The sequence below is a fragment of the Rattus norvegicus genome, chromosome 7 (genome assembly GCF_021556685.1).
Source record: "Rattus norvegicus strain SHRSP/BbbUtx chromosome 7, alternate assembly SHRSP_T2T, whole genome shotgun sequence".
In the NCBI taxonomy this organism is placed as follows: domain Eukaryota; kingdom Metazoa; phylum Chordata; class Mammalia; order Rodentia; family Muridae; genus Rattus; species Rattus norvegicus.
In genome coordinates this window covers 125,752,040-125,861,121 of record NC_141540.1, presented here as the reverse complement: position 1 = coordinate 125,861,121, position 109,082 = coordinate 125,752,040, and the positions used below count along the sequence as shown (strand labels likewise).

Here is a 109,082-nt window from a genome sequence, read left to right as displayed (position 1 = left end):
GATCTCTGTGAGTTTGGGGCTAGCCTGGTCTACAGAGCAAGTTACGGGACAGCCAGGGATACACAGAGAAACCCCGTCTTGGTAAACCAAACCAAACCAAACAAACAAGCCCACAGCAGCAAAAACAAGAATTTTATTTTAATTTCTCTATCATAAATTTTCTGTTTGTTTGTTTCGTTTTCTCGCTTTGTAGCCTAAATAGCCCTTGAATTTTCTGTCTTCCTGCTTCAGCCCCCTAGGTAGCTAGGGTTATTTTTATAAGCATCTTTAGTATTTTTCACATATATTTAGAGCCGCATTGGTATTTTAAAATAATACTTTTTGGGGCTGGAGTGGTTAAGAGTACTGGCTGCTCTTACAGAGGACCTGGGTTCAGCTCCCAGCACCCACCTGTGAGCTCACAACCTCTGTAACTCCAGTCTCAGGGCATCTGACTCCTCTTCTGGCCTCCACAGGCACCAGGCACACGTGTCACACAGGCTGACAATGCAGGAAACAACCATACACAAAACATTTTAAAAATGTTTTTATAACGTTCTAGTGTTTAGCTACCTTCCTGATATTCTAGGATTTCTCATTTTCCTTCCTTCCTCCCTCCCTCCCTCCCTCCCTCCCTCCCTCCCTCCCTTCCTTCCTTCCTTCCTTCCTTCCTTTTTTTCCCCTTCTCCATGACAGGGTCTCACTATATAGCCTTGGCTGGCCTGACACTGACTATGTAGACCAGGGTGGCCTCAAACTCATGGAGCTTTCCCTGTCTCTGCCTCTGTCACCATGCCAGTCTCCATAGAGGAGCCCAGGGAGGTAAGAAGTGCTGTTGGATTCCTTAGAGCTGGTTTTACAGGCAGTAATTAGCCACCATGTGGTTGTTGGAATTGAACCAGGGTCCTCTGGAAAAGCAGCCCATGCTCTTAACCATTAGGGCATCTTAATCTCCAGTCCCTTCTTTTCTTTTTGTAAAGAGCTTATCATTTACCATTCATGTCTCAGGTAATCTTTTATATTATTTATTTGTAGTTGTGCCCGTGCATGCATATCTCTCTCTCTCTCTCTCTCTCTCTCTCTCTCTGTCTCTCTCTCTCTGTCTCTCTCTCTCTCTCTCTCTCTCTCTCTCTCTCTCTCTCTCTCTCTCTGTGTGTGTACACAGTGGAGGCTGGAGGTGTCAGATTACTTGGCGCTGGAGATTGTCGTGAGCTGTCAGATGTGGGTGCCAGGGATGGAGTCCTGGTCCTGCGAGAGCAGTGTGTGTTCTTAACCACTGAGCTGCCTCTCCCACTCTCTGTCCTTCTGTGCTTAATACTGTCACCGGGATACTTTCTGACTTTTTCCCTCAGTCGTGTAGCATGTCAAGAGCCTGCCTCCTGACCACATGGTTCGGATGAGAACTCTGCAGTAACTTATGGCTTCCCCACAGGAAGAAGCATATACGGCTGTCAAGGATCTCCCTTTGTCATGACCGTGCTGTGTCTTGGTGGTATCAAGTTTGTTCAGAGTTGAAGGTTAACTAAGCCTCTCAGAGGTGTGAGTATTCCCCCTCTTTGGGGGGGGTCTTAAATTATGTCATCTCTACACCCTTTTCTTCATACAGAATTCCATGCCACAACCGTCCCCAGAGTCCTGCTGGGATCTCCTTTGAGGCTTTCTTCTATTGTTTTTATTGGACAGTTTCTATTTTTCTACATTTCTGTTTATAGAATCTGTTTCCTTTTGTGATTGACACTTACATGTCGAGGCTCTATTTTTCTTTTCTTTTTCAGACGTAATTGCCTTCTGAAACTTTTATCATTGCGGGCTCCAGACCTTGGCCTGATAACCCACCGTTCCTGCCGTCACCGCTGGCAATATCTATTTCTTGTCATTTTTCACGCCAATCGCCATCTCTCTGGCAGTCGGCGTTACGATGAGTGATTTTCCCGTTGAAGCCTGAACAGTTTCACATTTCACATGAGACTCTGGATCTGATTTAAGTGTCCCACCACAGCTGGCTGTTTCTTGTGCAGCTCTGGCAGCGGGAGGGGAGAAGACCAGCTTTCCTGCTCAGCCTTCCCAGATAACCTAAGGTGGGAGAGCTCTGTTCCTTGTCAGTGCTGAGTGGAAGTGACAGTTCCAGTTCTCCACCAGCCTCTTCCACCAATATCTGCCCGGAGCCATGAAGCTGGTGGAGGGGCAGCTCTGTCATCAGGGGGTGTGATGAAAGTCTTGAATCCCCTCCCTGTAGGAACGAGAAAGGCGCCGTACTATTCTAGGTGAGCGTCCTCTCTACTGACACCATGGCAAGGGTCCTGTTTACCCTGACAGGAATGAAGGCCTCTCTCTCTCTCTCTCTCTCTCTCTCTCTCTCTCTCTCTCTCTCTCTCTCTCTCTCTCTCTCTGCCCTGTCTTCTGCAATGCCAACTGGCAGAGTGTTTGTACGTTTCCTAGGGCTTGGCATGTGTATGATAATAGTCCCATCCTGTCTGTAGTGTCTCCCCCACCCTGACTGTTGGGCTCAGAGAAAGCACACCATTATTCTCTCTTGGTAGGCTGTGGTGTCCTGCCTCTGTTTGGCTGAATTTAGTCTGTGCCTATTCTGGCCAGCAACTTCCTGGGCTCCTTAGATCTGGATGTCCGTAGTTGGTCTCAATCTCTCTGTCAATCTCTCTGTGTCCAAGGATTTCAGTTTTACTTGCTGGGGGGCAGGCATGAGGGTAGTACCTCCATCTATCTGCCCCCACACAGTCTCTCTGGGTTGTCTTCCAAAACTTAAGGACTGTTGAGATGGCTCAGCGGATAAAGTACTTGCCACACAAACATAAGGACTGTAGCTCAAATCCCCAGAGCCCAAGTGACAACTAGTCCAACGTGGTGGCCACCTGCAATCCCAAGGTGTGGGAGGCAGGCAGGCGTCCCTGGGGCAAGCTGGTTAGATACACTACCCAAATTGGTGAGCTTGTGGTTCAGTGAGAGACCCTGCTTCAACAAATAACATAGAAGGCATCAACTTCAGGTTTCCTTGGGCACATACATGTGCATGTTCATCTGTGTAAATGCACATCCACACACAAGTGTATGCAAACATGTATACACACATATGCATGAAAAAAGTTAAAAATGACTTCCAATATTGAGGCCTAGTTTACTGAAATATCGGAATATAAGAAAGATATGACAGTGGTTCTCAACCTGTCAGTCACGACCCCCTTTGGCAAACTTTTATCTCTAAAAATATTTACATTATAATTTATAACAGTAGCAAAATTATAGTTACAGAGTCGCAATGAAAATAATTTTATGGTTGAGGGCCACCACAACATGAGGAATGTTACTAAAAGGTCGAAATATTGGGGAGGTTGAGAACCCCTGCTCTAAGAGAAGAAAACTATTTATCCATCCAAGTCAGTGCATGGCAAACACCAAAGGTGGAGCAGTCACAGGCCCTGAGGGTGGCTCAGAGTCACCAAAGGCTTTTCAAATGAAAAGCAGGAATCCTCACAAGGTTGATCTTCATGCTAAGGCCCTAGTAAGCCAATGAGGCTCCTAAAGTGGATCTTAGAGCTGAAGGTCTGCAGAGGAGCCAGCTTGGCCCTGTCTACTACAAGAGGCAAGGCCACAGGCCTAGCCCAAGTGGGTGTGTGAGACTCTGGGCTGGGAAGGTCCATCTGGCTGTGGACAGCCAGACCGAGGGTGGGAGCCCAGTTGGCCAGTCAGACTCCTGGCTGGAGAAGATTGGAAGCATCTGGAAGCATCTGGAAGGCATCATTCCCTTCAACCAATGAATGCTGGGACACTGAACAAACTGCAGTAAGCAGAGGCTGGGTGGAGCGCTCTCTCTCCTCTCTCTCTCTCTCTCTCTCTCTCTCTCTCTCTCTCTCTCTCTACCTTCCAAGTAGATTATCCATTTGGGAGTATTTCATTTAACTTCAGAATCTTCTGGAGAAGTCATGAGCATCTTAAGATCAAAGACATATTGATTTGCCCTCCCAGACAGCCGGCTGTATTCCCGAACAGAGAAAAATGTACCTGCTAGGTGGATGTAATTATCTTTGTGTTTTTGTTTTCATTCTGTTCCCAAACCATGGCCCTGAGGTGATGAAACTCAAATGCTGTTCCTCACTGTGCCCCGTCCTGTAGAAGACACAGAGCTGAATGAGAGCCAGGAATGAAGAGACTCTGGAGCTAGGGCGTGTGTGCGTGTGTGTGCACGTGTGTGTGTGTGTGCATGTGTGTGTGTGTGCACGCATGTGCATGTGTGTGTGTGTGTGTGTGCCATAATACTGAGAAATCGGACACATGGAGACCACTCCTTAAAGCAGTGGTTCTCAACCTTCCTAACGCTGCGACCCTTTAACACAGTTCCTCATGCTGTGGTGATCCCCCCAACCATACAATTATTTTCGTTGCTACTTCATAACTGTAATTTTGCTTCTGTTGTGAATTATAATGTAAATAATTTTGGAGACAGAGGTTTGCTAAAGGGGTTGAGAACTACTGCCTTAAAGTCACCTTTCCCGGGGCTGGGGATTTAGCTCAGTGGTAGAGCGCTTACCTAGGAAGCGCAAGGCCCTGGGTTTGGTCCCCAGCTCCGAAAAAAAGAACCAAAAAAAAAAAAAAAAAAAGTCACCTTTCCCTTGGAACTTCGTTGGACTCTACCTACCCCCGCCCCACCATCTTTTGATTCAATGGCCATAGTTCCCATCTGCTGTCCGCCCTGTGGTCCTAGACATTGGTTCTGTGCTCTCCTGCCTCTCCTTTGTGTTGATTCTGTTGTTCCTTGATTCCTCTCACTGTTCTTTTTTTTTTTTAAGATTTATTTATTTTATGTATACGAGTCCACAGTATCTGTCTTCAGACACACCAGGAGAGGGCATCAGATCCCATTACAGATGGCTGTGAGCCACCATGTGGTTGCTGGGATTTGAACTCAGGACCTCTGGAAGAGCAGTCGGTACTCTTAACCACTGAGCTATTATTTCTCCAGCCCCCTCTCACTGTCCTTAACTCCTTACACCTGGATTCACATCCCCAGTCAAGCTGTCCCCCCTTTGAATAGATACATACCCCCAACACTGTCACTTACACGCTTGCCCGTTTCTCCAAACTAACTCAGCCTATTTAAAATTATTGTTGGGATTCTGTCTAAGCTCCACCCCCACAGTTGCCTAGCAACAGCCAGCTGTGCCTGATTATATAAGGTGCTGCTTGCCCCCTCTTCTCTCTCTCACCCCATCTTGCCCTTTGTTCTTCCATTCTCTGCTCTTCCCTGTCCCTTCTCTCCCCATCCCCTCCTTTCCAGACACATGCCCATGGCCAGCCTCTTTTACTTCTCCCCTCTTTTATTCTTCTTTTCTCATTAAACCTCTCCACATGGAACCATGTTGGCCTGATGTGTTCTGTCCGGGCACGGGCCAAGATTTAAAGCCTAAGAGCTGTAATGGCTGAATCATGCCCCTGCCACCCGAACCCTAGGATCTCGCCACCTGACACGCTTGGAGTTAGTAAAGCACTGAGGTTTAATGAGGTCATCATGACTTGTCCTCATCCATTTTGGTGATGTCATTACAAGGACAGGGGAATATACAAACACACAAAGAACAACCATCTAAGGACACAGGGAGAAGATGGCTGTCTGTAAATAGCCAAGAAAAAAAGGTCTCAGAAGAAATCAGCCTTGGGAACATCTTGGCTTTTCTGTTTTCTAGAAATGCAAGATGCCTCGTCCTACATGGCTTGGTCTGGAAACTTGAGTGGGCAATGAGCAGTGAAGAAAGGACAGGAACTCATACAGAAAAGCTGAGCCTGGGCAAGGTGCACTCTGCTTGCTCTGAGGGAGAGCACCAGCTGCAGCCCGGAAACGCAGCATACTTATTGTATCCCTTATCTCAATGGAATGGTTGTGTTCAACCACATATAGAGACAGGTTTGGCTACTCTGTGTTGGAAGTCCCTGAAGGGGACCTGTGTCAGGCTGCAGACATCCCCAGGAGGAAGCTTCGTTGGGGATTTTTGTTCACCTGTCCCTCATAGATACTTGTGTACTCAGGTCAGGAGAAGGCACTGACAATTTCCCTGAGCTTAACCCAGGGAAGGCTTTGGATGTCTATGGACCTGAGGCATTAGGATCTTGACATGGCCATGCTCATGTCAACGATACACATTCACAAGGCTTCGTCTTCTCCTTATGCCTTCACTCACAGCTCCCAATTCCCCACAGCTAGTTAGCTCATTTCAAAAGTTTAAGTTCCCTAGACTGTGGCCTGTTGTTATAGCAGTCATGGTCAATTCTTACGTGTGTTCTCACACCGAAGCTGGCTAACTTCGGTGACTGATACCACCAGCTGGCCAGCTGCAAGAGCAAAGCAAGGAGGGTTGCTTCTTCTCCCCTAGGATCCATCCCTGGCCATTCATGACCTACGTAACTGAGCCTCCTGAACAGGTTTCCACTATATTCGCATCTTTCTGCCCATGCAATCCTCCTTCACTCCAAAGGCTGACTGACCACCCAACAGGTGGAGTGGCCAGCCAAGCATGTCTTGGGATCTGTAAATCCAGCATACGTAGCAGCATAGTCACAAGGCCTTCTCCTTTTATGACTTCTGGGGCCTAAACACAGGTCCTGCCTGCTCAGAGATTACTACAAAATCAGGGTGCTAGGTTCTGAGACAGCACCATGCATGACACTGAGAAACTGCCCATTAAATCCAAGCATCATTCTATCTTACCAGAGCCACACAAGGCAGGGTGGAATACTTGGGGGCTCCATTATTTAGGCTTCTCCCACCTTAGAAACACCTCAACCCAGACTAACAGAGTCTGAGTATGCTTCCTCTGCAGAGCTAGGAGGCCTTGTACTCGGTGCCTCATAGCCCGGATAGCTCTTAGGTGCTCTGTAGCCTCAAGGTTGCCAGGTGGTGGTGGTGCACACCTTTCTTTCATCCCAGCAGCACTCCGAAGGCAGGGGCGGGTGGATCTCTGAGTTTGTGGCCAGCCTGGTCTACAAAGTGAGTTCCAGAACACAGAGAAATCCTGAAATCCTGAAATCCTGAGCTTACATCGAGAAGCTGAGGATGTAAGCTCAGCTGGATCCGTCTCTGTGGGACTGAGACAGAGCTGAATATTCTGACAGCAGGATCATGTGGTGGGGGTAGATGCTTGTGTCAAAGCAACAAGTAATTAGAAAAACACAGGAGAAGGTAGCAAATATATATATACCCTTCAAAGACGCCACAAGTCATCCCCTTCTTCCAGTCAGGCCCCTCCTCAAACCTCTGCTTGCCAGCTGTAGTCTGCTCAGTTATTAATCCTTTGATGGATTAACCCATATCAGAAGTCAGATCCATCATGACGAACCACCCACCAGTGCTTGAATCCATCATCTGGGCACCGAGCCTTAAGCACCGGTCCCTTCAAGGGACACTTATGCCCAAGCCACAGCGTGTATTTTGTTCATGCACAGGACATCAGCAAAGCCGGGGCCCAGAACCATGAGGAAAGAGCAGAATGGAAGAAATCATGAAGAATTTAGCCGTCCTCAGAGAGAAAGACACTAGGGTTCTAAGGCGAAGGATTGAATTACCAGTGAGAAGACTTAACTGGGGTAGCATGGGTACCAAAGGAAGGCAGAGGTTTAAGGGCGGAGTGACTCGGGTAGGGCCGGGCACTGGACCCTCTACAAATTCACTAGTCAGTATGGGCAAGCCTTGGAAGGATTTGAAGGCACAGACATCCACACTGCCCATCTTATGGTTTTTATAGCTTTGACAAAACACCATGACCAAAAGCAAACTGGGAAGGAAAGGGTTTATTGGCTTACACTTCCATAGCACTGTTTATCTATCATCAAAGGAAATCAGGGCAAGAGCTCAAACAGGGCAGCAACCCAGAGGCAGGAGGGGTATTGGCTTGCTTCCCATGGCTTGCTCAGCCTGCTTTCACATAGATCCCAGGCCCACCAGCCCAGGTATGGCACCATCCCCATCCATCACTAATCAAGAAAACACCCCACCAGCTTGTCTATAGTGGGATCTTATAGAACCGTTTTCTTAGTTGGGGTTTCCTCCTCTCAAATGACGTTAACTTGTGTCAGGTTGACATCCAGCACACCACATTTCCTTTCCGGTCCTGCTGTCAACCACAGGAGGAGGACAAAGGGCAGAGGTGTTGCCTGAGAGGCGCATACTACAGTCAGCATGGGAAAAATTCAGAAGCCAGAGCAAAGAAGCCACTGCCAGGGAGGGAGGAAGTAGAACCATTTGCCAGGGAGATGGATGGGTAAGGGCAAGGCTGGGCTAGCATACAGGGCCATCATTATGGGGCTTTAAAGACTTTGTGCACGCCTGAGGTTAAACCTGTGGGAGTGATGAAGTCGGGCTTGCTTCTTGAAAGAACCTGGCCCCAAAGTTCTCAAATATCTTCATAAATGACAGCTTTGGGGGAGCTGAGGGTAGAACTCAGTTGGTAGAATATTTATTGCCTACCATGCTTGAAACCCTGACTTTGATCTCCATTACCATGTAAACTGGGTGTGGTGGTGCGTACCTATAATCCCGGCACTGGGGAGGTAGAGGCAGGAAGATAAGAAACTCGACGTCATCCTCAACTACATAGCAGTCTTGAGGATAGCCTGGGCTACAACAAACCTCCTTGCAAACCAACCCAACAAAATGTGACAGACTTAATTTCTTCCTCTGTGGGGTAGAGGTAATAACAGAATGTGCCATGTGGCCTGTTTCACTGCTGAGTGTCACGGTTGTTCTGAATTTTCTGGAGTGGCATTTTCGGGAGAATGTAGCCTTACTGTTGAGGCTGGCCCTCCTGGAAGGAAGTCAGAAACCACACAGCAAGGAAACTGTCGGCTGCTCTCTTAGACAGGCCTAAGCCCAAACAACAGTGTGAATGATGGTTTGTGAGCTGACCAGACCAGGTATCTGAGTCAAGGGCCATACACACCAGGGTGCTAATCTTCAAGGCAGGGCTGATTTAGGGGAGATTTTCTGTTTCACATCTGTAGTACTAGGGTCCCAAGAACAGTAAAGGGAACTTCAATGTCATCCTCATGTTGAGGGGGAGCCACATGCAGAGAACAGACTTCTAAGAGTGGGGCTGAAGTTGGAGAATCACTGTACTAAGTGGGAGACTCCCATGATCCTCTTCCATGTCAGAGCCCTTCCTCAGAACTCATTTCCAGATTTTCATGGGATTCTGTATGCAAATCAAATCTGGACTCTCAGAAGTCAGGGTGTCTAGCCTGCCTGTTCCAGCACTGTGTGTCACACAGAAGAGAGGCTTAGTGTCAAGTTGTATAGCAATTTCCTCAGAAATAAAATATTCCATCTTGGAGGGAAGTTCATGAAGATATTCTAGGAAGAAAATAGTCCATCCTTGGGATAAAACACAGGATGTTAAAAGGGAGGGTTAACTGTTCTACAAGGAAACTCCTTAAGACACAGGATGTTTTGAGGGAAGGTCAAATGCTGCATCCTGTAGATAGGCTCCTCACGTTCAGGAAGTAAACCATTCAAAGGCTTCAGGAAGTCCCTGAAACTGACCAGAATCACTAGGTATCTCCCTCTCTGTGCTTATCTGGGCAGTAAGAATGGCTGAAGGGAGCTCTCAGTTATACTGAGCTGCCTGGAGAAGACAGATGAGCCAAGCTACCTGAAAGAGGCTGAGACCAACTGAACTACCTGGAAGGTAAGCTTTCCAACATGTTGAACCTCCTGCTGTGTATTCAGCGAACTCCAGGTTTCCAGCTTTCATGAGCTATCACTCATGCTGAGGAGGGTTTTCTTGACGTAGCTGCTGTTGAGACATTTCTGCTCCTATAAGTAACCCCTCACTCACTCGTATTCCTGTATGGAACGCAAATATGACTCACTGATGGACTTTGGTGTTATCCATACCTTGGTCTGACCTCTCTTCCTTACCTGGAGTAAGTAAATACTCATGCATACCTCTCCAGGAAAAGTGTCACACCACACAAATCCCAGGACAGAGTCAAGAAAACCTGGATCAGACCTTGCCTGGGGCTCCCTGAGGCTATGGCGGTGGGGGCTAGCGGCTGGACCTCCCTAGTCTTCTTGTCTCTAACCTGGTGTGATGGTAACTCATAGTTCCCACAACTCACAGGGGACAGGAGCCTGAAGTGAGCAAACCTGTATATAGCGCAGAGCAGGGGCCTGGCACAGGGCAGGTACCTCATAAACACCAGCAGGGAGTCATCGGGGGTGGGGAAAACACATGCCAGTACTTTCCACTGACGCCTGAATTCCGTTTGAAGGTTGTAATTTGGCCAGGGGTTTGTTTTAATTAGCAAGCTGCAGAAAGAGTGGGGGAGGGGAGGGGGGAGGGGGAGGGGGGATTCAAATGCTTGACGATTTCTCCAGGTGGCAGGGAAAAAATATTAAATGAAAAAAAATTTAAAAAAGCCTGAGAAACATTCCCAGGAGCAGGGCCTGTGAGCATGGCCTAAATATAGCAAAGGGCATTTTTGTAGATGGCAAAATGGTGCCCAGGGCTTGGAAGAAAACAGCATCTTTCCCAGAGTTTCCATCCAGCTCCCTCATGAGTCAAGGTGATCAGCAAGAGCTGGCAAGAGTCAGCACATGAGTGTCAGCCCCACAGCCTGGCTCTGGGCACAGCCTGGTGCAGAGGGGTGAGCACTTTTCCAGTTCTGGCCCTGCTCAACCGCACCTCCAAGGCTTTTGCAAATCTGCGTTTTGAAAAGGAAGCAGAGCTCCAAGGAAGCAGGATTCAGTCAAAGAGCTTCAAAAACAAGCTTAACAGCCTGAGTCCCACAAACCCCTAATTGGGTCCAGGTTAGCAGAGCCGCAGCGGGGACTCCACCATGTGGTGTCTGACAAAAGCCTTCCTTCCCCAGCGGCTTCTTTCCTGATTTTTTGACATAAGCCATAACAAACACCATACAAAACCAATTACTCGGCGCCCCGTGGAAGAGGCTATGCTCTGGCCGGGATGGTTGGCTGTGGGCCCCTCTTAGGGTGCCTCCTCTGTGCAAAGGCCACTCCACTGCCAGTTCGGTCCAGAGCCAGGCCTGCCAGTCACCACAGAGTGATTGATGGTGAATTCGGAAATGTGGGCGGTGTGGCGGCTTCCACTCAGAAAGATGGGTTCATGAACGCTAAGTGACTGAAGAGATGCCTTTCTGGGGCTTTTAATGTCATAATCCAGGAGGGGCTCACACTGCAGAGGGAGAGTTTAGTGGGGTCAGGGTTGCTGTGTGTGCGATTAAGCAGGGCACCTCATGCTCAGTTGACAAACCTCTACTGAGTACTTTGTTCGAAGCTATGTGCTTTGTGGTTCCCTTAGAACATGCATTCCAGTTGTTCACGGCCTTACAGGGAGAGAGTACAAGAACATAGAAGGCGATGGTTCAGGGCTGGAGCTTGCCCTGCCACGGGATGGCACATGATGGCCAAGCGTGTTTTCAGCGGTGAGATGCCGGAGTTCCAGTCCTCGCTGCCCGTGTGACTTAGTTGCTAAGGGCTCAGACCTCTCATCTGAAGCTAGGAGTCCTCTGACCGTGGTACCCTCAAGGGTGGTCCTCCATACACCGAGAAACCCAAGCTAAAGGTCTCGGGACAAAGAGGGGGCTTCAATTTCCTTTCTGCTGAGAGTCTGTGGAGTTAACAGAACCCCAAACTGAGCTCTTCTGAGCTTGTCTCTTTGGGCGTGTCAGGACAGCCAGGCAGGGAAGGGAAAGGGGATAAATCATTTACCTAACACATGTTTATTTCCTGGCTGCCTTTTAAAAGCGATGCAAACAAATGCACTCCAATCCGCCCCAGAGGTGGTAGCAGACAGGCATCCCTGCACCACAGAGATGCTGGTCTAAGTCTATGGGGCTAATCCAGGTGAGGGATGGTGGGCCTATGTGGGCCTCCATATAGAGCAATGGTTCTCAACCTGTAGGTACAACCCTTTCACAGGAGTGACTTGAGACCATCAAAAAACAGACATTTCTATTATGATTCACAACAGCAGCAAAATTACAGTTATAAAGTGTTGAGAAAGTAATTTTATGGTTGGGGGTCACCACGGCATGAGGAACTGTCTTAAAGGGTCACAGTGTTAGGAAGGTTGAGAACCACCGCTGTAGAGGCTTCAGGGCACAGCCCTTGTGAAGGGCAGTGGGAAGTGAAAAGGAAATCAAGGGGCACATGCAGCTTTAGCCTTCTCTCTCAGTAGCCTGCCATTGCTGTACACTAACGCTTTGCTGGTCCACAGGGACCGGCTGAGCCTTTGGTCTGCCTTCAGCATCTCCTCTGTGTCTGGACCCTCTAGGACCCTTCTTTAGCCAACTTTACTTTCAACCATCCCAGACCAGAGCTCCTCGGTAGCAGGGGGCTTCATGACTTCTTTTGGTGAGAGACTAATAGGTGAGGGTTTCCTCATAGGGCTGCCGGTAACTCAAAAGCTGTTGCATCACCAGAAAAGCACACCCAGCACCGGTGACCCCAGTGTAGGTGACAAATCACAAAAGCTACACCCCTGGAGTCCCCGCCTCAGTCCATCTTCTACCTCATTTGGATTCAAGTACATCAAGGTGATGTGCACCTGAGGGTGCTGGGGAGGGGCAGGAGGGAGGGAGTGGCTGGAATCTTAAGTGACCCTCATCAGACACCTCTACTGCACCCCCAATCCTATGAGGGCCTCTTGCTGGTCATCACAGTTGCTTTCAAAACAGCAGTGGTGTGTCATACCTGGGGACAGAGGTCCACTAGATAGGACTACGTCAGAGCTATTCTGCTCCAGGACCTGGCCTGTGTATTACTAAGTCCCTCCACTAGACCACGGGTCCCTCTGGGCAGGACAAGGTAAGTGAACAGGAGGGATAGGTGCAGCCTGTGCCCTGTGTATCGGGCAGTAAGGGCGGTTTCTGAAAGGTCTCCCTTGGTAGATCCTAAATATGGGTGTATATTGATGACGTTTATAACTTTTCCTTGCAGGTGGAGCTCAACTTGTGAATACGGAGGGAGCCAGACCCCGGTTCAGGCTTTCGGGTTTTGTTTTACCATGTGTGTACAGATGCATGTGCGGAGGTCGGAAGGTCAACCTTAGGTGTGGTCCCTCAGTAAGCATCTAAAAACAATCATTTGTGGGTTGGGGATTTAGCTCAGTGGTACAGCGCTTGCCTAGGAAGCGCAAGGCCCTGGGTTTGGTCCCCAGCTCCGAAAAAAAAAAAATCATTTGCGTATGTTCAGCCTATAGTACATGTGTGTGCCGATGTGTGTGGAGGCCAGAGGCCAGTGCACAGGGTCTTCCTCTACCCTTCCCCACCCTGGTGTTTGAGACAGGGGCTTTCCCTGAGCCCAGAACTCACAGATTGGCTAAGCCGACTGCCCAGTGAGCTTCAGGGATCTGCCTGTCTGTCTCCGCCCTGCTGGGACTGGACTTACAGATGCATGCCATTGTGGCCCCTTTGTGATTGCATGGCAGCCGCTCTACTGACTGAGTTATCTTCTCGCTTCCTTTTTTTTTTTTTTTTTTCTTTTTTCTTTTTTTCGGAGCTGGGGACCGAACCCAGGGCCTTGTACTTGCTAGGCAAGCGCTCTACCACTGAGCCAAATCCCCAACCCCTCTCGCTTCCTTTTTGAAAGAGTGTTTCTCTCTGGGATAGTTTACCAGTCCATCCGTCTGGTTAGCCAGCGAGCCCCAGGACTTCTGTTTCCCCTGGCATGGGGATTGCACGTGCATATCACTGTGCTGGGCTTTTTACCTTCATACTAGATAGAGATCAAACTCAGTTCCTCATCAAACGCTCAATTGACTGTCTCTCCAGTCCCATCTTCAGTTTTGGTTATGGCTGAATAATCTCTTTTTTCTCTCCCCTGCTGCCCCCCAAGAGATCATTTTGGCTGGAGGTAGACTTGAAAAGACACTATTGGAGTCCTGCAAGGATTCGGTGTCTGGAGGGAGGCTGGATGCCAGGACTGGGCCAAATGTGTGGATAAGAGGGAATGATGTCAGGGTGAGAGGGGTCACCGGCTGGTAGTGGCAGCACGGGGAGGGGTCAGGAATGATTTCCAGATTTCTCTTGCAGGATCAAGGCTGGCTTTCATCAGTGTAGCATCTAGAGGTTGAATAGCAAGCCAGGTTGGAGGCAAATGATGGGTCTGGCTTTGACATGTCTAGGTAGAAGTTTCTAGGTGTGGTCAAGGAAGGAGCTCAAAGGAGAAGGCTGGAGATCAGATTGGAGCTGTGTGAGGTATCTACACCAGCCAGTGGAAGTCTCTGAGGAGGCTGCCACAGTCCCAGCCCACCCATGCCTGGAGAGAAAGCAGCAGGAGCCCTCAGGGTTGCGACATCCCTAGGAGATTTGTAGGAAAGATGTCTTGTGTGTTTGTTTCTCAGCAGGCCTTCTGGAGGGAATCTAAAACCCCACATTCTGATGCTCAGTGTAATTTCCAGTCATTTCCACCAACAACATTTGGTTCTTATTATCAAAAGATACTCACACAGATGCTGCATTAAAACCTTGGCTTCCATGGATAAAGAAAACAAGATAATCTGAAGTATTGCAGCAGCCCTCAGACATTTACGATTCCAAGAAACGCTTGTTGGCTAACTCTCCAGCAGATCCATTTCCAGTGTTTCTGGGTGGATGAAGGCCAGCTGCTCGCTCCGGGGATTCGAGGCTGTCATTTGAACTTTCAGCTGGGAGAGCCAATGGGAGGAGGCCTGGGCATTCCCCCCAACCTCCTGTCTCACATGCTAGGGGGGCCTTCAGACATGGCTAATCAGGGCTTGTTTACTGAGAAAAGAAACAGGCCAATGTCACAAGCCATTGCATGCAAAGCATTCTCAATTTGATGTTACTTACCAAAGGTTCTAGCAGCTTCTTACCAGGAGGGGTGATTTTTCTAAGACAGAAAAATATTTATGTGGAACTCTTGGTTTGGACTTTAGTGGGGAGCCTTCCCCTACCCCCTGTTAAATTTGATTTCAGTAAGTTTTGGTTCTTTCCATGTAGCATTTACTGGTATGTCATGCTACATGCACGAACTCTGGATATCCCCAAAGCATATTTTTTTCATGTAATTGTCATTTAAGTCTTAGGGTGACAGAGTGTTTATTACCCCATTTACAAATGTGGAAGCCCAGTCTTGGGATGTCTAAGTTATGGGCAGTAAGGGGATAGAAGATATCTGAGTGCAGGATGTGATACTGGGTTTGAGTCTCAGAGGTCACAGTGACCCAGGCCAGGCAGGATGTACCTTGTCACATGTCTCATCAATGATCAGACTCTTAGGTAAGTGGTTGGGGGTCAGATACTTGGTCAAAGTCACAGGAAGCAGAGAAAGGTGCACCTGGTCCCTGGGTGTTTCTCCCCATAGCCTGGACTCTGCCCCTCTCCCTGCATCCCCAACTTGGGCGGTGTAGGCGAATGACATAGCCTCCCTCCAACAGTTGGGCTCAATCAAATCAAGTCCTCAGCCCTGAGAACCCAGAACACTTCAGACCCCAAACTGAGAGGCCTCACTGGGTGGTGTGGTCAACATATATATAGCCCCTGCATGGAGACTGGGCTCCTAGAAAACAGACTCAAGTTTCTCAGGATGCTGAGAGCCACAGGGCTGACACCCAGAGTCATATCACCCACTCCTTCATGATGACCACAGGATCTCAGACATGGCTGCTAGTGTCACTCACTCATGGGGGTGGGCCTTCACATATGCACTGCATCCTGCTGTCCCTCAGCATCTACCAGGTAAGCAGGTGGAAGGCCGGAGTCCCAGATGAGCCTTGGAGTCACATGGCCTGGTTTCCTATCCATGCTTATTACTCTAGGGTCTGGAAGGAATCCTTTCCTTACCCTGAGCCTCAGTTTATCTTATCAAAATGGGTATAAGATTTGTTGTTGTTTATGTTTTGAGACAGGGTTTGTTTGTGAAGCCCTGGCTTTCCTGAAACTTACTTTCTAGACCAGGCTGGCCTTGAACTCACAGAGGTCCACCTGCCTCTGCCTCCCAAGTGTTGGGACTAAAGGCATGGCCACCACACCTGGCTAATATGAAGATTTAAAATCTGGGCCTGAGGACCCCCTCCCACCACGTCCGTGAAGAAGAGGAGTGGGATCCATGAAATGGACAGTAAGAAAGCACCCTGCAAAAATGCAGCCCCTCCCCTCAGGAAGATATGGAACATTCTAGAAGAGTATCCGCAGCAACTGTGTAGGCCACCTGAACTTCAAAATTAGAAAGGCCGTTTGGTTTACCACTGGATCTTGCTTAGTGAGTTAATTTGTAAACAGCCTCCTGAGAATGTTCCCCACCATAGGAACCTGGGTTTGTAGGCAGCTGGGTATGTCCCCTCAACTTCCTCGTATGAGCTTCCCCATCTGTGCTTCCACTGTGCTTGTACCTGTTTGGCTTAACCACCTGCCGCAGGTGTCGCCCCACCAGAAGACAGTGACTCTAAATGCCAGTAGGCAGACCTGCCTAGTGGGCTCAATCCAGTAGAACGTTCTAGAAGACGGCCTCCATTTTGTAATAGCAATACCACCCAGACAGTTTCAGTCCCCAGGCCTCAGATTGGTCACTGGCTTCCTTCTCCCTTCACATCAAATGTGACAGGATGCCCATATGATTCATCCTTGGCTCTGCCAGGTAGCTGATCCTGTTTCACCTTTTCCACTGCTTTGCCATGACTGGGTGATTAAAGCAGCCATGTCCTTCTGGTCTTTCTGTTGAGCCCTCGCCTTATCTCAGAAGCCACAGAGTCACCTCTTCTCCTTGGGGCCTTTGCACGGCAGACCTCCTGCCTTCAGCCTCGAGTGCTTACTGAAATACTCTCTTCCCTTACTCTGAGATGTTGAGAGTTGTCATTCAGACCCTCAGACGATGGATTTACCTCCCTGGATGGCTGTTGCTCTCTGAAGATTGTCTTGGCCGAAAAAAAAAAAAAAGTTGTTTGTCCTTCTAGAGTGGCCACATCTAATCACCAATGTGTGTGTGTGCATCTAATGGTTGGCTCCTATCCCCAATTCCATACAATTCTGACAACTTATTCATATGTAGAGCTCCTCATGGGCTTGTCTGGGGCCTTTGTGCCCCTGGGTCCCAGCTCAGTTTCTGTCTCTCTCTAAGCCTGGTTCCATTGGCTCCCACAAACCCGTTCATGCTAATGACACTGTCTGGAAAAAGCCCTTCATATTAACAACCCAGAGTCTACTCCTTGGGAACCAAAACAGTGGTCCTTGTCACCCACCTCTAGTAGCAGCACCCTTCCCAAAATGTGCCCACTTTCGTTCTCTTGGGTACCTGTCACCGTCTGCACAAGTAGATTTTATTGTTCATATGTCTATGATTTATTCTCCCATCAAAATATAAGCCCTATAAAGGCAGGAGCAGGTTTGGTTTACATGCCTTGAATTCTGTGGCCTATTCTAGTGCCAGGTCCTCTGAGCATGCAGTCAAGACGCATAGACCAAGTAAAATCAATCTACACATCACGGTCAGTCGACAAGATTCCCCAGGTCAACTGTACGCCATCTGAGACTGTGACATACTGGGACCCTGTGACTAATTTTCAGAACTTGGTTGTAGACCTGATACCTTGTCACTCCTCAAGTCCAGAATTCTGCTCATTGTGTTGTGTGGATCCTGATGTTTGACTCTCACCTCCTGGAACCCAGGAGATCCGGTGATGCTTTTGGTTTTATCTGCCCCATCGGCATGGCTTTGGAATAGACCTAACTTGGGGGATGGGGAATGAGGAAATGACAAATACACACAGAGAAATGCTGGTGTTGGGTGGGCTGTGGTAGCTGGGAGCTGTGGTGGAGAAGCTCCATGTGTTTGTTTGAATAGCTCAGGGAAGGGGCTGGTTGAATGGTAGGGTCTGTCTGTAGGGGAGCAGTCTTAGGGAGGAGGAAGCTGTGGTTGATAATTTCTACATACACTGTCATCATCTCTACTTGGACCAGGACAAGACCTTGCTGTTCCCCTGAGCCTGACCCAGGGAAAGCCTGGCATTCCCACGAGTCTGAGGCATTGGTGTCTTTCCCACGGCCATGCTCTGGTCATGAATACTTGTTCATACAAGGGTACATAAGTTTCTTGCATTTATCCAACATGCTAATAAAAACATCAACATCACACTCAGCCATTTTGTGGGTCTATTTGAGTCGGGTCTTCTCTGTGTATTTGCTGATTTGTTTCTGTCCCTCTGCTCTCTAGACTGCATGGCATTTCTCACCTGCTCCCCAGTTGTTAGGTTTGAGCCGTAAGAGCTCTCCCACTGCGATGGGTTGAATTAGAATGTCTTCCATAGGCTCAGGTGCTTCAACACTTTGTCCCCAGTTGGTGGCGCTGTTTGTGTAGGTCTTGGAGGTGTGGCCTTGCTGGAAGAACTATGTCGGTGGGGGTGAGGTTTGAAGTTTCAAATGCCATATGGCGTTTAGAGTTTGTTGGCTTTGCTTCCTGCTTATCATTCAAGATGTGAGCCCTCACGTCCTGTTAAAGCCTGCTGCTTCTGTCATAATGGGCTTTTACGCCTCTGAAATCATAAGCCCAAATAAATTTTTCCTTCCTTAAGTTGCCTTGGTTATGATGTTTTATCACAGCAACAGAAAAGGGACTAAGACAGCCACTGTCACCACCCCAGCCTCTTAAGAGACACAGCCAGGCCCATATCATTATGTGTCTGCCATAGCATGAGCTCTGTGATGGCTTCAATAGGTATGACCCCCACAGACTAGTGTGTGTGTGTGTGTGTGTGTGTGTGTGTGTGTGTGTGTGTGTGCGCGCGCGCGCGCGTGTGCGCGCGCACTCGCATGCTTGGCCCATAGAGAGTGGCACTATTAGGAGGTATGTCCTTGGAGTAGGTATGGTCTTGTTGGAGGAAGTGTGTCACTATGGAGATAGACTTTGAGGTTTCATATATGCTCAAGCAATACCCAGTATAGAACACAGACCCCTTCTGCTGCCTTTAGATCAAGGTGAAGAACTCTCAGCTCCTCCATCGCCATGTCTGCCTGCACCCTGCCATGCTTCCTGCCATGACGATAACGGACTAAACCTCTGAAACTGTAAGCCAGCCCCAGTGAAAGGTTTCCTTTATAAGAGCTGCCTTGGTCATAGTGTCTCTTCACAGCAATGGCACCCTAAGGTAAGCTCTCTATAGGCACATGTCAGATAAATGAAAACAACAGCCCTTCCTTCCAGAGTGTGAGCTCTTGGGGACAGAAGCCCCATGCAGCACGTTTGAGTCTACAGAGAAGAGCTGCACAGCATTAGTGTACGACTTCCAGCCAAGCACAGGTTGAATGCGATTCAGGCTGAGTGCTGACAGTCTCTACATGTGGCCTTTCCAACCTAGGAAATGGTTGTCACATTCACTGACACTGTTGAAGGATTCTTCGACTGGGAGATGGACGTATTCATACTGCTAGTGGGGTTCGGGTGGGGTTTTAAGGCAGATGTCAGAAAGGTGTGTATTACAGCTGTCCATGGAATCCACCAACAGCAGGAAAACTGTCTTGCTTCCCTGGGTTGTCTTTTCCTTCCCCTTATAGAGTAATAAAGTGACCATTTCATCCTTTCCCACAGGGAAAAGCAGTCTTTCCAGAAGCAAAGGCAGCAGTTAACACTCACAGCCTATTACCCCAGTCTTATCTCACCTGCAGGCCATTAGGATCTCACAGGCATTCCCGAGCCAACGGCCCTTACTGGATGCTTGACTTCATAGTTAAGTCTCTTTGGACATCACAGGGGACTTTTGTAAATTATCACTCAGGTCTGAGCACTCTCCCAGGATAGAGCAGTTTATTTTCAGGATGGACAAAAAGCACAGTGTCATCAGGCTAGAGCTGGCTGTCATGTCCCTACAACAGCAGGCTTGGCTGAACATGCTGTCTGATAACCTCAAGTGTCTGTTTTTCAGATGCCACATCAGGTTTACCTTGCCTGGTTGTCCCTCGTGTCAGTGTCCTCTCCTCCTCCCCCCAACACACCACAGAGCATTCTCCATTATCAGCTAACACAGCCAGATAACTAGGCTATAACTAGGCTACAGCGAGCCTGGCCTGTTGATCCCCACCAGGGTGAATTTCTTCACTGGTGACTCCTCAATCACCATACCAGTCAGCTCCCAGGCTGCTCACCAGGGGCGAGCAGGAGCAGCAGCAAGGATACCACAACCCTGGCTGTTTAGGCTCACAATGGGAAACTCTCCCCAGACAATTTCCCCAGGCAATCAACATGTATCCTGCTGTGTTTGGGGCTCTGGGAGTAGCAGTGAGTGAAGCAGCCCCTTCCCTGGAGACACAGGCATCATAGTGTTGAAGAGGATGGCAGAGGTTGGTTCCCACAAATCACGGAGGTAGGAAGGGTGACATGGGGGAAGGGTAGAGACACTCTCTACCTGGGGGCCAGGAAAAGCCCGCCCCCTATAAGGCAACTGCTGACCCGAGTTCCAAAGAAAGCGACAGCCAGTTTGCATCTGGAAGAAAGCTCAGAGCAGAGGGGTTGGTGAGTACGGAGGATGCCCACCGCAGGAATGTGGGGTAGGATCAGGGGCCTGCAAGGAAACAAGGTGGCGGGGATGGAGGGTGAAGAAGGGAAGCAGAGAGGGTGGTAGCAAAGTCATGTGACCTTCTGCTCATCTCAGTTGAAAAGACCTGCCTTGTGTGCACGAGAACACACACGCACACACACACACACACACACACACACACACACACACACAGAGAGAGAGAGAGAGAGAGAGAGAGAGAGAGAGAGAGAGAGAGAGCTAGCAAACAGGATTTGCTGATAGGGTTCCTCCCCCTCCCCCTCCTTTCTGTGTAAGAGAGAGAAAACCCAAACTTTCTGCCCAGAACAGTTACAAGATGGGGTTGACATGGATAGAGACAGGAAAGACTGTGGAGTGGATTCTTGGATTGGGGAGGAGGAAGAACAGCTTGCGCAAACTAACTTTTTAAAATAAAAATTTACTTTATGTATTTGAGAACACTGTCACTGTCTTCAGACGCACCAGAAGAGGGCTTCGGATCTCATTACAGATGGTTGAGAGCCACCATGTGGTTGCTGGGAATTAGACTCAGGACCCCTAGAGGAGCAGTCAGTGCTCTTCACTGCTGAGCCAGCTCTCCAGCCTGACACATTAACTTTTAAACAGGAGCTTTATTTACGGGTTGGCACGTTTTGCCTGAATGTGTTCATGCATCACTGTGTGCCTGCTGCCTAGATAAGCCAAGAAGAGGGCACCCGATCACTGCGACTGGAACTACAAATGGTCATGTGTTGCCATGTGGGCACTGGGTCCTGTGGAAGAGCATCCAGTGCTGTTAACCAGTGACCCATCTCTCTAGCCAGGACACTAATTTTGTCATGAGTTATCCTAGTTGCCTGGTCAAGATGGAATTCAAGACAGAGACTGGGGTGGAGAGCTACAGTAGAGCTCCACTCTGCAACTGTCTGCTGTACTTAGCTTCCTGCCTGGTACCCTTCTACCTGTAGCTTCCTTTCAAGGCCAGAATAAAGACAGAGCCAGGGTTGGAGAGCTGTACTAGAGAGTTGTGGGAATTTAGACTAAACCTGTCTCCATACTTGGATGATACAGTTTAACCCAAAGTGGCCTCCATGAGTGTTGGCCAGTAGCCCAGCCTGTTGTTTAAACATGGTAGAATTAATTAGCCCATGAGTTACTCCCGTTAATAGTAACTGAGCCTCAGCCTGTCACAGCACTTGAATTACAGCCGATCACAGGTTACCGACTGATCAACATGAGCTTGTTTCTGTGTAAATCTTCCTTTTTTCTGACTCTAAGTATGGCCAGTACACTGAGATTGGAGCTCTGTAAACTACCTTTGATCTCAGTCATACCTGCTTCTAGAGGCTTTTTCTTGTTTCAACAAAGTAAATTAACCCATTTCAGATTGTGTGTCTGATTGTGCATGTGTACACATACATGTAGAGGCTGTAGGTCTTTGGTGTCTTCCTCAATAGCTCTCATTCGACCTTGTGCTTTTCTAATGAATTAATTTATATTTATTTGTTTGTTTACTTATATATGCAGAGTTTCACTGTGTAGTCCTGGCTTACCTGGAGCTTGCTCTGTAGAACAAGCTGGCCTTGAACTCACAGAGATTTGTCTGCCTCCTCAGTGCTGAGATTAAAGTCATGTACCACCATGCTGGGTTCTACCTTGTTTTATGAGACAGGGTCTCTCACTGGCCTGGAGTTCATCAAGTAGGATAGGCTGGCTGGCCAGCTGAGCCTAAGGAACCTCCTGTCTGCACTCCCCCAGTACTGTGATTACAGGTATGTGGGACAATTTTTATGTGGGCCTGGTGATTGAACTCAACTTAGGGTCTCATGCTTATGCAGGCAAAATACTGAGCCATCTTACGTCAGATTTTCAAAAATATTCAACATTCCAAGAGTGCACGTGTATATGTGTGTGTGGTATGTGTGTGTGTGTATGTGTGGTGTGTAGTGTGTGTGTGTATGTGGTATGTGTGTGTGTGGTGTGTGTGTGTATGTGTGGCGTGTATGTGGTATGTGTGTGGTGTGTGTGTGGTGTGTGTGTGGTGTGTGTGTGGTGTGTGTGTGGTGTGTGTGTGTGGTATGTGTGTAGTGTGGTGTATGTATAGTGGTGTGTGTGTGTATGTGTGGTGTGTATGTGGTATGTGTGTGGTGTGTGTGTGTGGTATGTGTTTAGTGTGGTGTATGTATAGTGGTGTGTGTGTGAATGTGTGGTGTGTATGTGGTATGTGTGTGGGGTGTGTGTGTGTGTGGTATGTGTGTAGTATGGTATGTGTGTGTAGTATGAGGTGTGTATGCATGGTGTATGTGTATGTGTAGTGTGGTGTGTTTGTATGTATATAGTGTGGTATGTGTATATAGTATGGTGTGTGTGTGAAGTGTGTATGTGTGATATGTGTGGAATGAAGTTTGTGTGTGCGTGTAGGTCAGAGGAGAACTTGTGAGAGTTGGTTCTCGTCTGCACTATAGATCACACTTAGATTTTTAGGTGTGTACAGAGACACTAACTCCTTAGTTTCTGTCAGCTTTTGCTGAGCACCTCTCTGTAGGGAACTCTGCTGATGCTTACCTGTGGGCCTTCTATTCTGTGGGAGGTGACTTTGGAATCAGAATTGGATTCAATGCCTGACTTCACCTTCACCTGGCCCTGAGGACTTGGCAAAACTAGTTCAACTTTCTAAGGCTCTGATCTTCCACTGGGATGAGGAATGTGTGATAAAGGACGGTGAAGGTTTCAATGAGGTAACAGCATTGGACCAGCATGGTGCTGTGCTCCACAGCTGCAAGCCCACTGCTCCTTCCCCATGGGATTAAGGTCTGACCTACGACCTTCCCCTGGAGAGGATGAGGTTGGAGGTGGGGCCTATGAACTGCCCAACTAAATAGATGACTCTGGCTGAGAATGAACACTGGACCAGTTAGTGGACCACTCTAGACCTCATACCAGAGAAGCAAGCCAAGGACACTGAGTGATATTAAATAAGAGATTTAGTGGTGGCTGTCTGGCTTCTATTCTTGTTCCTAGCAGATCCAGATGCTGTGAGTCTTGCCCTAGGTTCTGCCTGGACATCTTGTCAGCAAAGGTACACTGTGGACCTAAGCCCTAGGTGGGAACCTCTGGGGTGACTAATTCAGAAACTAGTCTGTGTGGAGGAGATGACCCTGGCATTTTTTTCTTCAATGAGCTCTGGAGCATTCTGGTCCCCAAATTGTGGCAAGAAGAATTGGGGTTTCTCTGACACCGTTGAAAGGAGAGAGTTTAGGGCATTTCCTAATGACTGTTCCATTTCGGGGCCATGCTAAGACACTGACCTCCTTCATGTTAAGTTTCCAACCCGGGACAAACAGCCGTGGTACCTATTTATCATATCAAATCAGACCTGGCCTCCAGGTCCTCCCAGCATCCCTCAGTCCCTATCTGTTACAGAGTATAGCTGGTCTACCCTGTCCTCTACCCTGAATGCTCCAGCCCGGGGTCTGGGCTGCCCTGCCCCCAGAGGCTCTTCCTTATATAATTCGGGCGTTTTGATTACCAGCCCCCTTTTGTGCCTCCTGGCTGCTCATCTGGTTCTCCTCTCTACTCTCCCCCCTCCCCCTCCCTCATACGGTTCAAGGTCACAATCGCTCTGGACTCTCGTAGACATGTCTGCCCCTGACTATGCTCTCTCTTTTATCATCTACAATGAACTTTCTCCTCCGCCATACCCAGGAGCAGTCAATGTCCTTTCCTTTTTCCTTCACCTCATTCATAGGAGAAAACAAAGAGGGCAGCTCTGGCAGAGGCCAAGGGCTCCACGGTGGGTGGGCAGTGTGTGCCTGAAGGTCATGGTTAGGGAAGAGCCCTGGACATCTGGGGCGTGGGGGAGCAATCAGAGAGGAAGCCCCACTCTGTAAATGAGCTCTCCACTTAGCTCCCTGCTTGGCTCCCATCTACGACCTTTTTACATCACTGTCTTCAGCAGTCCCCAGCCCCTCCCCATGCTCTGCCTGAGCCAGGCTCATGACTGCTGCTCACTGGACAGCGTCTAGACCTATTGTCTCATGGCAGTGACACAGTGGCTGCTGCTCAGGTTGTCAAGACGACCTTCCCTCTCAGCCTCCTTTATCTGCAGAGACTCCAGTGCGTGTGGAAACAAGATGGGCAGGGCTGAGATGAGGATTGAGAAGCAAGCCAGGACCGCCACCTGCTGGTGGATGTGGCAATGGCCGAGAGCGACAGAGCTCGCTGAACACTGAAGCACCGGGTTTGCTACGGGTCCTCCTGGTAGCAGTGGAAGGGGGTAAATGTTATATCTGTACTTTTCCTCCACTCCTAGCAAGTAGCTTCATGTTTCTCTGCAGTCACCCCTCTGCCTCCCTGAGGGAAAGGATAGTTTTGCAGGTTCTGGGAACTTCCAACATGTAGAATCTTGTATTGCATGTCTTTCATATACAGTACGGTGTTTCTGCTCTTGGTTTCTGTCTCTTCCTTCTGGTGGAGTTTATCAGCACCTTTTTTCTTGTGGTATTAGGAGAACAACACAAATGCACACTTGGTTACCTGTTGGTAAACGCCGTGGCAGATGGAGTGGGGATATATAAAATAGAGGCACTGTGGCCATTTCTGTATCAGCCATTTTCCAATTGAATTCACTTATTCACTTTACATCTCAACATCAGCCCCCTCTCCACCCTCTATCCCCTCATGGGGATCATCTTCATTCCTCCCTCCCCTTTTCCTTAGAGAAGGGGGAGCCCCCTCCCCACGTATCACCCCCTCACAACCCTGTGTAACAGTCATTTTGTGGACATACATTTTCATTCCTTTTCTGGTCCCCAGGGTAAGCACACGACTTTGAAAAAGTCCTCTTCCCAGTTGCGTTTTGGCTGTGACTTCCTCATATTATCCATCTTCTGTGTCTATTCCCGAGGGTTTTGGTACACTCAGTGTTCTCCAGCCCTCAGAACTAATTCTACAACATTCTCAGCACCCAGAGGAACTCTGGACCTTTCGCTACCACTTAAGCCTGTCCCTAGCAAAAGTCTAAGCTGCTTTCTGTCTCTAAAGATCTATTCTGGACATGTTCTACATAAAAATGCAGTTCTACTATGTGTGGCCTTTTGTGACAGGCTTCTGCCCTTGGCATCTTTTCAAGGCCACGCATAGTGTGTGATCTGTTGGCATCTCACCTCTTTCTAGAGCTGAATGATCACTGTATAGAGACATCACATTTGTTGATTCAGTCAACGGATGGACATATAGTGTTTCTGTGGACACTCAAGTTTTCTGGAGTACTACTAGGTCATGTGTCTCTGAACCACAGCTCACTGTTTCTCTCTCTCAGAGGTCGTAGCCCTGAGCTGTTGCAACATTGGAAATAATTTTTAACTTATTTGGTCATTTCCTATTGCTTATAGAAAGTAACATAGTCTAGTATGGTCGCCCATTGAAGCTAAGACACTCGCACTTTCAAAACCGTGGCATCTGAGAGGTGCATCACCTAAGTTCCTGGAGATCCAGTGCAGATGGTCACTTCCACTAGCAGCTACCCACAGGGGCCAGGTTTTTGTGTGCAATGCCCTCACACAAGTCTTCTTTTGGTTTAATGTGGAGAATTTAACATTAGGAATGCTGTGGGCACAGAGTCGTGCCTGCTCTCTTCCAGCGCTAATTTCTAGTACTGTCTAATTGTTACCATCAAGTGCTTTTCCAGTCAGCCCCTCACCTTGGCAAAACCAACCCGAGACTATCAAATTAGGTTTTCTGCTGGGGGGTTTATCTCACTTCTGTGAATAAATCGGCATTCTGGGACTACAGAGGAGTGTGCTTGTGGGTGTGAATTCTCAAGGACCACTACAAGGCAGTGCAGAGAGACACGGGAAACTACAGGGGTGTGAGAAGGGAGCAAAGCCCCTCATCCAGGATCTAGTTCGTTTTCCTGCTGGGTGTCAAGGATTTAATGAGAATATTGCAAACAGAGGCAATGTTCTTTTCCAAGAGATGTCTCCAGCAGGATGCAGAAAGCAGTAGCAGGCTGGGCTTGCTCAGAGCCAGAATGTACCCCGCAAAGCCTCCTTACAATATTATTTGCAGAAGAAACCTAAGAAAGGTAAGTAAATGGGTTCCTATGCCTTTCCACTTTGAACCCAGATAGTACATCCTTTCAACAGTGTCTAACTTCAAAGGCCACCAGATCTCACGTGCAGCTACTATTTTTCCTCAACACAACATTTTTATTAGTTATTTGGGAACTTCATACAATGTACCCTGATCATACTGGCTTCCCATTTGTCCCATATCCACCCACCTAACCTTGTGTCCCCCCTCAAATAGACGAGAAATAGAAAAGAAAACAACAATTATAAGCAAACAAACAACCCCTTACCAAGTTCAATTTGTGTTTTTCATATACTCATTGGGGTCTGGTCAAACTCCCAGAGCCAGCATCTTAAAGAAAACTGAGTACACCCTCCCCTCCCCTCCCCGCCATAATGTATCAATTGCCAAGATCTACATTTCAGCATCTTTTTTTATTCATTTATTATGTATACATCATACAGCTTTCTGTCTGCATGTGCGCCTGCAGGCCAGAAGATGACCCCAGATCTCATTATAGATGGTTGTGAGCCACCATGTGGTTGCTGGGAATTGAACTCAGGACCTTTGGAAGAGCAGTCAGTGCTCTTACCCGCTGAGCCATCTCTCCAGCCCCCACATTTCAGCATCTTTATCACAATTTTTAAGGGTTCTTTAGCTTCATGTCTAGACAGTTTCATTGGGGGTGGGGGAGGGTGGCAGCCCAGAAGCCTTCAATGTCTTCCATTCTTAGTTATGATTATGCAGTCATCACCACTGCAGAAGATGCCTCCCTGCCTATAGCAGCTGGCGGCAGCACAGATCATATATACAACATGGTTTCCGGCGGCAGCTCCTGTCATAGGCATTAACCTGGTTTGGGGCAGTACAGATCACGGACATCAACATGGCCCCTGGCATATATAGCTGTTAGTAAGACACTCGAGGTTTGATTGTCTGTATAGCTTGGCTGGGTAGTGCCTAGTTCCTTAATGCTCTCCCCCTTTCTCTCTCAATGTCTGGGCAATCTCTCAACCTCTCAGTAGCTCGACCTTCCTTTGATTCACTCTAACTCACACCACAGTCCTTTTCGGAAGTGAATTCAAGGACCTTGCTTGACCTGAGTGGAGGTCTCTAGGGTGGAAACTCCTCAGACTTCTGGTAGTAATGTTGGGTTGCCATGGATACCATTGCTATCCTCATCAACCTCTTACTACCCCATAGTCAGAGAGAAGACTCGTGAGTTTCTGGCAGTCTTCTTATATACGAGTGTCACACATGTTACAATTAATGGCCTACTACATGTCATTGTAGCCAGCGCCACTGTTGACCTTAGAAGTCACCCTGGAATGTTAGCCTACGGGCTTGAACAAAAGTCTAACACAGGCCCCACCCACATTAGACCGTTCTGCAGCCTGATCATGGCCCTCGGGTCTCTCTGCCTTTTCATCTCCTCCCCACTGCAGCCTCACAACCACTCCATAACTTTCTGCTTTTGTAGGTTTCACTGGAGGTCACACAACATGGAGCCTTTTGTTTTTGGCTTCTTTCCCTAAGTGATGAGCATTTAAGTTTTCCTCAGGTCATTACTCTTGGTGGTGGAGTCACCGCTGCCTGGTGTGTGGTTTTCCATCTCTGTTTACATTGAACTAGTCACTTTCGAGTTCTGGCTTTATCAATGAAAGTGCCGCAGGCATTTCCCGAGAAGGCTTCTGAGAGCTCGTGGGTCATTCTTTCGGCTGAGTTAAAATGACTTCCGAGTGCTGTTATTCCACCTTCCTGAGCTCTTTTATAAAAGGGTGTTTTGTTTTTTGAGAGCGGGTCTTACTATGTGGTCCAGGCTGACCTCAAACTCTTGACTCTCCTTCCTCAGTCTCTGGGGTGCTGGGATTAATGGTATGTGCCCTCACATATAACTTAGATCTGCCCTTTACAGGCAGCATAAAACACATTTGAAATGTCCACATTTCAAGAAGTAGATGAAGCAAAGAAAGCAGAATATTAACTGTAGATGTAGGCTGTGGGTGTGTGCATACTGTACAACTCCTTTTAGCTTTTCTGGGTTTAAAGTTTCTCATAATAGAATAATAATAAAATTAAAATACAAAGTCTAAAAGACTATTCAGAAACATAGTAGAGGGCTCCTAATCTGGGCTCAGCTGTGGGAAATCTCTTAGCCCATAATGTTGCTGAACTAAAGTGGTGTCCCAAGCCCTGAGGTTAACTCCTTTTTTTTTTTTTCCTGTCTGGCCACAGGGAACTGTGCTGCTGACCCCCAGCAGATGATGTCTGTAATGGTAACAGAAAGGGACTTTCTTTTGGGGACACACAGGCATAATTAGATACAGAACACTGGTCTACTGGAAATAGGTAGCAAGCTATGTCTCTGCACCCTAAGTCCTTGTGTGTAGACATTAGGACTGCTAATGACTTCAGTCTTTTGTGCTCATGGGTGACTCAACCTTGCACTCCTCTGCAGGAATGAATACTCTCAGATCTTCCACTGGGTCATAGGACATTCCCTGCCTAGGGACTGTCATGAGATCGTCATGAGATCTCGGACTTGAAGAGGCCTTGGTGCTCATAGAGTAGAGAGACATATCCCACCCCACCCCTTACTGCCCCAGTTCTCACCGTACCTCCCTCATCTCAGTTACATTGTCTCTTGCTGTGAAGAGACACCTTGGCAACTTTTATAAAGAAAAGTTTTTAGTTGGGGTTGGCCCTATAGATAGGTTCAGAGGTTTAGTCCATTATCATCATAGCGGGAAGTACGGAAGCGTGCAGACAGACAGAATGCTGGAAAAGGAGTCGAGAGGTCTATATCCGGATTGGCAGGCAACAGGAAGAGAGTGAGTCACTAGGCCAGGCTTGACCTTCTGAAAAGCCAAAGCCCACCCCCCAGTGACACACTTCTTCCAACAATGACAAGCCCAGTCCAACAAGGCCACACCCAGTAATGTAATAGTGCCACTTCCTATGCGCCTGTGGGGGCCATTCTCATTCAAACCACCACAGTCCTCAAAAGTGGGAGGATCCACCACCTCAGCAGGCTGCCTACTGTCCATCAACAGAATGGCATTCAGCGCAGACCTGTTGGAATCATTGACAGACCCCTGTGCTCCTAGGCATTTTATTCTGTGGTGGGATGACTTGTGTTTCTGCCTTCCGATAGTTCAGACTGTAACCTTACTTGTGATTAGAATAGGTTTGACCCCCATAGACTCATGTTTGAATGCTTGGTCCACAGGTAGTGGCACTATTAGAAGGTGTGGCCTTGTTAGAGGAAGTGTGTCACTGTGGGGGTGGGTTTTGAGGTCACATAGTGCTTAAGCTCTGTCCCATGTGATCCAGACCCTCTTCCTAGCTGTCTATGAAGACAGTCTCCTCCTGGCTGCCTTCAGATCAAGATATAGAACTCACAGCTCTTCCAGTATCGCGTCTGCCTGGATACTGCTGTGTATCCCTCCATGATGATATTTGACTGAACCTTTGAAACTTTAAGCTCCAGTTAAATGCCTTAGTCCTGGTGTCTCTTCACAGCAATAAAAACCCTAAAATTCTTGGAAATAGGGTAATTATAAGTGCAATTAACATGAAGTCATTACATCCTATCTCAATATGACTGGTGTCATTATCTTCCTGGCATCTTCATCACAAACTTCTAACCCTTGGAACTGTAAAGAACTAGGAATGTCTACTCTGTGGTCTGCTGTAGTGCTTTCAAGGCTCCCTCTCCAAAACACCCACACCACGCTTTCTTCCTGGCCTGTGTTCTTGTCTCTTTTTTCTCCCCAACCCCCCGGAGCTGAGGACCGAACCCAGGGCCTTGCACTTGCTAGGCAAGCGCTCTATCACTGAGCTAAATCCCCAAACCCCGTATTCTTGTCTCTTAATGCACTCTTAGAATCAGAAGAAATGATGGCTAGGTTCTAGAGGTGGGTGCCCTGGGTTTGGTAGTGGGGCCACCCAAGTATATAGATGGGCACTGTGTAGCCCACAGAGGTTCCTCTGAAGGGACTGGGCCCTGGCCTCTTCTCAGATGAGAGTCTTTGGTTTCCATGTGGCAACATTTTAGTCAGTGTCATAGGATTCCACATTGCTCTAAGAAGAGAAGCCTAGTTTCCTTGTTGCTGGAGCCATTCACAGGGTGTAGGAGTGGTCTCCGAGGAAAACACAAGGTTGTATGGAATGAGCCAAAGTGAAGCCTGTAGGCCCTGCAGTTGACCAAACACCGTGAGCCACTTTGTCACTACCACTGAGTCTGGGTTCAGGTGGGAGTTTTTAAAGGACATGCCTCCAGGAAACCTGTTCATAACTGTGGGCAAAAGAGGCAGCCACTGAGTGCACACTGCTCTGCTGACCTCAATTCAAGAACAGTTTGACCTTCCTGAAAGCCCAGCAGCTTCAGCAGGAGCCTATTTCCTGGAGAATGCATCTGTAATGGGTAAATGTGTAGGTCTCCTTGGTCTGAATGTCCTACTCTGGGGATGTCCAGACCCAGGAGGAACACTGTTGCTAGCGGAATTTCCAGACAGAGAAGATGGGAGTAGAGGTGAAATGAGTGCCTCAGGACCATGTCCCTGAAGGGAGGTAATACTTACTGCCCAGGATCTGGTGACAGGATGTGATGCAGGGCTGCAGGCTGGAGCAGAGGCCTAGACACTAGGAAGGGAGATGCTATATTGGGCACCAGAGGCTGAGCAAGTAGCAGAGGGCACTGGGTCCTCCCCAACCAGCAGGGCTCCCAGGTCAGCTTGCTTTTCTTACAGCAAGAAATAAAAGCTGATGCTTTCAAGAAGCCACTGCTGCCTGGGGTCTTTGCTATAGGATCTGGGAGATAAAACAGCTGAAAGCCAGATTTGGTGGGTTCAATCCTGAGTGCTGAGATATTCTGGGGGGAGGGGTGGGCGTGGGGGATCACCATAAGGCCCTAATTTAAATGTATTCCTTTAAATTAGGTTCTCCCACTAGACAATGAGAGTGGTTATGGGATTAGGCCCTCTTTGTGGTGGGAATCCAAGTAAGGGATGCTTTATGGCGGAAATGATGTTCGCTGATATGGCAAATGACTCAGCAGCCAGCTTGGAGCTTGAGTAGCACACAGGCCCTCAGTGTAGCCTCTCTAGAATGGTTCACTGTGCCCTATGTCCTCAGCACCCAAAGCTGTGCTAGAGACCTCCACAGAGCAGAGCTAGGCCAAGTGTGCACGTGCCCATAAGGGGATGTTCAGACCAAGGAGTAGATTCACTTGGGAATGAGTGTGACTCCTAGGGGACCACACTACTGTAAACAAGACAAGAGGAGTCTTTTCCATTAGCGGCTTCTTGTATTAAACTGTGAGAAATAGTCTTCTGTGGGTTGACTTGAGGGGGCTGCATCCAATTGTCTTTTCCTAATGACAAAAGAAAACAGATGAGCAAACGTGGGGCAAAGCTCATGAGCAGATTATCCAAACGCTACAGAATCTGTTCCAACACTAAGGATGAGCTCAAAACAAAGAGCAATTGCCCTTGCAGAGAACCTTGGTTCAGTTCCCAGCGCCCACGTGGAGGCCCACATTAGTATGCAATTCCAGTCTCAGGGGATCTGATGCCCTCTTCTGGCCTTTGTGACACTTCATGCAAGTGGTGCACAGGATTCATGTAGGCAACACACCTGCCTATACATATATAAACCGTCAGTGACTCACGGTATCAGTGACTCATGGGGACATCCCACATGAGTATGACCGTATCTTTTTTTTTTTTTAAAGATTTATTTATTAGAGGGCATCAGATCTCTTTATAGATGGTTGTGAGCCACCATGTGGTTGCTGGGAATTGAAATCAGGACCTCTGGAAGAGCAGTCAGTGCTCTTAACCACTGAGCCATCTCTCCAGTCTCAGAATATGACTATATCTTGTCAGGTCAGGAGTGCTGCTCCTTTTTTTTTTTTTTTTTCTTTTTTCTTTTTTTTGGAGCTGGGGACCGAACCCAGGGTCTTGCACTTGCTAGGCAAGCGCTCTACCACTGAGCTAAATCCCCAACCCAGTGTTGCTCCTTTTAAGCCCCAGTGGCTGCCATGGCAACTGTCAGACCCTGTGGTGACAGGTTCTAGTTGGAGCAGATTCCTGGGTTCCCTTCAATACTCAAGGATAGAGTAGCTGAGTGGTAAACACTTACCTGGTGTTCGCTTGCTACTTTATCTGGCATGGACACACCCCAGCGCTACTCTTGGGGTTCAGCCTGTACCCAGCTGACTGACATGTGAAAGGGCCTGGAGACACTGAACGTGGGCTACTATTGGACCCCCAGGCTCAGCTGTGAAGCCTCCTTCAGGAAGCCTCCCTGATTTCCCATGTGACGGGTGTTACTCAGGCACATAAGGTACCCGGTGACCTATGGGCTGCCCACCTACTCTGCACCGACTTGAGGTCCCTGGCACTCACTGTAAATACTGCTGCTTGGCCAGGCTGAGGTTGCTGCAGTCCAAGGCCCTGCGCTGTTCCCGCAACAAACGCTGCTGTTGTCGCTCCTGCAGCAGGCTGGCATGAGCCTTCCGGGTCCTGCGCAGGTCCCAGTCCATGTTGTGCTGGCGCTCTTCCTCCTGAAGCCTCTGCGGGCAAGACACGGGTTTACTACCTTCTCTTAGGTCCAGGAGCCTGGGGGGCTCACCTGGGAAGCCTGGCCTCTTTTTATGGATGGGGAAACCGAAGTTTGAAGAAGGGGAAAGGAGGTGACCTCTCCCACTCTGCCTTCTTCCTGTGTGGCTTGGCTGCTTTCTGACCTCAAATGGCATGAATACTCTCTCATTCCTGAAGGAACAGTGGGGACCTGCCTTCCACAGTGCTTCCAGCCAGACTGATTCCTGTCAGGTCCAAAGGAGGGTTCCCAGCTGGCTTTGCAACACCAACTCCCGCCCCAGCAAGCTGTCCAGCGTGGGGGTTGCTTGTAGAATCCCTGAACATACAGACATAAGCCTCACTCAGTGAGAACAGCGTCACCCTGGGGGTGTTGGGGATAGCCTAGTTCCAGATAACTTGCCTTTCAGCCCTAGACATGCACTCCAGATCCTTCTTTGCCTAGCATGGAGTCCTCCAGAGGACAGTGGGGGAGAAGTGGCTCCCAAGAGGGCTCAGCTCAGCAGACTTGCCACAGTAATCTCCCAGGAGAAGCAACAGGGTGGGCCAGGCTGAAGGAAAGATGTGTATCCACACCAGAGCAGGAGGGGAGTCAGCATGGCCTCGTGTCAGGACCAAAAGTCAGCCTACACTGATTTAGCTACCTGCTACCTGAGAGGAGTGGCCTTGCTTCTGGGAATCTCAGAGGCCTCTCTGTAAAGAGATTGCTCAAAGGTACCCTGCCAGCTACATAAGATGCATTTGCTTCAACATGAGCTCCATTTCCCAGATCACCTGGGGCTCAGAGAGCATGAGGAAGACAAAGCAGCAAGAGCCACAGAACAAGGGCCTGAGCAACAATTTTAATGTGGTCTTTTCCCTTTGTGTGTTCCTGCCTTTAGATCTTGTAGATTAAAAACTGGACCAAAATGCTAGGTTCAGGGTAGGTGGCCAAACTTTGTTGCACAGTCTCGCTGAACAGAAGTATGATAGACAGGCAAAGACTGCCATTTACGTTCTCTTCCCTCCACTCAGGCCAGCCCTCCATGTACCTGTCACAGGACTGCCCACCATGTACACATCACAGGGCTGCCCTCCATGTACCTGTCACAGGACTGCCCACCATGTACCTGTCACAGGACTGCCCACTATTTACCTGTCACAGGACTGCCCACCATGTACCTGTCACAGGACTGCCCTCCATGTACCTGTCACAGGGCTGCCCACCATGTACCTGTCACAGGGCTGCCCACCATATACCTGTCACAGGGCTGCCTACCATGTACCTGTCACAGGGCTGCCTACCATGTACCTGTCACAGGGCTGCCCTTCCTCACCCCAGCACTTCTGCCTGCTGGGTTGTTGAGGGGCCAGTCCACATCCCGGGAGTCACTTTGGTGCAGGGGTTTCTTCTCTATTCTCCAGGGACATTTTCCTTCCCTGACCCTCCAGGACATCCCTCTGGATCTGTCTACCCACCCCTCCCCCACTGGCTTCAACAGGTCCCTGCTTTATAAATGATGACCATGCCTGAGCCCCAGACCTCAGGGCTCTCCTCTTGTCTGCATTTGCCCACAATGGCACCCAGGATTGCTGCCTTGCTACTCTTTGTAACAACTCCCACACTTAAGGCTCTAGCCGAGACCTTGGTCTGAGTCCTGATCACACACCTGCTCCTCTCGGCTTTCCCACACCTACCCTTTATCTGGAAATTGTAGGCAGAACATGATATGAATTCCTCAGTAGCCATTATTCTCTTGTCCTCGATAGAAAAGGACTAGCAATACATTTCCCATTGTCCTTTATAATCAGATTAACTTTCTAAATGTTGTCTAATAAAACATGACTGGAAATATCTTGTGAAATTCCTTTAAACTGTAATCTCTGTGCTCACTTCGGCAGCACATGTACTAACATTGGAATGATAGAGAGGGGATTAACATGCCCCCTGCGGAAGGATGACACACAAATTCGTGAAGCTTCCATATTTAAAAAAACAAAAAAACTGTTAACCTTTCTTCTCCCCAGTTTGCTCATGTACGTGATGGCTGGCATTTAAACAGCCATTATACACAGGGCAGGACCAGATGCAAAGGACGGCAGAACACAGTGGCCACAGAGCTTCTATTCAAGCCTCAGGCTGTTCTGAGGATCAATACAGACAGACAGATTCTACCTTGCTTAAAATGCTGGAGTTGATGCTTTGGGGGTTTCTTCTCTTTTGCCATATCAGGCAAATGTTGTGGTTTGTCCTGAAGTTATCTGTATTTTGATGCTAATTCCACTGCCCCAAGGACAGCTGCCTAGTCACGGACTCAGGAATCAGGTGACTTCACCAGAACCTTCTCCCCATTGATTTTGTAAAGTACAGGTGAAGAGAAGGAAGGATGGGCGGAAGAGAAGTTTGAAAGAAGAGGAGGAGACTAGAAGAGAAAGGAGAGACAGGAGACAGGAGAGAGGGGAGAAGCCATGGCAGGTGATGTTAAGATTCTGCTCTGTGTATTTACAGGTTGTTATCAATGTTCCTAAGGGATGGATGGTACCGGGCTTTATATGTTTAAGTGGGCAATTATATCTTACCAATTAGGTCAAAGATAATAATTGTGTTATGTGTTCTTTTATGTGAGGGTTTGAGTGTAGGAAAGTGTGTGGCTGGGATGTGTTTCTGCCTAGATATCTAGCAGATATCTTGGGCACCACGGTGCGGACCTAGTGGGGTAAAAGACCACAATACTTTTTTATTTTTATTATTTTTACGACAACAGGCAAACCTAATCCCACAGATGCCTAATGGACATTATGCAGTCCAAAGTTGTACTTGTAAGCTCCCCGATCCTCCCAGCCTGCCCCTTGGCCCAGCTTCCCATCTCTGGAGATACCAGTTCTATCCTCTAAAAGGCCTGTAGTCACCTTCCCCTCCTCCCTCACATTTGCTAGATACATCATATGTGGCCAGAGTTTCTGGCTGTTATCTCTCACCACAGTGAAAACGGCCTGCAGCAGAGGCAGCTCTCAGAGTGAGCACTGACACAGAAGCTGAGTGTGTGGGTAGCTCAGGGGCGCAGAGGTGGCTCTGTGGCCTGGGAGGGACTCACCAGTTTCTCATGGATTTGCTGCTTCCATGTTGACCAGATCTCCTCCAACTGCTCCCGGTTCATGCCCTTCCAGCGGTCAAGCATCACATGGCGAGGTCCAAAGTTGCTGGCTGCCTGCTGAGGGTTCTCAGAGAGTAGGTCCCCATGCAGCAGGTTGGTGATCTCGCTCATGTTATCCTCTTGTTCTTGTTGTTTCACTTGCCTCTTCCTTTCTGCCAACTCCACAACCTATGCAGAGAAGGACGTCAGAATACGCTGGAGTGACTACCAGGTCAAGGCTGGCTGGGGACCCCAGCTATCAGAGCACTGCTGGGCAGTGGCTGGGCTTTGGGTCATTCCCCACAGCAATGTGTATAACTGTGGATTTCTATACCAACTTGTCAAAGCAAGGCACTGCCCATCGGCTTGTCCCTAGGCAGTGCATCCATGGTCCCTAAAACCTTTAGACACCTGTGTACAATACAGTGTGACATCTAAGAGTAGAAGCACACTGCTGCCCCAGCAGTCCTGACAGTTTCAGCATGGCCCTGGTTACAAATGAGTTCCTGTCCATTTACCATTCAAGGCCTGGAGGTGAGGGACTGTGTGATTTGTACAGTGAGTCGCCTGCCCTTGCTAGGCTGCAGATATTTCCCTGTACAGTCAAGAGATGATGTGACAGTTATTCCTGGTTGTCAATTTGATGATATCTGGACTTAACTAAAACTCAGGCTGCTGGGTACATATGTGAGAAACTTTTATTGGATCATTTGAGGTGGGAAGACTATAGCAGTTTGAATAAGAATGCTCCCAAAGGGATTAGAAGGATTAGGAGGTGTGGCCTTGTTAGCAGAATTGCGTTGCTGGGGATCAGCTTTAAAATGTGTGGACTTTCAAAAGTCCACACCAGGCCCAGTGTCTGTCTCCCTGCGCCTGTGGATCAGGACGAAAAGTTCTCAGCTACCTCTCCAGAACATGCATGCCACCATGCTCCCATCATGATAATCCTCTGAAATTGTAATGTTTTAAATGCTTTCTTTCATAAGAGTTGCTTTGCTCATGGTGTCTCTTCACAGCAATACAACACAGAGACAAAGATCCACCTTAAATCTGGGCTCACCCCTGCGGGCAGCCTATATAAAGGACACAGGAGAAGGAAACTTTGCTCTTTTCTTGACATCAGTTTCACCAGCAAGTTCATTACTCACTGGTGTTAGAGCCTACTTCTTTGGGATTCTGAGGTATACTGGTGACCACCTCATAGACTGAATAACAACCACTGGGTTTCTGGACTTTCTGTCAGCCATTGTTGGAATAGCCTGACCCATGACCTGTAAAACTATAGCTATATTCATTCACTCTGTCAGTTCTGTTTGTCTAGAAAACCCTGACTGATACAGATGGATTAGGAGACACTTCCCAGCATCAGCCGATCTGCTTAGAAAGAATGGGCAGAGGACTCACAAGGTGGGTGTGGAATGGGTTTATAATTCTAGCTAGTCCATGTAAAAGACACACAATCCAGGTATTTCATTTACAAACTGTAAGCCTAGATTGGGCAGGCTTGGAGTTCTATTAACTTATTTTTTCAGTTATAAAATTCCTTGTTGGGGCTGGGGATTTAGCTCAGTGGTAGAGCGCTTACCTAGGAAGCGCAAGGCTCTGGGTTCAGTCCCCAGCTCCGAAAAAAAGAACCAAAAAAAAAAAAAAAAATTCCTTGTTACTTGTTGTTTCTCCTGGCCATGTGCTCCTGTCCATCTCCTCTCATGGCAGCCTCCTCCACTCTGTCTTCTTTCTTCCTCCTCTCCCTCTACCTGCAACCCCCTCACTAGATCCTAAATCCCACCTTCCTCCCTCCACTGCCCAATCACAGGCTCTAGCCTTTTATTGACCAGTTAAACTGGGGAGCAAGGCTCATAGAGCATCTCCTGGTGCATATGTGATGTGCTCATTGTGTCTGCAGGCAACTACATCGCGAGAAGCCAGTATTTAGCCAGTCTACAAGCAGCATGAGACAGACCCACTACAGGCAGGGGTTTGCAGGAGGACAGCTGCCCTGTCACCCAGCACAGGCTTTGTGGCAGTCAAGACCAAATTCAGATACTTACCATTTAGTACTTGGATAGCCTCGGAAAACTGCTCATCAATGATTTGGCATTAGTCAGCCTCTTTGGTAGGGCTGTCAAATAGGCTAACATGTTAACAGGGAATTCTTGCCAGGGTTAAAAGTATCAGCCACCAGGGCTGGAAAGATAGCTTATTGTTTAAGAGCAGAGGCCCTAAGTCCTAGTCTCAAGCACCCACACCAGGCAGCTTCCAGCTTCCTGTAACTCCAAGTCCAGAGGATCTGACAATTGGCCTCTTGAAGGTAACTGCATTCACATGACCCAGAATAAAAATAATCAAATAAATCTTAAATCGTGGCTACCCTTCAGAGTCCTAACAATGTGCTAAACTGTCCTAACACCACATGGGTTCTCAGATTTAATAGCAGGTGTAATAGTCTAATGCTGACTGTGACACTGTGCCTGACCATGGGCTTATTCTACCCTACAAAATGTGAGCAAGGGAGGCTGTGTGGGTTCTTGGAGGACATGGATGGGAACAACACATCCTTTCCTTTCTGTGCTGCTGGGACCCTCTCCATCACCTGCCCTGACTCAGCCAGCCTGGGATGGACACACAGCTGGAGGGGACATTGGTTTTGTGCTGGGAAACAGTCACTGACTTCTAAGGTGTGCTTTACTAGAGCAATAATGCGTGCCTTTGGGTAAAGTGGGTGTTGCCTTCACCCTCACTCTGCACATGATAAGACAGGTGTCTACGGGCTTGCCTAAGGCTGCAGAGAAGGGCTTCGCCTTGAACCTTACACTTACGCTCTGAAGCCTGCATGCTAAACCCTAATATCACACCATCTTCTGATAGAATAAGCAGTCCCCACTGTGCCTGCCCTGCTGACAACCAATAGCCCGTCTGAGATGTTCTTTTCTTCGTTGGGACAGGGCCTCTCTGTGTAGCCCAGCAAGGCCAGGAACCATATCCTTCCTTGGAGTGTCCGAATCACAGGTGTGGACTATCATGCCCAGCATGGAATTTTCTTTAACTTTTAATATTCCTGGCTAAATGGCAAAGTCTCATACCAGTCAGGAATAGGAGCTGTGAAGGCAGAGGCACTGTGACAATTCTGCCCCAAGTGTCCATGTGAATGGGGAGTGGTGGCGTCTGAGGGTATCACTGCAGATGCTTATTAAAATAGTATGGACTAAGCCAACCAGAGTGGTGGTTCATGCCTTTAATCTTGGTACTCAGGAGGCAGAGGCATGAAGATCTTTGAACTCAAGGAGGCCAGTCTCCTCCACAAACTGAATTCCAGGACAGCCAGGACTACATGGGAAGACTTTGTCTTGATTTAAAAAGAAAATCAAGAGTAAATGTGAAGTCTTCCTAAGACCATCGGTTTAGAGCCGGGGTAAATCACATAGTACCACATGTGGAAACGAACAGACAAAACAGCAACCAACAAAAACAAAACAAAACAAACCTCAGAGGAGGATGCAGTTTCCAAAGGAATAAGAAACTTGGAGTCACTTCAGGAGGGGCTGGAGGACAAGAGGCTTATGGGGCAGCGGATGGTTGGGAAGAGGAGGGTGTATTAGTCTGATTACTGGCCTATGGCCCGATAAGACTGAGACAAGCCCAGACGAAGGGTTGCTCATCTGGGCAGATGTTCCCATCCTCATTCAGAAGGTTTTAAAAAGTGACCCCCCCAAGTCCTGCAGCCTCTTGCATGGAGAACTTTATAGGTTTCACTCTTAGTTGACGGACAGGCCAAATCAGATTTCATCTACCTCTGTCATGGGGTGAGCCCTGTCAGAGCTGGTGGCATGAGTGGTCTGGTTTTGGAACCCCTCAAAACTCTGGAGCCCCTCCAGGGAAGCTGCTGTGTGCATGCCCTTCCCCGCAGACTGAGCTCAGGGTGTCATACCTGTTTCTTGTTGAACTCTTTCACTGCTGCGCAGACTGCCTTCCTGGTGGTGATTTCCAGCCTCTGCAAGTCTCTGGCTGCTTCATCAAACTTTAGTTCCGTCTGTGTGTGGAGGTGTTCTGCCAGGAGAGAAGACATATGTGTATGCTGACTAGAAGTACCCCCAGTGGTGTGGTGATTCACTCATTCCTTACCATGGGAGAGAAGGGGGAGTGAGTAGAGGGAGAGGAGACTTTATGCCTCACAGGTTCTAGGAGATTTAAGTGTAGCTCCTACATCTTTGTGAACAGGAGTACTAGCGATCTCTATGGATTGATGCTGTTTGTTGTGAACTGATGACGTCTGCAGCAGTCCTGAGGTAGATTAGTCAGGCCTCTAGTCTATCAGGAGATATTTGATGATGTCTGCAGCAGTCCTAGGTAGATTAGTCAGGCCTCTAGTCTATCAGGAGATATTTGATGATGTCTGCAGCAGTCCTGAGGTAGATTAGTCAGGCCTCTAGTCTATCAGGAGATATTTGATGATGTCTGCAGCAGTCCTGAGGTAGATTAGTCAGGCCTCTAGTCTATCAGGAGATATTTGATGATGTCTGCAGCAGTCCTGAGGTAGATTAGTCAGGCCTCTAGTCTATCAGGAGATATTTGCAGCCTGACAAAGGCAAGAAGTGGTAGCACTCAGGAAAAAAGACTGCAGAAACAGCCGAGAGGCAGAGCAGAGCGCCAGGTCACAGACACTTGTGGAGTAGTAGCAGAACTTTGTTAGGCCAGTGAAGGGGACAAGGAAGGATGAAGGTCAAGGGAGTGAAGTAGAACGGCCTGTAGCCAGAACAGGCTTCCAAACATGGCCTAGCACTGTTAACAGCAGCTGTTGCTTAGCCTCTGAGCCCTGCCCTCACAGTGCTGACCTATAGCTTCTGCTTCCTGTGCTTGTGCTTTGAGGGGCTCCTCCATATTTCCCAAACCAAAGGACACAGACTCTTCCTTGTGCTGGGGACAGAGCCTCACACATGCTAGACAAGTTCTCCAACACTGTGCTACACCCCAGTCCCAAAGGACCAGCCCCTCTCTTTTGCCTTGACTTTCCTGCCTCTGCCGTACCTGCATCCACAGCTCCTTCTTCATTTGTTAGTCGGCATGCACCAGGGGGCGATGAAGAGCCCCATATTGCTCAGGATGCACACATGGAACTTGGAAACACACAACCCTCCTCAAACAGATATACAAAGGGTGATAGTCCACAGAGGAAAGGGAGGGGGAGAGAAAATGTAGGCTGGAGTGTGGGGCCCAAGAACCAGCTTCTCTAGGAGGACGTGTTTATTCAGATTCAAAGGACTAAATGGACAGGGCAGATGCAAAGGACCTGAGGTGGGAGAGACACCACAGAGTCTCAACATGAAAGCCAAAACGTTTGAAGTGCCATGAGTGAGCGATGTTGTCTGGGTGGGCAAAGGCCCAGCACGTAGAGCCTATGGTGCGCGATGAGTTCAAGCTTATCTACACCCTGTGAAGACACGAGACAGTTTTGAGCTGGGATGAGAGCATGGGTTGGTGTGGTCACTCAACTTGACAGTTTGGGGGAAGTCTTACTCTGCCTGTCATGTTGAGAGTGAATTAGACAGGGGAGTAACAGTTACAAAGCCATTAGCAGAGGCCCATCCAGGTGAGTCAGTGCCATGGCTTGTCTCACGGTGGTGGCAAAGGTGGCAGGTAGGGGTAGTTCAAAGTGTATGCAGGAGGTAGAAGGGGCACGGTTGAGATGAAAGTGAGGTCAGGTTTCTGGTTTGACGGGCAAGGAGGGAGCTCAAGGAGGAGTAGATCCAACAGAGCAGCCCAGGGAGGGAACTGGCCTTGGAGCCAAGTAAATGTGTACATCAAAGAGGCTGAGGCTTAGGCTGACTTCAGATAGGAGAGCAGGACAGCCCTGGGTCAGGCTGCTCACAGCAGCTCTAGGACATGTGGACAGAGGAGGCTGGGAGGGAGGGAAGACCACCAGGGAGAAAGGAGGCTTGGAGGAGCCCAGGCTGAGCAAGGAGACTGAAGCGGTTGAGGAGGGAGGGTGGTGGCTCCCACTTAGTTCAGGTTTGCTCTTCCTTACTCAGTCACTAGTGTTGCACCCAGAGGACCAGATACTGCTGTGACTGCCTGCCTAGGAGGGGCTGACCGCTCCATGGAGGCAGAATATGCTGGTTTTTTGTTTTTCGTTTTCATTCCCCCTGGAGAGGTTCTTTCATGTCTGCAGCCAGAGGTCCCTGGGTCCAGAGAGACCTGCTAGCACTGGGTCTATAACTGGGCTCCCAAAGTACCCAACAGAACCTCCATTTCCACACCCAGGAGACTTGCAAGATCTTCTACACTTTTATCCACCTTCCATACAGGCTGTTGAGTTCTGCCTTGGCTTCCCTCAGTGATGGACTGTGAGCTGTTAGTTAGATAAACCCTTTCCTCTCAAGTTGCTTTTGGCTAGGCTGTTTTTTATCACAGCAACAGAAAGCAAACTAGGACAACGAACATGCTCAGAACACGTTCCCTGTACCATGGCGGCACTTGGAGATGCTGACTCCTAGGGTTGAGGGTTTTGACTTTTGTAATGTTAGTAGGGCTTTGAAAAGTGTCCACTAAAACTGAGTTAGACGGTGACTTGCTGTCAAGACTCCTGTGCTCACCTCATCTTCTCTTCCCTTACCTGCCAGTTTGTGTTCAGCCTGGGCTCGCTCCCATTCCCCGTGCTGCTGCAGAGACCATTCTCGGTTCTGTTCCTTCTGGATTCTCTTCCTCTCTTGGAAGTTTAAATCCTCCCCCATGAACTTCTGCATGCCTGATATGGTGTTCCGCATGTCATTGTCTGAAACCCGGGCTGGAAGCTCTTTCTTAAGGGCCAGGGGGTCAGAAAGATCAAATTCACGGCGAGTTTCTGGCTTCTGAAAACGCTGCTGGAAGTCATTGATAGCTCTACATAGCTGCTTCCTGTGCCTCAGTTCCCGGTCATGCATTATGCACATGACTTTGTCATTGTGCCTCATTTCGGCAGCTAGCAAAGACACAGCATTCATATAAGGCACGGTGGGTAAAAATGGATCTACTTTAAAATAACTTCCATGACTTAAAGACGAGGTTCCAAAACCATAACCATTAAGGAACAGTATCCACACATATAAAAACAGATCGTAAATACACAGGAAAACCAACTGAAAGATGAGCCTAGGCCAGGACAGGCGCATCACTGTAAAGAAACCCAAGTGGGCATCGCACTTAGAAAGAAACATTAACCTCTCGTGGGGAGCATTTAATGAACTTCAGGAAGAAAGTTTAAAGCGTTGCTGATGGCTGCATTAGTAGTGATGTGAGGGATGAGGCTGAGGTTGTCCCACGCACCGCTTGTTGAAGCATAACGTTATACACTTCTAATAAGGCAATCTGACCCACCGACTCCACTCCAGGGTCCCTCTCACATGTACACAGGGGACATGTACCCAGGGGACATGTGGACAGTCACTGCAGCAGTATTTGTCAAAAAAGAAAAAACTTTAAAAATCTGGGTGTGGTAGTGTACACCTTCAATCCTAGAATGTGGGATGCAGAGGCCAGCCTGGTCTGTGTGGCTTCTGTGCTACCTGTATATACCAAATGTGCACACAACACACACACACACACACACACACACACACATACACACACACAAAACATACAAAGATACATAAAAGCAAGTTCTTATTGTTGTGGTTATATAAACAGTACAAGCATAAACACATTGGAAATGCACACTTCTGTAGAAGAAAAAAAAGGGGGAAATTGTAACGGGGCACTTGTGCTATATACAACACAGTTCTCAGAATGAATTTTTTTTTTAAATATGGAACGCTTCGCGAATTTGCGTGTCATCCTTGTGCAGGGCCCATGCTAATCTCTGTATCGTTCCAATGTTAGTTAAATTGGTGCTGCTGAAGCAAGCACCAGAATGAATTCTTAAAGGAGAATACCAGAGGCCTAGTGGCAGCTGCATGTGTCTGTTATGTTGGTGTTTGAATTACTTTACAAATCAAAATAAACAAGGCTGAAAAGTTTGGAAAATGTATAATAGTATAAAAAAATGGCAATTTCCCTCATAGTCCAACTATTCCGACATTAACCGCTGACAACGGATTCTGTCTTTTTCTAATCATGCTTTAAGACGTAAGTTGGTGGCCCATTTGTCTCTAAAAATTTGTATGTCCAGTTTTTTTATATTTAAAAGCCCCTATGGTATTTTTAAAAAAGCCAAATGTTCAACAGTTGGTGAAATTGCTGGCCAAGAAAGGAAGACTGGATTCTGTTAGGAATTTTGATCTAGGACCTAGGACACGAATTGAGCCATGTAAATCACCCAGATGGTTCAGAACTTAAAACTCAAAGCTGCTTTTTCTTGACAGGAAGAAAATGCCCACTTAGTTAACCGAGCACAAGGAAGTGTGAAATTTTAAAAGAAAGACAGTGAAAATGATAACCACGTGTGTATGAGTGTGCAATCGAACACGTATGTGCATGAGCGGGTATATGTGTGTGCATTCATTCGTGCTCCAGCATTGCAAGTGTCACTTGATATCAGCAGCTGTCCTCCCTAGGCCAGTGTTAAGTTTTGAAGCAGAGAATGGGTACATATGTACTTAAAGCTTTTCCTTTTTAGAGAAAAAAAATTAAAGAAAACACAAAACAATCCTAACTTTATTTAAAACATGTCTCCTAAGATGTACATTAAAATTCAATAACTTCTTTTTCTTGAGAGGAAGGATATGCTTATTAAGTTAACTGAGCACAAGAAATCACAAAATTTTAAAAGGAGAAAGACCATAAAAATGATAACTCTGGGGGTTGGGGATTTAGCTCAGTGGTAGAGCGCTTGCCTAGCAAGCGCAAGGCCCTGGGTTCCATCCCCAGCTCCGAAAAAAAATGATAACTCTGTGTATGTGCTCACACCTGTGCGTGAGTGTGTGCTTGAGTGCATGAGTGTGTGTGTGTGTGCGTGTGCACGGGCTCCTGTGTGTGCACTCATGAACAGTCAGGCCACTGAGTCCCAGGGCCCAGGAGACACAAAGCAGATGCCATGGTTTTCTCAATCATGGAAAAAGAAAGACATGAGGCCCTAAGATAGATGGGCCTTTTAGAAATGCTCACCAAAGGTTTCATCCCTAGCTTTTTCAGTTACTTCTTTTATCTTCTGGTTACGAACTTGAACATCCCAGGCTTGTGTGTCTCCCTAGGAATGTTAAAGGGAAGAGAGGTTAGAGCCAGCTATCGGTATTCAGTAGGCCACGACTCTCCCCACCCCACCCCGTCCCCAACATTGTTTTTTTGTTTGTTTGTTTGTTTTTCTCCATCTTTATTAAATTGGGTATTTCTTATTTACATTTCAATTGTTGTTCCCTTTCCTGGTTTCTAGGCCCACATCCCCCTCCCCCTCCCCTTCTCTATGGGTGTTCCCCTCCCCATCCTCCCCCCATTACCGCCCTCCCCCCAACAATCCCATTCACTGGGGGTTCAGTCTTGGCAGGACCAAAGGCTTCCCCTTCCACTGGTGCCCTTACTAGGCTATTCATTGCTACCTATGCAGTTGGAGCCCAGGGTCAGTCCACTTATAGTCTTTGGGTAGTGGCTTAGTCCGTGGAAGCTCTGGTTGGTTGGCATTGTTGTTCATATGGGGTCTTAAGCCCCTTCAAGCTCTTTCAGTCCTTTCTCTGATTCCTTCAACGGGGGTCCCGTTCTCAGTTCAGTGGTTTGCTGCTGGCATTGCCTATGTATTTGCCATATTCTGTCTGTGTCTCTCAGGAGAGATCTACATCCGGTTCCTGTCAGCCTGCACTTCTTTGCTTCATCCATCTTATCTAATTGGGTGGCTGTATATGTATGGGCCACATGTGGGGCAGGCACTGAATGGGTGTTCCTTCAACCTCTGTTCTAAACTTTGCCTCCCTATTCTCTCCCAAGGGTATTCTTGTTCCTCTTTTAAAGAAGGAGTGAAGCATCCGCATTTTGGTCATCCTTCTTGAGTTTTATGTGTTCTGTGCATCTAGGGTAATTCGAGCATTTGGGCTAATATCCACTTATCAATGTTTAAATAACACTCCTCTGTGAAGCCCTCTCTGTTTCCCCTCCAGGCTCCAGTCGGTGCTGGTGTGGATCCCACTGCATTTTCTGTGTTTTAAAGTCTGTCTCTTTCACAGTAGTGAAAGGTCTCTCACTTCCTGGACCCAGGGCATTTGTCACCTGGGGAACTGGCTCCTGCTGGGCCATTCCTGAGCAGGTAAGGATTTCCAAGTCCACCCGGCCAAACTTGGTGCTTTCAAATAAAGGCTCCATCAGAGCCTTGGCTCCTCTCTGTCCCGTTCCAAGTGTCTCACCCCAATGATCCTGTTTCTGGCGTCGAAGATCTGTCCCTGCCTGCACAGGTCCATGTACCGCTTCTTGGCTAGGCTGGCCTCCTGTTGTAGGTCTTTAGGAATTGCTACCTCCATGGCTCTGGAGTTTGGCAAGGCTTCAGGGGCTTTCTGAACAAACACGGTAAGAAAAGCCCACAGAAATAAGCTACAGCGCCGAGAAGCAGCGCCCACAAAAGTTTGAGAGCAAGTCTGTCCCAGCGGACACAGGCAGTCCGCTTTCCGCAACGATCTTTGTGGCGCAGGAATCGGATTCCCCGGGAGACGCCAACCTCGGTTGCTAAGCAACGGCGCCTCGCTCGCTCGCGCCAGTCTCGCGAGACTTAGAAAAATTCTTCCCGCGCTTTTCTCACGGGCGCACGAGGGAGCGGCTGAGGCACGGAGCGCAGCCATGGGGCACCTTGAGTTGCTGCTCGTGGAGAATTTCAAGTCGTGGCGAGGCCGCCAGGTCATCGGCCCTTTCAAGAGGTTCACCTGTATCATCGGCCCCAACGGCTCGGGTAACCAGCACCCCAGAAATCCGCGGCCTCGGGGATCCACGGGCCACAGTCGCCCGCTGTAGACCTGAGGGGACCCAGGGACCTACTCTCGCCTGTTGTTGGCCTGAGGAGACCGAGCCACCCCCAGCCCCCATTGTCGTCTCCTGTGGGTCTGCGGGGACCGAGACCACAAACCCCAACTCCGTTGTTGCCGTTGTAGTCCGGAGAGGAGCCAGGCCCTCTGTAGGCCTTAGGGGACCCAGGGTCCCATGTTAGACTGAGGGGGCTCGCTGTCGGCCTGAGGAAACCCGGGGGCCTGTCCTCACCCACTGTTAGCCTGAGGGGACCGAGGCAACTCCAGGGCCTCGCTGTTGCCTGCTGACTGCCCCCTTCCTGCTCCTACTCCACTGTTGACTGTTGTAGGCTCAAGGGAACCCAAGGACCTTTTGTTGGTCTGAGGGGACGGAGCTACCCCAGTCCCTGCTGTTGACTGCTGTAGGCCTGAGGGACCCACTGTTGGTCTGAGGGAACCAAACCCTGTCCCCAGCCCAGTCAGTCCGTCTGTAACCCTCCTCCACCTCCCCACGCTCCCCATCTATCTGAGGGGATCCAGGGGCCTCTGTAACCCCATTGTTGGCCTGAGGGGACCGAGCACCTATTCCCCCCAGCCCATCCACGCCCTCTCCTTCACCCGCTGTAGGCCTAAATGGGACCCAAGGGCCTGAGGGCCCACTGGCCTGAGGATTCAGTGTTTGCTAATGGACTATGCCCAAGAGCCCAGAATCCTGGGCCACCAACCCTTGCTGGCTGTCCTCATCCCCCCTTGGCCCTCCTTCCCTGTAGTCCGGTGTCTCGTAACCCCCCCCCCCCCCAATCCCATCTCAGCCCAACAGCAGCAAGTACTAAGAATGAAATGGATTTGTCCTTTGTTGGAAAAAAAAAGCACTTGTAACCCAAACATAGATCCTAATTTAGAGCCTAAACGTTAATTTCTGGAATAGTTTTCCTAGTGCTGTGTTTAAATCATTCACTGCAGATGTCTTCAGTCTGAGCACTTAAAAGTTTTTTAGTTTTGATAGAACAGATTCATCTTTAATATTCATTATATAGCAAATCTACCATTGGGTGAAGATCTCCACGACTACCCTGTGGTTTAATGATTTGCTAAGAGATCTTTCAGTGTTTGATTTATTGTTTACTCAAGGTTATTATGCATTACAGTTGAGAGGTATAAAGCAAACTCAGCAGTGGGAAAAGATAAATTCCTTCAGCAGTAAGTTCTCATGTTGAAATGTCACCTACCAAAGAATCTCATGGACACTCAGTGCACAGGGAGATGGCCATGCCCTTTTCTAGCACATACCAAAATTCCAGACTCCTAGAAGGAAGCACATATTTAATCCTAGTCATGTCTCACCAAGTTTAGGCACCATGAGCCATTATTACCAAGACATTGTAGATCCCTGTCCAGATCCAAGTATAAAAATCATGAAGATTCTAGCAGTCTTATTCTATACCATTAGAAGAAGATCGTACATTCAGTTAGCATTTAGCATTTTCAATTTTTTAAGTGTAGAGGTATATTGTGCTGTTGTAATGTTTATGTAATCATTTCTCTATAAAATAGGAGTTACTAAAATAGAGATGTTAAAGTATTTGCCCTAGTGTGATATCCAGTAATGGGAGAGTGCTGAGATTCATGTTTATTTTGGTTAGTTTTATTGAGTTAATTCATTTTTGAATCATGTATTTATATCCTTACATTCATGCCTCTCTGCCATGGCTACATGAAAGAAGCAGTCCACCTACCTGGAGTGTTTTAGTCACATGGATATCTGTACATTGACCAGACAATGAGACTTCTGAGATTTGCGTATTGTTTATATTTCACTTCTGTTGGTAGTTTGGGTTTGGCTCTGAGAAGGTTTTCAGTCATTGAGATTGAATCTTTAACGCTTTTCTTCTCCAGGAAAGTCTAATGTAATGGATGCACTTAGTTTTGTAATGGGAGAAAAAACAACTAATTTAAGAGTAAAAAACATTCAAGAACTTATTCATGGAGCACACATTGGAAAACCTGTTTCTTCTTCTGCAAGTGTGACCATTATATACGTAGAAGACAGTGGAGAAGAGAAAACATTCACAAGGATTATCCGAGGTAGAGGTGAAGGGTATAAATTTTAGTACAGGGTCTGATTGCCTGCTCTCTCTTTGAAGCCTGGGACTTACTAATCACTGGTATAGTGAATACAAGATTTCTCTTAGAAGCATATAACAGAACCTGTTTTATTTCCTATTAAGACTCTTGCTTAAGCTGACTCACTCGTTCTATAGTCTTACTGTCAAGTAACATTTCTATACTAGGATGTTTGCTTAAGATGAAGGAAGGAGCCTACCTCTAACATGGAAACATCATACAACTTTTTCAGCTTCTCTTTGCTTGTTTTCTTAGTAAATAATTACTTGTATATTTTTGGCTTATATATACCTAAAAGCAACTTGAATAAAATGTTTATTATTATTCATGAATTCTCTGGGTTACTCTAATAAACTATTAATGTCTCATCTGTAATAAATATATCATGTTTGGACTTTATAGAGTTATAAAAAGTAGGTATATATTTTATTGTTTTTTCTTGTTGCTGTTTCTATTTCATTAAAATGCATACTCCCACCTTCCTTCTCCCCTTCATTCCCTTTCTTGACAGGGCCTTGTAGTCCAGGCTGACCTTTAGCTCTCAGTCCTACTTGGTCCCTAAAGTACAGACATTGCACGCATGCACTATCATGTCTGACTTTACTACATTTCTAAAGAATGAAAACTGTATTACTAACTTACATATTTAGAAACATAATTTAAGTTTTTCTACATTTTATTATTTGGAGTAGTCATTGGACAGTTTTCTCACTTCCTTTTGGACATTTATTAGTTGTGATAGGATCTCAGAGTGTTGTTAAAACAAGCTCAGGTGATCCTCCTGAAGGAGCTAAAACTGTAGGCCATGTCACCATACCTAGCCTTTGCTTTTTAAATGAGAATTCTGCCTTTTAATAAAAATTCTTTTGTTCATTGTATTAAAAAGTGTAATACCAGCTGGACATGGTAGTGCATCACTCAGGAGGCAGTGACAGGCAAATCTCTGTGATTTCAAGGCCAGCCTGAGCTACAAATCAAGTTCCAGGACAGCCAAGGCTACTACAAGCCCTGTCTTGGAAAAAAGCAAGAAAAAAAAAAAAATCAACACCCCCCCCCACACACAAAGAAACATTCCAACCATCTTTCTTTTACGTTTTTCCCACTCGTTTCTGATACCACTTTCTCACATGCTATTTTATTTGAATATTTTGTTTATATCTCTAAGATATGAACTCTTAAGATCAAACACTTTTTATCTGTTACTACTGTGAAATCTTTAGTATATATTTGTTGAGTAATTAAATGAGCTTATTTATAGATATATTAGTTCTATTGTTGTAAAACCAGTCATTTCAATAAGAAAAACATTCTGTAACAGCTTATTTTGCTTACTCTAGGGGGGTGCTCAGAATTTCATTTTGGGGATAAACCTGTGAGTCGTTCTGTGTATGTAGCCCAGTTGGAAAACATAGGCATAATAGTCAAAGCACAGAACTGTCTAGTTTTTCAGGTAAGTAGTTTTATGCATTTTATTTGATTCATTTTTAAAACATATTACCATATTTTACATGCCGTTGTGCTTTACTAATAGGGAACTGTAGAGTCAATATCCATGAAAAAACCCAAAGAGAGAACCCAATTTTTTGAAGAAATCAGTACTTCAGGAGAGTTTATAGGAGAATATGAGGCAAAGAAAAAGAAGTTACAAAAAGCCGAAGAAGATGCACAATTTCATTTTAACAGGAAAAAAAATGTAGCTGCAGAACGGAAGCATGCAAAAATAGAGAAAGAAGAGGTAAGGTGTCCTGAAGATGTTACCAGTTAATAAGTACATATTAAATAGAGAAAATTATGTTAAAATTTTAAGTTATTATCCAGAAATGGTGGCGCACACCTTTAAGTCTAGCACTTACAAAACAGAAGCAGGCAGATCTCTTAATTTGAGGCTGGTCTACAGAGCTAGTTCCAGGGCAGATAGGGCTATACAGAGAAAGTCTGTCTCAAAAAAATTAAACAACCCACTTTATTAGCTGTGGCTACTAAAAGATTCCATCAATAATGTGAAACAAATCTGGCATTCAGTAGAAATTAAAATCACCCCACGTCTCCTGGAGACTGAATGTGTCTAGCTTGGCAGCAAACACAACTACTTGCTGTGGCATCTTGCTGCCCCAAGATTTTTATATATCTCCCTATAAGAGTACAGCAGAGGTACTGAACACTTTTGGGTCTTAACTCTTCTACACCTGTAAAAGCGATTGAGGATCACTAAGAGTTTTTCATAACAAATCACATTATCATTATTTATTATTATATTTTATTTATGTTTGCCAAGGACCAGCCCCTCCCCCCTTTCTCTCCCCCTCCCTCCCTCCCCCCTCACTTGCCCCCCCCGTGTGTGTGTGTGTGTGTGTGTGTGTGTGTGTGTGTGTGTGTGTGTTCTGCTTTGCTCTAGACAGCTTTTTCCTTACTATTCTAAAAACTCTGGTTGAGACAGCTCTTTCTTCTAGTAAGAATAGCAAAAGCTATTTGGATAGCTCATGGGTTTTCTGTCTAAAATCAGAAAGCCAGAAAAAATTCTAAAAGAGCTGTGTCAGCTCTCTAAGTGATTCTTGTTAGAATTCCTAGAAAAAATTCTAAAAGAGCTATGAAAAATTCTAAAAGAATTGTTTGCTCTCCTTGAATTTTCAGACTAAAGTCAGAAATCCTGTCAGAAAAAATTCTTGAAGAGCTGTTTTGATCTCCAGATAGCTCAGCTCTCTCTAGAAAAAAAATTCTAGTTCTCTAGAAAGAACTAACTGCTGTACCTTTCTGCTAGCTCATCTCATGCAGACCAAAAGCTCAGTCTTTTATTGACATATCAATTCAGCTTCCCTTTTTTTTTTTTTTTTTTTTTTTTCTTTTTTCTTTTTTTCAAAGCTGGGGACCAAACCCAGGGCCTTGCGCTTGCTAGGCAAGCGCTCTACCACTGTGCTAAATCCCCAACCCCTCAGCTTCCCTTTTGATTATCTTTTTCTTTTCTGCCCCCCCCCCCCCAGCTGGGGACCAACCCAGGGCCTTGCCACTGAGCTAAATCCCCACCCCCGCCCTTTTGATTATCTCATGAATCAGCATCCCTATCCTCTTAATTCGGGGTTGGGGATTTAGTTCAGTGGTAGAGCGCTTGCCTAGGAAGTGCAAGGCCCTGGGTTCGGTCCCCAGCTCCGGAAAAAAAAGAACCAAAAAAAAAAAAAAGATTGTAAAAGAACTCTGCTATATCTGCTTACTTCTGTTAAGCAATAGAGGGTAAACTAGCTGGGTTGGACCTCTTCCTGATCACCTCTTCTTTTGATCACAGTTGGGTCTGGACTCTCTGTGTCCCAAGCTGACCTTAACTTGGGAATCTGTTTGCATTTTTATGTGCCTGTCTTTATCTTTCTGACAAGCGGGCTCAGCCTTTGTTCCTTTAGATCTGTGAAGCTCCTTATACAATTCATATTGCATTCTTATATTTTTGTATAGTTGAGAAATTATATATTTTCTTTAAAAAAGATTTATTTATTTTATGTGTATGAGTACACTGTAGCTGTCTTCAGACATGCCAGAAGAGGACAACTGATCCCATTACAGATGGTTGTGAGCTGGGAATTGAACTCAGGACCTCTGGAAATGCAGTCAGTGCTTTTAACCACTGAGCCATCTCTCCAGTGCTGAAATGATATATTTTCAAACTCGTGTTTTTAGAGTACATTTCCACAGTCTTAAGGGTTGTCCTTAAGGTCCCACTGTTTACCATTTTGCTGAGACATTAGCTGTGCTTCCTGGGCTCATGCTGTCTCAGGTTATCATGAAGTCGTTAATGCTACCAGAGAGGGCATTCCTTGAAGGAATGTGAAAATATGTATATTATTATACAACAAGCCTTATGTCCACAGCAGCCATTGACACTCATAGAGGCCCATGTCCACTGAGTGACCCTGTTCCAGGGGCAGAAACCATGTCATTCTGTCCCCACAAAGGCCACACTGGACCCAGCAATGTTTCAGCTTTATGTTTCACTACTGTTTATGTGCATGGGTGTTTTGTATAAATGTATATATGCCATGTGCCTTTTGGGGCCAGAAGAGGGCAAATGGATCCTCTGTAACTTGAGTTGCAAACTGTTGTTAGCCATCACGTGGGAGCTGGAACCCCAGTCCACTGGAAAAGCAGCCAGAAAGCAGTGTTCTTTCTTTCTTTCTTTTTTTTTTTTTTTTGGTTCTTTTTTTTCGGAGCTGGGGACCGAACCCAGGGCCTTGCGCTTCCTAGGCAAGCGCTCTACCACTGAGCTAAATCCCCAACCCCAGCAGTGTTCTTAACTGCTGAGCTATCTCTTCAAGCCTGTTCTTTTTAAAACTAAAACTCAAAAAATTTTTTTAATTGGTTAAGCTCATTTCATGTTTACATAGCCAACATTTTAATGCATTTAGCAAATTATTATATAATAATTTCCTAAGTGTACTTAATGAAAAATAACTAAATTTTTCCAAAAAATTAAAAGAGCAACACTATATGTTTTGATATCTTTAATGTCTGGCTTAATAGAAAATAGTTGGATTCTAACAAAGATTATTGAGTTGTTTACACGGGTGATACATTACATCTCAAGCTTTCCCAAAACCATTTCCTCATTAAATACTTGTTGTTTAGAACACCATTTAAATTAGTATCTCCTTTTAAAAATATCATATTACTAATTTTATTTTGTAACATACACTTCTATATAAAACTACCTTGTTTATTTTTGTTTGCTTTTTTAGTAGTCTCTGAGTCCTCTGCCCTCTATTGGAAAATTGAAATATAAGCTTTATAAGAACAGGGATGACTTACCTCATTTCATTCTCTAGCATATTCCCAACACTCAGGGCAAAAGCTGATACGTAGTAATTAGTAAATATTTGAGAAAATAAATGAAAGGTGGATATATTTTTCCTTAGTAATATTGCTTAGTTTCTTTATATTATAACTGTGTATATATGTTCTATATCTGTAAAAGGGTGAACAGTAAGTCAGAACATAGTGTTCACAGCATACCGAAATAGCTTATAGAATGGGAGAACTTAAAACATTTTTATAAAGACAATTAGAATAATCCAGCTTCCTGATTTTTTTTACAACATTCTTAATGGACCAACTTCTGTTTACAAGTTACTTCTGAAACTTTGTTGACTAGGACCTCACATTATGAGGCGGTGACTCCCTTTTTTCTTCATTTTTAGCGCAAATATTAAGAAAATTCTCCCTTTTCATGTGTGATTTAAAACTCTAATAGTCATGTTAGGTTTATCAGTGTAAAATTCCTTTTAGAGCAAGAATTGTACTTGGAATCATTTACTGTAAAGTGTTTATGGACTCATTTATTTAATCTCCTTTCAGTTATGGTAAAGAAGCAGACTCAGCAATGTTAAGGGACTTGTCAGACTTTCAAGGACCCATGCTAGCAGGTGCCACTTCACTGTTACAGCCTGGTCTCTGAGTGCATGAATGCAGGCTTATCTTTTGGTTGCTGTTTTATTTTGGAAATATAGCCAGAAACCTCCAAATAATTCTACTTTTGTTAAGGAATACCGTCTTTTGACTGGATGTGGTGGTGCATACCTATAACTTCAGCACTTGGTAGATAGACAAGAAAATCAGGAGTTCAAGGTCATCCTTAGCTGAATAGCAAGTGTGAGAATAGCTGGGCTACAGGAGACCATGTCCCTTTCTCAAATAATGAGAGTGAGAAGGCAGGGAAGAGACTATTCTTTTTATGATATGTCATTAGAGATAGTGTGCTAATTCAGTAGTCGAGTTCATGAACAGAAGCTTAAATGTGTGCTCTTTGCCTTCCCCTGTCCATATATAGGCAGAACATTATCAAAGTCTCCTTGAAGAATTGAAAACAAACAAGATACAACTGATGCTTTTCCAACTGTATTATAATGAGGAAAAAATCAATGTTTTAAACACTGAATTAGAGCATATGGACAGGAATTTAAGTGTTGTAAAAGACACTCTTTCTCACCATGAAAACATAATTAAAGCTAAGAAAAAGGATTATGGAATGTTAACTAGACAACTACAGCAAACAGCAAAAGAACTGAAGTAAGTTTTAAAAATAGATGTTAGCAGTTAAAATTTTTATGGTATTTATTTAATCTGCATATGTGTGTTCATGTGTAGTATGTGTACACTTATGCACCAGCTCATGCTTTCTAAAGCATGCATGTGGAGGCCAGAGGATAATCTGCAAAAGTCAGTTCTCTCCTCTTAACCATGTAGGTTCTAGGAATTAAAATCAAGTTAATTTTGTCAGCAAATATCTTTACCCCACTGAGTCACTTCTCTGGCCCAACAGTTGTGTTTCAAGTAAATGGGGAAAATATAATTGACATTTAGAAATTGATATGTTTGAGGAGACAGTACTGAAGCTGAGCTTAGAGCTTCACACTTGGTAGGCAAGTGCTTTACCACTGAGCTATAGTCTCAGCTTAGAAATTCAATTTTTAAAAATTTGTTTTTATTTTGTTTTGTTCTGTTCTATTTTGTTTTAGACATAGTCTCACTGTGTAGCCCTGGCTGCCCTCAAACTCACAGGGATCTGCCTGCCTCTGACTCCTGAGTGCTGGGATTAAAAGTGTGCACCACCATCTCTGGTGGAGATCAACTTTATAAAGTGAACATTTTAGTTGGGAATGCCTCTAGATACACAGAAAAGTTATAAAGATCATGCCTTTCTCTCAGATTCCCATGCTATTTCTCCTATTATTAACACACTACATTAATCTAGTCTGTAGTTGGAAGAAGGGAGAGTTGAATAGCAGAAGCAGAGGGGTATTTTTTAAGTGGTTAAACTATGAATTTGTCAAAATTAAAGAAACTGTAGCACCAAGAGTGAACCTTAATGTAAACAAAAATTTAAAAATTGATGTAAGAGTGTTAGGGATACTAAGTGTATTACAAAATGTGACAAAACATTAACTATATTACAAATATATCAAACAACTCTAATAGTGCAGTGGGAAGAGAATAGTGGCTTAAGTAATTTTTAGATTCTAAATTATGTTTGTATCTGTATATGTATATGTATATACATATACTAAGTGCCAGTGCCTCTGGAAGTATAAGATCTCCTAGACCTGGAATTCTGAGCCACCCAACATTGGCTAGGGGAATTTAATTTGGGACCTCTCTGAGAGCAACTCCTAAGCCACCTTTCTAGATCCCTAGCCTAAGTAATTTTTAAAGTGCATAGATTTCAAAATCTTCAAAAGAAGATACATTATACAGAAGCACTGTATTATAAGTGTAAAATTGTTTCTCAAGGGAAAATGCTATTTTTTTGAGACAGGTTTTCTCTGTCTAGATCTTGCTGTCCTAGATCTTGCTCTATGGACCAGGCTTGTCTAGAACTCCGAAATCTGCCCGCCTCTACCTCCCAAGTGCTGTGATAAAAGGTGTATGCTACTACCACCAACAAAACAAAACAAAACAAACAAAACCCCCCCAGAATCTCAGTAGTACTGTTTTCTCTGGCATCTACGGATATGCCTAACAATCTCTGTAAGCTAATTTTTAGAATTTAATTTTGAATTTTATTTTATCAAAGTTACTTTCTTTTTGGCCAGGGTTGGTGATTTATATTCATGCCTTTAGTCCTGGTACATGGGAGGCAGAGACAGGAAGATCACTGCATTCAAATCCAGCTTTGTATACATAGCTAGTACCAGTTTAACCAGGACTACATAGTGAGACACTGACTCCAAAAAATAAAAATATAAATAAAATAATAAATTAATACTTGCTTATATGCTAAAAATAAAAAATTATTTTTTTTCTTTTTAGATCTGTCGAAGCAGTTTTAAATCAGAAGAGGCCTCAGTACATTAAAGCTAAAGAAAACACTTCTCACCATCTAAAAAAATTGGATTTGTCTAAGAAATTGATAACAGACAATGAAAAACAATGTGCTAAGCAGGAAGATGGCATTCGAGCCTTAGTGGCAGAACTGGTTGATTTAGATAGAGCATGGAGAAGTTTTGAAAAGCAGATGGAAGAGAAAATCTTACACAAAGGAAGAGACATTGAATTGGAAAATAGTCAGGTGAAGAAAATGAAAATACTGGAAACATTTTTATTGTTTTAATTTCTATTTTTAATAAGAAAAAAATTAAGAGATAATCCCTATGATAATTTATTAAGATTATCCCATCTATGTAAATTGTAGGAATTATTTTTTTAATCTGTTCACAGAATCTAAATTTAATCTTGATACTAAGGCATTTTTCCATCATATAATTAGATGGTGTTATAACATAAATTAATTAAAGCCTGGTACTACCTGGAATTATATAGTAATAAAAGTTAGGTAATTGTTACTATTTTAAAGATAAAACAATTCTATCTTAGATACTATATGAGTGTAAAGGTCAGATGTATGTGACTTTGAAGAGACTTAATTGACTAGGAAACTAAGATGATTTTAACTGTTCAATGATGCGTTAATAGTCAGTGTAATACAGTACACAAGATTAAAATTATTAATCAGTAAAATACACAGATAACCAAAAACATGTAAGTCAGTTTTCAAATATTCTTTCAATTAAACTATCATCATTCATCTTTCATTGAGTTATGCGAATCTTGTATCACCATATACATACCCCAAAATAATTATGACTAGAAAAGTAAAGTGCCATTTTCTCCAGATAGTTTTTTCCCTAGATTTTCTATCAAAGACCTTATTATAGTGTTTGTCTTGATTACTTTGTTATACTATCTAAAGAGTTTTTAATAAGGAAAATTTCATATTAAGTTCACATTTTACCTGGAGAAGATAGCTAATTATGATCTAATTTATATAAAGATTTTTGATGAGAGCAGGATGTCATATAATTTCTTTAAGGTGAGTAATATGTCAATGCTGTTTATATAGCTGGACCGTTATAAAGAGCTTAAGGAACAAGTCAGACGGAGGGTAGGTATAATGACACAACAACTGGAAAAACTACAGTGGGAACAGAAGGCAGAAAAAGAAAGACTGGCATTTGAAAGGAGGAGGCATGGAGACACTCAGGTACTATGGATTCTATAGTAATAGTTTAGAATTAATTGTAGTGAGATGTTGCTCCCTTTTCAATATGTAAGTGGATTTATATCAAGAAATTTAAAAAATTCTGAAGGGATAGGAGCATATAGCTTAGTGGTAGAACACTGTTGTCCTGGGTTTGATTTCCCAAGCACAACAAAATAGTTAAATCTAGTTTCTCTGTTGTTCTTAGAATTTTTAATTTATGTGCACTTTTATAGTTAAAGTAGGCCGTGCTTTCATACCTGTGTTTAAGAAGTGTTTTCTGTGCATTTATATGGTGATGAACACGGTCTGAGCATGCATTTTAGTTCAGTAGTGTGAGGAGGAGGATGGGGAGAGTGGAGACATTAAATACATTTAGCTCTCTGTATCTGTGGGTCTTGAAGCTGTGGATTCAACTGAGGATCAACAATACTCAGGGTAAAAATGTTTACTGAACATTGTTTTAGTACTTTTTGTTGCTCCCTGAGCAATACAATATAATACCTATCTATATAGCATTTATACTTTACTAGGTATTGTAAGTCTTCCAGAGAGGATTTGAAGTATATAGGAAGATATGTGTCAATTATATGTGATACTCTGCATTTTATATAAGGATTTGAGTATATGTAAATTAGGCAAACAATCATTGGTTCTGGAATCATTCCTTAAATATGTTGCCCAAGAGGAGCTAGCCAGTCTATGTTGGGAACAAGTGTTAAGAGAGCATTATATTCTTCCTCAGAGTAAGACTTGGCTTCCAGCCTATCTTACTCTTTACTTACTGTGTATAATCTCAGTAAACAATTTATTAGATTGGGGCGGGGAGCTTTACATTTTCCATTTATAGGTACAGTCAGAAAAAGTATAGATAGGAAAGAAAGATGGATAGAGGGGAGAGAGAAAGATCCCTAAAGCTAGTGTCTTTCCCAACTGTCAGCTGTTTCTCACAGTCATTCCTCCCTTAGTTCCACACAGTCTGCTTAAACAGTTCCTTCTCCCAGTTTTCCTGATACTATCAGCTCCAAAGTATAACAACTGCTGTGGCCTATCTGCTCAACTCAGCTTCTCCTGACTCAACTGTCTCTGAACAATATCTTCTCCACCAACTGCCTTCTCTTCTTACTCTCCTAGCCCAACTCACTTCGGACTCAGCCTCAGCTGGCTTTTTTATATCCTATCCTGTTCCCAGAATTCAAGAGGCAACCAACACTAAAGGTCACATCAAGCGGTTCTAACAGCTAAGAATTCTTAAAGGACCACTTTACTAGCAACTGGGGAATCCTTTAAAGAGCCAGGAGCACAAGATAAATCACACTACAAAGTCAAGCTCACAATGAAGGACAGACTTAGTAGCTACTCCCTCTTAATGCTTTATGACTCCTTTTCTAAAGACTAAGAACTGGGTATAAGATTACTACACAATCAACAGTAATAGTTCATCATACATTATGAAGTTTCTCTGAGCCACCATGTTATTTGGGTATATAGCATGCTAAGTGCTGCTGCAAGTCCAATCTGTGGTTGTGGTTTCTAAGCTTTGGGCTTTCTCTTACCTGTATTTACTAACTTGGTGATCTATAGTCACACATATGTAAACACTGCTCTAAAAATGTGAACATTTAACCCTCAGACCTTCAAAACTCCAATCAGGTGTTTTTCCAGCTGCTACTTCAGGTTCTTCAGGTTAGGTGTTAAGCAAACATCTCAATCAATCTTGGACTCCAAACTGACCTTCCAATCTTCTCACAAAATGTGTTCCACAGTCTTTCACGTCAATTATGACAGTTTAATTTTATTAGTTGCTCAGGTCAAAAATGTGGAGCTACTCTGACTCTCTTTTAGAAAACTGTTGGCTTTACCTTGAAAATACAACGAATGTCTTACTTTTTCTAATTCTACTGCTATCACTTTTGTCCATACTTTTGGTTTGGATCAGTTCAGTAGCCTACCAGCTTCCTTTGCTCCCACTCTGTATCCTGGATCCTACACAGTAGTCTCAGCATAACAGCCAGTTAATGCATTCAGTAAGTCAAATCATGAAATTGGCTCTTTAAATTCTCCAGAGGCTTCCCAACTTACACATGAAAGTTTTAGGTCAAAGTTCTTAAGTGACCTATATGGGCCTACCTGAGCTGTTGCTCAGTTTTTCTTCCTGTTTTTCTTTCTTTGATCTGTTATGTTGACCTCCTGTAATATTACAAACATGTTTCTTCATGAGATTTTCTATCTACAAAAGCAGTAAATTCTTGTAATCACTGAGCTATTTCTCTAGCCCCTGAATGGATTTTTTCCTTTTGAGACAGTGTCTCATTATGAATCCCTGGCTGGCCTGGAACTCACCATGTAGATCAAGCTGGCTTTTAATTCACAGAGGTCTGCCACCCTTAGCCCCTTGAGTAGTCGGAATAAATGGGTGTACTGCCGTGCCCAGCTGTAAATGGACTTAAGTGAGATAGTAGAATTTCAGTGTTGGGCTTCTTAATTTCAACATGTGTGTTCCATTAGAAAGGAAGCTGTCTTGCCTTATTTTGGAGGGAGACATATACATGTGTGTGTGTGCAAGTGAGTTCATGTTCCTGTTTGTATTGGTGCAGAGCTCAGAAGAATACATCAAGTATCGTGCTCCATCACTCTCCTAATATCCTTGAGACAAGGATTTTTACTGAACCTGGAGCTAGGGTAGCAGCCTGCAAGCCCTAGCAATTGTTCTATCTCAGTCTCCATAGCACTGGGGTTACAGGTGTGCACAGCCACTCCTGACTTTATGTGGGGATTTGAACTAAGGTCATCATATTTGTGTAATCACCTGAGTCATATCCTCAGCTCATTGTGGTCATTTTTGTAGCTCTGGCATCTAGCCCAATAGATGTTTGCTTCATGGATTATTGTTGATTAGATGGAAAAAAGGTCGAAGGTTAAAAATCTGAAACTAGTTGGAGACTATTCTCCCCATCTATCCAGTTTCTCTTCCCTGAGAAGTTAAAGCTCCCCTTTCAGTTTTTTCCCTGGCTAACAAAATGGGAAATCCAAAATATAAACAATTCATAAATAACTTACATTGTTGAATTGTTCTGTTTATTATTAGTTATTATAAGTGTGATTGGTACGCTTGCATAGAAGAAAACATGATTTGTCTAGGATTCAGTGATATGTTTTTAGGCATCTAGGAACATGTCTTTCTCAGGTGACAGTTTCTGCTGCTCTGCAGTATTTGGATTTGATGATAAAGGACAAATAGAGCAAGACTTGCATGAAATCCTCTCCTTGTGCCTGTTAGTTGCCCTGTAGTTCTTGCATCATGGTGGTACTTAACTACTCTATTATAATCACTTATTTTCTTGAGGACTGAAACTATCTTGCTCATTATTGTGCCTCTAGTTCCTATTACATGGAAGCCAGTGAATGGATATCTATTGAATGAATTCATTTGAAAGATAGATATGAACTTTATAGGTACTTGAAAATGTTTTTGAACTGGAGAGAGAACACTTGTCAATCTTTTAGGATTTAGTTCCCAGCACATACATGGTGGCTCCCAATAGCTCATAATTCCTTTTCCAGAGGATCTGACACTCTCTTCTGTGAACACCAGACAGGAATGTGGTGTACATACATAAATGCAGACAAAACACTCATAAACATAAAATAAGTAAATCAAGAGATATTAAAAAATTACTCGAAGTTTGAATTTACCAGTAAAATCACTAGAGATCAAATATTCCAGCAAAATACAATCAGATTTAATCCCCAGTCTATTAGCTACTAAAGCTTTATACTAGCCGGCCTTTTCAAAATTAATTTTTCTTTTATATTTTCTCTTAATTTTTAAATTACATTTATTTATATATATTTGTGTGTGCCCACGCTTGCCCAAGCACACTGTGGTGTACTTGTAGAAGTTAGAAAACAACTTGAGAGCATTGGCTCTTTCTTTCTCTTCTGTTTAGTGGTTGAAAAGAGTTCAGCAAGCATCTGTTAAGCCATCACACAAATCCTAAATATATTCATATAATCATATTTGATGCATTTCAGACTTTAACAGCTTTAGCATAATAAATTCTAGATGTCATCTTATTAGTTTAGAATGTTGTGATTAATTTTAGGCTTATTTCCCATTGTAGGGAAATCTAAAACAAATAAAAGAACAAATAGAAGAGCATAAAAAACGAATAGAGAAATTGGAGGAATATACAAAGACGTGCATGTAAGTAGGAAAACAACCTTTGTAGCTTTTTCATATCTAAATGATCCAGTGTATTCTCTAAGTAGTGAATTAATGTTACTAATGTGTGATATTCTCATTCTTTTGTCTCTGTAGATTGTTAAAAATTATACTTACCACATAATAAATATATATAAAATTTGAAAACAAAAATAAATGCTTAAAATTTGAAAATATATTGGGATGTGTAACATTGGTAAAACTTAAATCTCCTTCTGACATTGACATTTCATAAATATATAATGAATTGTGGGATCTGGAGAGATGGCTCAGTAGTTAAGAACACTGGCTGCTCTTGCAGAGTACTGGGTTTGATTCAAAGCACCCACATGGTGGTTAGACTCAGAACTATCTGTAGTTCCAGATCCAGGGGGTCCAATGCCCTCTTCTTGCTTCCATCAGCACTAACTACATAAATGCTCACAGATATATATACAGGCTAACACTTGTACACATAAAGTAAAAATAAACTTAAATTTTTTAAAAATGGTAATGAATTGTGTCTTGAAAACTAATTCATGATATTCAATCTACCAGTAAGGAATTTTAGTTGATTTTGCATTGATATTAAGCATGTGATGATTGCTCTGGTTTATATTGATCTACTCTTACTCTCATAGTAACCAGAAATATGTATTTTCAAATGAACAGAAATAACCAAAAAGCTTTTTTGCCTGTTTAGTGTTGGGTATGTTTTTTTAAATTTCTTTTTTAATTGATAGAGCACTACTCCATTTTTATACAGTGCTAGACAAGATTGTTTTATGTTTTAACAAACTGGTTTTTTTTGGTTGTTGTTCTTGTTGTTACTGTTGTAGGGATTGCTTGGAAGATAAAAAACAGCAAGAAGAAGCCCTGATAAAAGAAATTGACAATACAAAATCAAGAATGTCTGAAGTTAATGAAGAATTGAGTCTTATTAGAAATGAATTGCAGAATGCTGGAATTGATAACCATGAAGGAAAACGTCAGCGGAAAAGAGCAGAAGTTCTCGAACACCTTAAAAGACTTTACCCAGATTCTGTGGTAATAGGAATGAATTTTAAAAGCTATGTTCTCTCATTCCTAAAAATAGTGTTCTTACTTGAGATTGGAAAATATAACTGATGTAAGGAAGCAGAATTATTTTAGAAATGTTGTGTTTTGTATTTGACAATTTATATTTATAATAGTAAATAGAGCAAGAGATAAATAATTTCAAATTATATTTCTAAGTAAGTATTGAAAATGAATACTAACATGAACACAGTACCTAGCCAGTATACATTATGGCTGATATCCCTAGAGGAAAGATAGTATGACGTAGTCTTGGTCCTCTCAACAAGAAACCTCTATGCTCAAGTTCTTCATAATTTTTGACAGTATCACTGCCATGTTTTCATTTTCTCTCTATACCTAGTAGTCTTTCATACTAAGGACTTTGGCCAAAATGCAACACTATCCTGCTATATGGAGTGTTAGCATCATAGCATCATTTTCTATTATATCATGGGCCTCACTTCTGCCTCAGTGTGCCCTGCGATTTCCTTATGGCCTATTTTTACTCTTTGACACTTCACCATTGCTCTGTTCCAAAACACTTGCCTTTGACCTTTATGGTATTACATTCTCATGGCCACCTACTTTATCTCCTTTACACTGTCTTACTAGAACACCTTTTTTTTCTTTAAGAAACTGTGGGGGTTGGGGGGACTGAAACCAGAGCCTTATGTATGTGAGGTCAACGTTCTACCAACTGAGTTATATATCCTTAAGTCTTTGACGTTCTTCAATCTCTTTTGAATCATGGATATTAATAGAGGAATAGGGCTACATTGCCCAATCTTGCTTCTTCAGTTCATAACAAAATGACACAGCCCTACTTTTTAAAAACCCAGTAGTTCAGCAATCATGTCTAATGGCAGAAAATGGCTACTGTGCAGACTTCTTTTTAAATAGAGAAAAGGCTGGAGAGATGGCTCAACAATTTAAGTATAGTTTTGGTTGTTCGGAACTCCATAGAAGCCAAGCTGGTTAATTGACTAAATTCTGAAAATTCTTACCCAGTATTCCTTAATTTGGCAAGAAGCATCACTTATATACTTGTTTCCATTCAAAAATTGAGGGAATTGATTTTAAAAACTAGTAAATCAGAAGAGGGGGGAACTCTAATGCTCTCTCAATGTAGATAAACTCAATTTCTCATTGAAAGACGACATTTTGACTCCCTTCCACCAAATAAGGTATGCTTTTTCTACACAGAACAGAATCACATTGAAACAGGATGTTAATGTAAAACTCCACAGAGAATGAGATGTTCAAACAGTGTATTTTTACAAAGTGTCCGCTGAGCCCTTATATTTCCTGCCCTCCAGGGAGAGTGAGTAGAGCAGGAATATGGATTCAGTCACTTGTTGCTCAAAGAAAGCACTTGATTTACTCTCTGGGAAAGGAGTCAAGAGGTTGTCCATTATCAAAAATGAAAGGTCCACATTAAATATAAGAATTTTGATGAATTTGAATGTGACTATTAAATTAGACATATGAATTGTATGCAGTTATCTGTCATGCTTTATTACATTAGAAAACAATGAATTATATGTTTCTCGTTAATGTATTTTTTTTCTTCTTCTGTTCTGAAACCTGCTAAGTTTGGAAGACTTCTTGATCTATGTCATCCTATTCATAAGAAATACCAGCTGGCTGTGACTAAGCTTTTTGGCCGGTACATGGTTGCCATTGTTGTTGCCTCAGAAAAGGTAGCAAAAGATTGTATTCGGTTTCTGAAGGAGGAAAGAGCTGAACCTGAGACATTCCTTGCTCTAGATTACCTTGATGTAAGAATTTTACTATTTGGTATTTATTAATTACCAAATTGAATATCTTTATTTCTCTAAACTGGCAGCTATGGAATGAGGGTAGGGTGGGTGCAAGTGGTGTAACTTGAATGTCAGCTAGCCAGTCATTCAAGTGGCTGATGTTTCTGAACTTCAGGGGAATAATATCAGACAACTGCTATCTTTATGATTCATGTTATTTTTCCCTAATCTAGTATTGCTACAATTCTTAATGTCTTCAGTTTCAATCCTGGAGAAGAGCATACTATGTAGACCAGGCTAGCTTCAAACTCTTAAGAGATTTGCCTGCCGGCATTGAGAGAGGGCTCAATGGTTAGGAGCACTGACTGCTCTTCCAGAGGTCCTGAGTTCAATTCCCAGCAACCACATGGTGTCTCACAACCATCTGTGATGTGATCTGATGCTCTCTTCTAGTGTGTCTGAATACATAAAATAAATAAATCTTAAAAAAAAGTTTGAAAGAGATTTGCCTGCCACTGCCTCCTGAGTACTGGGATTAAAGGCATGTAAACTATTCCCAGTATAAATCATTTTTATTTGTTACTCATTTGAATTTTTTCAAAGTAAACTCATATTTTACAAAAATATGATACAGGAGAGTCTGAAATGATGGCTTAGCAGTTAAGAATACTAGCTGCTCTAACAAAGGACTTGGGTTAGATTCCCAATGGATGTCTATAGCAGCTAACAATCATCTTTCTGTAACTCCAGTCCTAGGATATCTGATGCCCTCTTTTGTCTCTGTGGACACCTCATGTATGTGGTACACAGACATACATGCAGACAAAATTGTTTTAATTAATTAAAATCTTATACAGGAAAAAATAACAAAAATCTTATACAGAGTCATCAAATGACTAAATAGATAATGGTACTTGTTACAGAGCATGACAACTTGAGTTCAAGATTTAGTTCCTCTACTCACATGGTAGGAGAGGAACCATTTCCCACAGGCTGTCTTCTATACTTCCAGAGACACACTAGAGGACAACCTACACACACCTACACACACACACACACACACACACACACACACTCTCTCTCTCTCTCTCTCTCTCTCTCTCAATAAATAAATAACTGTAAAAAATAACCTTATATAGAAATATATTATAAAAGGAACATTTCCTTTTAGTACACAGTTCTTAAATATTACTTAAGAGGTTTCTATACACTCAGGCCATATGAACATATGTATGTATATATGTGTGTATATATCTACTGTTTCCATGTGCATACAGGCACACCTTTTAATATACATAGGATTTTTGTTTAACAGAAATGAGATTATATTTGCTAGTTTTCAGTAATATGTGGCAGATATATTTATGATTTATAGACAGAAATCTGAAAGTACATCTATAATCTGAAGGCTACCCTGATCATTTCAAACTAGAGGGCTTTTGTTTAGTCTCATTTTTATATCTGTAGTTCTGTGCTGCTTTTGGGTACATACCTAAGTGACTACTGTATTCCACTATGCTTTATGACGTAAAGAACACAAAGCACTTCTCATTGTTCTGTTCCAACTTGTTAGTGGCAGTTGAATCTGGAAGTAAGTTCTTTCTTGTGGCTTTTGATGAAGTTTTCCTATTTTTGAAAAATATTACATGTCATAATGTGGGATACAGTTTCTCATGTTTTTACTGCAAGTGCATTGCATTAGAAGAGCATGTTATCAAGCCTTGGCTATACTGTGGAAAGAATATAAAAAGCATTTGGTTTTTATTTTAGTGTTGTTAATATACCAATTTTCCTTTAAACCCTTCAGATCAAGCCAATCAATGAACGACTAAGGGAAATTAAAGGCTGTAAGATGATGATCGATGTTATAAAGACCCAGTTTCCTCAGCTGAAGAAAGTGATTCAGTTTGTTTGTGGAAATGGCCTTGTCTGTGAGACTGTGGAAGAGGCAAGACATATTGCATTTGGTGGACCTGAAAGACGAAAGGTGAGAGACCTGAACACTGTTCCAACTAAGTTGAAGTGTGTTCATTCATTCATTAGTTTGGTCTTTACCTCCCCCACCCCTTTACTAGTATGTTCTTTTTAATAAGGAAAACCAGCTAGGGAAGCCTAAGATGCTTTCATTTGATGATTTTTGTTTTGAGACAGGGTCATGTAGCCCAGACTGGCCTTGAGCTTGTTATATTGCTGAGGATAACTGATAACTATGCTCTCCCTGCTTCTGCCTCCCAAGTGCTGGGATCAGAGACATGCATTATCGTGCCTGTCTGCGGATACTAAAGATTGAACTCAGGGCACTGTATGTTTAGGCAAGTACTCTCTCCACCAACTAAGTACATCTTCAGCTCTTCCGTTTAGTTTTGTAAAAATTCACTTCTGTAACGTTCTCTATATCACACATTGTATTTTAGAAATTTGATTTATTTCAGTATTTTAAGGCATTTGGGTTTTTCCCCTTGTGTGGAATAAATGTCCTTGTTGATCCCTGTATTTTCCCTGCATTGTATTACGTTTAAAGAGCAGGAAAGATTTTTTTGTTCCTTACTTTACATTTTTTGTTCTTAGATGACTTAATAGGAATACTTTGTACACTGAAGCTTAACACAATTATATTTAAAATGGCACAGTTGAGATGTTACTGAGTACTAATCTTTCACGGGAGTAATTTTTCTTTTAAAAATAAATATTTTAGGGACAGAGGAGATGACTTAATGACTAAGAATGCTTCCTCTACGAGCATGCAGACCTGATTTCAAATCCATAACACTCACATAAACCAAGCATGACTCAACATACCTGCAACTCTAGCATTAGAAGGTAGAGACATTTGGATCCCAAGATCTAGCTGTTTAATATAAATAACAAGCTTCTGGTTTAATGAAAAACTGTCTCAGAATAGTAAGACAGAGAGCAATAGACATGAGACCCCATATCCTGCTCTGGCCTCTACATTCATGCACATTACACATATATCCCATACATGCATGCACACACACAAATACATATTTTTTCTTACATGGACAATTTATATTTAGTTGAATAATGCTAAAATTATTGCCCAAGTAATTATGTATTTTTATTTTATAAAGTATACCATTGCTTAAGTGCATAAGCCATGAAATAAGGCTGACTGGTGATGCTATACAGTAAGTAGTTATGTGACTTTAGGTAATTTCCTGAACTCTTAATTTTCTTATCTAAAACTGAGGAGATAATACTAATAATACTAATAATACATAACTATAATTATGAAGCTTACATTAAGTGACATCAAGCATTGTACTGCAGAATACCTAGGGAATAATCAGCAAGTGGTAGCCACTTCATGAACAATTAACAGTTATCTAGAATGTCTAGTATCAAAAATCAATACAAGATAAGCTTTTCTTCTGAGAATTTCCATTCTTAAATTTAGCATTTTTCTAAAATGATTAATGCTGTATATTTATACAATAGGTTTTTATTTTATGTATATGGGTGTTTTGCCTCTGCATGTATATCTGTGCCCTATATGTGTGCTCAGTACCCATGGAGGCCAGAAAGGGTTATCAGCTTTCTTGGGACTGGAATTATATTGTAAGCTTCCATGTGGATCCTGGGGATCTAACTTAGGTCTTCTGGAAGCAACCAATGCTCTTAACCACTGGGCCATCTCTCAAGCCCCTTAAAATAGATTTTTGAAGATCATAAACTCAGTTTTAAAAGGCCACTTGAAGATAAGGTGATTTGTCCCTTAATTTAACTCATATTTACAATTTATTTCTTGTTCACAGCAACATGCTTTATCTCATATAGTAACATGTTCTTAGTATTTGAAAATTTTATTCTGGTTTCTTTGCATATCAACAGTATTTCAGAAATTTAAAAACATTTTCTGTATTTTAGGTTTAGTAAAATGATTTGAATAGATACCACATTTTCACAGAAACTCTTTTTTTTTTTTTTTTTTTTTTGGTTCTTTTTTTTTCGGAGCTGGGGACCGAACCCAGGGCCTTGCGTTTCCAAGGCAAGCGCTCTACCACTGAGCTAAATCCCCTCACAGAAACTCTTTAATTTTCAATTTGTACTTTTGATTTTCTATAGACTTCAGTATTTTAAAACTTTACATTTCAAATGACATTACAAAATAGTCTGGTTTGTTTAAATATATAGCACACATAAATTACATACAATACCTACAAACAGTATAATGTAAAATTAGCAATTCTGATAGACATGGTGGCAAACACCTGTAAGCTCAGGACTTGGGAGGCAGAGGTAGGAGGGTCAGTAGTTCAAGCTCATCCTTGGCTATCCAGTGTATTTCAGACCAGTTTGAACTACATAAGACTCTGTCTCAAAAACAAAACAAAGCAAAAAACATAGCTTCTCACAGGGCTGGAGAAATGGCTCAGCAATTTAGAGCACTTATTGCCGTCCAGAAGACCTGGGTTCAGTTCTCAGCATGCACACTACCATCTACAAGTCCTGTATTCATAATTATAGAGAATCTGATGCCATCTTTTAGCCTCCACAGGCACCAAAAATGCACATGGCACACAAAATCAAAACATTCATACACAAATGTTTAAGTCTTTAAAATCTAAGGAAAAAAGATATCATCAGCAAAAGAACATTATGTAAAGCTGAGAGGGTAGAGTGCTCGTCTAGTATGCTTTTGACTGTGGCTTTACGTTTTTGTACGCTAATGTGTAGTATGATGCCTGAAGGCATTTGTACACGCAAATATTTCTCAGGGAAATACCTAAGAATTTATATATGCATTTTTATTGCCTCTTAGGAAAGCAATTGGGAGGCTAAGGCCAGGAACATTTCTTATTCTAATTCAGTAGAAACATTATAAAATGTTGAAAATTGATTAATTTATTTCATTAAAGCACTCACTTAGAGTGATGTAAACTCTGGATAATTTTATACCTTGACTCAAGTTTCATTCTGTATTTATTTTGGAGAATACAATTGTTTGGGAATATCCTAAAGTTATTAAGTCATTTTCGTAATATGCTGTTAATAATATATGTCAAAATCTTCAAAACAAAGGATTATGTATTGCAAATGATTTAATATTAAATATGGTTTTGTATCTCAGTATTATGTATGTTTGGACCTAATATACAGCTTATTTTAAACCTGTATAGTGGCTTTTAATATGTTGCCAAGTTTTAGTAAAATAAGTTTTATATTTGTGGTTTGTATTCCTTTAAAAATCAGTATTTTATTAGTAAAGTTCAGGAAATGTTTTTTGTTTGTTTGTTTGTTTGTTTGGGTTTTTTTTTGATGTTTGTTTGTTTTTTCCGGAGCTGGAGACTGAACCCAGGGCCTTGCACTGGGTTCAAGTGCTCTACCACTTGCCTAGGAAGTGTTTTTCACATCCACAAAATCTCGGCTACAAGAAGTATCTTAAAATACATTTCTCTAAGGTAAAATGTTTTTATGATGTAGGCAGTAGCACTTGATGGAACACTGTTTTTGAAATCTGGAGTGATCTCAGGAGGGTCAAGTGACTTAAAGCACAAAGCTCTGTGTTGGGATGAGAAGGAGTTACACAGTCTAAGAGATAAAAGAAACCAACTTGTCCAAGAGCTAAAGGTAAATCCTCATCGTAAAAATTATAAAATATTATGGAAAATAATTATGCAAAAACTAAGTATTTTTTCTTATTTAAATAAGTTCTTTAAATTGCTTGTTAACTGTACCTTTTTATTTTTCTTTTGTGGTTTTTTTGAGACAAGTGCTAACTTGGCTATCCTGGAACTCACTGTGTAGACTAATCTGGCCTCACTTTCCTCTGCCTCCTGAGTGCTGGGATTATAGGCATGTGCCACCACATGCAGCTTCCTATACACATTTTTGTATTAAGTATTACTACCTATTTTAAGTTATTTATATAATAACTAAATTAGTACTTACTCCTGTATGTGGTATAGAATTTCTTCACATTTTTAAAAAAGATTTATTTTAGCTGGGTGTGGTAGCACACACCTTTAATCTTAGCACTTTGGAGGCAAAAACAGAGCAGGTAGATCTCTGTGCATTCTAGGCCAACTTGATTTATGTAGTGAGCTCTTAGACAGGGAGAACTATATATTGAGACACTTTCTCAAAAATTTTATTACAAGATTTATTTTATTATTTATGTTTGCATGCATATGTGTGTACTTGTACATGTATACATATAAGGGATACCCAAAGATGCTAGAAGAGGACATTGGATTCTCTTCTAGGAACTGGATTTACAGAGGGTTGTAAGCTACCATGTGGGTGCTGAGAATAGAACCCAGGTCCTCTGCAATGGCAACCAGTGTTCTTAACCTCTAAGCAGTTTCTCCAGCTCCAAGGGTATAGTTTCTAAATAAAATGTCAATATAGAATCTTGATCAATGTAATAAGAAAATATGTATGACTCTAAAATTTGTTCTAAAAACATGTATTTTCTTTTTGATATTACACTTTGCTGATTGGTTTTATAACAAACTGACATAAGCCAGAGTTGTTTTGGAAGAGAAAAACTCAATTGAGAAAATGTTCTTACCATACTGGTGTCGGGTGTATTTTTCTTTTTTCTTTTTAAATATATATTTACTTATTTTATGCATGTGAGTACACTGTCTCTTGTCTTCAGACACACCAGAAGAGGGCATCAGATCTTATTACAGATGGTTGTGAACCACCATGTGGTTGCTGGGAATTGAACTCAGGACCTCTGGTAGAACAATCAGTGCTCTTAACTGCTGAGCCATATCTCCAACCCCGTCGGTGTATTTTTCTTAATTAGTGATTGATGTGAGAAAGCACAGTTCACTGTGAGCAGAGCCACCCCTGAGCTGGGGTTATTGTATTCTATACACAAGCAGGCTCAGTAAGCCATGAGGAGAAAACCAGTAAACACTCTTCTATGGCTTCTCCATTAGTTCTTGCCTCCAGATTCCTGCCCTCCTTGAGTTCCTCCTCTGACCCCTCAATAATAAACTATTACCTATAAGTGTAAAATGAAATAAACCATTCACTCCTCAAGTTGTTTTTGGTCATAGTGGGTTTTTTTGGTTGGTTGTTTTGTTCTGATTTGTTTTGTTTGAGACTGTTTGTCTCTGTGTAGGTCAGGCTGTCCTGGAACTCAGAGATCCACCTTTCTCTGCCTCTTGAATGCTGGGATTAAAGAAAAACATGTACCACTACCCGGTTGTCATGTTGTTTTATCACAGCATTATAAAACCTAATTAGGACTTACTTGTAACCCAAGATGTAATTGGAAAAGTTATATGCTTCTGTGTAAAAAAAGCATTTTATAAAATTTATATCTAGGTCTAATTGAAATACCAACTAAGAGAGTAATTGGTTTAGGGCTGAAGAGATATGTGATAGCTATTCTTGGTCATCAACTTGATTACATCTGGAATTAATTAAAGTTCAAAAATGGAGGACACACTGGGGAGGGAGTTTTTTGTTTTTTGTTTTTTGTTTTCTTTTTTCAGAGCTGGGTACCAAACCCAGGGCCTTGCGCTTGCTAGGCAAGCGCTCTACCACTGAGCTAAATCCCCAACCCGAGGGAGTTTTGTTTAATCTGAATTGAGAAGATTTACTCCTAACCCAGATGTTTGATGTGGGAAGAGCCTCCTCTAATCTGAACCATATCTTCTGCTAGAAGAATATACCAGGGATGGAAGAAGGAAGCTTCGATCTTTTCCAGACTTTTCTAAATTGCTCTCACCTTGCTAGCAAGTCTATTCTTTCCTTGGCATTGAGCCTACTTTGGGATTCTGTATACTGAAGACCAGCTGAGACATCCAACCTCATGGACTGCAGAACTACTAGATTCTTGGATCTTCCATTCATAAGCAGCCATTGTTGAATTAGTTAGATCCCAGCCTATAAGTCATTCTAATAAATCCCTTAGATAGATAGATAGATAGATAGATAGATAGATAGATAGATAGATAGATAGATAGATAGATAGGCAGACAGGCAGGCAGGTAGACAGACAGACAGACAGACAGACAGACAGTCATTATATAAGTTCTCTTGCTCTCGAGAACCCTAATACAGATTTTAGTGTTAGAGCTGGTTCTAGAGCAACAGTACTATAAGAATGAATAATATATTAAGTATCTGAAATAAGCTTCCTAGTTTGTTAGCACCTATAGTTACTGAAGCCTCTGGGTGCTTGGAGAATACTGAAAGCCCATAGTGTGAACTATTTTACAAACTTAAGGAGACAAATGCATTTAACTACCCTGATAAACCAATATTGAGTTGCAACGAATTTGGCGACTTTGTATACAAAACTTTTGACAGTTTGTGGAAAAATAAGAAAAATTATGATTGTGATGTGTTGCTCCTACTATCTGTGGATAAATTGGCAAATGCATTTATGAACTTTAAGAAAAAATTAACAAACTTCTAGCATCTCAGAATATGGTAAAGGACAACAATGGACTTAGTGATAAAAATTAATTGGGTCCAGTTATGTATTAACTAACAGTCTACAGATCTCTAAATGTTTCCTGAAAGAGAATCTTTTCAGAAACCACAGAGTTCAAGTTGCAAAAATCAAACCACAGTTTTCATTATAAGGTTGGTTGGATTATAGCAAAAATTCAAGTCCCAGCCTTAAAGGGTGTTAGCAGTTAAAGTAAGGACATTAATTGTTAAAGAATGGGATCCTATAATTTGGAATAGGCTGTATATGAGGACTCACCCTATTGAAGCTGAGAACTTTGACCCACTTTCTGCAGAAGATATACTGTTACCCTTTGAAATGTTGCCTTTTCTATCTTTGACTATACTGGTGTCCTTTGGAGCTCATTAATAGTTGCCTCTAATGGTTGGGGATTTAGCTCAATGGTAGAGCGCTTGCCTAGAAAGTGCAAGGCCCTGGGTTTGGTCCTCAGCTCCGGAAAAAAAAAAGACCTATAACCAGACTAAAGGCAAAGCAGGGTTCTAGAGGAGAGGTAAAAGTGTAGTCCATGAAGAAGTGCACTACACTAATAAAGAGCTTAAGGAGTTTGCTAATTCATGGAATAATGGTCAAAGGAACACAAACTGGATCAGGCTTAGTGTATTGATATGCCATTACTGAGATTCTATGTTTAATATGGAAGCTCATACAGTTTTTTAAAAAACAAACTGTCCACCGGGGAAATAAAATGACCAGACTTTGTGAGGTCTGTTGTATACATTCTGAGTTGATGCTGATTCTGGGAGAGCCCAAGAAACATTATAGCCCTCCAGTTAACATAAGAACTTATGGAGATCAGATAATTAATAGAGTCTTGACTTAACTGACTCACTGGAGGTTGAGTGGGTCCCCAAACTCATCCTGTGGTTATACCCTAGGATATATAATTAGAATCAATACAGTTGGCAGAAATCTCACATTGGTTCTTTGACCTGTGGAGTGAGGGCTATTATGGTTGGAAGTTTAAATGGAAGCCTTTAGAGTTGTCACTGCCCGGTGACAGTGAATCAAAAACAGAATCACATCCATGCAGAACCTACAGAAATTAGTGTTTTATCATTAAAGACTTGAAAGATTAAGGGGTGGTGGTCCCACCACATCTCCCTTTAACTCTATTTGGCTAGTATAGAAGACAGATAGATCATGGAGAATGACAGTTGACTAGCAAAAACTTAATCACTCAGTCAAGTAGCGACTTGCATTATAGCTGTTGTACCAGAGGTGGTATCTTTACTCGAACAGATTAACACATCTCCTGGTATGTAGTTTCAGCTATTGAAAAAGTGTCTTTTTCTTGGTACCTGTCCATAAGGACCACCAGAAGCAATTTGCTTTCAGTTGCATATTTTACCTCAGGATATATAACTGCCCAGCCCTGTGCCATAACTTTGCTTAAAGGCCTCTTGATAGTTTATCTCTCATATCAATATGTTATAACAATATAAATTATGTCAGTATATCACATTGGTGATTATATTGATGACATTATATTAACTAGACCAAGTTAGCAGAAGGTAGCAACCACGTGTGTGCATCAGAGAATGGGAAATAAATCTAACCAAAATTCAAGGGCCTTATACATCAGTAAAATTTGTAGGAGTTCAGCAGTTTGAAGTATGTAGAGATACTCCTTTTAAAGTGAAGATAAGTTATTGTACCTGGCCCCTCCCACCCAGGGGGGAAAAACCGTGTTTAGTGGGCCAATTTGGATTCTGGAGACAGCCAATATAACAAGTGACTCAGAAAGCTGCTAACTTTGTCGGGGGCCTGGAACAGGAGAAGGCTCTTCAACAGGTCCAAGCTGCTCTATAATTTGGACCATATGAGCCTATAGACCCAATGGTACTTAAGGTATCAGTGACAAATAGTGATACTATTTGGAACCTTTGGCAACCTATAGATGAATTTCAAAAGAGACTTTGGGATTTTGGAGCAAGGGTTTAACCATCATCTTCAAACAACTATTCTACCTTTGAAAGAGAGCTCTTACTCTACTATTGAGTCTTAGTGGAAACTGAGTATTTTACAATGGACCACCAAGTTACCATGCAACCTGAACTGCTGATCATAACTATGTATTATCTGACCTGCCAGTTCAAAATGTAGGACCACATAGAAGCAGTTCATTACCCAATGGAAATTGTATATACATGATTGGGTCTGAACAGGTTCTGGAGGCACAAGCAAGTTACAAAAAGAAGTTGCATAAATGCCTATGGTTTCTATCCATTAAAATGCTGTCCACCGGGGTTGGGGATTTAGCTCAGTGGTAGAGCGCTTGCCTAGGAAGCGCAAGGCCCTGAGTTCGGTCCCCAGCTCCGAAAAAAAGAACCAAAAAAAAAAAAAATGCTGTCCACCACCAAGCATTACCTATAGTCTACTGGGATGTGCCCTCCATGGCTAACTGAGGAAGAGAAGACTAGGGCATAGTTTGCTGATGTGGAAAGCTGCAGCATGACAGACCCTTCCTGGGACAACCCTGAAAGACACCATCGAAGGGAAATCTTGACAGTGTGCTTAGGCAGTATACATGTCCATGTATTTTATTTGGAAGGAAAAATGGCCAGATGTGTGATTGTTGATTGATTTCATGGGCTGTAGCCAATGGATTGGTTGACTAGATTATCAGGGATTTGAGAAGACCATGATTGGAAAATAGTTGAGAAAGACATCTGAGGAAGGAGTATGTGGCTAGATCTTTCCAATGAGTGAAGGATATGAAGATACTTATGTGTCATGTAAATGCTTATCAAAAAGTGACTTCAGCTGAAGAGTTCAATAATCAAGTAGATAGGATGACCCATTCTGTAGACAATCAGTCTCTTTCACAGCCATTCCTGTCATTGCCCAGTGAGCCTATAAACAAAGTGCTCATGATGGCAGAGATGGGAGTTATGCATAGGTACAACAACAGAGACTTCCTTTCACCAAGACTGACCTGGCTATAGCTGCTGCTGAGTGCCAGATATGTCACCATTCCTCAGGGTAACCAGCCAGTGACCTGGTAGCAGGTTTATTACATTGGACCATTTCCTCTGTAGAAAGGACAACACTTTTTTTCTTACTGGAGTAGATATCTATGTGGTTATGGATTTGCCTTTCCTGTACATACTGTTTCTGCCAAACCCGCCATTCATGGACTTACGTAATACCTCATCCACTGACATGGTATTCTACACATTATTGCTTCTGACCAAGGAATGCATTTCTTAGCCAAAGAAGTGCAACAGTGGGCCCACGATCATGGAATCATCTGGTTTTACCATGTTCCCCACCATCCTGAAGCATCTGGCCTGATGGAAAGATGGAATGGCCTTTTGAAGACACAGTTACAGTGCCAATTATGTGGCAGCAGCATGGAGAGCTGGGACAAGATTTTCCAGGGGCAATATATGCTTTGAACCAATCTCCAGTATGTGATAAGTTTTCTCCCATAACCAGGATCCACAAGAATAGGAATGAAGAGGTGAAAAAGGGAGTAGTTTCACTCATTCCCCCCCCCCCAGTGACCCACTAGGAAAACGTTTGCTTTCTGTTTTCACAATCCTAAGTTCTGTTGGCCTAGAAGTTTTGATTCCAGAGTGGTGGAGCAATCCTGCCAGGAGCCACAAATGTTCCATTGAACTGGAAGCTCAGATTCCTTCTTCCCACCAGCCACTTTTGGGTTTCTGATCCCTTAAGCCAACAAGCTAAGAAAGGAGTATCAGTGTTAGGATGGGTGATTGATCCAAATTACCATGGAGAAATTAGATTGTTTCTCCACAATGGAGTTAAAAATTATGTCTGGAGTGTAGGAGATCCTTTAGGGTGTCTCTTGGTGCTATCATGTTCTCTAATTAAAGTCAATGGGAAACTGCAACAACCTAATCCAGGAAGGATGACAAAGAGCACAAGATCCATCAGGAATAAAGATATGGGTTTTACCTCCAGGAAAAGAGCCAGCACCTGCTGAAGTGCATGCTGATGGTGGAGAAAATACAGAAGGGTAGTAGAGGAAGATAGTTACAAATACTAGCTAAGACCACATGATCAGTGGCAGAAACAAGGTTTATAATTGACATGAATATTTCTGTCATAGTCTGTTAAGATTGTGTTTTTGTTTTTTCAATTTCCTTATCATGTAATGTATTATCAATTAAGAGAATACCGATGGTTATCATATTTAAATTTAAGACTATAGAAGAATGTCCCTCAAAGGATATTGTTACCTATTCTAAATTTATAATGTGTTTGCAGTTGTAAGTAGGATAGTTATATAATGTAAGGCATAGTTATGACCTGGTTATTGTTTTCATTTGGAAATTAATCATGACATAAGATATAATGTGTGTCAGGTTGACACAGGGTGAACTTGTAATGGCTATTCTTGATTGTCAACCTGACTACATCTGGAATTAATTAAAACCTAAAAAGGGAGAGCACACATATGATGGATTTTTCTCAATTTGAAGTGGGAAATGCACTTTTAATCTGGATCTTAGAGAGTGGAAGACCCACTTCTAATCTGGGCCACACCTTCTACTGGAAGCCTTTATAAAGATGTGAAAAAGCTTTACTCTTTGTCCACTTGCTCTCACCCTCACTAACAAGTCCATTCATTCCTTTACTGGCATTAGAACCTACTTCTCCAGGATTCTAGGACATAGTGAAGACTAGCTGAGACATCCAGCGTCATGGATGTCACCGAATTCTTGGGCTTTCCTTTCATAGATAGCCTCTGTTTGATTAGCTAGAGCACAGCCTGTAAGTCATTCTAATAAATCCCCTTTCTATATAGAGAGATTCATTCTATAAGTTGTTACTCTAGAGAACCCTGTCTTATACAAGATAGCTCAACAGTTAAGAGATAGATCTTGCTGCTACAGCAGAAGACCTGAGTTTGTTTCCCAGCACCCATGTGGGGCAGCTTATACTCACTTGTAACTCTAGCTCCAGGGAATTTGGTGCCCTCTTCCAGCTTCCACAAGCACAGGAAACACATAGACACACATACTCAACTATGAAAAATATTTGGAAAAGAATCCTATTAGTGACTGAAAGACAACATCCATATGGTCGAGACATGCTCTTGATAGTAAACAAATTGAGATTGGTTTATTCTTATAAATAGGTTGAAATATTCAATACATAGTCCTAGTGAAAAGAACATTTATCTACTACATATAGACATTAAATATAAAAGCAATAATACCTCTAACTAGTCAGTCTCACTGTAGTGAATATCTTGCATGAAATAAAACACCAATACTAGAGAAACAATGGATGCCATTATTAAGAGAGTATTTTAATAATTTTGGAGCAGTCATAACTCTGGAAGTCATCCACCAAAAGAAAGATTTTAAATTACCAAAAGAAGCATAGTTCAGAAAAGCGCATTTCATGTGATTCCAACTTTCCAAAACAAATTCTCAGAAACCAATAAGTATGGGAACATTTATATGTTTATATATTTTAAGGGTTCACAGTAAAAGTACAGTGTTTCATTTACTTGTGGTTGAAATAGTAGGCAGAAGGGAATGAAGAAGGCAAGCTCCAAGAAGATGTTCTACAAATGTGTCAGATGATCCCAAAGAGACTGATGATGTGCACTGGGTGGGATAGCCCTCATTTTTCACTTTTCATGCCTGTATTTTCTGTAGGAAAGTGTGTTAAATTTTTGAGGAAGTTGTATGTAGTCTTACTCCAGATGACAAATGTTACTTTACACACCCAGTAATTTAAAATTTTATTTTTATGATATATATGTGTGTGTTGAAATACTCATATGATATATGTATACGTTTTAACAATATTTATTTAGAAACTTTACTATGCATACATATATCATATGAGTATGTATACATAGCTTTACTATGTACATATATATCATATGAGCGGTTTTGCCTGATTGTGAATATTCACCACATAAATGCTATTTGCTTGAAGGCCAGAAGAGGACATCACACTCTTTGGGATTAGAGACACAGTTATATGCTACCCTCTGGGAATTGAGCACCAGAGTCCTCTGTCAGAGCATCTAGTGCTTTTAGCTATCAAGTGTTCTCTTCAGCACCCTTACTCCTTTTTATGTATATGTGTGTTTTGCCTGCACATAAGCATGTGTACCACCTAAGTGTCTGCCTACAGAGACCAGAAGGGGCATTGGATTCCTTGGAACTGGAGCAACAGATGATTGTGAGTTACCATGTGGGTGCTGGGAATTGAACTCACATTGTCTGCAAAAGCAGTCAGTCCTCTTAGTCACTGAGACATCTCTACATTCCCCATACCCTGTCTCTTACTGGAAGATGTTGAATGATTGTATGTAAAATCAGTAAGTCTTTTTTATGAAAACACTAAAGAGTAAAAGTGCTCTTGCACTGTAAAATGTTCTTACATTTCTTTGTTTAGGAGTTAATGAAGACGCTCCGCAAGGAAACAGATCTGAAACAAATACAGGCATTAGTACAAGGAACCAATACACGACTCAAATATTCACAAAATGAACTAGAGATGATTAAAAAGAAGCACCTTGCTACATTTTACCGGGTAATGTAAACTTGTCAAAAATTTGATGGAAATTTATATCAGAATGTAGAATTTTAAGAATGATGCTTGAATACATTACATAATTATAAATATTTTATCCTTTGTTTATGGCTATATTATAGTCCTTGATAATTTTATAGTAGTTAATCATGTTATTTGGCTGTGCCTGTATCCATTGTACTAAGGACTCTTCATTTATTGTAAAAGACATCTATCATGTTTTTAGCCTTACTATATAAAAAATAAAATAGTTGTGTTATTAAGTAGAATTCTTTTCTTATTAGGAACAATCTCAGCTACAAAGTGAATTACTGAATATTGATTCTCAGTGTACAATGTTGAGCGAAGGAATCAACAAACAGCAACAAAAGATTGAAGAATTTCAAGATAAGATAGACAAGGTAATAAAACTGCACTTGTTATTAAATGGCACATAGAACACAGTTCTAGACCAAAGTTGTGGTTTTTGGCTGTGTACATATGATTACGAGTCAAGACTAGATTAGGAAGTCATCCATTGGATACTGGTACTTGTTCATGCCCAGAACAGAGCATAATATAAAGTATGATCTGACAGTACTGAGGCTCATAGAGCCAGCTTATGTCGTTTCCCATGATTTTGATTATCCAGTGGGATTAGTGGTAGTTTACTGCTATATCAGTCATATTACATTCTTGTTTAACTAAAATCCACAAGTTTCTGACATGATTTACTATTAAAACACTACTGTATTTGAGTCTAGATACTTTGTTGATTGAGATTATGCCAGTTTTTTAGAATTTATTACTGATACTGTGCTCTAACCTCAAGTTGTTTTCACTATTTAAGATGTTTACTCATTTAACAGAAAGGTTTTTAAAAATATAGACTATTATATTTTGGCATTGCTAAAGTAAATAGAATATCTACCTCTTTATATCAAATAGTGGATATTAAAGCCAATTCATGAGCTTTTTCATGTAGTTTTCTGAATAATAAGTTTGTTTGAAAACAGATGAACATGGTTTGTACAGATAAAGAGAAAGCACTGGGCTGAATGCAGTGATTTCCTTTTGCCTTAATTCATTAAAAACTATGAGCTAAACGTTATATTTAATCACTGCTTGTTTATTTTTTAAATGTGGTTATTAAGTCAGTTGTTTTAAAATAATTTAAAAGGTAGAAGATGACATATTCCAAGACTTCTGTGAAGAAATTGGTGTGGAAAATATCCGTGAATTTGAGAACAAACATGTTAAACAGCAGCAAGAAAATGATCAAAAAAGGTATTTTTATTTAAAAGATCGGTAAGCAGTATTGGTGTACATGCAAAGAAAACTATCTCCTAATGTGAAGGAATCGTGCTTGAGGGAGGTTGTATTCAGTTATGGGGGCTCATGTCATGGTAGTTGATCACATTTGCCTTGCATATATATGCTCTGCCTTAGTTTGATATTTAATACTACAGAGGGTGAAGAAGCTAGTAACTAGAACAAAAAGGAAAACCATAATAGGTCTTTTTATAAAGAAGTTGATTTCTTCCAAAGTTAATCTACAGTTTAAATTCCACCTATATGGTCATATTTTGAAATATACTAATTCTAAAGATCACATATGAAGTAAACAAGAAAAATGTGAAGGGAAGTAATGAGGAATGAGAATAGAATTCCCATATTATTCTTTATTTTATGTTAGAGATATAAGTTTATATGTGAATGTATTATGTTATATGCACATGTGTGAGACTTTCTATAGAGGACAGAAAAGAGTGTCAGAATCCCTGGAGCTGGAGATAAAGGCAGTTAGAAGCCACACTGTGTGTGCTGGGGAACCAAACTCTTTTTTCTTTTTCTTTTTCTTTTTTCTTTTTTTTTTGTGTGTGGGGGTGTTGTTGTTTGTTTGTTTGTTTTTCTGAGACAGGGTTTCTCTGTGCAGCTTGGACTGCCCTGGAGCTCACTCTGTTAACTAGGCTGGCCTCAAATGCAGAGATGCACCTGACTCTGCCTCCCAAATGCTAGGATTAAAGGCCTGCACCACCATGACCTGCTTCAACCCTCTTCCTAAAGGGTAGCAAGAGCTCTTAACCACTAAGCCATCTCTCCAATCCACAGTTCCCCAAATTTAAAACATTATATGCCTTGAGATACTAGCTCACAAGTACAATTCTGAAATATACTCCTGTCTATAAGGAGAGATTTGCTACTTAATATTTAATGTCAGTGGACAAAAGTTGTATTTTTTTAAAATAAATCACATTGAGATAGATGTGATTTTAAAATTCAATTCCTGGGGTTGGGGATTTAGCTCAGTGGTAGAGCGCTTGCCTAGCAAGCACAAGGCCCTGGGTTCAGTCCTCAGCTCCGAAAAAAATAAAATTCCTTTTTAACTCCTTACATTTATTAAAATGTAAGTTAAACTCAAAACCTTAATGTAAAAAAATAAAGACATAAAAATAGTAGAATGTGTCATAAGCAAATTTTAAAAATAATCACTTGGGGCTAGAGAAATCACTCAAAGTTTACTGGTTATTCCTGCTGAGGGACAGTGCTTAGTTTCCAGCACTGGTGTTGGAGGGCTTCAGCTCCAGGGCATACAGCACCCTTTTTTGGCCTCTGTGAACATCCATATGCATGTAGCATACACATACAGACAAAGACACATAAACAAAAATTTAAAAATAAGCCAGGCAGTGGTGGTGCACACCTTTAGTTCTGGGAGGCAGAGGCAGGTGGATCTCTGTGAGTTTGAGGCCAGCCTAGTCTGCTAAGTGAGTTCCAGGACAGATAGAGTTATTGCATGGAGAAACTGTCTACAAACAAACAAACACACCACAAACAAATAAATAAAATACAAATATATAGAAAAACTTAAATTATATGTCAAAAAGCATGAAGAAGATCAGGAGACAAAAATGATACCCCATAGGGAATGTACATGTATGTGTTTAGAAATGGTCAGGGCTGCCTTTGGGAAGGCTGAGATGAAAAAGAGACATTTTTCTTTTTGTTAATCTAACATCTTTTGAATTTTGTGCCATATATCTCTATTGTCTATTTAAATATGTTGAAATATAGAAGTAATACATGTGTTTGAAAAAATGCTGTTGGTACAATGGCACGTGTCTTTAATCTCAGCACTTAGGAGTCGAGGCAGGTAGATCTCTCTGAGTTTCAGGCTGATCTATGTAGTAAGCTCCAGGACAGCCAGGGCTACATTAGAGAAAGCTTCTCTCCCCTTCCCACAAAAAGAGAAAAAGGTTTTCTCCCAAATCAAATTTATCAACAATATTTCAGTTAATCTCTGTAATTCTTCATATTCTGTGCATTCGTTCATTCAACTTGTATTTACTGTGTGCTTTTCATGTGCTAGACACCCTTCCTAAGGACTGAGAGTACATCAGTGTAGAAGAGTCATATCACCCTTCTTCCTGTTCTAGGTCCTTTACATTTCACCATAGATTTTAGAATCAGTTTTCAATTATTAAAAAGAACTTGTGAGACTTCTACTCAGATCATATTGAATTTAGAGACCAACTTGAAAAGAATTGACAACTAAACACTGATCCACAAACATGTTGTATATTTTAGGTCTTTTTTATGTTTTTTAAAGATTTATTTATTTATTTTATGTATATGAGTTCACTGTTACTGTCTTCAGACACACCAGAAGAGGACATTAGATCCCATTACAGATGGTTGTGAGCCACCTTGTGGTTGCTGGGAATTGAACTCAGGACCTCTGGAAGAGCAGTCAGTGCTCTTAACCACTGAGTCATCTCTCCAGCCTGAGCATTTCCATTTGTTTATTGGCCATTTGTATATCTTCTTCAAATGTGTGTTACTTTTAAATTTTACAAATTAACAGACCTTTAAAATATTAATGTAGTCTTCCTATAATTAAAGTTAATGATTTAAAGCATAAGATAGCATTTTAATCATCAGAATGAATTTTCTATCATTTTCAGTCATGTGCAAAATGTTATGAGTAAATTCTTCAAATATACTTTTAAAAATGGAAGCCAAGGAGCCATCCTTTTGTAGGAGACAATCTATTCCAATCTTCCTTCCAGTGACTTTGACTGTCATCTCTCAAAACCAGAATAATGATAAATTGACTGAAATCTAAAAGTAATCAACAGACAGGAAAACATAATATACTAGAATTTAAACTAGCAAAAATGGGGAATGATAATAAGGATTCAAGTTTTGTCCACAGTGTTTCTACATTTTTACAATATAATGGGTAAACTATCTGTATGTAGCCAACAGTAAATTTTTAAGCTTTGAAAGGCACAGAATCTCTGTTGAAATTATTCTGCTCCACCTTCCAAGCATGCAGTAACTACATTGGATCCCATTTCTTAGTTTTTATATTATGTAGCTGTCTCATTGTTTTCTATCTATGAATCTGTGTAAATGAAGAATCAGTGTGGAAGGGTGTTTATCTGTTAGGTCAAAGTGACCTTGAGAGTTGCCATACAAGCCAAAAAAACTCTGTTGTAGGACAAATGAAGGAGTGCCTTGCACTGCCAGACAAAACGTGGGTTCTGATTGCTCCGAGTCTTCCTGTGTAAAGCACATCAAAGCTTCCTGATTTTGCCTTATTCCTGCTGCCAGTTATAGCAACTGTGGTACTTTGTCTCCAGTGGTTAGGTGATACTTCCCGGCCTTTGTGGAAGGCACTGTCTCCATCATTTTGGTGGTAGACTCTCCAGACACGGTCATTTGCCTCTAGATAACAGCTACCACAGTTCTTTCACGGATGCCAGAGCTCCTCTCATAGTGTATTTTTCAAAGCTTTGCAAAGACAGAAATGACAGAATCTCCTCCAGGAGTATAGTTATGATCTTTTAGTTACTAGCCAGGAGGGGCTGATTGAAGGTCGACCCCAACATGCCAGAAAAGGACCTCTTGCATTCGCATCAAACTCCGTTCTTGTGTCTCACTGGGGGGGGGGGGCGGGGCTCCCAGTAGTTAAGACTCACTTTGAGTCTTACAGAGCCAGCTTGTCAGAAAGATAAAAAGGCAGGCAGATACAAAGGCAGTTTAGGTCATTTTTTATTTCACTTATTAATAATCTTTAGTTTTCAGTGTTAAATTTAGCCTTATGCCTATTTCATGACATGTGTTCCTAAGCATTTCATATCTTGTGTTCCTTAGAAAATTGAATTGTTTTTTAATTTCAGCTTTAAATTGTATGTTGGTAGTATATTGAAATAGTAATTCCAGCGAGATGATTCTGTGGGTAAAGTACATGCCATGTAGCCTCGTGACCTGAGTTCAATCCCCAGATCCCAGATAAAGGTTCAAGGGGAGAATAGTTTCCACAACGTTGTCCTTTGACCACAGTTGCACATCTGCCTCCATACACATATCACACACACACACACACACACACACACACACACACACACACACACACCCCATAAATTCTAAATTTTTTAATGAATTAAAGTTAATTTTCCTTAAATGTATCTTTTATTCTGAAACTTGGCTAAATTCATTAGTTCTTTTAGCTCTTTGACAGATTCCTTAAGGTTTCTACATAGAGAATCATAGTCTCAATATATAAAAAGGTTTTGTTTCTTCCTGACTAGTTGGCTTTTTTCTTATTTCTTACCTGTTACACTAACTTCATAATATGGAATGAAAGTGGTAAGAACAGACACTAAGTGTTAAGGGCAAAGCATTCAGACTTCTACAGTAAGATATATAAGCTTTAAAATACCTTTGTCAACTCGAAGTATTCTTCATGGAAATTCTCACTATAACGAATTGAGTTTTAAGTAGTTTGGTAACTACTTAGATCCTTACACAATTAGAGTTTTTAAAGATAATCTGCTAAGAAGCTTCAGTAATAAATTAATATTGATTTTCAAATGTCCAACAACCTTTCATACTTAAAATGAGCCCAATTTAGTCATCATGTACTAACTATCCTTTCTAAATATTTTTGGATTTGCTAAAATATTGTTTGGAATTCTTTTGTCTTTTTAAGTGTAATGACCTATATTTGTTTTGTTTAATATCGCTGTGGTGTTTGGTATCAGGGCAATGTTAAACCTGAGCAGTGCAGTCTCTTATCTTCCTTTTACAGGAAACTGTATGTATAGGATTGATAGTTTCTTCCCACCTGGCTACCCACCATTATGGAAATGTTTTTTTTTTCTTTATCTTTTTTTCAGAACTGGGGACCGAACCCAGGGCCTTGCGTTTGCTAGGCAAGCGCTCTACCACTGAGCTAAATCCCCAACCCCTATGGAAATGTTTTTAATATGTACAGGGTTATTCATCATTTTGTCTAGAGTACATGTATTTTTTGGAGTGAGCTTTGGAAGTTTGTATCTTTTATGAACTTTGTGTATTTTATGAGTTGTCAAACCTGTTGTCATAAAGTTATTTAAAATATACTTTTTAAAGTCTGTAGCATCTTTGCTGATGTATTTTATTCATGATATTGGTGATTTGTCATTTCACTTTTTTCTTGTTAACCATACTAAAGGTATCTCAGTGTTACAGATTCTTTCCAAGACATGAATTTTTTCTGATTTGTTTTTTCTGTTATTAATCTCTATTATTTCTTCATCTACTTATTTGATTTTCCTTTCTTTTGTAGCTTTTAAAGATTGAAGTTTATAGTACGTAACCATTTACATATCAAATATTAGACTACTAAGTATGTAATCCAAGCTGGCCTCAAGTTTATGGTTCTCCTGCCTCCACCTCCAAAGTGTTGAGTTTACAGACATGCACCAACATACCCAACTGACATCCAATTGACTGGAGTTTACGGAGCTATCAAAATAAGAAAATGTCAGAAATTTCTTAATTTCTCAATTTTGAAGTTTATGAATGAATAGCTATTCACACTAGCTATTTCAGCTTATCAATTTTAACTTAAAGAAAAAAGTAAGCACATAATGTATATATTATAAAGGATTTAATAAACTGTCAACTGCTAGGTGGTAGTGGTGCACGCCTTTAATCCCAGCACTTGGGAAGGAGAGACAGGTGGATCTCTCTCAGTTTGAGGCCAGCCTGGTATATAGAGCTAATTTCAAGATAGTCAGGACTGTTACACAGAGAAACTCTATCACAAAAAAATAAATAAAAAGATAAGTGGATCTCTGTACACTGAGCTAGTTCCAGGACAGGTAGGCCTACACTGAGAACCCCTGTCTCAAAACAAAAACAAAGGAAAAGAAGGAACGAAGGAAGAAGAAAATTTGCAAACAGCCAGGTTTTTTTAAAAAAATATTGGAAATTTTGGCAATGACAGTGATTACATGAAGTATAGTTTTATATTTTTAGGGTATAGCTGTTTATGAGTATGAATTAACAATCACTTTCATAGAGCACTACTGATGAAATTACTTAGTATCTGGTATTTGCTTCATATAATCCAGAAGCTGAAAATGGTACTGTAGGTCAACAAGAGTCAACATGAATTGATAATTACTAAATTGGGTAAGTTGCATAGGATTCATTATAGCTTCATTATACTTATATGTTCAAATTTTTCTATAAAAAATTAAAAGGGGCTGGAGAGATGGCTTAGTGGTTAAGAACATTTACTGCTCTTAGAGAGGATCCAGATTTGGTTCCCAGCACCCAGATAAGGGCAGCTCACAACCACCTATAACTCAACTCGAGTTTTAAGGGATCTGATGCTCTCTAGTCTCAGTAGACATCTGCACAAATGTGGTGTACATAAATCCACAAATACACATACATTTTTTAATCTGAGAAAAAGTTAAAATAACCAATGCATTCTGACCACTTATAATGCTTGACTTTATTATACTAGATTAGAGTTTGAAAAACAAAAAACTCGGCTCAATATTCAGCTTGAATATAGTCGAAATCAACTTAAGAAGAAACTGAATAAGATCGACACATTAAAAACAACAATCCAGAAGGGCAGAGAAGACATTGATAACCTAAAGAAGGTAATTTATTATGGGTGGCTGAAGTGCCAGCTTGTTGAAGTTATGGCTTCTTTTATTAAATAGCAATTTTTTTTAGCACCTGGTGGTGCCTAATTGGGATCAGGGCTACATATTTCAGAAATATGTAAAACTAGCAGAACTAATGACTTGTTGGATGCTAAGTTGGGGGTGGGGGTGGGAGGAGCATGCCAGAGAAAGCAAGATGACTCAAACATGTAAATGATGGGAGAATTCTGGACTGGAACCACAAACTTCAGAATTACTGGTTGACTTCTGGTTTGCTCTGTTTTCAGAGGCAGTTTCACTATGTAGCCAGGGTGGTCTCAAACTCAAAATTCTGTTCCAGCCTTCTGAGAGCTAGGTTAAAGACATGTTCTAAGTATGGCAGGAGTTCCTGGTTTGCAGGGTAATATAAAACCACATAACAGGATCTGAGACTATGGTCCAGTGGAGAACCAGTTGGCATTCTAGAAATCTCAGAGATTTTAGGAGGAAAGCCAGAAGAGGAGGCAGGATAGAAGCCCAGCACTGTGGGAAGGAGAAAGTAATGAAAACTGTTAAGACAGGCAGACATTTTACAGTCTCATGAGCACTTCTACTAGGCAAATGGAACTCTAGTCATGTAGCAGCAGATTGAAGAGTAGATTCAAAATGAATGACAAAGGCAGGGAATGATTACCAGCTTCCAAAGTCTATAGTACGAAAGAGAATCACAACCTGACAGAGCTTAGTAGCACACAAGATGAGGAGGTTTCTCTTAGGATGAGAGATGTTGTTAAGGATAATGGTAAAACTTGTTTGTATTAATATAAAATATTATATATACATAATATATGTATATAGAATCGTTGTGTATCATATATAATTGTGTGTGCATATTATATATAAACACACAAATTCTCGCTGTTCAGACCGAAGAAGAGTGTCTGAAAATTGTTGAAGAACTCATGGTGAAACAAGAACAAGTTAAGGAAGTGCTTGCCACACAGAGTTCCAACATTGAGAAAATTCATATTCAAATTGAAGAGGAACGCAAGAAGTTTTTGGCTGTTGATAGGTAATAAATAATTCAGTTTGAAAGATCTGGCTAAGAACTTAAACTTTCAATTTGATATTATCTAAACTTCAAATGTTTATACTTTGTTGCTCTTGGTCTTCCAAATGTTCCAATAAGGGAAAGATCAGGACAGGTGATTCGTTGATAACACTGAAGTTCTTTTTGATGGATGAAACATGAACTCACATACAGTCCTTTACCCTAAATCTTTTGATCCTGGTATTTTCCTGTCATCCAATGATTTCTTCTTGTCTGTGTTTGCAGTTAAAGCATTATATAATACGTGACAAGTTTATGTGCCATCATGATGGTGACAATGCCTTGAATCAGCTGATCTGTGTCAAAATGACATCTGCTTTCCTGTATTTAACAGGACCATGAACACTTTTCTTTGGTCAAATCTTGGCATATGATTTTCCTCACTTCTAGAAACCTCAGTGCTTTGAGATTCAGTCTCTTCTATTTAGTTTAAACAGAATCATTTCTGCTTTTCGTTACATTCCTAAAAATCAACCATTCCTCCAACCCCCTTAATTTTTATTTTTTCTCTTTTTGTCCTCTTTCTGATCTTTTTTAAAGGTCTTTTTCAGCTTAGTGTTAACCCTTATACCCTACTTTCAGATAAGGCATTCCATGCATGATGGAAACCAGGTTGTCAGGGCTGTAGTAGTTGACCTGGTATTGGTCTGCTAAGAAACATTCTCCTAGTTTAAGCTTCTAAAGTATACAGCCTATCTAAAGAGGAAATGCATGTTGAAAATTGTAGATTTAAAAATAAAGTATTTGGGGCTAGATATAGTGACATTCCTGTAATCCCAGCAATTAAAAGTGGAAGCAGGAGAATCCAAAATTTGAGGTTAAGTAGGGCTTTATAGCAAAACCTTGTCTCAAAAAATAGCTAAAATAATTGAAGGAAAGCTGTATCTTTGCTAATTCTGATTAAAGAAATGTTTATGAAAAATGTTCCCTTGAGTCAAATGTGTACATACATTGATGGTCTTTCTCAGGAATGGTAATGTATATAAATCAGGGACTGGCACTTGGAACTCTCAGGAAAGTAACTTTTTCAGGCAAGTTTATAATGAATCATGTTCCTCTTTGTTGTGATTACATAATGAGTAAAGTCACTTTTCATATCTATATTTACAGGGAAGTTGGAAAATTACAGAAGGAAGTTGTAATCATTCAGGGTTCTTTGGAACAGAAACAACTAGAGAAGCATAACTTGCTCCTGGACTGCAAAGTTCAAGACATTGACATAAGTCTCATGCTGGGGTCATTGGAGGACATCATTGAAGTGGAGGTATCTAGCCAATAGCATAATATATGTAGTTATGCAGACTTAACTGATGTCTTCAACTGCTTGTGCTATAAGTTCTTTAACTCCTTCTAGGAAAGGAAAAAGAAAAATGTTTGTGGCTAAGTATTTAAAGATAGATATTAAAATGTTAAGCTCAATTAATATTGAATCATTACCTAAAAAAGAAAAGTAAGGTTTCTAAATTGGTCACAATGGTGTAAGCTTGTAAAGACTTGAGGGATTGGAAGGCTGAGAGGAAGGTCAAGTGTTCAAGATCATCTGGGCTATGGAGTAGGGCCATATCTCATGAATACATACATACATACATACATACATACATACATACACACACACATACATACACACACACACATACATACACACACACACACACGAAAGAGCCAATTTCAGGATCTTGGACTTTTTTATGTTGATACTTTCTTAAGTGATGTCAAGCTCTTACTTAACAGGGTCTGTCCTCTGGAGAAATTACTTTAGCAGAACCTCATCTTCTGAGGTTAACAATGCTTAACTGCTGTTACCAGACCTCCATTCAGGCATCCCTCACCATCCTATCTCATCTAAAGGAGAAAAAAATACTAAGAAGCTTGTGAAATTTATAGTCTAGGGGCAAAAGCTTGCTAAAGATTGGCACCTAGTGCTTCTCTCTTCCTACACCCTACCACAGTGCTGAGGGACATTTATAATAGCCCCTTTTGCACAGCACATCTCTATCAGGAAAAGTATCAGAACCAGCATCAGACTTAAACTAAGAAATGGTTGGGGCTGTTAACATCAGAATAGATATTTAAGACAAATGTGATTATTAATAAGCTAAAACCCCCACTGGATAATTTAAACAGAAATGGAAATTTTAAGCAGAACCAAAAAGAAACACTAAAAGAAATGAATACTTTAGATGGGCTTCCTAACAGATTGAACAAAGCTAAAGATCTCTGGGCTTAAAGATGGCTTTATAGGAATCCCAAAAGTAAAAGACAATGAGAAAAAAAGCAGAAAGAGATTTCCCAGGTACTCTGTAAAAATTACAAAAGGTATAAAATATATATACTAAGAAAGAAGAAATGGATAACAGAATAGATTATTTCCAAGAGAAATACTGGAAGATCAATAGGTGAAAAATGTGGGGAAAAAAAAAAACAAAGCAAAGAAGAGTACCAGAGTAAAAAAGCAAACACCTTTGTAAATGTATCTTTTATTCACCAGATGTTATTGTCATCTTGGAGGCTTACTGCTTGAATAAGCTCACCCTTTCTAGTTCTTGATAAACTCTAGCTGGCTGATTCAATGCAGCTGTTCTGGCCCAAACTTCTTTCCAAGCAGATTCAAACTGACTTCTCTCCACTTCTGACTGAATTGCTCTTCTTGGCCTAAAACTAACTCTGGCACTCTGTTGTAATCTTCTGGCTTCTCATTCTCTGGTTCATTCTGTCTTCACCTGTAACCTGCCTATAACCTGTCTCTGTAAAACTGTCCAGTAAAATTGCTTCCTCATCCCCCCAAACTCTGGGATGTTGTCAAATAGCCTCTTTTTCCTGTGCTACTCTCATGAGAGTTGGGCATATCATATCTCTTGACTCATTCTGTCAAATCTTTCTCTGATTTGTTACTTTGCATCTCAATTAGATGTCACTTTCAAACATGGCTACCTCCTTCTACAAACTAACCTTACCTACATTGTTTAGGATTAAAAATGTGTACTAAGGGTGCATGTGTATTCCAACCAAATCATACTATAACCCAGGACATGTCTACATTCCAGCCAGATCATATTTTTGGATGTGCTCCCTTGCCAGAGTAGCCAAATTGATGGATTGAATTTCCTCTATGCACCATACAGTTCCAGCCATGACTCCTTGATGGAGAATGGGGGATAGAATCAATGCTGGTGAAAAGAAAGTGGTGATCTTGCCCTAAGACAAGCCCACAAATCTCAAAAGTTTAAAGGGGATCCAATTGGGGATTCTGGAAATATATTGACTGCTCAACAAAAGAAAGTAAGTCTGTTTTGTCGCTTCCCATGGTTCCAAGAATTTGTCTCAGTGCCATCTTGAGAAGGAACCTGTTATTTAAGACTGAACTACTTTGGGGTTGGGGATTTAGCTCAGTGGTAGAGCGCTTGCCTAGCAAGCGCAAGGCCCTGGGTTCGGTCCTCAGCTCCGAAAAAAAAAAAAAAAAAGAAAAGAAAAAAGAAAAAAGAAAAAAAAAAAAAGACGGAACTACTTTGGGAGCCTGAAAACAAGAACAAAAATCACAAGTAAAGGAGTCCGGAATCAACCTCCCACAGGCTCCTCAGCGCAAGCTCCACAGTGGCAAACAGCCAAGGAAGCATTGTGGGATGGAGGACTAGATGCTAACACACCAGAAAGATTTAGCTCAGGCAATGAAAAGTACAGTGGTTGGGCTGGAGAGAAGGCTCAGCAGTAAAGAGTACTTGCTGCTCTTGCAGAGAACCCATGTTCAATGCATAGCATTCACATCAGGTAGTTCATGACCTTTGATCTGTAACTCCAGTTCCAGGGGATCCATTGACTTCTAACATCTACTACATACATATAGTTAAAACATTTACATGTAGGATAAAATGAATAAATCTTAGTGTCCTATTGCTATAGAGAGACACCATGACCATGGCAACTCTTATGAAGGAAAGCATTTAATTTAGGCATACAGTTTCTGAGGTTTAGTCCATTGTTGTCATGAAGAACATGACAAGCATGCAACCAGACATGGTGCTGGAGAAGTAGTTGGGAGTTCTACAGCTGGATCTGTAGGCAGCAAGAAGAGAGAGACTGGATTCAATATGGGCTTTTTGAAACCTCAGAACCTACCCCCAATGACACACTTCATTCCTTCAACAAAGCCACCCCTACCCCAACAAGGCCACACCTAATCCTTTCAAATTATACCACTCCTTGGTGACCCAGTATTCAACTATGAGCCTATGGGAGCCATTCTCATTCAAACAGTCACAAAACCTAGTAAGTTTTAAAAGAAAAAGTACCCTGGTTAACAGACCTGCTTTTGCTTGGCAAGAAGCTGAGCCTACCACATGAGGATACCTGGAGTCTGAGAGCATCAAGCTTAAGGTTAGTTGGTACCTCAGCCCTTGGAGCTGCCTATCTTACATGAGGCTTAATAGGATTCTGAAACTCCAGTGCAGTATCTCCTGTGCACAGCCTTACTCTCAACAAAATGTTTAACACTTACCAGGTTTTGAAAAGATGATGATTCAAAGCCAGGAAGAAAAAGCTACTCTTTCTTCTTCATAAATAGATCCTTCCTGGCCTGTGTTGTATATATGTACATATATACAGATAGTGTAACTAATGTAAGCACATTACTAAAGTAGAACATTATGTCCTGTTACTAACAAAAAACATACACAAACCAATGGGCCAGAATAAAGGATCCAGAAGGAAATTTATACATTAGTCTTCATGTACTTTAACATACACTTTAGCAGCCTGATTTTTAGTAAAAGGGCTAAAGTCAGATATTGGAGAAAAGACATCCTCAGTAAAGGGACTGAAAAATTCTGTCACATATTAAAGAATGAAACTCTTTCCCTATTGCTATATGAAAATAAATTCAAAATAGATTGAAGACTTTAATGTGAGACTTGGAACTGCCAGGGGAAATAGAATCCTTGAAAATATATGGAGAGGTGAGGACTTAGTGAAAAGGATTCCAACAACTCAAGAACTGACAGCAAGAATTGACGCTTAGATCATAATGGCTACTATCAAGAAACAAATGGCAACATGCACACTGGTGAGGATGTGAGAAAATACATCATTTATACAATGCTAGTAGAAATGCAAACTAGCATACCCAACTGTAGAAATCTGTATTCTTGTTTCTCAAAAAAGTAAAAAAAATAGCCAGCAACAAAAACCTACCATATGATTCAGATACACTACTATTCTGTTATGTGTTCTGAAGAATTACCATACTACAGGTACACCTGAATATCTGTGTATATTAAAGTACTGTTCACCATAGTCAACATGAAAATAATTTGGATTCCAATCAACAGATGGATAGGTAAAGAGAATGTCTATGCACACACAAAAGTTTGTTCAACTGTAAAGAATGACATAACATTTGAAGAAAAATAGAACTTGAGATCATGATGTTAAAATATTTTAGGCAAACTTAGACAAAATCCATTTATATATGCAATGAAGTCATACTCATGAGATGTTGAGCTTTTGCAATACATTTAACACTCAGCTTTAACTTACATTTGAGCTGTTTTAATACATATTGTAACCAGACTTTTGGATACTTTAAGGTTCCCTTTCTACCACCCTTCTCCACCCTTATCCCACCTTCCAACCCTGCAATACTATGTTGAAGAGAAAGAAGGTTAGAGAGGGAAAAGGGGTACTGATACTGTTAGACTACTTCCTGCTGATTAGGGGTATGGAGTTCTTTGGGGCATGTTTGATCTTCACCATCAGGATATCCAATTTTTTTCTCATTTCTCTTCCCACAATTAATTAACAAACCACAACAACAGCAACCAGCAACAGCAGCTGCCCACCACTACCACCTCTCAGGACACTAGCATTTATATGCTCTTTCCAGAGTCTCCAGAATTCCAAACATCATACACTTGCAGAAACTATCTGTAGCTGTCAAAATCATGCTTCTGCTAGAGCATGAGGCAAATCATATCTCACATATGGATTTGCTACAAGACTGGCTTCCAGGCAGCCAAGTTGAGGATCTTAAAGCTCACACCCACAGTGACACACTTCCTCCAATAATGCCACACCTCCTAATAGTGCCACTGGCTGGGCCAAGCATATTCAAACCATCACATTGAGTGTTGATGGTGGGTCTCAGAAATGTAGATTAAAAAGGTACAGTTTGAGAGAAGACAGCCAGAAAGCAGCTGAGGTGAGAATTGAGCAGACATGCAGGGTGGGCTGCACTGATAACAGAGAAATATGTCAGTTCTGAGAGTGGGTCCCACCTGCTTTGTCAATAAGGTATGATTACAATAAAGTGAACGTAGGACACTGCTGCATGATTATGTCAAGATTGGCCAAGGCCAGTCCTTTTTGACTGTGTGACTGTGTAAGGATGGTAGCTTGATCTGAATGACTCAGTAAGTAGCTGGAGTAGAGGTTATCATCCAGGTAAGAGTGTCTGTTTTTCAGCTAACTGAAACAGAAAGTACCCAGGCAACGGCTGATATCTATGAAAAAGAAGCATCCATCCAAATAGACTACAGCCCTCTAAGGGAGGATTGGAAGGTAACGGAAAGATTTCTGATAGTGATTAATGGTAATATTGGCTATTAAAATATTATAGAATAATTTTTATATGGTTAGGTTTAAGATGTGTGGAGTTGGGTTAGTTGGTGGGGTTTATTTTGTTTTTATTTTGTCGGGGGAAGAGACATCAAAGGGGAAAAAAAAGAAAGCTGGGATAATGATTGAGAATGTCTGCAATCCCAGCTTCACTTGGGCTATAGACAGGGGCATCAAAAATGGACTGTTAGCCTGTGTGCCATGGAACTCCGTCTCCAAAAATCAAAATAGAAACTATAGAAGTGATCCAGTCAGTAAAGTGCCTGCCAAGTAAACATAATAGCCCGAATTTGGCTCCCTAGTACTAAAAAAAAAAAAAAAAAGGCAGGTGCAACAGTTTTATGTTTGTAATTCCAGAGCTGGGGAAACAGACACAGGTTGGTCCCTGAAATTCACTGTCCAGCTACTCTAGCCAATCAGTAAGCCCCAGGTCCAGTGACAGATTCTGTCTCAAAAAATAAGATGGAGCTGCAGAGACGGCTCAGTGGTTAAGAGCACTGGCTGTTCTCCCAGAGGTCCCAGGTTTTGTTCCCTTCACCCACATAGCCACTAACAAATTATCTGTGACTCCAGTTCCAAAGGATCCAATGTCCTCTAGCCTCCTTGGACACTGCATGCAGGTGGTGCACAGACAGACATACAAGCAAAGACACTTGTAAAACAGAAATAAATTTTTTAATTAAATAAAAGTAAGGTAGAGAGAAACTGAAGTAGACAGCTAACCAGACTCTGGCTTCCACAAACACATGTGCACACACAAAAATGTGTGTGCACTACCAAACATCTGTATTAACAGTGCTTTCAACACCAGAGAGCTAGCAGTTCTTTAGTTCTCTGAACACCAGCTGGAAATGTTAAGAGTTCAGTCCCAATCTGGCACTGTCTAGGGTAGCATCAAATCCCACAAGTTCAGGGCACAGACTGTTTGGATGCCAGTCACGCAGGGGTGCCTTAACCCTTGAGTATGGTAATTTGCCAGAATTACACACAGAATTGAGAGTAATAATTTATTCTACATTTGCCAATTTGTTATTGAATGTCGGAGATGGAGAGGAAAGGACACGGCTGCTCCTAGGTATAGTGGAAGAGAAGGTTTATTGTAGTTGTGTGGGATAATAGACAGAGGCAGGGATATGTGGGAGAGTCCAAAGTGGACATGACCAGACTGAGCTGCTCCACGTGAGGAGTAGGGAGGGAAGGTAAGGAGAGGGGAAAGAAAATTGGGTGCAGCAAGGAAGCCCAATGGTACAGAAAGCAAGTAACCAAAATGGTTAAATTATATATGGAAGAGCAGCTCAGCCTCCTGGGCTGGAGAGTTAAAGGTAGGGGGCTGGTTATTCCAGCCACGTAGGCACCCTGTATTAGGATGCAGGGAGATCGTTCAGGATCCACTTTACTGTGTTAAATAGGCTCCTCAGATGTTTGTTCCAGGTTTGAAGCCAACAGTTATAAAAGATAACATGGGAAGAGCCAACTGGAAGAGCTGTACAGGACAGGGATGCAGGAGGTACAGAGCTCCCGTGCATTTTTGCCTCCTGTAGGTGTGCTGCCCTGCCAGCCAGTCAATGTGTCCCCCAAACTGGATGTCCCTCTCTCAGCTGGTAACTTTGGTGATTAAACAGAATCCCTAGCTTCTCTTCATTCCCATTGAAGATGTGCTGAAAGTTACAAGCTTCTAATGCCATTTGGTACACCTAGCAATCAGTGTTTATCCTACAAATTTCAGTTTATTAGCATTAATTTAGGTTACAGTGAAAGGGGAAGATTGTGAATAACAATAGCAACTCCTTTTGTCTTATCTCTCAAGAAATGCCAAGCTATGAGCCTAGAACCACTTCTAATACCAAGTATCTGTTACAAAATAGCAGGAAATAGGTAACTTTTTTTAAATGAAACAATCATGCTTTAGGCCAGCTGACCTTGAACTGATGTGCACACTGTGAGTACTACTATTTGGGCTACCTACCTACATTACCAGTATCTTCAGAGAAGTGAACCTACCTTTGGGCTAGTACTGTTCTAAAACTGAAGTTGTTTCTAGAAAGCCTAAGCCGTTGTCTCCTGGTTACAGTGTGATTTAAACAAGGTCCCATGTTCATTCCTGAGCCAGTAACTTGGTAACCTTAGCCTTTCTCTGAGTCATTACTATTCCTACTCTACTATTCCTAGTCTCTTAGCATTTCCACACAGGTAAGAGTGACTCATCTTCTCAAAGCATGGGCTAGGTTGAAAATCGAGAGTGATGTTGAGTAGCCAGCCCCACATCTTTAAACATGTTAATATACTTGGGAGACTTAATGGATTCTTTGATTATATCTGTGTCAGCTTTTTTCTTCTCTGCAGTTTTTATTTACTACTTTCTTTGCTTTAGTTTAGAAAAATCTTTCCTACCTCATTATCCAGTAAATTATTTTGTGTTGATGAAGTATCTGGTTTTTTTTGTTGTTTTTTGAGACAGGGTCTTGTGTAGCCCAGGCTGGTCTCAAACTCACTATGTAGTTGAAAATGACCTTGAACTTAATATTTTTGTTTCCATTTCCCAGGTACTGAGTTTAGAGGCATGTCCTACTATACCCAGTGTATAAAGTGCTAGGGATGGAACCCAGGCCTTTGTCAACACTAAGCAAGTGCTCTCTACTACCTGAGATACTGCCCCAGCATATGTCTTCTTTAGTTTTCATTTGCCTGCCTGGTCAGATTATATAAAAACAGCTGTATAGAGATAGAAGACAGAGAGAGAGGTTTCTTCTGACCTTAGGTGCTTATTCATGGGGGATGGAGGGCACTTTTGTCATCTATATGTGTAGATGGCCAAATGCCTACAGAAGATCACATGCCACCCCTTATAGGGATAGAAATGACTAACGTAGCCCCAAAGGGAAGCTGGGAAACTACTGTTTCCAACTTCAAGAGGATATTTAAAAATGTAGAATGTTATAACTGTTTTCTGCTAAGTAGTCTTTGTCAGAGGGGGAAAGTACTGGTCCCATTGAAGAGGAGGTCCTCTGGTCATGAAAGCAGGAGAGAGTCTTGATTGGCTATGTGGATTAGGTGATTGCCATCCTATGTTCCTGGAGAGGCTTGGAAAAATGGAGGGCTGTAAGCAGATGATTTTGCTACAGACTAGAATTGAAAGATTTTCCTGAAAGGTTGAAGGAACCAGAGGCAGGGGAAATGGAGTGTAACAGTGAGAGAAAGTGTTGATTCAGGGTGACAGTGACTGGTCCCATTGCCAGAACTGTCGCACCAAAACAAGTTAGCATAAGAAGCAGGGAGCTACAGAGCATCAAAGAAAGGGAACAAAATAAAATAGAGGACTAATGTAAAGAATAATATCTCACCTGGGGTGAAAGTGATAAAGATCCCTTTTAGCCAGAATTTCTCCACAGCATCCAAAAAGTCTTTTTACAGATGAGTCAGGAACAAGTGGGGTTGTTTTGGAGTCAGAGCTATCAGGAAAACATATGTAAAACATTTTCTTTGTGTATAAGAAGTTTAGTAGGGAAAACATTTAAAAGACATGGTGAAACATAGGTACGAGACTAGTAAGGAGGAAAGAATGGGCATGGAGAGGAACCAGTGAGGGAAAAAAACAGAAATAATTTTTGTTTGGTGTTTTCAAGCCCCATTTCAAATCATTTAGGGTTTGTTGGCATGGAAGCAGCATTGCTTGAAGAGGGCATAAATCCCATCCTTAGTAGTCAGATCTAGTCCTTTTTAATTTTGGAGTACAGCCGCAGTCAAGGAGTGAGGCTGGACTTGAAAAGGAAGATGGTAAGCTGTTTGGGCTGACGAAAATTGTTACACCTATATTCCAAGATTATTTAGTAAATGTATTTTATATTGTCAGGCTATATAAAAAGACATTTTAGTTCTAAATTGCATTCTACCAAAAGAAATGATTTTTAACTTTAATAAAAAAGGTATACTCCCAGAGACATTGACTTGCCTTGTCAAGAATAAATGATTCATTTTAAAGTTTTCTAAAATTAACCCTATAACAGAATGTAAAATTTTTATAACATTTCCATTCCGCACAGTCAACCAACAGATGGAAAAAATGTAAGCAGTCAGTCATGTCAAATATGTAATAAATAATTTACATGTAACAGGGACTGAACTAACAAAGAAGGCCAGTTCTTTACTCCTTTTGTTGATGGACAAATCTGTAGTTCACCACATACAGACAGCGGTAAGCATAGTTCTTAACACCATTCTATTTAAAAATAGATTGTTTGGAGGCATAATTTATAAAGCAAAATAACCAAATTAAATGAGGTTTTGGAATTTCTAAGAGGATATTCACAAGCATCACTGCTAAAGCCTATATACTCTTTGTAGAGCTTCATAGTAAGAGTGTAGGCACTGGCCCTGAAATGCCCTCCATCTGGGTAAAGATTGGATTATGGTCTGAAAGTACTACAGGTGAAGCTAAGTTGGTGAGACTCTCCTTCATCTAAGACATCTCCAGATGATTCTGAAGGCTTATGGGTTAATAGATATTACTTAATAGAATCACTTGTTGACTCTACAGAGACAAAAACCCAACTGCCAAAGATACCAATTGGATATTCTGAATACCTTTTCAAAGCTGTGGGTTTGAGGACAGAATATCTGGCAGCCTCCTTTAATCAGGGCACATGGGTAGTTAGGGTGTAGACCCTGAAATTAGCTTTTGATTTGAAGAAGAATCGAATGCCAAGGTAAAGGGTGTGGCTAACTGAACTAGCATGCAGGCACCATACCAGTCAGGTGTTAAGCTTAGGAACAAAGTTTCCTTGTTCACAGCATCCTCAAATGCCAGTTTGAAAGACGTTGAGAATAATTATTTGCCTCTCTCCAGTTCGAGACATTTAGGATGTGAGTGCAGACTGAGATCCTCCACTGGGCAAGAAAACCCATCTCCCTGTCATGTGGAGTACATGAGGAGTATTTCATCTTTAGATAAGGAGGGTGTTCTGTTTTGTTTTGGGTCAGGCTTACATAACCAGAGCTAGTCAGGCCTATCCAGCCAGAGGCAAATGCAACAGACTTCTAGTAGGCATTAATTCCCAGGCATCCTTGTCCTGTAAGGAGGCTAACAAGCATCTCTGATGGGATGATGCTCCATCGAACGGAACTTGTACTCCATATAAGGGAACAACTTGGCCTGGGGACTTCCTGCCATGGGAACATATTGTAAATTTAACTCATTTTACTCAAGCAGACTTTCTTGACCAATTTTTATATACCTGATTCTGGGTATTACTTTACATTATAAGCAAACCTTAAGTTTACTTTAAACTTGTTTTGCTTTGCTTGCTTTATCCCAGGGAAGCTAGGAAGTGTAGTCTTTCAGCAGGAAACTATCATACTTGATCACTTAAAATTTACTTTACTGCTATTTTTTAAAAGTCACCCAAATAATGCACTTTATTCAGTTTTCAAATACTGTTTTTCCCAGTGAGTTAAATATTACCTTTATTATGTATTAATAATCCCCTTTAGGACTCAAGAAAGTTTTCCTGGAAGAGTGTGGCTACACCTTCCCCTTCCCCTCCTATTTCACTGACTTTGGAGTTATGCATTATACCTCCAGGACATTTGAATTCCTTCTCTGTGCAGAGGGTGAAGTAGAGTCAGATAGTAGCATCCTTGCCAGGTGTGGTGACACAAACTTGTAATCTCAGCATTTGGGAGTTTGAGGCATGAGGATTGCTACAAATATGATGCTTATCTAAGCTACATTGTGAATACCAGACCAACCAAGGCTAAAATGCAAGACCCTATCTCAAGAAACCAACTAACCAACACCCCACCCCCAACCCCAGAATAGATGATAGTAGTCTTAGGCCAACAAAGTGGCTCACCAAATAAAGCCACTTGCTACCAACCTGAATTCAATTCCTTGGTCATACATAACTGAAGAAGAGAATCAGTCCTAAAAGTCATCCTCTTACCTCTACACACCTGCTGTGGGAGATATGCTCACTCACACAGAATGGTAAATCTTGTACTTAGGTCTTACCTTTGAGTTTTAAAAGTGTGCCAATCAGTGTTGTTCTTTGCTAATGACAGGCTCTACAATCAGATAAGGAGGTGGAGGCCCACCTCACACTCCTTCTACAGCAAGTAGCATCCCAAGAAAATACTCTACTGAAGACTGCAGCTCCAAACCTGCGAGCACAGGAGAACTTAAAGGCTGTCAGAGACAAATTTCAAGAATCTGCAGATGGTAAAATTACGTTTATAGTTGTTAGCAAGATTATATTCATCTGTGTTTTTATTTCTGTATGTGCCAACAACCTCCTTGTATTGTACCTTTCTTTTATTAACATGCATTTTTCTCTGTCGCTGTATGGTGATGTGTGCTTTTTAATACTGAAACACAAATGCCTTCCTTCATAAAGAATATTCTGCTTTACTTAAAAGTAGGTTTACTGGGGGTTGAGAATGTAGTTCTGTTGGACAAATACTTACCTAATATATATGAAGCCATGGAAATCCCCATTAACTGGGTTTTTGCATCTGTATAATACCAGAACTCTAGAGGTAGTCAGGAGCATCAGAAGTTAAGGGCCATCCTCAGCCACATAATGAGTTTGAGGCCAGCCCGGCCTCATGAGACTTTGTCTCAACAACAAAATAGCATTAATTATTTTAAAACATAATCAAGATTTTTCATACTAGACAAATAAGTATATTAAATATACTGTCAGGATTTGCTAACATTATTCAGATATTAGCTCTATCGGGAAAAGACTCCTCAAGCTTAAAATATATGTTATCAGAATTTAGTAATAAGTAAAGTATTTTGAATGCAGGTATATTCAAGACAACCAAACTCAAAAATAAAGATTATTGATTTTTTTCCTTAGCTTTTGAGGCCAGCAGAAAGGAAGCCAGAATATGTAGGCAAGAGTTTGAACAGGTGAAAAGACGGAGGTACGATGCTTTCAGTCAGTGTTTTGAGCACATCTCGGTCTCAATTGATCAAATCTACAAGAAGCTCTGCAGGAACAACAGTGCCCAGGTGTGTTTCTCAACCTCTGACACTAGAGGGAGCTTAGTGTCAATGATGGTGTTTGTTTTCTGGTGAGAAATAAATGACTATGGCATAGTCCTTAATGACAAAGTTGCAAAGCCAGTACAGGAAGACTGATCATCTCAAGACATGTGTTCTGGAGTCTACTCAACTTTACTAGTGGCACACAAGTCAGAGCTACTCTGAGTCTATTCTTCCACTTGAAACATGAGTGGGGTTAGATCATTTGTTGTCTAAATTTTTTCAAGTGCTGAAATTCTAGTAAAAATTTACTTAAACTACTGTCTGTATGGTGAAGAAATAATTTTGGTATTAACATATTGAAGGAGAGTAGAAAGAAAACTAAAGGCGGGATCAGATCCCCATAATATCCATTTGAATGAATCTCTGGGCCCATTTTATTATCCACCCCTGTTGTATTAGCAATAGCCATAGCAAATACTTGTAGAATTAAATGTGGAACAAAGATAGAAGTCAAGATTTGTGTACCAGCTCTACTTTGACTCACATTAGGACTGAAATGATCCTGAATCTGAATTTTAGGATTTCAGCAAAAATTAAATTTTTAGCAAAATAAGCATATTAACTCATCAGAAACAGGATTCATACATACACCTACAGTCTGTGGCCACTAATAAGTATTCAGTAAATGTCAGAGGCATGGACCATCAAGTAAGTTGATGAAGGCTGTTCATAAGTCTGTAGCATCTACTGCTGAGGTTCAACTGGAATTATAATGGAAAGAGATGGGCCGTGAATATGTTGAGCATTCTCTTTTCCCCTTAATCCTGATAACCTTGATATCTGTGGGTAATATTTATAAGTATTAGTATTTTTCCCATCAAAACTGGGGAGAACCTAACCAAGGGAAAGAATTTTTTCACTTAAATATGTTGCCACCTAACTTAAATGTATTGGTTACTTTTCTGATAAGGCTAAATAAATGTGTTTCAGGCATTTCTTAGCCCAGAGAACCCTGAAGAACCTTACTTAGATGGAATTAGCTATAATTGTGTGGCTCCAGGCAAACGGTTCATGCCTATGGACAACTTGTCAGGGGGAGAAAAGTGTGTGGCTGCTCTGGCTCTTCTGTTTGCTGTACACAGGTAAGGCCACAGGAAGTTACTAAGTTTGTCTTTCTACAGAAAGCCTGTAATTATTTTTAAATAATATTTAGCAAAGCTATCTTTTAGTCATAAAATTGAAGTTTGGTTTAAGCCTATTATATCAAGTTAGAAAATCTACAAGTACAATCTTTGATAAAATTTGTCAATAGCCAATAGTTTTCTAGCTTTATAAAAGGATGATACTTGGATGATCAACATAGGACATCAAGATTTCCCAAAAATGAACAAAAGCAATGACCTAGCTTACATGTTATTTTCCTAAGCCATACTCAGAGCTCTGCTGTGTAATGAAAGCAAAGTATTTCTTCCTTTGAAAAAAGGAAGTATGGGGGTCTTGAAATCCTCATTCCCACTGATGATGGCTGTACTGTTTCCCTTGAAATACAAATCAAGAAACAAAAGTTGAGTAAAATTAAGACAGATTAAGAACAGATTTCAGCAACCATTGCAGGCAATAGCAGTGTGGGTGCTCCTGTCTTCCCATCACCAGGAACAGAATATAGGAATTTGACTTCTGGTCTCAAGAAAGAAATGGGACAGGCCCCACAGGAGAGGTACAGACAAAAACCATGATGGGGTAGACACAGGATCACAGAATGAGATTATCACTAGGCAGCAACCCATCCCTTCACTCTATGAAATAATCACACTTTCAGGTACTATTGCAGGCTCTGGAGATTCTGTGAACCAAACAAAGTGTCTTTCTCAAAAATACTTAATTTTGCCAGTGGTGGTGGTGCCCACCTTTAATTCCAGCACTCAGGGGAGGCAGAGACAGGTAGATCTCCATGAGTTTGAGGTCAGCCTGGTCTATAAAGTGAGTTCCAGGATAGCCAGGGCTGTTACAGAGAAACCCTGTCTCAAAAAACAAAGAATGTCATTTTTGCTGGGGGCGGTAGTTCAGCAATAGAGTACATGTCTCCCATTTTGAGACCTTAGGCTCATTTAAGACACCATTGTGGGGAGATTTGTTTTCCTTGGAGGAGATAGTGAAGTACATTTGTAAACAGTTTCCCTAATATAGAGAATATTTGTAAATGATAAATCCCATAAAGAGAATAAAAGGAATGGAGATATGCATGGCCCTCAGGTACTTTACAACAATAAAAAGATTATATTACTTAAGAGTTAAGGGAACAAGTTATATAGATAGCTAAAGCAAGAAAGAATGCTCTAGATGTAACAAAACCAAGTGTGCTTAGCATGTGTGGAATATACATTTGTGTGGCAGTGATAGCAACAGGGTTAGGATGTTGTTCTAACAAGCAAGTGTTGACTTGGGACAATGTGAGAGCTAGAGGTTACTGACAGAATGGAATGTGAAGGAGTCAGTCATGGCTTCATGGGTTTAGTCTAAATAACCTTAATAATAGTTGTTGCCACTAGCTGCCCACAGGAAAGAACAGTGTGGGTGGGGGTTGGTGGGGTGAGAGGTTGCTGGGGAAAATGATGGCTTAATGTTCATGTGGAATCCAGTATGCAGACATATGAGAAGAGAGCTCAGAGCTGTCCCTCAAGTGTGCATGAGCTAGGCATGGTGGCACAAGACGCCTCTCAGAGGTCTTGATTACCTAAGGATTTTTGCTCTTTGCCTCTAAGTCTTTTATATCATAAAACAAATAGGAAGTTGTTACTCATGTGCATGTTGTTATTTTCTAGTTTTCGACCTGCTCCATTCTTTGTATTAGATGAAGTAGATGCAGCCCTGGACAATACTAACATCGGCAAAGTAAGTTTCTGATTTCATCCCCCCGTCACACACACACACACACACACACACACACACACACACACACACACACACACATTCCTTTTGGTTTTTCAAGACAGGGTTTCTCTGTGTAGTCCTAGCTGTCCTGGAACTCTCTCTGTAGACGAGGCTGCCTCAAACTCAGAGATCTGCTTGCCTCTGCCTCCCAAGTGCTCGGATTAAAGGTATGGTCTACCACTACCCAGCTTCTGTTTTCAATTTCTAGTAGAATGTTTATGTCCTAGTTTTATTTTATTGCTGTGACAAAATTGTGGTCAAAAACAACTTAGGGAGAAAGGCTTATTAGGATTATATTTGTGTCATAATCTATCACTGAGGACAATCAGGACAGACAAGCAGAAGCTTGAAGAAGAAACCATGGAGGCAAAGAGCAGCAATCCTTAGGGTAATCAAGACCTTTTAGAACCTCTGAGAGACTTCTTGTTTCACCATGCCCAGCTCATGCACACCTGGGGATAGCTCTGAGCTCTCTTCTCACATGTCTACATACATCCATTTGATGGCTTGCTTGTCAAACAAAACAAAATGACAAAACAAACCACTCAGAACTTGGGCACAGAACTAAGACTCAGACTTTTGTCTAGTATGATAGTACTTACCAAGTCCCTAAGATTGGTCTGGGTCAGAATACACTGGAACTAACTGTTATGTGTTCAAGATTCTATGCTTCTGGAGTACCACATACAGTACGTGAATAGACAGGTGAAAAAGCCACTTTTGCAGAAGGGACTCTGGTGTTAAGAGACCATGGTAGTAGCCATGATGCAGGAATTGAAGTCTTGGAATAGTGAAGTAGGAACAGGAGATAAGAGCATCCTATGGTCTAGATATAAAATGTCCCCACATAAAGGCTGTGGCAGTGGAAAGGGATTTTCTTCAATTGAGCTTCCTAAAGGAAACTTTGAGAGGGTAGGGCCTTAGTGAGAGGATATTAGGTGATTCTAGGCATTGCCTCAAGGATACAGAACCCTCAGACCCTTCACTTCTCTAGAATTACAGAATTACACCACCACACCCTAATCATTTTATTTCCTTGGAATTGAGCTTCCTGGAGGAGCTAGAATTCATCTTTACCCAAGACTTGATTATAAAATCATATACACTTGCCATGGTTTCCCAATCTTTAAGCCTTGAGTTATCAACTCAAATGTGATTTTTTAAACCTAAAAAGAAAGAAAAAGAACCATTGTTCCCAGAGCCCAAAGGAGGCCTTGCCTTGCTGGTGAAAGATGTGCTTTTTATTTCCTCCCAGGTCTCAGGTTACATCAAAGAGCAGAGTCAGGAACAATTTCAGATGATAATCATTTCCCTGAAAGAGGAGTTTTACTCCAGAGCTGATGCACTGATAGGCGTCTACCCAGAGGTAAGGGGCTGTGGGGGAAGGACAGGCCCCATAAACTTCTCTGACCCTGCCAGCCTTGGAGCCTTGGGATTTCCTAACACAATCTAGGAGTTTGCAGACATTCTAGGGTTTCTACAGTAGGTAAATATAAACCAAGTGATTTTTAAATGAGTAAAATTTATGAGTAATTACTCAGATACTCTCTGTGACAGAAAGAAATTTAAGACATACTTAAGTGAAAGAAGGAAATTAAAACTGAAGGTCATGACCCAGCAGACGGCTCAGCAGGTTGGGGCACTTGCTACCAAGCCTATTGACCTGAGTTTTACCATCCAGACCCATGTGATAGAGAAAACCAATTCATCCCTTCCCCACACAAGAGTAAATATGTGTAGTTTAAAAACAAACTCTAAAACTGCAGGGTAGTGAGGTACTTCTGTTTTGCAAATTAGTAACAGAAAAGTTAAAACTGTGCTTCATGTTCTGACTGTGAATATTTTGTGCAAAAATGAATCACTTATCAAAAAAACAGATTCACTAGAAGCTCCAAGGGGTACAGAAACTCTTAGAATTTCAACATATCCATTATAGGTCAAAACCTGAGGTAGGGCCATTAAGATGGCTCAGCTGGTAAAGCCCAGCTGCCAAGCCTGACAACGTAAGTTCCATCCCCAAGATCCATGTAGTGAAAGGAGAGAACCGAACCCCACCCCCCACACACACACACAGAAAAAGTTAAAGCTGTCTTTTAACCTTCACACCTGTACCCTGCAGGCCCACACCTACAAATACACAAAACAAATTTTTAATTAAAAACCTGAGCCAGGGGAATAGAGCAATAATTTAAGACTTTCTGTTTTTAGTCTGTTCACCTTTAACCTAAGATAAAAATTAATTTACTGGGCTAAGTGTGGTGATGCATGCCTTTAATCCCATTACCCAGGAGTCTGAAGTAGACAGATCTCTCTACATTTCAGGACAACCTGATCCACATTGTGAGTTCCAGGACAACCAGGGCTGCATAGAGAAACCCTGTCTCAAAAAACTCACACAGGATATCCCTTTTAAACGCATTATTAGATTAACTAATGACCTCACTTTAATAAATACTATTCCTCTGATCGGGAGAACTAAAACTGCCCTACCTCCATTTCAGCACGATGAATGCATGTTCAGCCATGTGTTGACTCTGGACCTTTCCAAGTATCCAGACACTGAAGACCAAGAAGGCAGCAGGAGCCACCGGAAACCCAGAGCACGAGTATCACAGTCCCCGCAGTCTCCCCAGTCTCGTTAGAAATGAAACAGCCACCAGCTGTAGAAGCTTTACCCTGAGCCTGTGGAGGTCAGGTCAGTCTCTGTTTATACCCATGTGTCATAGAAGAAAAATTTCTTACCATTTTGGTAGAACAAGTTATAGCCCACTCCAGCTAAGGAGTGCTCAACCCCATTCCAATAGAGGTTTCTTATGACAACAATGAATGAGGTATATGGTTTTCTTTTGCTTTTAAGGACTTCTGTTTTGAAATAAATTGGTTATAAAATTCTGCAACATCGTTACTCTAGTCTTGCCTTGCATTTATCTTTAAGGGAAACAGCTTGTCTGGGGTTTTATTTTTTTGTGATGCTGGAGAAGGAACCCAGGAAGAATGTTTAAGTGTTGTACCACTGAGTACCTCCCAGCCTTGATAGAGTTTTTAAAAATGTCAGTCATAGTACAGTTAATAAATTGGTGAACCTGGCTTATATGGGAGATTATTTCAGAGAGAGTGTGTCAGTACTGAAAACATAGGTAAAATCTCACAAGTTTTAAAGACAGAAAACTTGTGAGGGCAAAACTTATTTACATGTTTCAGTACAACTTTAATGTTTCTAAGTAGTCTAGT

General features: G+C 42.1%; 2 protein-coding genes and 2 non-coding genes across 7 annotated transcripts; 2 read left to right on the top strand and 2 right to left on the bottom strand.

Annotated features, from left to right (window-relative positions):
- Positions 1–31,846: 31,846 nt before the first annotated feature.
- Positions 31,847–46,886, bottom strand: Ribc2 (RIB43A domain with coiled-coils 2). 2 transcript variants are annotated; one of them, NM_001013949.1, is made up of 7 exons: positions 46,569–46,854; positions 45,346–45,427; positions 42,881–43,225; positions 40,199–40,317; positions 36,235–36,462; positions 32,969–33,135; positions 31,852–31,932 (listed from the first exon to the last, which is right to left on the bottom strand). In NM_001013949.1, exons 1-7 carry the CDS (start codon positions 46,680–46,682, stop codon positions 31,854–31,856), a joined length of 1,134 nt encoding a protein of 377 aa, NP_001013971.2. In that variant the 5' UTR covers positions 46,683–46,854; the 3' UTR covers positions 31,852–31,853. The 2 variants fall into 2 exon arrangements, with proteins under 2 accessions (XP_087412725.1, NP_001013971.2); XM_087556599.1 differs by lacking the exon at positions 42,881–43,225 and having other exon boundaries at positions 31,847–31,932; positions 46,569–46,886.
- Positions 35,026–35,131, top strand: LOC120093908 (U6 spliceosomal RNA). Its single transcript, XR_015626284.1, has one exon. It is a non-coding gene; the product is annotated as a U6 spliceosomal RNA (small nuclear RNA).
- Positions 44,042–44,144, bottom strand: LOC120093910 (U6 spliceosomal RNA). Its single transcript, XR_015626282.1, has one exon. It is a non-coding gene; the product is annotated as a U6 spliceosomal RNA (small nuclear RNA).
- Positions 46,887–46,942: 56 nt separating the features above from the next.
- On the top strand, positions 46,943–108,752 carry Smc1b (structural maintenance of chromosomes 1B). 3 transcript variants are annotated; one of them, XM_087556597.1, is made up of 25 exons: positions 46,943–47,104; positions 49,053–49,247; positions 50,630–50,730; positions 50,812–51,015; positions 55,087–55,325; positions 57,066–57,324; positions 58,156–58,296; positions 62,418–62,500; positions 63,337–63,544; positions 65,149–65,334; positions 67,124–67,303; positions 70,762–70,908; positions 80,165–80,302; positions 80,587–80,703; positions 81,462–81,568; positions 88,089–88,230; positions 89,142–89,287; positions 90,437–90,590; positions 95,780–95,875; positions 101,990–102,146; positions 102,790–102,944; positions 103,911–104,062; positions 105,743–105,812; positions 107,107–107,217; positions 108,353–108,722. In XM_087556597.1, exons 1-25 carry the CDS (start codon positions 46,996–46,998, stop codon positions 108,491–108,493), a joined length of 3,738 nt encoding a protein of 1,245 aa, XP_087412723.1. In that variant the 5' UTR covers positions 46,943–46,995; the 3' UTR covers positions 108,494–108,722.
- Positions 108,753–109,082: the final 330 nt, after the last annotated feature.

Excerpts from the sequence above, each read along its gene's own strand:
- Smc1b (XM_087556597.1), top strand. The coding sequence starts at position 46,996 with ATGGGGCACCTTGAGTTGCTGCTCGTGGAGAATTTCAAGTCGTGGCGA. Across the intron at positions 50,731-50,811 it reads AGAACTGTCTAGTTTTTCAG|GGAACTGTAGAGTCAATATC; the intron begins GTAAGTAGTTTT and ends CTTTACTAATAG. Across the intron at positions 65,335-67,123 it reads TTGCTCTAGATTACCTTGAT|ATCAAGCCAATCAATGAACG; the intron begins GTAAGAATTTTA and ends TAAACCCTTCAG.
- Ribc2 (NM_001013949.1), bottom strand. The coding sequence starts at position 46,682 with ATGGAGGTAGCAATTCCTAAAGACCTACAACAGGAGGCCAGCCTAGCC. Across the intron at positions 45,428-46,568 it reads CCAGAAACAGGATCATTGGG|GGAGACACACAAGCCTGGGA; the intron begins GTGAGACACTTG and ends TAACATTCCTAG. Across the intron at positions 40,318-42,880 it reads GGCTGAACACAAACTGGCAG|AACACCTCCACACACAGACG; the intron begins GTAAGGGAAGAG and ends CTCTCCTGGCAG.